The 142,500-nt window shown below is 43.2% G+C and overlaps 5 protein-coding genes and 1 long non-coding RNA gene across 18 annotated transcripts in view; 1 reads left to right on the forward strand and 5 right to left on the reverse strand.

Annotated features, from left to right (window-relative positions):
* jakmip3 (Janus kinase and microtubule interacting protein 3) overlaps positions 1–10,835 on the reverse strand; it is a 22,687-nt gene extending 11,852 nt beyond the window's left edge. For 3 of the 6 annotated variants that reach the window (XM_055004729.1, XM_055004728.1, XM_055004725.1), the window contains exons 1-6: positions 10,540–10,835; positions 10,248–10,456; positions 8,035–8,277; positions 7,476–7,715; positions 3,897–4,091; positions 939–1,052 (exon numbers count right to left, since the gene is read on the reverse strand). In XM_055004729.1, coding sequence (XP_054860704.1) covers positions 939–1,052; positions 3,897–4,091; positions 7,476–7,715; positions 8,035–8,277; positions 10,248–10,382 — 927 coding nt within the window. In that variant the 5' untranslated portion in view covers positions 10,383–10,456; positions 10,540–10,835. Of the gene's footprint in view, positions 1–938; positions 1,053–3,896; positions 4,092–7,475; positions 7,716–8,034; positions 8,278–10,247; positions 10,478–10,539 lie in introns of all 6 variants that reach the window. The other 3 variants (XM_055004731.1, XM_055004730.1, XM_055004726.1) reach the window with 2 other exon arrangements.
* Positions 10,836–11,313: 478 nt separating this feature from the next.
* LOC111565198 (ankyrin repeat domain-containing protein 1-like) lies at positions 11,314–22,759 on the reverse strand. The gene is made up of 10 exons (XM_055004795.1): positions 22,746–22,759; positions 22,281–22,335; positions 19,181–19,267; positions 18,760–18,888; positions 18,227–18,334; positions 14,576–14,674; positions 13,499–13,597; positions 13,160–13,258; positions 12,357–12,455; positions 11,314–11,857 (listed from the first exon to the last, which is right to left on the reverse strand). The coding sequence occupies exons 1-10, from the start codon at positions 22,757–22,759 to the stop codon at positions 11,774–11,776; spliced, it is 873 nt and encodes a 290-aa protein (XP_054860770.1). The 3' UTR covers positions 11,314–11,773.
* Positions 22,760–25,078: 2,319 nt separating this feature from the next.
* Positions 25,079–32,446, reverse strand: LOC111565210 (protein phosphatase 1 regulatory subunit 3C-B-like). Its single transcript, XM_023265260.3, has 3 exons — positions 32,200–32,446; positions 29,274–29,652; positions 25,079–28,363 (listed from the first exon to the last, which is right to left on the reverse strand). Exons 2-3 carry the CDS (start codon positions 29,620–29,622, stop codon positions 27,798–27,800), a joined length of 915 nt encoding a protein of 304 aa, XP_023121028.2. The 5' UTR covers positions 29,623–29,652; positions 32,200–32,446; the 3' UTR covers positions 25,079–27,797.
* A 2,862-nt stretch (positions 32,447–35,308) lies between these two features.
* Positions 35,309–53,510, reverse strand: LOC111565204 (rho GTPase-activating protein SYDE1). Of its 3 annotated transcripts, none has more exons than XM_035945942.2 (14): positions 53,195–53,510; positions 47,701–47,915; positions 46,484–46,823; positions 45,921–46,250; positions 44,992–45,181; positions 44,355–44,518; positions 42,962–43,072; positions 42,786–42,874; positions 42,571–42,708; positions 42,306–42,432; positions 40,395–40,597; positions 39,714–39,972; positions 39,365–39,634; positions 35,309–37,529 (listed from the first exon to the last, which is right to left on the reverse strand). In XM_035945942.2, the coding sequence occupies exons 1-14, from the start codon at positions 53,277–53,279 to the stop codon at positions 37,336–37,338; spliced, it is 2,715 nt and encodes a 904-aa protein (XP_035801835.2). In that variant the 5' UTR covers positions 53,280–53,510; the 3' UTR covers positions 35,309–37,335. The 3 variants fall into 3 exon arrangements, with proteins under 3 accessions (XP_035801835.2, XP_023121018.2, XP_023121019.2); XM_023265250.3 differs by having other exon boundaries at positions 47,701–47,918; positions 53,195–53,509; XM_023265251.3 differs by having other exon boundaries at positions 42,962–43,069; positions 47,701–47,918; positions 53,195–53,508.
* A 9,656-nt stretch (positions 53,511–63,166) lies between these two features.
* ebf3a (EBF transcription factor 3a) lies at positions 63,167–108,325 on the forward strand. 6 transcript variants are annotated; one of them, XM_055004162.1, is made up of 16 exons: positions 63,167–63,728; positions 66,415–66,571; positions 67,602–67,665; positions 67,737–67,792; positions 68,448–68,521; positions 68,789–68,857; positions 82,113–82,194; positions 84,981–85,098; positions 88,461–88,591; positions 88,709–88,835; positions 94,552–94,640; positions 100,846–100,911; positions 102,603–102,765; positions 103,007–103,198; positions 103,931–104,026; positions 106,729–108,325. In XM_055004162.1, the coding sequence occupies exons 1-16, from the start codon at positions 63,607–63,609 to the stop codon at positions 106,758–106,760; spliced, it is 1,638 nt and encodes a 545-aa protein (XP_054860137.1). In that variant the 5' UTR covers positions 63,167–63,606; the 3' UTR covers positions 106,761–108,325. The 6 variants fall into 6 exon arrangements, with proteins under 6 accessions (XP_054860137.1, XP_054860136.1, XP_023121014.1 ...); XM_055004161.1 differs by having other exon boundaries at positions 63,168–63,728; positions 88,458–88,591; XM_023265246.3 differs by having other exon boundaries at positions 63,173–63,728; positions 103,862–104,026.
* Positions 108,326–120,068: 11,743 nt separating this feature from the next.
* On the reverse strand, positions 120,069–127,273 carry LOC111565211 (uncharacterized). Its single transcript, XR_002745854.3, has 3 exons — positions 126,857–127,273; positions 121,016–121,201; positions 120,069–120,806 (listed from the first exon to the last, which is right to left on the reverse strand). It is a non-coding gene; the product is annotated as an uncharacterized LOC111565211 (long non-coding RNA).
* Between the last annotated feature and the right edge of the window lie 15,227 nt (positions 127,274–142,500).

The raw sequence follows: 142,500 nt of genomic DNA on the forward strand, positions 1-142,500 counted from the left end.
CAACTTGAAGATGTTTCACCATGCTGAATGGATCTCCAACAACTAGAAGATGTTTCACCATGCTGAATGGATCTCCAACAACTAGAAGATGTTTCACCATGCTGAATGGATCTCCAACAACTAGAAGATGTTCCCCCATGCTGGATGGATCTCCAACAACTAGAAGATGTTCCACCATGCTGAATGGATCTCCAACAACTAGAAGATGTTTCACCATGCTGAATGGATCTCCAACAACTAGAAGATGTTTCACCATGCTGAATGGATCTCCAACAACTAGAAGATGTTCCCCCATGCTGGATGGATCTCCAACAACTAGAAGATGTTCCACCATGCTGAATGGATCTCCAACAACCTGCTCCTCTGGTCTCTGTTTCTGATGCATTTACTTTATTGGTTTTCCTCTCAGTCTCTCTGAGGAAACACTGCCTGCAGTTCAACAGTGTGTTCCGGTGTGTTGCAGCATGTTGCAGTGTGTTCTGGTGTGTTGTAGTGTGTTGCATTGTGTTCCAGTGTGTTCCAGTGTGTTGCAGTGTGTTGCAGTGTGCTATAGTGTGTTGCATTGTGTATTGCAGTGTGTTGCATTGTGTTCCAGTGTGTTCCAGTGTGTTGCAGTGTGTAGTGTTCTAGTGTGTTGCAATGTGTTCTGGTGTGTTGCAGGGTGTAGTGTTCCAGTGTATTGCAATGTGTTCTGGTGTGTTGCAGTGTGTTGTAGTGTGTTGGAGTGTGTTGCAGTGTGTTCCAGTGTGTTGCATTATGTGTCACTGCGTTCCAGTGTGTTCCAGTGTGTTGGAGTGTGTTGCAGTGTGTTGTGTTTGTGTCGCAGTGTGTTGTGTTTGTGTCGCAGTGTGTTGCAGTATGTAGTGTTTGTGTTGCAGTGTGTTGCAGTATGTAGTGTTTGTGTTGCAGTGTGTTGCAGTGTGTAGTGTTTGTGTTACCAGCTCGTTGCGTTCCTCAGACAGCAGAGCGTTTCGGTCCTCCAGCTTCCTGACTACGGCGCTCAGCTCAGCGATCTTCAGCTGAAACCTGCGAGTGTCTCGATCCTCCTGAGACTGAAACAAAACAACATGATGAAGAAAAACTGCATCGACCTGCAGCCACACACACACCTAGGCAGCAGCTGAGGATCATGGGAAGTGTAGTGTTTGAAGACAGAAAACCATGAAAGAGAATTTAAACTTTTGACAGGAACAGAAACACCTGCAGGAAGAACTACCAGTAATCTAACTACCAGTAATCTAACTACAAGTAATCTCACTACCAGTAATCTACCAGTAATCTAACTACCAGTAAACTAACTACAAGTAATCTCACTACCAGTAATCTACCAGTAATCTAACTACCAGTAATCTACCAGTAATCTAACTACTTGTAATCTAACTACCAGTAATCTAACTACCAGTAATCTACCAGTAATCTAACTACCAGTAATCTCACTACCAGCAATCCACCTTCCAGCAGGTTTTTCATTGGTCCACTTCACCTGGTCAGGATGAGTTTGTTCTGGTTCTAACTCAGATTAACTCTCTGACAGCAGCTGGATCTGTTCCCTCGTTGGTTCTGGGTTGGTTCTGAGGTTCTGCCTGCTGCCAGAGGTAGGTAGTAATGAGTTACATTTACTCTGCTACATTTACTTGAGTAACTCTTCAGAAAAAAATGTACTTCTGAGAGTAGTTTTACTCTGCCATGCTTTTTACTTTTACTTGAGTAGATTTGTGAAGAAGAAACGCTACTCTTACATCGTTACACTGGGCTACACTCGACTCGTTACTTTTTTATTTACCACATAAGATCTGCTTTATTTTGCCGGAGAGATGCCCCCAGTGGATCTACCACATGACTGTGTTTCACCAATCAGACGAAGCAACAATGATCACGTGACTCCGTTTCACCAGACGTTGCCCTGCGGTCACATGACCACATACAAACTGTGGCAGCACAGCGGCACAAACTCTACACATGTAGCAGACATGGAATGAAAAAAACGGGCATTTTCAAGAAATTTGATCTTGCTTCGGAGTCCGACAACATTAGCATAGCATTAGCATGGATATCTCCGTCTTCGGCTTTTGTCTTCTGTTTACTAACACGGCCGAAGTGAAGCGTGACGTCAGACTGGTACGTCCACGTGATACAGCGGGCGGCAGGTCGAGGGCACAACCATCGAATATTCAGATATTGGGGTCCAGCACTAGTTGTATTGTTATTTTCTATCTACTGAGCCTGTGCCATTTGGAGGGAAGTGAAATACAGTACATTTTGTCACTGGAAGTAGTTTGCACTGTTCAAACATACAAACATTACCTTACTACAGGTATTTGTTTCAAAAGCTTTATGTTGTGAAAAACTGAGATTTGGAAATTTGTGTTTCTTGTGCCTTAACTTGTCATTTGGTAAAGATGTCATTTATTTTTGCTATTTTTTTATTTTATTGTTTGGAAATACAAGAATTTGCGCATTATTTTACATTTTTGTCTGATCACATCATTTCAAAAAAATAAATTGGACATTTCAATCAGACAGTTACTCAGTACTTGAGTGGTCTTTTCACCAAATAGTTTTTTACTCTTACTTGAGTAATTTTTTGGATGACTACTTTTTACTTCTACTTGAGTGATATTATTTTGAAGTAATGTTACTCTTACTTGAGTACAATTTTTGGCTACTCTACCCACCTCTGCCTGCTGCTGGTTCCAGTGTTGAGCAGAACATCTAAACGTGGACGTAATGATGGATTCTTGGATCTCTGATACTTTGAGCCAGAATCTGAATCTTTAGTTCCATCAAACACAGTGTGAGAGATGGAACCTTCAAAGAGCTCAGAGGTTCTGGTTCTGCTGAAAACACAGAACCACCAGAAAGAACCTGACATGGCAGAGCAAATGGTTCTGAAAACAGAATGATCTGCAGGTTCTGGATCAGCAGAACACGATCTAAAGAACTGAAACAGAACATGACCGAGCTGAAGTTTCTGATCTAAACACATTTTTAAAGATGAAATTCTAATTTTCTGATCCAGAAAACCTTTGAAGTCCCAAACATGATTGTGATGTTTGACATCATAAAGCTTGGTTTGTGTTCAGTGTTTATTTTAAACTAAATTAAAACTCAGGAAACTTCATGAAATTGACTTGAAAACCTGATTTTATAAACATTTGACAACTTTTCATGTTTATTTCTAATTTGTGGGGAAACTTACATGGTTCAAGTTGTTAAAAAGTTAATTATTCTGTTGTTAATTAATTTCTTAAAGGCTACAACTTGAACAAAAACATGAAAAAGCCAAAAGCATTGGAGAAAATATGACTGGAGCAGCTTAATTCATTAAATATGTGTCAAAATGATTTATTATGTTTGTAACGCCAGAATTCAGTAGAAATAATAACCGGGAGGTAGAAGTCATTAAATACGTCTTATTGTGGAGGGAAAGCTGCCTCCTCTTTGCTGGTTGAACAAAGATTCATTAGAACTCTAAAAGATCCATAAACAGGTCAGTATAGAACTGCAGGATTTTCTGTATCATTTTAGCTGTTTTCACACCTAAAATCCACCAAACACCACATGGCATTTTAGAGAAAGATTCTTGTAAATATTATTTATACAACTGAGTAGAATGTAAAGGTATTCTAAAGATATTGTAATAAACCTGCTGACTACTTTCTATTCACCCTTTGATGCTCATTATGGATCGAGAGAAACCCATTTTCCATTGAATTGGGGTCACTTCTGACCCATGTTGTACATCAAAGGGTTAAATAAGTCAGAGAAAAAAAAAAAAAAAAAAAAGTCAGAGAGCCTTGGAGTGTTCCAGTCAGCAGAGGGCGCTCTAACATGCATCAACCTGACAGGTGATGTTTGTCATGCAGTTAGAACATGCAGGAGGAGGCGGGGCTTACAATGAGAGGCGTGCTGTTAGAGGGGGGGTTGGGCGTGGGGTGGTTAAGCCCCGCCCTCTGAGCGTCTCTCAGGGCTGCGATTTGCTGCTCGGCTGCCTGAGTCTGCAGCTGCAGCCGGTGGGCGTGGCCAGCCTGCAGCCCCAACGCCTTATCCAGGACGCTGACCGCCCTGTCCTTCAGCTTTATCTCATCCATCTGCACACAGACAGGTGAGAGGACACAGGTGAGAGGACAGGTGAGAGGACACACAGGTGAAAGCACAGGTGAGAGGACACACAGGTGAGAGGACAGGTGAGAGGACACAGGTGAGATGACAGACAGGTGTGAGGACAGGTGAGAGGACACACAGGTGAGAGGACAGGTGAGAGGACACACAGGTGAGAGGACAGGTGAGAGGACAGACAGGTGAGATGACAGACAGGTGAGAGGACACAGGTGAGAGGACAGGTGAGAGGACAGACAGGTGAGATGACAGACAGGTGAGAGGACACAGGTGAGAGGACAGGTGAGAGGACAGGTGAGAGGACAGGTGAGAGGACGGACAGGTGAGAAGACAGACAGGATAGAAGACAGAGGTGAGAAGACAGGCAGATGGGTAAAAGGTGGGGTTAGTCTTCACTTCATCTCATCAGACAAACAGGTGAGGGCCGGGGTTATCTAGAAATGTGAAGGGCTTTTTATTTAGACAGGTGAGGGGTGGGATTATTCAGACAGGCGAGGGGCGGGGTTATCTAGGAAGGTGAGGGGCTTTTTATTTAGACAGGTGAGGGATGGGATTATTCAGACAGGTGAGGGGCAGGGTGAACAGATCACCTGTGAACACCTCCATGTTTTTGGACTGGTCCGACCTGATGGAGACTGTCAGCTGTGATTTATCTAATGTTTATTGAACGTTAACTAAATGTTAACTAAACTTTTGCTGAATGTTTACTGAACATTTATTGAACATTTACTGAATGTTTATTGAACATTTACTGAATGTCAACTAAACATTTACTGAATGTTTATTAAACGTTTACTGAGGTTCAGTTAACGCTCAATAAACGTTCACGCTTAGTGAACGTTTATTGAATGTTTACTGAATGTTTATTGAACATTTACCGAATGTTTATTTAGGGTTTATTGAACGTTTACTGAATGTTTACGGAACATTAACTGAACATTTACTGAATTTTTATTGAACGTTTACTGAGGGTTTTTTGAACGTTAATTGAATGTTTAATGAACGTTAACTGAACGTTTACAGAGGCTTTATTGAATGTTTACATTCAATAAACATTTACTGAGGGTTTGTTGAACTTAATTGAACATTTACTGAATGTTAACTGAACATTTACAAAGTGTTAACACAACATTTACTGAACATTTATTGAGGGTTTGTTGAACGTTAACCGAACATTTTCTGAGGGTTTGTTGTATATTAACTGAATGTTAACTGAACGTTTCCTGAACATTTATTGAGGGTTTGTTGAACTTAACTGAACGTTTACTGAACGTTAACTGAACATTTACAAAGTGTTAACTGAAAGTTTACTGAACATTTATTGAAGGTTTATTGAACATTTACTTAACGTTTACTGAAAGTTTACTCAGGGCTTATTGAATGCTAACTGAACATTTATTGATCATTTACTGGACGTTAACTGAATGTTTACTGAACATTAACAGAACGTTTACTGAATGATATCTGAACGTTTACTGAACTTTTATTGAACACTTACTGAACATTATCTGAATGTTTACTGAGGGTTTATTGAATGTATACTGAAGATTTACTGAATGTTATCTGAATGTTTACTGAATGTTTATTGAATGTATACTGAACGTTTATTGAACGTTAACTGGCAGTCAGCTCCAAAGTAACTCCTGTGAAACAAGCCAAACTGTGAGGGACTCAGTGTAAAGTTTGTAAACAGCAGCTCAACCACCAACATGGCCGAGATGAAATGTGGCACAAAAACACACAAAAACTCAACAAAAACAAGACACACATCACTATGAAAAGACACAAAAACACCACAAGAACTGTCAAAACGACCAGAGAAAGACACAACATCCGGTTGTTCTGGTTTCATGAATCCCGTGAATCTGTTGTCATCTGCTCCTGCTTTATGACTGACAGAGGAGGAACCTCTGGTTCTACTGAGAACCTGCTGGTTTCATTATTCATTGGTTTGGTTCAACAATCACGGGATTTACTTCATGGTTCCTGAAGGGAATCTACCTGAACACGTATGAGTTCATGTTGATCAATCAGATCTGAGGGAACCAGAACAGAACCACAGAACTGAACACAGTGAGTGGATCAGAAGCGGTATCATTTTCTGATATTTCAGAGACAAACAGCTGAGCGATTCAGATTATTTCAGTCCTTATTCTGTTGGTTCTTCAGTGTGAACCTTCTCCGTCTATCAGCAGAGCGTTGTACCAGTCTCTGTCTGCCTCTGGGTCGCTACCAGGCTCTCATTCATCAGCCTCCATCCAGCTGCTGTCTGCACCAGTCATCACACTAACATGTTCAATCCAACATACACAACAACATCTGGAGCCTGGAGTGTCACCTTCCAGATGTTTTCTTCAGGGTGCCCCTCAGTGTAACAGTTAGAAGGTTAGTGTTTGACGTCAGACTGACCGAGAGGCTGAACTACATGTTTCAGTTGTGATGAGCACACTTGTGGTTCCAGGATCAGATTTACAGCTGCAGGATCCGTTTGTGTCTAAACCGTTAAAATAATCCAGACCTATTGTGTCACATAATGATTCAGTATCAGCAAATTAACTCCCCTTTTTTATTTGTTCACTGCAGCTATGAGTCATCAGTGTTTTTAAAGCAGAAACCTGCAGGTCATTGGACTGTTAATGAGCTGATTGCATCTAAAGATGCTTCTAAAAGCGTTTTATGGTTGGATTTGTTCAAAACAGCTGCAACAGCTGGAAGACTGAGTGAACTACTGACAATAAAAATATATATTCCTTTCTTCAGTCTGAGGATCTGAGCTTGATCAGTTACTACAGCCTCACTTTTAATACAGCTGTATGTTGAATGATGTAAACAGTTATGTGTGTTGTAGACTTTCATGTGTATGTTGGAATCCTTCATCTATGTTGGAATCCTTCATGTATGTTGTAAACCTTCATGTATGTTGTAAACCTTCATGTATCTGTTGTAAACTATCATGTATGTTGTAAACGTTCACGTATGTTGTAAACAATCCTGTATGTTGTAAACCCGCAAGTATGATGTAAACGTTCACGTATGTTGTAAACCATCATGTATGTTGTAAATCTTCATGTATGTTGTAAACCGTCATGTATGTTGTAAACCCTCATGTATTTTGTAAACTTTGATGTATGTTGTAAACCTTCATGTATGTTGTAAACCTGCATGTATGTTGTAAACATTCATGTACGTTGTAAACCCTCATGTATGTTTCAAACTTTCATGTATGTTGTAAACCTTCATGTATGTTGTAAACCTTCATGTATGTTGTAAGCATTCATGCATGTTGTAAACCGTCATGTATGTTGTAAACTGTAATGTATGTTGTAACCCTTCATGTATGTGGTGGTGGATCATACCAGTCGGCGGATCTCCCGCTCACAGTCTCTCTTGGTTCGGTTCAGCTCCTCCTGGTGTTGGTGATGAGCTGATCGGAGCTCGGCTGCTCGGGCCTGGCAGGCCTGCTGAGCGGATGTCAGAGCTTCCTCAGCGCTCCTCTTTGCTCCTCGCAGTTCCTGAACTTCCTGCTGGAAGCGACAGCGCTCTGCTTCCCAGCTCCTTCTGGCGTCCTCCACCTCAGCCAGCAGGGCGCTCCTCACCTGTAGGACCAGAGGGCGGGGCTTAAATCATGCTGCACACCTTCTGGGGCAACACACCTGGACTCCACCTGTGGAGGAGGTGAACACAACACACCTGGACTCCACCTGTGGAGGAGGTGAACACAACACACCTGGAGGATTATCAAACCCTCTGGACCCACAAACTACAGAGGAGGACTCTGTTACCTGCTGCCACAGCCTGAATATGAAAGGAAGGATGATGTATGGATGCAGGTAGAGAGACAGACAGGTGTTCCTGGGTCAGGTGTATGTGGGTCAGGTGGTTTTTGGTCAGGTGGATGTCTGTCAGGTGCGTCACCTTGTCCGTGGATCCGTCCCTCAGCGTCAGCACCAGCCCATTCAGACGCTGGATTTCTCCATCTTTGATCTTGATGACCCTCATGAGCTCCATCTCATGTTGCCGTAGTAACGTCTCCCTGGTTACCGCCAGCTCCTTCTGCTTCTCCTCGTGGAGTTTGGTCTTCAGCTCCGTCACGGCGACGGTTGCTCGGTGATGCTCCGCCCTCAGCTCCTGACTCTTCTCCCTCTCTAGACGGCTGACCTGGGACGGACACAAAGTGGTATCAGTACTACAGTAGTACTACAGTAGTACCACAGTAGTACCACATCAGTACCACAGTAGAACCACATCAGTACCACAGTACTACAGTAGTACCACATCAGTACCACATCAGTACCACAGTAGTACTACAGTAGCACCACATCAGTAACACAGTCGTACCACATCAGTACCACAGTACTACAGTAGTACCGCATCAGTACCACAGTAGTACCACATCAGTACCACAGTAGTGCCACAGTAGTACCACATCAGTACCACAGTAGAACCACATCAGTACCACAGTACTACAGTAGTACCACATCAGTACCACATCAGTACCACAGTAGTACTACAGTAGTACCACATCAGTAACACAGTCGTACCACATCAGTACCACAGTACTACAGTAGTACCACATCAGTACCACAGTAGTACCACATCAGTACCACAGTAGTGCCACAGTAGTACCACATCAGTACCACAGTAGTACCACATCAGTACCACAGTAGTACCACAGTAGTACCACATCAGTACCACATCAGTACCACAGTAGTACTACAGTAGTACCACATCAGTACCACATCAGTACCACAGTAGTACCACATCAGTACCACATCAGTACCACAGTAGTACCACATCAGTACCACAGTAGTGCCACAGTAGTACCACATCAGTACCACAGTAGTACTACAGTAGTACCACATCAGTAACACAGTTGTACCACATCAGTACCACAGTACTACAGTAGTACCACATCAGTACCACATCAGTACCACAGTAGTACCACATCAGTACCACATCAGTACCACAGTAGTACCACATCAGTACCACAGTAGTACTACAGTAGTACTACATCAGTACCACATCAGTACCACAGTAGTACCATAGTAGTATCACATCAGTACCACATCAGTACCACATCAGTACCACAGTAGTACCAGAGTAGTACCACAGTAGTTCTGTCTCGGTACTGCGAAGTATCAGTACTACAATAAAAGTGTTCCTCAGATCTTCAGTTATTGAAGGAGAACTTTATTTTTCCTTCATTCTTCTCTCAGATCTGCTTCTCTGTCCATAATGTGACTTTACTGTCCTCACAGGAACATTCCTGATAGGTCTGTGTTCTCCTGTAGTAGTTTATTCTAAACTACAGGAGAACCTTTATATAGGAGAATAAACTACAGGAGAACCTTTATATAGGAGAATAAACTACAGGAGAACCTTTACATAAGAGAATAAACTACAGGAGAACCTTTATATAGGAGAATAAACTACAAGAGAACCTTTATATAGGAGAATAAACTACGAGAGAACCTTTATATAGGAGAATAAACTACAGGAGAACAGCTGATCAGGACCAGACTCAGCATCCAGCTGCATCTGAAGGATCAGAGACTCTGAGAACCATAAAGTTCAAGTTCTGGATGGAGAAGAAGATCTGAGAGAAGCATGAAGGAGAACATCAAACTGGAACATCTCCAACCAGAGGACCAGGTCTTATGATGTTCCATCACCTGACAGTCTCCATATTTATATGTGGAGATCAGTTAACAGACCTTCAGTTATTTTAGGGGCAGAACCTGAAACTTCTTAGAACTGAAGAATGCTGTTGAAGAACTTTTAAAGTTCTACTGAAGATCTGAGGAACACCAGAACCTCTGAGACTAAACATCTACACAATCAGTATTAGTACTACACAAGTAGCTCAGTCTCACTATGCTACTACTGCCACAGTACCAGGGATAGTTCTCCTGTGCAGTACAAGTACTACAATAACAGCAGTAGTACTACAGTAGTAGTGTCAATAGTAGTACGATAGTAGTGTTAGTACTGCACAGTAACGATACTACAGAAGCAGTAGTACTAATGTTAGCAGTATCACAGTGGTAGTATTACAGTAGTACTACTACAGTAGAACAACTACAGTAGTAGTACTACAGCAGTAATACTGTGGGACTTGTAGTTCTGACCTTGTTCTTCTCATGTTGTAGTTCGATCTGGATGTCGGTCAGTTTGGCTCGAAGCTCCTCATTGGCTGCCTGAAGGGTTGTCATGGCGTCCGGTCGCTCCCCCTTCCCCCGCCCCCCTGCTCCTCGCTTTGACATCACCACCTCCACCTGCAGGCTCCGCCCCCTGCCACTGAGCCGTCAGTCAACCTGAACTTTGACTACATCTGGACCTGCACACACACAAACACACACTTAAAAACACACACACACACACACACACACACACACACACACACACAGGGAAGCCACTCACCGTCCAATAGGAAGCCTCCCACCGTTCATGGCTGTGTCAGTAGATTAGCTCAGCATGCTAACAGCAGCTAGCTTCACTGCAGCTCAGTGTGTCAGAGTGCTGCAGCATCAGCAGCTGTCTGGCTCCGCCTGTCTGTCTGCCTCCACCTGTCTGTCTGCCTCCACCTGTCTGTCTGTCTGTCTCTGTGTGTGTGTGTTAGCAGTGTTAGCATTTAGCTCCTGTTAGAGTGTGTTTGTGTGTCGGTGCTGTTAGCATCTCTGCAGCCTCTGCTGGCGTCACCTCCTCCTCCTCCTCCTCCTCCTCCTCCTCCCAGCATCCTTCAATGATGGAGAGCTCAGATCTGTGTCTCCCTCTGCTGGACGCTCTCCATCATTACACCTCACCGTGGCAGATCAGTGAGCATCAATCAGACTGATCAATCAGTGATCGGTGAGGATGGTTTTGTCAGAGGTTTGTGTTTGCAGCAGATTAAAGTTTTTTTTTGGTTCATTCAGGGATTTGTTTCTTCTATTTTATAACATTTCTTCTTCCACACTGGTGGAACAAAATGACCAGAAACACATTTAGGAGTTCATTCTGCTCGTTTGGTGTCTTTGTAGATTTCGTCAGACATCATTAAATGAGCTTTTCCTTCGCCTGTATTATTTTTACTGCAGCTTCTCTGAAATATTCTTCACAGCTTTAAGGAACATTTTACTCCAACAAACATGGAGAAAGTCAATTTTTGTTATGGATTTCAAAGGCTCAAGTGCTGGGCAAGAGACACGGCAAAACTCGGAATTAAATAAAGATTTTATTTTTACAAAAACAAGATTGGAATACAGTGATTATTCAAAAAGGGAAACTGAAAGCAACCACTAAAACTAAAACCAAACTACAAACAAAACTCTAAGATGAGGAATCAGAAACCATCACTAGAAGTCTAAACTTCTACCAGAACCGCTCTCTCCTCCCTTTACACATTCCACTAAAACCATTCTTTCCTCCCGTCACATTCCACTAAAACCATTCTCTCCTCCCTTCACAAGTTCCACCGGAACTGTTCTCCATCGCTCCTCTGAAGAACCACATTGCTGAGATGTTTGAAGATGTTTTAATGTTGATTCTTTAAACAGAGCAGCTCAGATCTGATGTCCTGCTACACACTACTAACATGCAGGATCATTACACGGACATTCAAACGCTAAAAACACGCAACAACCAGCAGATCCGTGGAACATGTTAAATTCTGACATCACTTCCTGCTGCAGTGCTCAGTTAGGAGGTTCCTAGAGTCATTCTGCCAAACCATCACCCCATCGAGAGGAAGGAGTCCATTCTGGAGAGGAGGAGGAGGAGATGGAGGAGGAGGAGGAGGAAGAGGAAGAGGAGGAGGAAGAGGAGGAGGAGGAGGACGATGAAGAGGAGGAGGAGGAAGAGGAGGAGGAGGAAGAGGAGGAGGAGGAAGAGGGGGAGGAAGAGGAGGATGAGAAGGAGGAGGAGGACAGGAGAAACATAAATAAGCAGTGTATAAACATGCATTAAGCAGTTTGCCATGTTACCTGGTTCCTCAGGTGAGTGTTACCTGGTTCTTCAGGTGAGGACTACCTGGTTCCTCAGGTGAGTGTTACCTGGTTCCTCAGGTGAGTGTTACCTGGTTCTTCAGGTGAGTGTTACCTGGTTCCTCAAGTGAGTGTTACCTGGTTCTTCAGGTGAGTGTTACCTGGTTCTTCAGGTGAGTGTTACCTGGTTCCTCAGGTGAGTGTTACCTTGTTCTTCAGGTTAGTGTTACCAGGGTCCTCAGGTGAGGACTACTTGGTTCTTCAGGTGAGTGTTACCTGGTTCCTCAGGTGAGTGTTGGCTCCGTGTTCTAGCAGCAGTTGGATCAGTTTGGAGCGGTTGAGTCGAACAGCATCATGTAGAGGAGAGTCTCCTTCCTGAAACACATCAGACCATCATCAGCACAACACCACCTGCTGGAGGGAGGAAGAACTACACACAGCTCTACACACAGTTCTACATAGAAGCACTACACAGTACTACACACAGTACTACACACAGTACTAACCCTAACCCCAACCCTCCCTGGGCCTGGTTCTGTCAGAGGTTTGTTCTCCCCTCCCTATTCTATAGGTTTTTTGTTCCCTCCCTATTCTAGAGGTTTGTTCTTTCCTCCCTATTCTAGAGATCTTTTTCATTCCTTCCCTATTCTAGAGATCTTTTTCGTTCCTTCCCTATTCTAGAGGTCTTTTTCGTTCCTTCCCTATTCTAGAGATCTTTTTCGTTCCTTCCCTATTCTAGAGATCTTTTTCGTTCCTTCCCTATTCTAGAGGTCTTTTTCGTTCCTTCCCTATTCTAGAGGTCTTTTTCGTTCCTTCCCTATTCTAGAGGTCTTTTTCGTTCCTTCCCTATTCTAGAGGTTTGTTCTTTCCACCCTATCCTAGAGATGTTTTTGTTCCCTCCCACCGTCGCTCATAAAAGATGACTTCAGATTGTTGGTTTCTGCTGCTTATGATTCGGAGGTCTGTCCCTGACCAGGATGTGTTCTGAATCTGTGCTGTAGAAATAAAACTGACTCCTGTCATGTGTTTACTGTATAACCATACTATAATAAACTGGCAACACACATGTTGAGGCTCACCCTGTCCTGCGTGTTCAGCTCCGCCCCACACTGGATCAGGTGTTCAACACAGTCCAGGTGTCCAGTCCTCACAGAGACATGAAGGGGAGTGATGTCCAACTGAGACAGGACCAGAAGGACACGTTAACACAGCAGGTCCAGGACCGGGACACGTTAACGCAACAGGGCCAGGACCAGAAGGATACATTCATGCAGAAGGTCCAGGACCAGAAGGACACATTCATGCAGCAGATCCAGGACAGACATGACAGAAGAACCTGGTCTGTAGCAGTATCAGTAGTACTGTGTGTACTAGTACCTTGTCTGTAGCAGTACCGGTAGTACTGGGTGTACTAGTACCTTGTCTGTTGCAGTGATGTCTCCTCCATGGTCCAACAGCAGTTTGAGGACAGACAGATGTCCTCCTCGACAGGCAGAATGAAGACATGTGGACCACAGCTGGACACAGCAGAAAGTTAGCACGTGGAAACAGTTCTACCTCTGTAGACCTGGTTCTAATGCTGTAGATGTGGTTCTAACCCTGTAGACCTGGTTCTACCTCTGTAGACCTGGTTCTAACCCTGTAGATGTGGTTCTAACCTCTAGAGACCTGGCTCTAACCTCTGTAGACCTGGTTCTAACCCTGTAGACCTGGTTCTAACCCTGTAGATGTGGTTCTAACCTCCAGAGACCTGGTTCTAACCTCTACAGACCTGGTTCTAACCTCTGTAGACCTGGTTCTAACCCTGTAGACCTGGTTCTAACCCTGTAGATGTGGTTCTAACCTCTAGAGACCTGGTTCTAACCTCTAGAGACCTGGTTCTAACCTCTGTAGACCTGGTTCTAACCCTGTAGACCTGGTTCTAACCCTGTAGATGTGGTTCTAACCTCTAGAGACCTGGTTCTAACCTCTAGAGACCTGGTTCTAACCTCTGTAGACCTGGTTCTAACCCTGTAGACCTGGTTCTAACCCTGTAGATGTGGTTCTAACCTCTAGAGACCTGGTTCTAACCTCTACAGACCTGGTTCTAACCTCTGTAGACCTTGTTCTAACCCTGTAGACCTGGTTCTAACCCTGTAGATGTGGTTCTAACCTCTGGAGACCAGGTTCTAACCTCTGTAGACCTGGTTCTACCACTGTAGACCTGGTTCAAACCCTGTAGATGTGGTTCTACCTCTGTAGACCTTGTTCTAACCCTGTAGACCTGGTTCTACCTCTGTAGACCTGGTTCTACCCCTGTAGATGTGGTTTTAACCCTGTAGACCTGGTTCTAATCTCTGTAGACCTGGATCTAACCCTGTAGACCTGGTTCTACCTCTGTAGACCTGGTTCAAACCCTGTAGACCCGGTTCTACCTCTGTAGACCTTGTTCTAACCTCTGTAGACCTGGTTCTGCCTGTCGAACTGGTTCTACCTGTAGACATGAAGAACGGTACCTTGTCCCTACGGTGGACGTCGGCTCCAGCCTCCAGCAGCTTAAAGACGACCTCGGCGTGTCCCTGAGAACTGGCTCTGTGCAGACCTGTACGCTCAAACTGCAACAACACAGTTACAGAAGCGTGTTTTCAGATCATGCTAAGACTTAAGAACATATAAAGATCATGTCATATCTACACCACATTAGGGCTTTGAGATCACGTTCCTCTGAACATCTGTTCTGTTCTGCTTGTTTTGCAGTTACAGCTGTGAACTAAAGCTTCCGTCCACTTAGACCAAGTCTAGCAGGTCAGTCTCCAGTTTCCAGTGACTTTTTGAATTTCTTCGGGTAATTTGACAAAATCTGCTGAATCCAGAACAAACAGAAATGTTAATATTTGGTTAGATTTGTCTGGTTCCACCTCTGTTCGGTTCTTCTGGTTTCAATCTTCTGGTTTATCGTTGACTCTTCTGGACAGAATTGGTTCAGTTCAACTAAACTTGTGGTTTTTCTGACTTGGTTCTTCAGGTTCTTGATGAGTCTAAGTCAGGACTTTGGGGAGACCAGTCTAGAACCTTCATTCTAGCCTGATGGAACCATTTCTTTACCACGTCTGATGTGTGCTTGGGCTCATTGTCTTGTTGAAACATCCAACTGTGTCCAAGATCAACCTTCTGCTGATGGTTTTAGGTTCTCCTGAAGAATGTGGAGGTAATCCTCCTTCTTCATTTTTCCATTTACTTCATGTAAAGCTCCAGTTCGACAGAACACGATACTGCCACCTCCATGCTTGGTGATAGGTTTGGTGTTCTTGGGGTTGAAGGACTCACCTTCAGTTTTTGTTCCATCTGACCACAGAACTTTCCTCCAGAAGGTCTTTTCTTTGTCCACGTGATGAGTGGAGCTTTAAAGTTCTGCTTCTAGAGGAAGAACTTCCTTGTTCATGGAGCCTCTAGAACCCTGTGGACACTGACAGCTGTGTTCCAGCAGCTTCTCATTCATTCAGACCTTCTTTCTGATGGTTCTTGGTTGACTCTTGACCATCCTGACCAATCGTCTCTCAGCAGCAGGTGGTAGTTTGTGTTTTCTTCCTGATGGTGGCAGTAACACAACTGGGCCATGAACTATTCTGACAAAAAGATGATTCTGGATCTGAAGCTGCTTTCAAATGTCTCCAGGTGACTTTCTGACCGGTTCAAGTCAACGATTTGCTTTTTCAGATCTTTGCTGAGCTCCTCAGACTTTCCCACTGTAGCGTTTGAGTCTAATGAGTGGATCTAATGGTTCTATTTAAACTGGATCAGAGGAGTCAGCAGCTGCAGTCGATCAGAATCACTCAGGAGAAGTTAAGTGGCCATGAAACTAAAAACATTAGATCAACACAACTTTCTACATCAACAAACTGATGATTCAAGTTTCTGCTTGTATATTTATGATCCTGCAGATTTAGTCATATTTCCAGAAAACCTTTAATAAATCTGTGAATGAACCAAAATTCATGATTGTTTTAGTGACAAAGATTCATGTTTCAATGGTTCCATTATAAATTCAGAGTACTAGGGGTCACTGGAAACTAAAGACTGATGATGAACATGGACTTTACAGGTGGACGAACCTTTAGTCCACATCTGTACATCAGGAACATTTCATTTTGTTTCTTTAGTTCTCTTTGAAAGCAGATTCAACATAAAAACTGGATGTTTCTAAAAACATGACTGTGTCTCTGAGGATATTTGATTGAATATGTTGGTTCTGCTGCTAGTTGGATTATGCTCATTTTGTCGTTTCTTACTATAAAATAGTGTTACTTTTAAACTGACAACTCAATAAAACTCTGCTAAAACCCCTACTAGAAACCAATAAGATAACACAGAAAGCATAAAACCATCTCATATCCACAGCCAACGTTACCCCCCGGATATATGGAACACCCAAAATACACAAAAAAGACACACCACTGCGCCCCATAGTAGACAGCATCGGATCAGTCACCTACAACCTTTCAAAAGCTCTAGTAGAAATCATCAAACCCCTCGTTGGTACATCACAACATCACTGCAAGAACTCCAAACAGCTGGACAAGAACTCAACAATATCACAGCAGGAAAAGATGAGATATTCATATCACATGACGTAGTTTCATTATTCACAAACCCCCCCGTTGACGTCACATTACACATCGTACAGGAACGACTCATGAAGGACAGAACACTGAAAAAACGCACAAACTTAACAGTAGATGACATCATCACATTACTCAGGTTTATTGCCAAATCCACCTATTTTCAGTTTAAAGGAAAAATCTACAGTCAGAAACAAGGTTTAGCAATGGGAGATCCACTTTTAGCCATAAGGAGTAACTTTTTCATGGAGGACCTGGAAACTAAAGCCATCCACACACTGCAGACCCACACTTTGGAAACAGTACATCGACGACATCTTGGAAACAATAAAATCTGGACACACACAAGAACTCACAGAACATCTGAACAACATGGACGACACAGGAAACATACAATTCACACACGAAGAGGAAATAAATCGAACCATTTCATTCCTGGACATGAACATTCACCACAGAGAAGACAGCAGCATTAAAATAACAGTTTACAGGAGACCCACACACACGGACCAGAACCTCCTCTGGACATCAGAACATCCACAGAACACAAACTACCAGTTAGAACACTATTAGAACGGACCAGAACCTCCTCTGGACATCAGAACATCCACAGAACACAAACTACCAGTTAGAACACTATTAGAACGGACCAGCATCATAACGGATGATAAAGACAGACAGGAGGAGGAAAAACACGTCAGAACAAACTCATACACTTCCAATATCCCATATGGGCCATAAACAAAGGAAAACAACAAGCAAAAAACAAAGAGAAAAACAAAAACAAGCAAAAACAAAACACACACAAAAACCAGACAATAAAAATAAAGACATAATCAGCACTCCATATATCCGTGGGATAACAGAACCCATACAACGCATAATGAGAAAACACAACATCAACACAGCAATAAAACCACATCCAAAACTCCAGCAGCTATTAGTCCATCCAAAAGACAAAATAGAACCAGACAATAAATGTAACATCATTTATGAAACTCCAAGTAAATCATGCGATAAAACATACATTGGAGAAACAGGAATATCATTCAACACAGGAAGAAAGGAACACTCGACAGACTGTGAAAAGGAAACAATTGGACGACTCACAACAACACAAAAAGACAAAGGCGACCAAGAAAACAAAAAATCAGCCATCAGGGACCACTGTAAAAGAAATAATCACATCATGGACTGGGACAGGGGGGATTGAACATCAGAGACCAACAGATACAAATGATGGATTAAGAAGAACATCGAGATCAGGAAGCGGGCGAGCAGTTCCATGAACTTGGACGAGGAGCTACACCCTCTAACACCTGGACTCCATCCTCCAGAGACCACCGGATGGTGGAGGGCGTGGCCGATCGGACAGATTCTGACAGATCTGTCCGATCGGCCACGTGTCAAAAAGGACACATCATCAACATGTCTGATGACGCGCTGAAGAAGATGGCAGATGCAGTCGAAAAATACTTTCCTTATTGAGTTGTCGGTTTTCGAAGTAACACTACTTTATTGGTTCTGCTGCTGTTCTGATGGACTCACCGAGTCGCAGGCGTTGACGTCTCCACCTGTGGACAGGTATCTGTCAATCAGCAGCAGCTGGTTCTGATTACAGGCCTGGAGGAAGTCGTCCTCATCCACATAGTAAGGCTGAGAGACAAACACTGTGATCAGGGGATGATCGGTTCCACATCAACAGCAGCTTCACTGACGTTAATAATGAGGTCATGTTTTATTATTCAGAAAATAAAGATCTCATGTGAATCACAGAAAGGTTCTCCATCAGCTGTCCAGCAGCATTTATTTATCAGAGAAAATAAAATCTAAGGAATGTTTGAGATGACGCCCCATGAACTGATCCCTGTTAAACAGCTCATGTAACCACGGTAACTGTACACTGAAACATAGAAATGCTGCTACCTCTGGATACTGACAGTTTTACAGATTAAAAATCAGACTAGAACCTGGTGACCCAGCTGGTGGTTCTCAGGGTTTAATGTTTGCGTTCCTGATCATTTACTCTATGTGTGATGTTTGGGTTCTGTGTTCTTGGGGCAGCAGGTGTTTGGTCTCACCACTCTGTGGACAGCAGGGGGCGCTGCAGGCCTCACTGTGGCTTTCTGTTGTCTCCTGGTCTTCCTCAGCAGCAGCAGGTTCTGCAGGTCGGCAGCAGTTTCCAGCAGGAGACGTCCACACTTATCCGTCTGAAGGAGGACACAAAGAAACACCTGAACCTCTACCTCTAGTACTACTACTATTACTACTACTACTACCAGTACTACTGACAGTACTACTACCAGTACTACCAGTACTACTACTATTACTACTACCAGTACTACTGACAGTACTTCTATGATGAACACGTTCTGGCTGGTTCTACTGTCCTGGGTCACAGGAACATGATGAATCTGAACTCCTGGACCAGGAGGTTCTGGTGTACTGGGTTCTGAGGTGGATCCAGGTGTGACCAGGTGAGAGAACACCTTCAGGACTCACCTTGAGGCTGACTGAACGTTCAGAGTTGGTGTTTGTGTCCTGCTTCTCCTGAGAGACAGAAGACTCGTATCCTCCGTCCTCCACCTGCTGAAGACACAAACATCTGTTGGTTCTGCTGTTGGTCTTCATCCAGGAACACAGATTCATCTCAGAACATCACATCAAAGATGAGAGTAGATTCTTTAAAACGTGATTTTGTTTCACCTTTACCTTTCAGACAGACTAAACATGGCAGCTCTTCCACAGAACAATCAGAAGGTCGTTCATGTTTAGATCCTAAAGGTCTCCTTTTTATTTCTGATGCCAGGATCACATTCTAGATGTGGTTCCTTCTTCTAGTAAAGTCCTATTCTAACTGTGAAATGCAGAAACAACATGAATGTTCTCATGCTTTCTAGAACAGTTCCATCTCATTGATAAAGCTGTCTCTAGGTTCTCCTCTGATAGAGTTCTGCTCTGGTCCTGTTTGTTCTGTTCCATCCTCAGTGATGATGTAGGATCTTTAACACCTTTCTGCTGCAGGAAGAAGGTAGAAGCTCAGGTTTCCTCTCTTAAAGCTGCACTTCCTGAAGCTTCTCTTAAAGAGTCTCCAGGAACCAGGAATAGGAACCTGGAGATGAAGACCCCTCATCCTCTCTCGAATAAAACTTTATTAGCAGCTGAAAGAGGAGCAGCAGCCTCAGTTTACGCTCTGTGTGGCCTTCTCTGGTTTTATTGGCCGATCACCTCCGGAGGGAGGGGTCAGGTCAGCGGGGGTCATGTGATCACCGGCAGCCAACCAGAAACAGACAAACACTGAGCCATTCAGGTCTAACAACTGTCAGTGAGGCATGTGGATAAAGTCATACATGTAGACTGAAGGTCTGCAGCAACACGTCAACAGCTGCTCCGTGTAACATGTTTCAGAAGCGCATCTGAAAATCCTGCTTTCATCTATGAGACACTAGAACCCAACATGGATCTAGAAGGTTCTGGACCACTGGATGAAGATCTGAAAACACATTTCTGCTAAATTTACATCCAGAGAAGTCAGAAACACACAACAACAAGAACAGCCCAGATGCACAACTGGAACACACCAGCAGCACAACCACACCAGAAGGAACAGGGAATGTCAACTTCATTCAGCCCAAAATACCTGTTTATATATAATATCTGAGAGAGACTAGAGAGGGAGGCCACCAAGACTCCTATGACTCCTCTGTTCTTCACCAGTCAAAGCTTTATGGAGACAAAGAGAAAGACTCTGATGGAAAAAGCGAGAATTAAATGTGGACTAGAGTTCACCAGAAGACGTGGAGACTCTGAAGACACCTGGAAGAAGGTTCTTTGCTCTGAGGAGACCAGGATGGAGCTTTATGTCCATCAGACTATAAGATATGTTTGATGGACACCAAACACTGAACATCATCACAAACACACCATCCCCACTGTGAAGCACGGTGGTGGCAGCATCATGATGTGAAGCACGGTGGTGGCAGCATCATGATGTGAAGCATGGTGGTGGCAGCATCATGATGTGAAGCATGGTGGTGGCAGCATCATGATGTGAAGCATGGTGGTGGCAGCATCATGATGTGAAGCACAGTGGTGGCAGCATCATGATGTGAAGCACGGTGGTGGCAGCATCATGATTAAAGCACAGTGGTGGCAGCATCATGACATGAAGCACGGTGGTGGCATCATCATGATGTGAAGCACGGTGGTGGCAGCATCATGATGTGAAGCATGGTGGTGGCAGCATCATGATTAAAGCACAGTGGTGGCAGCATCATGATGTGAAGCACGGTGGTGGCAGCATCATGATGTGAAGCACGGTGGTGGCAGCATCATGACGTGAAGCACGGTGGTGGCAGCATCATGGTGTTCCTCAGCAGCAGGTCCTGGAAGGCTTGTAAAGGTAGAGGGTAAATGAAATCCTGGAGGACAACCTGATGGAGTCTGAAGAGAACTGAGACGTGGAGAAGATCAGTTTTCCATCCAGACGATGAGTCGAAGCAAACAGACAAAGATCCTCAGAGATGGTTTGAAGATAACAAGGTGGAAGTTCTGGAGGAGTCAGAGTCCAGACCTCCATCTCGCTGAGAACTACAGTCTGGAACTGAAAGGTTCTGTTGATCAGGATCCCTGAGGAACCTGACACAGTTTAACAGTTTATAAAGAAGGAGGAGGTCCAGATGTTCAGACTGATGGAGACCAACAGGATCCATGATGGAGCTGAAGGTTCTACTAGATCCTGACTGGAAGGAGGAGAACACTGATGGAACCCTTTATTTCATGGTTTTACTGACATTATAGAAATGTGTTTTCACTTTGACATGAAGAGTCTTTATTGTAAATTATTCTTAAAAACTTCTGAAGATGTGAACGTTTTTTCTTAAACTCCTGTTTCTAACAAACCTAAAATAATGAAGTGTCCATCAAATATTCTGTAAATCTGGTTTTCTTGTTTGAGGGTGAAGCTCATAGATTAGTCTGAAGAGTGTTTTATAAACGGCTATATTATATTATCTATATTATAAATCAATAGTAGATTCATCAGAGCAGCAGCTGGAGGGAATGCTGAACTTCCACTGAGGAGGTCAGAGTCTCTTTATGAACACAGGAGGACTCATTCGCTAACGTGCACTAACGTGCACTAACGTGCACTAACGTGCACTAACATACATGCACAGACAGGTCGGCTGCTAGAACACAGATGAGGTCCGGTTACAGAACTTCCTGTTGACCAGCTGAGATGTTTTTATCTGAGCCCCACGTGTCGACGGCCAGAACATCACCACATGTCCAGTTTATTAGGAACGCCGGCTCAGAGCTGCTTTCTAATAATCTGTCACATGTTTGGTTTTATGTTCAGAAATGAACACAGAAACATAAAAACTAAAGAGGAGGAAAATGAAGTAAACAGAAATCTCAGAGAAGATATTTCTGTAGTTTATAACTTGAGCTGTTAATGAGATCATAAATATGAGCACTGGATGGTCTCAGCTGATGTTCTTCACAGTTAAAGTTGTATTTTCTGTGTTTCTGTGGGTTAGAACCATTCTAATGTTCTGTCGTCTGAATCTCAGGGTTGCAACTTGTTCTGTAGTTTCCTTACCACCATCATCATCTGCTCTTCATCCTCTTCCTCCTTCCAGCTCCTCGGCTCTGATCTACAGAAAACAACCATCAGATCCTCAACCAGCTGACTGACCTCTGAAGGTTCCACGTAGAACCCAGTTGCTGTTACTTCATTAAACTACACAGGATTTCACTGGATTAAATGAAATTCAGGAGAAATGAATTTTTTTTTTACTGAATTTAAATATTTTATTCTAAGTTCAGTTCATTTTACTGATTTTAACCAGTTTAACATATTAACCATTTGAACCATTTTAACCAGTTAACTGCATTTTACAGCAGCAGGAGAACAGACTTCTCTAACATGAAGGAACCTAAAAGATAAAGTCTAATATCTGTGGAGCTGAATGAGGTTCCTTCAGCAGACAGACAGACTGGTTAAACTGGTTTAACTGGTTAGACTGGAAACACTGGTTAAACTGGTTAGACTGGAAACACTCACCTCTGTATCTCCATTTAAGAAGAAACTCTGTGAGACGAACGACGTTCTGAGTTCTAGGATCAGGAGGAAAAATACACACCTGACCTGCAGCATCCTCCTAATATAGACACACACTACAGTAACACACACACACACACACACACACACACACACACACACACACACACACACACACACACACACACACACACACACACACACACTACAGTAACACATACACACTACAGTAACACACATATACATTACAGTAACACATACACTACAGTAACACACACACACACACACGCACACACACTACAGTAACACACATACACACACACTACAGTAACACACTGTGTTTGTGTGTTCTGACCCTCCAGGAGACGACGGCTGACCTCGTCTGACCTCCAGAAACCAGAGAAGAAGTTTTACTGGAGGTGATAAATAGTACTGACAGCAGCAGAAGTACTGCAGTATTAATGTGTACATGTACTGACAGCAGCAGAAGTACTGCAGTATTAACATGTACATATACTGACAGCAGCAGTAGTACTGCAGTATTAGTATTAGTGGTGGAAGGTAGTGACCTACTCTGTTATTTCCCACCAAATCCAGACGACAGACAGAAATAGATCGCTCAGTCAAAGAGAGGATGCAGCTGAAGAAACAATGGAAGATGGCCACAGAGGAGGAGAAGGAAGGCATAAACCTGCTGCAGGGAGAGATCCAGGGGAGACTTGTAACACTGAGGAGAAACCTTCTGAGGAAGCGCAGGAGGAAGGAGCAAACTAGATCACACTTCTACAAGGACTCCTTCAAATCTGTGAAGAGTCTGTTCACAAAGGAGAAGAGTGGAAGTCTCCGAGTGTTGAAGGCCACCCTGGAAGAATACCTGAAAAAGGCCTGCACAGACGACCGATACCATGACGACGTGACGCTTCCACCCGACATGCCACCACTCAATCCACCAGTGCACCAACTTGACATCTGCCCACCCAGGTGGATCGAGCAAGGGCCGTATCAGCACCAGGTCCCAACGGGTTCCATACAGGCTCTACAAAAACACACCAGACGTCCTACGATTCCCCTGGAAGCTGATGAGAGTTGTGTGGGAAAAGGAGATACCAACAGCCTGGCGGAGAGCCGGAGGGATCCTTATTCCCAAGGAAAAGGATTCATCGGAGATTGGCCAGTTCTGCCAGATCAGCCTTCTTAACGTTGAAGGAAGAATCTTCTTCAGCGTGGTCGCTCACAGGCTGGCAGGATACCAGCAAAGAAACGAGCTGATTGACACGTCGATCCAGAAAGCGGGCATCTCAGGCTTCTCCAGTTGTGTGGAACATGCCAGCATAATCTGGCTCCAGATCCAGGTTGCCAAGAAGGAGGGATCACACCTTCATGTGGTCTTCCTACATCTTGCGAACGCCTTTGGTTCAGTTTCTCACAACCTCTTGTGGTCAGCCTTCGACTTTTTCAGGGTCCAAGCAGCTCTTACAAATCTTGTAAAGGCTTACTTCCAGGATGTTCAGCTCTGCTTTAAAAACAGCACAGTACACCACAGCATGGCAACACCTGGACGTGGGAATCATGGCCGGCTGCACCATCTCCCCACTTGCCTTCACCATGGCCATGGAGGTAATCATTCGGGCATCTCATTGGGTGGTCGCAGGACAGCGATCACCCAACGAGACCTGGACTGAGGTTGCCACCAGTCAGAGTCTACATGGACGACCTCACAACACTCACAACCAAGGCCTGCACTGTCTGACTTCTGAGGAAGCTGCAAGGAAACATTGAGCTGGCTCGCATGATGCTCAAGCCAAGAAAGTCCAGAAGCATTTCCATCATCAAGGGGAAACTATCAGACAGGATGTTCATCAGATCTGCTGCCATCTGAAGTCCACCTAATAAAACATTGAAATCAGCTCAACACATTTAAATCTTCTGTTCTCATAAGAACTCTGACCCATAACTGGTTAGGCAAAACCATTGTCTTAATCAATAGCTGGCTCCTTTACCAATCAACAGTCAACGATTTATTTAAAATAAGTGAATAAAGGAGATGACCATATGATGATGAAGGTATTTTACATCCAGAACCGTAATATTAGCAGCAACTCAGTTAGCCCGTTCTGCTGTAGGAATGAACTAGCAACAGTTAGCATTCATTGGAGGTCATTAGCCTCCTCAAGTCTTTGTCATGGTGCCCATTACCAGCTAACCTCCCATAGTGCTCTCTGCTCTAACATGAACTGTCTGTAGACGCAACAGGTCTTCGCCTTATTGGTTAATACATTTTAGATCAGTTACATTATTAACTCCACTAATCATTAAAAATAATACAAAAAACAAACTTTACAAAAATTAGACTTTTATTGTAAAAGGAAACACACAAAAGGAGGTTACATCCCTTCCTGCTCCAGCAGTAATTATGACATCATCATCCATTGCACATTACATCATAGCCCTGCTACAGTACATTTACATCATAGCCCTGCTACAGTACGTTTATGCGCTAATGCTGCCAAGTTAGCACAAGCTAGCCGAAAAACTGCCCGTCACAGGGAGACAAACTGCCCCATCATAGCAGTTTGCCTGGAGTTTACCATCAACACGTGATGCATTAACAGACCATAACGTGCTGCTAACTGCTAACAGCTAACTGTTTATGCAGAAGGCAGGGGATATAAACTGTGATATGACCTGAACGCAACATGAGGCCTTCAGGAACCATCTGGATGTTCAACAGTCATTTATGTTTCAAAAATATTTTAGTGTTGAAGCTGCAGATTCACTTTTAGCACTGAACATCCCTTTAGTCTGGTACATGCTTTGATGCACACGCACGCACACGCACACAGGAGTGTTTGTTAGCTTAGTCGAGGCTACAGGAGCTAATAGGAAGTGCAGGTTTATCTTCACCTGTTCTAGTGTTTCAGACTCTGTCCGGTTAAATAAATGAACAAACTTAACAGCAAACACCTCAGAATGTTTCACTGATTAACGATCAGCTGCAGAACTGATCAGGTTATTGATCTATTGATCGTATGAGGGCTGGTGATCGTGTTGATTTTCCCCTGATGCAGGAAGAATGATTCAAACTCAGAACCAATCAAACTAAATCATCACAAACCATTCAATCTAACATCAAGGTTACCAACACTAAGCACACATGGTTTCTGACCACTAACCTGGTTAAAGGTTAATAATATTAACCGGGCAACATCCGCACCCATCTGGTACAGCAAATTAAGTGTTTCAGAGACTAAACTTAAACCAGTAGTGTCTAAACTACTAAGCAGATCTGTCAGTATTTACTGCCCTTAATCACTTTAATGTTATCTTTAATATCTGCTGACACTCAGTTTGTGTTAACGCTGCAAAGTCCTAGCTTAGCATTGTTAGCATCAGCCTCAGGGAGCTAGCTAAAGCAGACAGACATCTTTAATAACTGTAATGCTACAGAGCTCATTGACATGATGCCAGTCAGCAAACACACCTGTAACTCCACCTCATCAACAGCCAGAGGCTCCACCTGGTGGAGCATCCAGGTACTGCAGCTAATCTACTACATATAATCTACATGTCCATCATCTGCTGCTTGTCAGCATATTTTCAACCCATTCAATCATTACAATCTATTAAAATGAATCCCTCTCATCAGAGTCTGGATGGTGAAGATCCTTCAGGTGAGCAAACAGGCTTCACCTGCAGGATCCGACACCTGTTTAAACCCTGAATGGCAGACTGATTTCAGACCTTTAAAATTCAGTGTTTCAGGCTGCTGAGAGTTCTGCTGGTGAAGAATCTGCTGTAATGGTAATAAATAAGGAAGGAGTGAATGAAGCTGCTCCAGCTGAGAACTTCTTCTTCCTCCTGGGATGAACAACAGTTCAGCTCATCCTGAAGCCTTGAAGACACTCTGGCATCATTCCGGTAGAAGCTGATCAGTCTTGAGGACAAACGTGGAGGACGTTCTCCAGATCAGAATGGATCTTGTGGAAGGTGAGGAAGGCTTTGAATCTTTGGGTTTTAAGGAGGCCCTTATAAATCTACTGGAGCCTTTTGAAGCCTTTCAGGTGACCTTCTGAAGGTCCTATCAGTCCTGTGGATTCTTTCTGAAGCCCTTTGGCTCCTGATTGTCGTCTGCATTTCTAAAAGGAACTCTGCTTTCTTGCATATATCAAAGAGTCTTAGATAAATAGCAGCAGGTTCTGATCTTCTCCCTGAGACTGAGTGAGGGTCGGTTCCCTCAGCAGAACCGTGAGGTCTAGGTCGGGTCTGAGGCCCAACAACAAGCCCTTAGAGGGAAGCTGAAGGATCCAAACACTTAACGATGAGGAGAAGCTTCAGGCTACAGCTGCTTCTTTATTCAAACAAGGGATGTCCTGATCCAATCAAAGCTAAACTTCAACCTCAACCCCATCTGCTGTTTAGGTCTGAGACAACAGTTCATGGCAAGACGTTGATTTAGAATCATTTCCTTTATCAATAGTAAGTCACTAGCACAGACTGATCCGTGTTCATTGGTTCTGTTCCATCAACAGACTCCTGGTTGGTTCCTCAGTCTGGTCTGATTCTTCAGCTACGGAGGTCCAGGAACTCTGGAGTTCCAGTTCATCTGGCACACCTGAGCTCTGGTTGGAGGTCATGAACCTCCTCAGAAGTCTTTGTCATGGTGACCGTTACTGCTAAACTCCCACAATGCGCTCTGCTTTAACATGAACTGTAGTCTGAGTGACGCCTCCTCTGGTCTCTACAGGACTAAACAGGAAGAGGCTCCACCTGCTGGAACAACCAGGAACTATAGCTGATCTACATCTACTGACATCATGGAGAGAATACAGGTTTACTGCAGTACATCCTACCCTCTAGTACTACATTGGGATCAGACCGGGACATCCCTGATCTAGACTTCCTGTTTGCCTCCAGCCCACCCAGAGGTCAACATCTGTCTGATCCATGTTCAGGCAAAGTGACTCCAGTGAAGCAGTGCTTGGTGGGTTCTGGATGCATCCCAGAATAAGGTGGCTTTAGTACTGGTGGAGTATAAAAAGTCATTAAAAGCAGGTGTCACCAGTAGGGGGTGCTGCCATCTATCTGCCCCCAGCTCTGCCACTCAGGAAAGATCCCCGCTGAGGTCCGTGGGCTTCCAAATGGGTCAAACTCCATCTGCTCCCTGGTCCCTGCCCGCTGGTTTTGCTTCCCCGCTGGACTCTCAGTGCTCCCACTGGGATCCGACAGCACCAGGTGGTAGTTGTTCCCCAGGTTGTTGTCCCAGAACGTCTGGTCCCGGGTCTGGTACCGGATGCAGAACTCCACGTGGCTGTAGGGCTCCATGAGGTCCGGCACCAAGATGGAGAAGGAGAAGGTGTCGGTGTCAGAGCAGCCGTACACGTTGTTCAGGTACCGGCAGCCAACATCCTGGAAGGAGCGCCACGAGTCGAAGGTGATCCGGACCGACACGCTCTTCTCAAAGCAGATGTTCCGTACCTGGACGGAACCAGACAGCAGCCGGTCCTGAAGAGAACACGTCTCCAGACACACCTGCTGCGCTTTGAGCCGGTTCCTCAGGTCCAGGTAGTCTGCAGCTGGTGGAGTGAAGTCCAGAACCAGAACAGAACCACCATCTGCCGACTCTGGAGGGGAACACGAGGAAGATTAAAGGAGGAAGAAGTAAACCTCAGACACGATATACAGTTTAAGCTGCAAATTTCATCAGACCAGAACAGCTGCATGTTGACTGGAAACACACGGGAGAAGGACTGCTGGTAAAGATCCAGAGGAACTTCCAGAGGATTGTAGCTCAGAACAGTCAGGAAACACAGAACCCAGATCAGCTCTACATTTATTCTGCTGCTATTTTACCTGAACATGACACTGTAGACTCTTTAAAACGTGAGGAAAAGGTGACATCATGCTAGTTTTACAGGTCTGAGCAGCTTGTTTATTCACTTCATAAAATGATGATGAATGTAGAACATTTCCTGTTCGGTTACAGAACGTTCACGAGCTTAAAGGTTCCACTAAAGTCTGTCAGTGCCTCAGTCTATAATCCTGCTTTTACTCTTTTACTGCAGCTTTTAATGAGCTGCTGTTGGCCCCGCGCCTTCAGGAAGAAGACTCTCTCTCTGTGTGACTGACAGGTGAATGAGCTTTTCTACCATAAATCTGTGTGAATCCTCCGCAGGCATAGTTTTTAACTAACTTATTCAGAAAATCAGTATTTGAATGAAGTGATGGCTGGTTAATTTTATATAAACTCTGAATGAAGTGACGGCTGGTTAACTGTGTTTATATAAACTATGAATGAAGTGACGGCTGGTTAACTGTGTTTACATAAACTGAATGAAGTGATGACTGGTTAACTGTGTTTATGTAAACTCTGAATGAAGCGACGGCTGGTTAACGTTTTTTTCATATAAACTCTAAACTTAGAGCCTCTGGGAGGAGAGCAGCTGCTAACTGAGGTGAACATTCATCTTGTCTGAATGTGGATCTTCTGCACGAATGAAGCACATTATTGTTGATAACTAATGAATGACTGACCTGTGCCGTCCTCCAGGTGCAGGTTGGAGGTGGCGCCCTCTATCTCTGTCAGGTGGAACTGCAGCTCGTCTACGTCCTCGTCCTCGTGGAACACATGCACGGCAGTTAACGCCAGACCCTGAGAATCTGCAAACACCACGCTCTTCTTCTTCCTCCTCGCCCGGCCGCTTTCTGCCGCTGATGATGAGGTTGTGGTTACCGTGGCAATGCCGCCACCGCGTTCACAGCACAGGCAAGGTCGCAGCATGGCGGCTGATGGCAAGCAGCGGTTGTCATGGTTACTGAGGAGGGAGCACAGAGGAGGAGAGCTGGCCAGACAGAACCTTACCGCCACGTCCACGGGCATCATGGGAGACGGAGTCCCTGGAGGCGGAGAACCCTGAGAACGAACAGCAGGTTCTTCATGAAGTTCATGCTATCAGCTGCAGGAACATCACAGGTTAGTTATTCTGTCATTATTCTGTCATGTTCTTCAATACGCTGAGCTTCACTGCAGGACTGTAGCAGTGACATCATCACATGGAAACGTTACAAATCAGTAAAGTTCAATAAAACACAGTAGAGCTACGTGTTCACTAGATGTGTTTATCCTGCATGTAAACGCACCGCGTCTGAAAACCACATGCATGGTGGCGTCACTAGAAGTCATTAGGGGTCACTACAGCTAACTACAGGTTACTACAGGTCACTACAGGTCATTAGAGGTCACTAGTGGTCATTAGAGGTCATAAGAGGTCACTACAGGTAACTAGAGGTCATTAGAGGTCACTACAGGTAACTACAGGTTACTACAGGTCACTACAGGTCATTAGAGGTCACTCGTGGTCATTAGAGGTCAGTACAGGTCATTAGTGGTCATAAGAGTTCACTACAGGTAACTAGAGGTCATTAGAGGTCACTACAGGTAACTACAGGTTACTACAGGTCACTACAGGTCATTAGAGGTCACTAGTGGTCATTAGAGGTCAGTACAGGTCATTAGTGGTCATAAGAGTTCACTACAGGTAACTAGAGGTCATTAGAGGTCACTACAGGTAACTACAGGTTACTACAGGTCACTACAGGTTATTAGAGGTCACTAGTGGTCATTAGAGGTCAGTACAGGTCATTAGAGGTCATAAGAGGTCACTACAGGTAACTAGAGGTCATTAGAGGTCACTACAGGTAACTAGAGGTCACTAAAGGTAACTAAAGGTCACTAGAGGTCATTATAGATCACTAGCAGCCATTATAGGTCATTGGAGGTCACTACAGGTAATTAGAGGTCATTGTAGGTCACTAGAGGTCATTGTAAATCACTAGAGGTCACAGCGCTTTCAGCTTGAGTCCGGTAGATCTGTCGGACCAACATGGTGGCTCGGCTGCAAACTTTCTCTTTTATTTTGAAAACAGTTCAGAAAAAAGTATTTCTGAAAGCATGTGAAGGGAGAAATAATCTGCAGCTGAATCTGTCCTGGACAGACTTACTGTGTCATCACAAATCTAAAAAACATTTTTAAAACCCATTTATTTGGTCTTTCCTCAAAAATCCTTTGCTGCTTTGATGGCCACACCTCCTTGACCTTTCAACCTCTGTCCATGCTTTCTTCAGGTTGGCTCACTCGCTCATTCCGATTCATTAATTTGTGTGCAATTAGAAAATTACTGACGGGAACGGTGTCTGAAAAACGCAAAACGGGTGAAGATTCATCAGTACCTAATAAAAACTCCGGCTATACCTTGAGAGTTAACTTAAACTTGGTTTTATTAAAGGACAAGACAGAATTGCATTATTTGTGGTGAAATGCTCGCAAATGACAGCATGAAGCCAAATTACAGCGACATCAGGAAACAAAACGCAGTTCGGTAAAGTCGGAAAGATATTCACAGATTCGGACTTCCGGCATCAATAACTCAATAAATATACGTTGTCTAAACATAAACGATGCCTCTTTTCCATCGTTGTAAGGTAGACAATATGCTACAAGCCCAGTTTAATCAAAAGTATCTGTCTTTCAAGCTGCAGAAATAACATTGATGTCTATGAGCAGCCGGCTGTGAGACGGGTGAACAGGGATCATCTGCAAAATGCAAAACCGCTGCAAACAGCGAAGAGACACAAATATTCAATAAGTTAACTCTTATACACTGTAGTGTCACATAGTGTCCAATTTACTGCAGCCAGCAACTGACTCCTGCTGGTCATACTACAACTCTACAATTCAATAACTTCCCTCTTATGTACTGTAGTGTACTTATGGGGGGGTTTGCAGGTGGAGGGTGGGGGGTGCTGGGGGGGTGCTGGGGGGGTGCTGGGGGGGTGCTGGGGGGGTGCTGGGGGGGTGCTGGGGCTAGGGTGCAGCTTACAGGAGGGCTCCAAGCCAAACAGGTTGGGAAACATTGGTCTACTTTACGTAAATGAGCTGCAGGGAGACGCACTGCTACCGGACCAGCATGCACCATGTTTACATGAGGGATAAACACATCTAGTAGACACACAGCTTCACAGTCAACACAACAACAACAACAGCAGCAGCAGCTGTCTGTAGTTTATTAACACAGAACTTTAATACTGAAAAAAGGAGAAATTCTGGAAGTTACCTGTTGAGATAATTATAGATAATTAAGATAATTAGGAACCAGTTTGACGTCTGAACATTCAGCCTGATGGGGTTTTCTATAAATACATATATAGATATATAGATCTATATATAGATATACTGGTTAATTAAACAGGTTATTTATATTGATTACTTAAACTGGTTATTTATACTGGTTAGTTAACCTGCTGGTTATTAGTTAAAGTGGTTATTTATACTGGATATTAGTTAAACTGGTTATTTATACTGGTTAGTTAACCTGCTGGTTATTAGTTAAAGTGGTTATTTATACTGGTTATTAGTTAAACTGCTCCGTGCAGCAGCTGTGGCGCAGTTTAAAATCTCACCTGCTGCTCTTCACTGGACGCTCTGAGCTGCAGCCGCTCAAGTTGGGTTCAGTTCGGCTCTGTTCGACTGGGTTCGGCCCTGTTCGGCTGGGTTCGGCTGGGTTCGGCTGTGTTCGGGCTGATCTGTCCAGAAGGTCGCAGTTTGTTCATTTTTCTTCACTTTCTTTGCATTTTTCAGCCATTTTAAAACACAGACGTTGTCCGCGCGCTCAGCCCCGCCCCCTAAACACTCACACAGCGCGAGCACATACAGCAACCAATCAGAGCGCAGGGTCGTCCGCCGTCCAATCAGAGAGCAGACAGGAAGCAAAAGGGTGGAGGCGCCCTGAGCCCTGACTGACAGAAAGAGCTGATCCGCTGAATAAATGATAAAATACAGTTTAATAACCGGAGTTCCGTGATGTGAATCGCAGGAAGGCTGCTGGACCCGACGGCATACCAGGGAGAGTCCTAAGAGACTGTGCAGACCAGCTGGCAGAGGTATTCTGTAACATCTTCAATCTCCCTGTCATCATGCACTGTCCCCAAACACTTTAAATCTGCCACCATTATTCCCATACCCAAATAATTACCCACCACCAGCCCAAAGGATTACAGACCCATAGCCCTCACCTCCACAGTAATGAAGTGTTTTGAGAGGTTAGTACAATACCACACACGGTCATCCCGTGGAGAGCATCCTCAGCCATGACATTCTGGTGTGGTTCACAGGCTGCACTGAGGCAGACAAGAAAGCTACACACAGTCATCAAAACAGCAGAGAATGTCATCAATACACAGCTACCATGTCTCACTGACTTACACAACGCCCGCTGCCTGGGTCGGGCCACAAACATAACCCGGGACTCTTCCCACCCAGGTAACCGCCTGTTTACTCTGCTGCCCTCAGGGAGGCGCTACAGGTCCATCAAGACCCGCACCTCAAGACTATTAAACAGTTTTTACCCCTGAGCCATAAAGCAGGTAAACCAGTGTAACAAATCCCAATGCAACAACTCCTAAACCTGTACATTTAGCATGGGCAGTGCAGTTTTGGGTGGGTTTGTGCAATATTTATGTATTTATATGTTATTTTATCTAATTATTTTCTTTTACACACACACACACACACACACACATATATATATATATATTGCATAATCTATTTTATATATATTTTATCTCACCTGTTGTTATCATTTTATCCCACGAAGGAGAGGCATTCAAAATTCCATTGTACATATGTCCAATGACAATAAAGGCATTTGATTTGATTTGATTCAAACATCATTAGAGCAAGAAGAGAAGCAGAAGAACATTATTTATCTTAGAAATAAAGACATTTCCCCACAATCTGATGAATCTCAGAAATAAACCGATTGAGTGTTCAAACTAAATCTGCTTCTTTAACGTACGTCTGTGTTTGTGGTGAATCACAGTTATTTGTTTATCTATCAATTAGACTAAAGAGACTTTTAATAGTTAAATCAGTCAGTTAATCTCCATGATTAAAGCTTCAGGGACTGAACCTTAATATTTATTCTAGTTGGGTAATGTTGTACTTCATGAGCATTAAAATGTAAATTATTCAGGTAGTTTAATATCATGAATCTGCAGGATGTGAACCTCAATAGAAGCTTCATTTTTCTCCTTTAATACTCTGAATAAATAACAGTGACTTCACTCAAACCTGTTGTCATTTCTGTTTTTTATTGTTATGCCTCCATTCTTTTAGTTTCTGTCTTTTTAAAGCTTCCTGAAGCTTTTTTTTGCTACACTACATAAATATATGAAACCAGAAATCAGCATTTATTGTGCTTCTTTTAAAACCAAACAAACCTTTTTTTTTTTTATTGAAACACTTAAACACTAGTGAATTAATCCTCTTTCTATTTATACATTTGTCATCTCATTGTTCTGTTTATAAAAGTGATGAAGCTTCGTCAGGCCGGTGAGTCCTGTCAGGCAGCACTGAGAGCAAAACTTCTCACTGCTCCTGACTTTTATTTTGAAAGTGTGGGCAGTTTCTCACTGACAGTAATGTCTGGTCATTTCCTGGAGAAAGTAATTTCTATTTTTTATGTAGAAATCGGGTTTGTGGTGAACAAGAGCTGAATCCATGAGCTGTTACCTGTACAGATACATATCACCTGTCATTGGAGGAAACCCAGGCAGGTGAACAGAGCAGCCAATCAGCAGATTCAAAACCACAACCTTCCTGTTTGAACCAATCAGACGGTACACAACAGAAAACATCATTAAACATTAATCTATGGAAAACTGGCAGCAAACAGTTCCAGCAAACCTCCTCAGGGTTAGTTTACTAGACGTTAACCTTTATCCATCCATTCATCCATCCATCCATCCATCCATCCATCATCCATCCATCCATCCATTATCCATCCATCCATCCATCCATCCATCATCCATTCATCAATCCATCCATCCATCATCCATCCATCCATCCATTATCCATCCATCTATCATCACTCCACTCATAATTCATCCATCCATCCATCCATCCATCATCCATCCATCCATCCATTATCCATCCATCCATCCATCCATCATCCATTCATCAATCCATCCATCCATCATCCATCCATCCATCATCCATCCATCCATTATCCATCCATCTATCGTCACTCCACTCATAATCCATCCATCCATCCATCCATCCATTCATCCATCCATCCAATCATTATCATCTATCCATCCATCCATCATCCGTCCATTCATCCATCATCCACCCATCCATCATCCATCCATTCATCCATTCATCATCCATCCATCCATCTATCCATCCATCCATTCATCATCCATTCATCCATCCATCATCCATCATCTGTCCATTCATCCATCATCCACCCATCCATCATCCATCCATCCATCATCCATCCATGTATCCATCCATCTATCATCCATCCATCCATCCATCCATCCATCTTTATGATTAACAGCATGTGAAACAATTTTACATTTGTTGGTTTGGAGCTGAACAACAATCAGAATAATTTTCTTTGTGGATGTTCAGACCTGATGAAGGTTGACTCAAATTCAGCTCAATTCAGATCCTTCATTCTAACATAATGACAATAATAATAATAATAATAATAATAATAAAAGACACTGGGGTTAATACTGTATTTATTTTCTGCTGGTAATAAAACAGACTGTGCTCGGTTCCAACAGGAACTCTGTGCTTCAACACTTTGGTTACATCATAGAAACGCCATAGAAACATAAGTGCTTATAGAATCTGTGCAAAACAAATAACACTGTCAGAACATCTTCAGAACATCTTTAGAATGCTCACAGCTCTGTACCGACAAACACTGAAATACACTGCAGCTCACATCGCTGTCCTCAAACACTGCTGCAGGACCTGGACCAGAACCAGGACCAGAACCAGGATCAGAACCAAACCAGGACAGAACCAGAACCAGGATCAGAATAAAGAACTGAACCGGAACAGAACCTGAACTGGACCAGAACCAGAACCAGGACTGCAGGTTGGTTCAGGTCGAGCAGGAAGCAGTCGAGCAGCGATTTCTGCAGTTTGTTCACTTCAACTTTAAGTTTCAACAAGTGAAAATATGGCTTCAAGAGTGCAAACAGTCTGACACAAGATCTACCAGGATACACCAAAATCCACTGAGATCCAACAAGATCTACAGAGATCTGCAGAGATCTTTAGAGATCTACAGAGATTTACGGACATCTTCAGAGATCTACAGAGATCTCTAAAGATCTTCTGAAACCTTTAGAGATCTACAGGGATCTTCAGAGACCCTGAAGCTCCTTCATGGTCCACAATGATCCACTGTAACTAAGGACCCAGCAGGACCCACTGGATCCTCTGTGATCCGACCCTGATACCCAGAACTCAGTTCCCTTCACTTTGAGTTTGCAGGGTGGCCACTGTGACAGGAACCATGGAGAACCTCTGAGGTTCTGGTTCCTATAGTGGCACCTCTGAGAACTTGTCTCCTCCTTCATGAAGTTCTAACTTCGGAGCTGCAGCTCCCTTTGGATCAGAAGAATAAATTAAAGCTTGTTGTGAGCTCATGAGGAAACATCGATACGTTTCAGAACCTCTTGGTCCTGAGACTGGAACTGAGAGAACCTTCAGATATTCTTCTGTTGATGATGGATTTGTTAGTTTGTTATTTCATTAAAAATTTTCTTCTATGTTTACTGTTGTGACTTTTATAGTTTTAAAATGTATTTTAGGACTGATGATTCAGGAAATGTCTGATAATAAAGAGAGTAGTTTCCATTAAAACACGTTTTTTCCCTTTTCATTTGGTTCTTGATGAGATAATTAAACATTTTGCAGTTATCTGATAAAAACTGATGTAAAATAAGACAGATGTCATTCTGAACAAGGTTTTTAAATCTGCTGTAAATGCTATTTCTCATTAATTTAAACTTATTATATGAGAAATATGAGATTAAAAATCTTTTTTCATTAAATAAATGATTTTCTTAATCTCGTGATGATGTCATAATGATATATCCTAATTATACATATATTTTATATTCTTTTTTTTTTTTAATTTAAACTAATTTTACAATTTTAAATTGGGTTCCTTGAAGAACTTTTATATTATTAATGTTTGGATCATTTCCTGTTGAATCTTTTCATCTCTCAGATGAGTGAAGATAAAATTAATCTTCTTTTGTAGAGTTTTAAAATGTTCTAATCATGGTGAGAAATAAACTGTTTCCTGCTAAAGATGAAATGAACTTTTAGAAAACCATTTGCTCTCTATCTGAAGGTTTCCTCAGGTTTCTTTGGTGAATTCTGAGGAGAAAAACCTCCTCATGAATGAAATGCTGCTGAGAGTTCAAACAGCTGATCTGAGGTCAGCGGGAACTTCCTGTTTTTTATTATTTTATTCTGTTCCTTTGAGAACCTTCGGGAAAGTGTTGGACCTGATGGAGCTGAAGCAACACTTCAGAAATCTGGTAAAACTCAACGGAGATGACCCAGAACTCAAGTCAGATCCTTCATCTTCATCATCTTCCTCCTCCATCGTCCTCGTCCTCCTCTACAGGCAGATGTTCATCTTCTTCCTCCTCTCCAGAAGGATGTTCATCCTCTTCCTCCTTCCTCTTCCTCCTCTCCAGGCAGATGTTCATCCTCTTCCTCCTCTACAGGCAGATGTTGATCTGCTTCGCCAGCTCTCGGTCCAGATCGTGGATCAGAGTGTCGAAGTCCTTCAGACTGAGTCGACAGTTGAACGGCGCATCAAAGTCCAGGAACTCGTCCATGTACAAAGCTCCGCCTCCTGTGGCTCCTGACCACGCCCCCTTCTTCTCTTCATCCTCGTCTTCATCTCCACTACCTGAAACCATGAGCAGAGTTACAGGTGAAGGACTGCTGGGGTTAGCTGGGTTCCATGTATGTTAATGATCTCCAGATGGACACTGCTGAAGGGACTGGATTAAAGTCGTTTAAAGTGGTGTTTTTGACTCCTGATGATTGACAGGAACAAAAGGAAACCACCACAGGCTCCTCCCTCCAACAGAAAAGACTGCACCCGATTGGACGAACATTTCAATGCTGTTCTGCTCAAACTGGACCAACATAGCGGCTCATCTGCTGCAGGTTTGTTTAAAGGTTTTCTCAGAGTTTCAGCTGATTTAGATAAAGAAGTCTAAAGCTCAGCTTTATGTAAACCAGGAGGTCTCTAAACACATCACGATGCTGCCAGAATTTACTTTACAGAAATGTAAAGGTAGAAAAAACACATTTACAGTCATGAACTTGTAAGGTCCATGTTTATAACTCAGTCTAGACTCCAGTGACTCCTCAGTGATCGAACCCCTGAAACACCTGAACCTTTGACACCAAAAACAATCAGGAAATTAGGATCTTTCAAAGATTAATTAAAGGTCTTAATATACTTACAGCCATGCTATCACTGGTTAAACATCTGAGTCTAAAGGTCTCTAAACACTGTGCGATATTCGGCCGTCCCAGACCAAAGGTACCAACAGTGAGAGAATGGTGGAGATATCTTTGGTCTTGGCTCTAAATTGGTGGTGCTACGTCGCACTATGAGACAGGTTCAAGGACGGCTGTTGTCATGGCGACCAAAGACAAGCTGTCATAAATTCTGGGTGATCATCTCCAGTGTGACTGCTGCTGGACCTACGACAACCAACTAACCAATAGAAATGCAGGATGAAATGACGGACTGATCAATAAACCCAAATAGATGATTTACGATGACAAAACACATCAAAAGAAGTCTGTGGAATTTAAACAAAGAAGACATCCTAGTAGAGTTGTGGCAGCAGAAGCCTTTTAGACGTGTCCTCAAGCTCGTACCACAACCTGAGAAAAAAGGACGAAGCATGGAAGGATATAGCAGCTCCCAGGTTACAAGCTAACATTAGCAGCTAGCAAACACACACAAGCACCACTATAAATAGTGGCCACAGCACTTAGTTTATGTTATTAAATAAATAAACAATAAATCCATTGATGTTTGACTAGTTTCCCTGTGATTGTAGGAGCTCCATTCATGCTTCGGTTGTTTATTTTTCATGGATGGACGGCGCATGCTGATGATGTTTTATTTTTCATTCACGTCAACTCATGTACATCGCAGGCTGAGATTCAGCTGCTTTTTCGTATTCGTATTCTGCACAGAACAAACTTCACGTCGTGCCCAAAGATTATTAGACTCATGTCGTACAGTGTAGCAAGCTGGGAACTTATAGGATTGTTAAATCACACAGTGTGGCGAGGTCTTAATGAGTGGATCTAATGGTTCTATTTAAACTAGATCAGAGTCAGCAGCTGTAGTCGACTGGAATCACTCAGGAGAAGCTAAGAAAACCTTCTGCATCACAAAAGGTGATAACTGCTGTGTGTATTTATGAAAATGGAAACGTTGAGTCACTCCTGGAGCAGCAAAACGTTCACTGTTGATGTGTCAGCAGGTTTCCAGGAGAAGCTGCTTCAGTCCTGAAAAACTCTGAGACTAACAAATCCAACAGGAAGTCAGAGCAGCAGCTTCTTCCTGTCCTCCTGGTGAAACATTCTGTCTCCATGTTGGTCCAGTTTGAGCAGAAGTGAAGCATTCGTCTAATCAGTGTTTGCTGTAGGGGCGGAGCCTATGATGGCTTCCTGTTAGCGAGCACCTGTCAATCATCGGGTATCATTCCTTACCTGCGTCGCTGTCACTTCCTGCCACCTCGTCGTAGTCGGCGTCCTGCCCCGACAGCAGGTCTCGTCCGCAGACGCTCCAGTCTCCAGCGTACCGATTGATTGGCGGCGGGCTCTCCAGCCGGGCGGGACCGCCTCGCCCCCGCCGTGACACTACCACCTCCTCAGCCAATCGCAGGGCGGGACGCTGCCCCGGGGGACGGTGGGTGAGGGCTGGGGAGGGAGGAGAGGAGGCATCGCCGTGGTCGTCAGCCGGGACTCGATGGGTCGGTACTGAGGGAGGAAATGGTGAGGTCAGGTGGTTTCCATGGTAACAGCAGTATACCAGAGGGGCGGAGCTTCAGGGTCTCACCTGGCCACAGCTGCAGCAGGTAGTGCAGCGCCTCGATGTGCCGTTTGAAGTCCACGGCGCTCACAACGTCCTCGCCGTGACCCGAGCCTTTCCCCACCCCCCGCCCCGCCCTCACCCCTCCTCCCCCCCTCCAGGCCTCCTGGGTCGGCGTCAGCAGAACCGGACCGAAGCAGACCGCCAGGTTCTGGTGGGTCATCCTGTTGGATGGGCTGAAGGACGCCACCAGGCTCAGATGGTCCAGGAGCAGAGACAGGGTTGCCTGCAGGGACAGGGACGATTACTGTAGTACTACCACTACAACTACAGTACTACAATACTATTACTACAATACTACAGCACTACAGTACAGAGCAGTACTCCTATGGTATATACGGTCTAAAGTAGTCAAGGAGCAGCGACAGGGTGGCCTGCAGGGACAGGGACGGGAGACATGTACTACTGCAGTACTACTGTGGTAATACTACTGCTACTTTCACTACTCCTACTACTACTACTACTACTATGCAGTACTGCAGGACTATAGTACAGAGCAACAGGCTGAGGTAGTCAAGGAGCAGGGTTAGAGTTAGGGAGAGGGGCAGGTGACGTGTACTACTGCAGTACTGCTGCAGTACTACAGGACTGCAGTAGTAGTAGTTGCAGTACTCCAGTAGTAGTACTGTATCAGTACAGCAGTAGTACCCTCTCTGGAGGTGGCAGGCAGCCCAGCAGCTCCACGGTTCTCCGGGACAGTTCAGGGTCCGGTTCTGCAGGTGCTCCAGGTGCTGCAGGTGCTGCAGGTGCTGCAGGTGGAGGTCGCAGCTTCATGGCCTCTCGGACCACCTGGTACAGAGTTCTAGTGATGAGGGGGGACGGCAGTTCCCGCAGGTAGTCCTTCAGGATACCTGAGGACACAGAACCCAGATCAGGTAGAGGAACCACAACCATCCAGCTCTCCCCCCATAGCTACAAGTTCAGGTTCTTACTCAGGTGCACATTTTTTATAATTCTTTATATTACCAGGTAGGAACACTTGAGAACAACAAAGTTGTAACATTAAAGTTCAGGAACACATTCAGGCTCAGATCTGACCCCACAGCTCCAGGTTCTTTAGGTCAGGTCCAGGTTCTTTAGGTCTGGTCCAGGTTCTTGGGGTTAGGTGCTTTAGGTCCAGGTTCTTTAGTTGAGATTGTTTAAGCTAGATTTGTTACATCAGGTTTGGGTAGATCAGATCAAGTTCTTTAGCTCAGGATAATTGGGTCAGGTTCCTTAGGTCAGGTCTAAGTTCTTTATGCCAGTTTCAGGTTCTTTAGGTCAGGTCTAGGTTCTTTAGGGCAGTTTCAGATTCTTTAGGTCAGGTCTAGGTTCTTTATTCCAGTTTCAGGTTCTTTAGGTCAGGTCTCGGTTCTTTATGCCAGTTTCAGGTTCTTTAGGTCAGGTCTAGGTTCTTTATGCCAGTTTCAGGTTCTTTAGGTCAGGTCTAGGTTCTTTATGCCAGTTTCAGGTTCTTTAGGTCAGGTCTAGGTTCTTTAGGGCAGTTTCAGATTCTTTAGGTCAGGTCTAGGTTCTTTATTCCAGTTTCAGGTTCTTTAGGTCAGGTCTAGGTTCTTTATGCCAGTTTCAGGTTCTTTAGGTCAGGTCTAGGTTCTTTATGCCAGTTTCAGGTTCTTTAGGTCAGGTCTAGGGATAGAGGGATGTCTGGAGTGACCTGCTTTGTCTGCTGCCTCCACGCCCTGACCCCGGATAAGAGGAAAAAGATGGATGGATAGAAGGTCTAGGTTACTAGGTCAGGTTCTATAGGTCAGGTTCTTTATGTCAGGTTCTTTAGGTCAGGTCAAGGTTCTTTATCCTAGTTTCAGGTTCTACAGATCCAGGTTCTTTAGGTCAGGTTCTTTATGCTAGTTTCAGGTTCTTTAGGTCAGGTTCTTTAGGTCTAGGTTCTTCGGGTCTAGGTTCTTTCAGTCAGGTTCTTTAGGTCAGGTTCTTTAGTTCTAGGTTCCTCAGATCAGGTTCTTCGGGTTGGGTTCTTTAGGTCTAAATTCTTTAGGTCAAGTTCTTTAGGTCTAGGTTCTTCAGGTTAGGTTTTTGAGGTCAAGTTCTTTAGGTCTAGGTTCTTCAGGTCAGGTTCTTTAGGTCTAAATTCTTTAGGTCAGGTTCTTTAGGTCAAGTTCTTTAGCTCTAGGTTCTTCAGGTCAGGTTCTTTAGGTCAGGTTCTTTAGGTCTAGGGTTTTTAGGTCAGGTTCTTTAGGTCTAGGTTCTTTAGGTCAAGTTCTTTAGCTCTAGGTTCTTCAGGTCAGGTTCTTTAGGTCAGGTTCTTTAGGTCTAGGCTTTTTAGGTCAGGTTCTTCAGGTCAGATTCTTTACGTCGGGTTCTTTAGGTCAGGTTCTTTAGATCTAGGTTCTTCAGGTCAGATTCTTTACATCAGGTTCTTTAGGTCTAGGTTCTTCAGCTCTAGGTTCTTCAGGTCAGTTTCTGTAGGTCAGGTTCAGGTTCTGTCTGTCTAGGTTCTTCAGGTCAGGTTCTTTAGGTCAGGTCTAGGTTTGTTCGGCCAGGTCCTTTGGGTCAGGATTTTAGGGACCAGGTTCTTTAGGTTCCTCGGCTGTGCTCACTAACCTGTGATTACGTTAATGTCGGGGTAGAGGTCCTCAGACAGACACACCGCTAAACTGTTCCTCTCGAACCAATCCCGGAGCTCCTTCTTCACAGCAGCAGAACCACACAGTCTGTACAGACCCACCACCTGACACACACACACACACACACACACACACACACACACACACACACACACACACACACACACACACACACTGTTAGCATGGCATTAGCACCTTATAGCATGTCAGCTGCCGGTATCTCGGTTCCACCTGAAACCAACCTTCAGGCCTCGCCGTTCTATCTCTGCCACAGTCTTCTGGATCAGGAGGGGCACCGGAAATGCAGATCCTTCTGTCTCCACCAGGTGGTGCAATTCCACTCCAAACACGTTGGCAGGCGTAGACGAATCCCCGCTGGGCTGCAGACAGAACATTTATCATTTATTTCACTGTTAGAACCCCACTAGAACTCTGAGGATGTAGTTTTTCTGAGTACCTGAGTGTCCCACTTTTCCTGCAGAGACAGCTTGACGTAGAGAAGTCCCCTGGGTTCCAGCTTCACACAGAGCTGCTGACTGCGACTTCCTGAAACAGAACCAAGCAGAACCTGGTTCTAACCACCATCACCCACACATTTAAACAAAGACACTGAGTTAGTCTGCTGTTAGGAACCTTTGAAAAGCGGCGGGATGGAGACTCCACCCAGACAGCAGACTCTGTTCCTGGTTGGACCTCCTGAAGGGTCTACTGATGGTCTACTGGGTCCTGGTGCTGGTGGACCTGCTTGAGAACAAACAATCCGTTCAATAAATCTGATCAGAGAATCAGAGTTTTTACCAACCAGGACGTTGGAACCAACAGGACCAAACACACCTGATGGTGGCACTAGAGTCAGACTCCTGCTTGTTTACAGGTATTTCTGGTAGTAGTTGTGGTAGTATTAGTATTAGACTACTACAGCAATAGTACTAACAGCACTTCCAGCAAACTGGAACCTTCAGTTAACATACTACTGTTGAACGTAGTATAAATACTGCGTAGTGAATACTATGTTCCGTAGCACTACACAGTATGAATCTGTTAACTCTTGTTCCAGACGGTTTCAGGAAAGTGCTAAAGGCCTCTACACACTGAGGATCTAAACAATCCTACAAGTTCCCAGTTTGCTCCACTGTACGACATGAATCTAATGATCTTTTGAAGTTTACTCTGTGCGGATTGCACGATGAAAACGCAGCTGAATCTCAGCCTGCGATGTACGTGAGTCGATGTGAATGAAGGCCAAAACGTCATCAGCGTGCTGCATCTATCCATGAAAAATATACAACTGAAGCAAAAACAGAGCTCTTACAATCACAGGGAAACTAGCCAAACATGAAAGGAGCTCCTACAATCACATGGAAACTAGCCAAACATGAAAGGAGCTCCTACAATCACATGGAAACTAGCCAAACATGAACATAGCCCTGCTGACATTTATGTCTAAAAGGCTTCTGCTGCCACAACTCTACTAGGCTGTCTTCTTTGTGTAAATGCCACAGACTTCTTTTGATGTGTTTTGTTGCCATTAATCATCTATTTCAGTTTATTCATCAGTCCGTCATTTCATCCTGCATTTCTATTGGTTAGTTAGTTGTCGTAGGTCCAGCAGCAGTCACACTGTGAGATGATCACCCAGAATTTCTGACAGTCAGAATTTTATGGCAGCTTGTCTTTGGTCGCCATGACAACAGCCATTCTTGAACCTGTCTCACAGTGCGACATAGGACCACCAATTCAGAGCCAAGACCAAAGATATCTCCACCATTCTCTCACTGTTGGTATCTTTGGTCTGAATCACCCAGTGAGTAGAGGCCTTATAGGACAGCTAAGCTAATGTATGGCATCCAGCTGATGTTCCTGAAGAGAACCACCTGAGAGGAACCAGAGTCAGGACTTTTAGTTAGTTCATCAGCTGGTTCTCCTGATGTTCCTGGAGCTGCTGACTGTTTTAATGTGGGTTTGTTCCATCTGACAGACTCTCTGAAGGTCTTTTTATTTCCTAGCCGGGCCTTGGTACCGGTACCTGGGGTCAGGATCACGATGCGGAGCTGCCGGGCTCGCTCCAGCTCCAGGTGGAAGGTGTGGTTTAAGGAAAGGGCGGAGCCTCTGAGCGTCAGCAGGGCGGTCCTGGCTCTGGTCACACCGTCCACCTGGATGGCCAGGAACACCTCCTTACTGCCCTCAGACCTGCAGACAGACGTCCATTCAGAGCCCATCAGCAGCTGCACAGGAACAGAGTCTCTGATTGGCTGGTTCTCATGTGGAAGGAGTTGACTGTTGTATCTCCTCATAAATCTGTGTTTACGTCTGATCAGCCAATGAGAGCTTCAGCCTGCACAGCTGCAGTTCCTCTGATGTCCACTAGATGATGCTGCGATCTGACTGCTCTGATTATCCTGTAAAGCCCAGAGTCTCCAGGAGCTTCCAGGAGCTTCCAGGAGTCTCCAGGAACTTCCAGAAGCTTCCAGGAATCTCCAGGAGTTTCCAGGAGTCTCCAGGAGCTTCCAGGAGTCTCTAGGAGTTTCCAGGAGTCTCCAGGAACTTCCAGGAGTCTCCAGGAGCTTCCAGGAGCGTCCAGGAGTTTCCAGGAATATCTAGGAGCTTCCAGGAGCTTCCAAGAGTTTCCAGGAGTCTCCAGGAGCTTCCAGGTGAGTAGGTACCTGCCGCTCTTCATCTCCTCCAGGCCCAGCAGGTGGACGGTCAGTAAACCTGTCACTCTCTGGCTGCATCGCGGCGGGTCGGAACCGACGTACAGCCGGAACGAGGAGATGTCGCACATCACCTCCTGGGGGGGCTGAGGAGCCTGTTGCCGTGGCAACAACTCAGGAGAGTCGCCGTCACTGAGATACCCTGAAACACAAACGATTAAAGAACCTGAAACATCACGTCCACCATGGTTCCTCAGATGTTAAACTCTGAACTGATGTTGTCTCCTCAGACTTCTGTGGAGGTTCTCAGTCATCCAGGTCCTGGAGATGGTAGAAGCTTCGGGAGAAAGATTTCTAGAAATGTCTTCCAGAACCTCCAGTTGGTTTCTCCTGAAGCTCCTACCATCTCATCCAGATATTTTTCTATCTCCATGTTTTCTCTGCAGACTTTTCTTCTCTGCTCTGCTCATCATCTGTAGATGTTCCACCAATGCTGAATGAATCTCCAACAGCTAGAAGATGTTCCACCATGCTGAATGGATCTCCAACAATTTGCTCCTCCGTTCTCTGTTTCTGCTGCATTTATTTTATTCTCTCTGAGGAAACACTGCCTGCAGTTCAACCTGAAAACTCTCTGAATGTTTTGGTCTCAGCTGAGTCGGTCCAGGAGAACCAGAACCAGGAGGAAGGTTGTGGTTCTCCAGAAGCAGAACCAGGAGGAGAAAGGTTTAGTTTTGTACAAAAGATTCAAATATGTTATTTTCCGGGTGTATTTTTAATGAGATAAGTAGATGATTGGTGAAATAATTTTCAGGTTTTCTAGACGGAACCAAACATCTGTTGATGATTGTTTTCTCCAGTTTCTATCTGATGAACGGTTTAATCCTGGTGATTAGAGCTTAAACGGTTTCAGCTCCTCCCTGTAAATAAATCAAACGTACCTCCTTTACTGGCTGAGCGTCCTCTGGACGATCGCCGCAGCGGTCGGGCGGGAGTGGCGGAGCTATCCAGGTGATATCTGCTGATGACGTTCTGATTGGACAGCGCCGCACTTTTATTGGTAGCCTCGTCGCCGCCCCCTCTGCCATCGTTTCCATGGCGATGGGCCCGAGAGGACGAGCGGAGGCTAAGTTTCCGTCGCAGCTCAGGAAGTTTCTTCATCTTCATGGAGAGTTTCCTCACCGTACCTGGAGACCTCAGCCTGTCAATCACACTGCCAGACACGCCCCCTTTCTTCTGGGAGGCGGGGCTGGAGTCAGAGGGAGGGGAGTCTGGGGGAGATAGAGACGATCACATGACAAGCAGGATGACCACAGAAGAAGAATCTCTGAATATTTACATTTCTACAGTCTGTCTCCTGTCTTCTCTAGTGTCTCTGCTGCTGTTTCGTCTCATCTTTATAAGTTTCTGGTTTCTCTTCTGTCATTTTGTGTCTCGTTTTTCTTGTGTTCTGTCTGGTTGGTGTGGTTGGAGATGATCACGTGACTAGCAGGTGAGCCTTTACCTGGACATTCCGCTGTGATGTCATCAACATGGTGGCTGATGCTTGGATTGGCATCCTCCAGGGGACCGTCTGTTGGCCCTGCCTCCTGCTGGTCGTCCCTCCTCCTCCAGACGTCCTCGTCCCGGCGGGGCCCGCTGCCGTCGTCCTCTTCAGGGATGGGGTTGTACCAGATGTTGCTGCCGCTGTTCTCCTGAGGGCCCAGTGCTTCATCTGAGGCCTGGGACTTTCCTGAGGACAGCACCCAGGCCCGGCTGCTGCGGTCCAGGCTCTGCAGGTAGGCCCGCTGGGACGGAGCTTCAGGCTGCTGGGACGAGATCCTCCAGTCTCCAAACTGAGGAGTCTGGAAACAACAAGCAGAGTTTACTCACTGGAAGGACAGGACGGAAGAACCACAGAACCAGAAGGAACATCATGATTCAGGAACACAGCAGGAACTCAGTGGAACTAAAGTGAGTTCTTTGGTTCCTTCAGTCCTTCGTATTTATTCAGCTGCTCTTTGCTGGAGGGGTTGGGTTGCTCTACGTTCTCTGGAGAACACCTCAAAGGTTTTGTTGGGTTCTGGACTAACTCAGCTGTATTCTGCTGTTTGTTCTCCACCAGCTGTGTGTCTGAGCTCTGTTCCTCCTGAATGAAGCTCTGGTGTTAAACAGATAAAGAACCTAAAGAATAAGTGAAATGTCGCCAGATCTGGTCCCAGGAGTCAGTCTGGTTCAACCCCTTGACACCTGAATTTATTTACAATTAAATAAAAAACTTTTTTTGTGTGTTTTTGCTTTCCAGTTGATGCTAAAATAAGTGGAGATTGTTAATTTATCTATTACACATAGAACAGATATGTAATAATAATAACAGATATATAATAATAATAACAGATATAATAATAATAATAATAATAATAATAATAATAACAGATATATAATAATAATAACAGATATATAATAATTAGGTCCCACTACGACCGGTCCTACCAGAAACCAGTGCTTTAAAAGGTTCCAGGTCCGTATTGAATATGAACAAACCAGCAATGGAGGAATGGATACGCTATCTACAGTCTGAATGAATGTTCGATGATGAACATTTATAACAACAGACGTCAAGGGGTTAAACATTAAACTAATTCTAATCTCTATAAAGTCATGAAAGAATTTCCAAAGACGTCCATCTTCTGGACCATGGTCCAGGTAGATCTAACTCTGAAACGCCAGAGCATCCTCTACCTGCTGCTGTGCTGCTCTCTGGCTCCACACCTGCCCAGGTGCATCCTGGGACATCGCTGGCAGGGAGGAGGGCGGAGCTAAAGAGCCCTGCCGTGCCCACTGCTGCTTCTTAGCGACCGTGATGTGGTTACGAGGCGGCGAGTCGAGGTCGGCTGTCCTGGATGATGTCATCAGTGACGGCGACGACGGTGAAGAAGAAGTCTGGAGGACCGGAGCTTCTGGAGGAGAAACACTGATGTCAGTAAAACATCTGGATCAGGTTCAGAAGAAGTCTGGAGGACCGGAGCTTCTACAGGAGAAACACTGATGTCAGTAAAACATCTGGATCAGGTTCAGAAGAAGTCTGGAGGACCGGAGCTTCTACAGGAGAAACACTGATGTCAGTAAAACATCTGGATCTAAACATCTTCTGGCCAGCTGCTTCCTCTTCTGTTCTCTGGAACTCAGTTGATGAGTTCAGGATCCAACAGTGGAGTTGCTCTTTATTGATCACCTATAGTCACAGTGTGTGTGTGTGTGTGTGTGTGTGTGTGTGTGTGTGTGTGTGTGTGTGTGTGTGTGTGTGTGTGTGTGTGTATGTGATCCTCGTGACAGTCCGTCCAGTGACTACATGAATAAAGTCTCTGTTTGGGTAGCTGTTGGTGTGATGTCACGTGTTGAACCGTAACGGAGCTCTCTGATTGGTTCAGATGAACAATAAAAGGAATCATGTGATTTCATGACTTCAGCCGCAATGCTTGAGTTTATTTTCCATTGAAATGATGTAAAATAAAGATGTGGTATTGTTCCCTCTGTGTTCCCTCTGTGTAATTAAATTTAATTGTTAAACGTGTAGACGTGGGCTTGGTATGGTACAGTCTCATGTAATAGTGTTAAAGGACCATGAGTGATGGTGATAATGGGAAATGTGCATCCAGTATATATGTTCTAGTGTCAGAGGGGTTCGTGTAGAGGAACCTGATGTTCTAGTGTCAGAGGGGCTAGTGTAGAGGAACCTGATGTTCTAGTGTCAGAGGGGTTAGTGTAGTGTAATTGTGCAGTAATAACACAGAGATATGTGCAGTATAATCATGGTAAAATGTTCATTAATTACTGCTTTATAGCTGCACTGGTCCTCCAGCTGTTGTCTGTTTTTCCACTATGTGTTCTCACTTGTTGCTTGTGTTTCTTTTTGTATGTCTTTGTTCAGTTATGGTTTTATGTTATTTGTTTTTTTTTTTTTTATTTTTAACCTGCTAATGGGACTCCAGATGGAAATTATCTGTACAGAGAAAATCTCTCTAGTTACATATAAATGTTCATCAATACGAACTGTCTCATTTCAAAAATAAAACAAACATGAACATAATCTCTGTGTTGTGGGTCTTTACATGTTGATAAAACTTTCATGAAGTGTTCAGTCGAAATGAATTCAGGGTTAGGATTAGGTTCAGGTTCAGGGTTGGGTTCAGGTTCAGGGTTGGTTCAGGGTTGGATTCAGGTTCAGGTTCAGGGTTGGGTTCAAGTTCAGACTTGGGTTCAGGTTCAGGGTTGGGTTCAGGTTCAGGGTTGGATTCAGGTTCAGGGCTGGGCTCAGGTTCAGGCTTGGGTTCAGGTTCAGGTTCAGGGTTGGGTTCAGGTTCAAGGTTGCGTTCAGGTTCAGGGTTGGGTTCAGGTTCAGGGTTGGATTCAGGTTCAGGGCTGGGCTCAGGTTCAGGCTTGGGTTCAGGTTCAGGTTCAGGGTTGGGTTCAGGTTCAGGGTTGGGTTCAGGTTCAAGGTTGGGTTCAGTTTCAGGGTTGGGTTCAGGTTCAGGGTTGGGTTCAGGTTCAAGGTTGGGTTCAGGTTCAAGGTTGGGTTCAGGTTCAGGGTTGGGTTCAGGTGAACAGACGACCTCAGCTCTGTACAGGTGAGTTAACCTGCAGGTAAATACAGCCACATGGAGACTTCAGGTTCTGGTAGCAGATATTCAAGGTTGTGTTCTGGCTCCGCCCACATTTATCGAGACTGCATCAGACCAGACTTGTGTGGACTTGGGGCAGCCAGATAACCCATAATGCAGTGGCAAAGGCCAATGAGGAAACTTTCAGAGGCAAGACAAGCTTTTTTGTGAATACTACTGTTATTATGATACAAAATGTAGTTTTGAGATTATTTCAGGCGAGAAAGTAGTTGTGTAAAGTCAAATATGTGGTCAATTTATCCAGATAAAGCCTGATAAAAAATTTACTCCAATGGTTTCAGATGTGTGAGCGTCCAGTTTAGACGGCTATGAGTGGCTGGTCAGCCTCACTGTAGCCGCCAAGAGCAGCCTTATGTCGACAAGACTTTTTGAAATTTGCCGCTGGCCCTGACGATTCTATAGCGGTTAAACAGGGATATAAGTAGTTTTACGTTTATCTAATGGCCTCATGGTGTATTTTTTTATTGTTCAGAGAAAAATGGGCTTGAAAGAAGTTAAAGTTAATATAACATAATATTGTTCATGTTTTACTCGATCACTGACTGTGTACTTCTGAATTATTGTTTTGTCTTCATTACCTGTAGTACGACTTTGTTCTATTCTTATGACTGTTACTGTGCATTAAAAATAACATTTAAGCAATATTTTATTCCAGGGACATATGAAGAAACCCAGATCCTCACTGACTGCTGAGAGACTCCACAGACAGAACATCAGTAGCTCCATCTTCAGCATCTGGACCAGCAGGATGCTGTTCATGGAAACTGAAGGAGATTAAATGATTACATGTATTTAAGCATTTTATAATTAAATATTATTCAACTGTGTTCAAAAAATGAATTGAACTGTTGAAGCCAGAAGTAAATGTTCCTCTAATATCAGACCTGTTTGATCAGATGCTGCTGATGTTTGAAAAGGTTTCTGTTTTATTACCTGACAGGCAGAGGAAGAGCTCACCTGTAGGAGCTCACCTGTAGGAGCTCACCTGTTAGAGCTCACCTGTGTTCAGTTTCTGAGTACAGTAGTTGACATGAAATATTCTCTTATTAATCAGTGATGATGTTCAGCATACAGAAGTCCTTGTGATCACAGTAAGCGTAGTGATGTTTGTATATCTATCAGACTATAAACCTCTGGATGTTGGAGGACAAACAGTAGCTCTGTATGTAGAATGTAGACTAATGTATTTTAGTAATGTTAATAATAAAACTGTAAACCATCCATCTGTTTACGAGGCGTCCTCATGAAGATTTATTATTTTTCCAGCAATCAGTTTCTGACAAATTTTTGTGGATCCACTGATAGAACTGAGAATGAGACGGTTCAGTTCATCACAAACTACAGCTGTGTGTGTGTGTGTGTGTGTTATTATATCTGTTCCATTTCGTTGTTTTTCATGGTAAAAATAATCGGAGCAGATGAACCGAGGCGGTGACGTCATCAAGTACGCTGGTGTTCCAATTGCACTTTAGCCTCGATGCGTTCTAGCAAGTCTATACTTCGGAGTCCAACACGTGAGTCCATTCTCACCAAGTACGCGAGTACGGACTTGCGTACTTAGAATTGAGAAATGGCCAGAGTGTCTGTCTACTGGCTGAAAACGGGCCTCCACTTCCTGTCACCTGACCGCCCTCTGAGGACCTGACAGAGGACTTTGAGCTAATAATAGCCCATCTGTTTTTAATGGGGGGAGGAGGGAGGGGGCAAATAAACAGCTGGGGCTGATGTCAATGAAGCCTCTATGGAGGAAACACACTGCAGCCTATTCACTATTCACACACACACACACACACACACACACACACACACACACACACACACACACACACACACACACACACACACACACACACACACAGAGCTGTGACTGTTTCTAGTGTTGGATCAGAGCTTCACGTTTGTCTCAGTTGGACTGATTCTCGTTCAGTTAGTTTCCATCAGAAGACCAGAACCTGTTAAATCTGTTTAAAGTTCCTCAGGTTCTTCCGACTGCTCCTCATGTTCCTTCAAGAACACAAACTGGAACCAAACTGTCAAGAACCTGGAAAGTTCAATCATGAGCTCCGAGTTTTTAACCAAAATTTATCCTGATCTTTGGACAAGTTAAAGTTCTGACTGATGAAGAACAGAAGAACCAAATGATCTGAAGCTGGAACTCCTTCAGAGGACTCATAGGAGTCTTGGTGGCCTCCCGGGATGTTGAAGCTTAACGCTGCTGTATTTACATTTGTCTTCAGAGGTTTCATATCTGCAGAACGTTTGAAAGAAAATCAATCTCTTACTGGTCGCTGAGAAAATGAACTGATATCTGACATCAGAACAACATAAACAGGAGGAAACACACACACACACACACACACACACACACACACTCAGGTCTAATGACAGGATGTGGTCTGTTGACCCAGTTTGTCTGCAGATCAGCAGATTACAGATTCTAAACTGATTCAGAACCTCTAAGGGATCCTGGTTCTGGTCCTGGTTCTGAGTCTGGTCCTGGTTCTAATTCTGGTCCTGGTTCTGAGTCTGGTCCTTTTAATTTATGAGTTCCTTCTCTAAAGAATCTCTTGGAGATGTTCCATCTCTTTGGTTCTGTTTTCAGACCCATTAGTAGAAGCAGATCTTCAGTCTGCTGTCAGAGAACCTAAGCTCAGAAGTTCTGACCCAGAACAGAACCGCTCTAAAAATAACTCCTGAGAACCAGGATGAAGACCTGATGAGGACTAAAGAGCTGCTTCCTCAGAGGAACCAGTTTATCTCATCTAACCACAGGTTAGCGTGTTAGCATGAGGTTAGCATGAGTTTAACATGAGGGTAGCATGAACTTTGCATGTTAGCATGAGGTTAGCATGAGGTTAGCATGAGGTTAGCATGAGGTTCACATGAGGTTAGCATGAGGTTCGCATGTTAGCATAAGGTTAGCATGAGGTTTGCATGTTAGCATGAGGTTTGCATGTTAGCATGAGGGTCGCATGAGGTTAGCATGTTAGCATGGGTTTAGCATGAGGATAGCATGAGGTTAGCATGTTAGCATGTAGGCCGACTGACAGTCCCGAGGTTTGGGTTCTCCTGTAGAACCACACAGAACGCCTCATACCCCATCGCATGTAAACAAAGATCTGGGCTGAGAAACCACCACAGAGAAACTCTATGATAGCTGCAGGACGTTCTCACAGAGCTGCAGAACATTCTCACAGAGCTATAGAACGTTCTCACAGAGTTGCAGAACGTTCTGAGTTGCAGAACATCTTCACAAAGCTGCAGTACATTCTGACAGAGCTACAATACATTCTCACAGAGCTGCAGAGCATTCTCACAGAGCTGTAGAACACCTTTGCAAAGATGCAGAACGTTCTCACTGATTTAAAAAAACTATGAACTTAAACGCAAACTAGAACTGATGATGATGCGTTCAGTGACTCAGTTTAAACATGATGATGATGCATTCACTGACTCGATGTAAACATGATGATGATGCATTCACTGACTCAGTGTGAACATGATGATGATGCGTTCACTGACTCTCTGTCAGGGCTGTTTAGTTTGTTGCTCACCGTTCAGTTTGGGGTCAGTCTTCCTCCGTGTTCGGTCTTTTCCTCTTAGCCTGGAGAACGTTCTCTTTAGCAGAGGTTCAGCCATGTTCCTGCAGAAGAACCGACTTTAACCAGCAGCAGGAGTCACAGTTTGTTCTTCATGTTCCAGAGCAGAACCTCAGTTTGTTCTTCATGTTCCAGAACAGAACCTCAGTTTGTTCTTCATGTTCCAGAGCAGAACCTCAGTTTGTTCTTCATGTTCCAGTGCGTCTTCTCCGCTGCTCTGAGCTGCTCAACAGGAAATAAATTCCACACATTCTTTCCCAAACTCCCCCTGTTCTCCTCCCCTTGCTCTCCTCCCCCTGCTCTCCTCCCCCTGTTCTCCTCCCACGGTTCTCCTCCCCCTGCAGGAACCAGCAGCACTGAGGCATCATGGGAGCTGTAGTTATTTAACTCTGTAGCTTCAAGCAGGTTTTTATTTCTGCATGTTTCTGTTTCATTCACACTTTTACTGCAGGAGCATTCTAACTCCAGAAGTTCTGATCTGATGTCAAACCTCAGCCTGGTTCTTAGTTTCTGGAGAACCCAGAGTAGAGCAGGACTCCTGGATCTGGTCCAGAACATCCTGCATGTTGACAGAGAGCAGAGGAGACCTGATGAAGCTGCAGTGCATTCTGGGTAAAAGTCTCTTCCATGTTTCCTCCAAACTCCAGTTTGCATCCTGAAGACCCTTTCTGTCTGATCTTTAAGATCTTTAAAGAACGTTCCTCTTCTGTGTGGCATTAATTTTCTGTAAAACAGAATGCTGGTTCTGGTTCTGATTCAGGTTCTTGTTCTGGTTCTGGTTCTGGTTCTGGTTCTGGCTCTGGCTCTGGTTCAGGTTCTGGTCCTGGTTCTGGTTCTGGTCTTGGTTCTGGCTCTAGTTCTGGTTTTGGTTCAGGTTCTGGTTCTGTTTCAGGTTCTGGTTCTTGTTCTGTTTAAGTTCTGGCTCTGGTTCTGGTTGAGGTTTTGGCTCTGGTTCTGGTTTTGGTTTTTGGCTCTGGTTCTTGTTCTGTTTAAGTTCTGGCTCTGGTTCTGGTTGAGGTTTTGGCTCTGGTTCTGTGAATCTCTGGAATGTGAAGAATAACAAGATAAAACAACACCAGTTTTTCACTCATGATTAAAAAAGAACAAAGATGACGGAACGTGAGGTTCTTCCCAAAGTGAGGAGGTCGGTGTGGATCATAACCTCGATCAGAACCTGCAGAACACAGAACATGAACGTCTGGTGGAGGTTCTTCATCGATGAGCCACCAGGTGAGACCAGAACACACTTGAAGAACCTTCAGTTCAGAACATGTGGCCCTGATGGTTCTCCACCTGGACGGTTCTTCTGTTGGTCCACCAGATGGAGACAAACTCCAGCAGAAGATTCAGAAGGAATCCACCAGAAGCAGCAAATACAGAAAGTGGAAGTACTGTCAGTGCAGAGAAACGCCCGATAAATCTAATCAATAATCATCAGAGTATAATAAATAAATATAAATAATAAATCAATAATAATCTAATTAGTGGTTAATATAACGACACAGAACTGAATTTATTATCTGACTTATTGACTGTATTTTACTTTAATAAAGGAGGAAACTTCCTGCAGCTTTTAATTTCAAGGTTTTACAGACATCTCTTTTTATTTTATTGTTTTTAGGCTTGTTTCATCTTTATTTTATTCTACTGGCTTTATTATTGGAGGTTTGGAGTCATGTGACCTGCTGTCCAGCCGTTCTATTGGTTCTCTGGTTAGAGACTTTGATAATATCTTTAGAACTCTGGAGTTTTTATATAGATTAAAAAACTTTAAATGTTTTCCCAAAACTCACAGAATGACCAGAAAAGAGTAATGAAGTTTCCCTCCAGCAGAGGGCGCTGTTCCTCCACACTGGTTCTAGATCAGCAGCATAGCAGTGATAACAGCGATCTAGATTTAATATATAATAATAAATCATCAGGAGTCTGGAGATCAGCAGCTGTTCATGGTTCCTTCATGGTCTTCTGTGGTTTAAAGTCTGTCCTGACAGATGCTGAGGGTCAGATCCATCTCCACCCTGGAGAACACATTACTAGGTTCCTCATATCCATCTCCACCCTGGAGAACACTGTTCCTAGGTTCCTCAGATCCATCTCCACCCTGGAGAACACGGTCCTAGGTTCCTCAGATCCATCTCCACCCTGGAGAACACGGTCCTAGGTTCCTCAGATCCATCACATCTCCACCCTGGAGAACACTGTTCCTAGGTTCCTCAGATCCATCTCCACCCTTCAGAACATCATTACGAGGTTCTTCAGATCCATCTTAACCCTGGAAAATACCATTACTAGGTTCCTCAGATCCATCTCCACCCTGGAGAACACCATTCCTAGGTTCCTCAGATCCACCTCCACCCTGGAGAACACCGTTATTAGGTTCCTCAGATCCATCACATCTCCACCCTGGAGAACACGTTCTTAGGTTCCTCAGATCCATCTCCACCCTGGAGAACACGTTCTTAATTTCCTCAGATCCATCACATCTCCACCCTAGAGAACACGTTCCTAGGTTCCTCAGATCCATCTCCACCCTGGAGAACACATCCCTAGGTTCCTCAGATCCATCACATCTCCACCCTGGAGAACATCGTTTCTATCGTCCTAGTCGGTAGTGGCCGACCAACTCTTCTGGTTCCATCAGACTGTCCATAAGACGAGGTTCTGATTGGCCGGTTGTCATCCACGACAAACATCTAATGAAGATGGTTTCTGACCTCTCAGTCTTCTACCCTGACTTCCTCTCATTGGAGACTAAGTGATCTCATTGATTCCACTTCAGGTGACGTTGGTTCTGAACTGATGGAGGTTCCTGGTGAAGGTCCATTTTGGAGGTCTGACACACTGGTCACAGACTTTAGTTTCACATCTCTACAATCAAACACTTCTCCACAAGCATCCAACATCACAAGCTACTCTCTGTACTCATACCTTAATCTCATTCATCATGTCTTTGGGGACACGACTACCAAGAACTAGAAGTGATCGACTCGTAACAGCTGAATATCATCCACAAACAAGTCCAGGGGGCGCCAGAACTCTGGTTTGGGTCTGGGAGGAGTTGATTATTTGAGCTACTTCATGACAGAAGAGAGCAATGTCGTCTGCATACTGGCTTCTTTAATGTATATGCACTGAACTGTAAGAGGTCACCATGGAAAGGCACTCTACGCTGCAGTAGACTCTCAGTCTGGTCTGACAGGAAGTTAAACTCTCAGTCTGGTCTGCCATGAAATTAAACCCTCAGTCTGGTCTGACAGAAATTAACCCTCAGTCTGGTCTGACAGGAAGTTAAACCCTCAGGCTGGTCTGACAGGAAGTTAAACCCTCAGTCTGGTCTGGCAGAAAATTAACCCTCAGTCTGGTCTGACAGGAAGTTAAACCCTCAGTCTGGTCTGACAGGAAGTTAAACTCTCAATCTGATCTGACAGGAAGTTAAACCCCAAGTCTGGTCTGACAAGCAGCATTGCAGCTGGACCAGTGAGGCTGGTTTTGGTCCATCAGGGTCGATTAAAGTTTCTCCAGCTCTTTAATTGGTGCTAATTGCAGCTGACGCGTCTTTAATTAACAGCGGAGGTTAATTAATGCAGCTCTGACTGGTGGCTCCAGATGTCCAACGGTGTCCTCTGTTTGTGCTGACAGAGACTTTTATTCTGAAGGTGAAAACTCTTTGTGAAAGGACAATAATCAATACTGTCTTTGATCTCTTTCTAATCAGACAGAAAACAGAAGAACTGAATCTGATCTCATGTATTAATCAGAACAGCAGAAGCGATCATTTAATGTTTTACAGACGTTACAGGAGAAACAATCGGCTGCAGTCTGGTTGCAGTTTGGTTGTAGTTTGATGGTAGTTTGGTCGTACTTTGAAACCCTTAGTGTCTTTTGTTCATGTTGAATCTGATCATTGGTTTTATTTAACAGTCACAGGTTTACCTGGTTAGTTAGTCTATCACAGGTTCACCTGGACAGGTAACAGTCTATCACAGGTTCACCTGGACAGCTGGAAGCTGCTGATTGATCAACATTAAATCATTAAACTGAAATGAATCAAACCGATCGATCAATAAGTAATGACATCATTCATTATGAAGCAGCTGAAACATCAGAGCCAATAATTAATTTATGCTGTTTAAGTCATATCTGATCAATATTAATATAAATAAACTCAGTTTGCCCAACATTAATAATCATTAATTAATAAAAGCATCATCAGAGGATGGAAAGTGAACACGTATAAATAAAAATATAAAGAGATGTTCACTGTCCATCCTCTGATGACGCTTATAAAAATTAATGATATATAGATACAGGTTTATATATAGATATATCTATACATAAACCTATATCTGTAGATATAGGTTTATGTATAGATGTATAGATATAGATACAGGTTTGTGCATCTCATCTGTCAGAGTGAATGTTTTCAGAATGAAGACGTTCTAACAGAACACTCCTCTTTTATTCCACATGAAGATGTTCTACTAGAACATTTCTGTTTTATTGTACATGAAGACGTTCTAACGGAACACTCCTGTTTTATTCCACATGAAGATGTTCTAACGGAACACTTCTGTTTTATTCCACATGAAGATGTTCTACTAGAACACTTGTTTTATTCCACATGTAGACGTTCTAACGGAACACTTCTGTTTTATTCCACATGAAGACGTTCTACTAGAACACTTCTGTTTTATTCCACATGAAGACGTTCTAACGGAACACTTCTGTTTTATTCCACATGAAGACGTTCTAACGGAACACTTCTGTTTTATTCCACATGAAGATGTTCTACTAGAACACTTCTGTTTTATTCCACATGAAGACGTTCTACTAGAACACTTCTCTCTCTCACCTCTTGGTGTCGCTCCGCTCTCACTCGCCCACTCCTCTGCTGGGATGGAGGGAATTCCCTGAACTGGGACGACTGGAAATCCCTCTGCAGCACACACACACACACACACACACACACACACACACACACACACTCCTCTCCCTCTGGTGTGTAGCTGGGTGTGTGTAGCTGAGTGTGCAGCTGAGTGTGTAGCTGGGTGTGTTTGTGTGTTTGCAGCTGAAGGTCGGTCGCTTTGTTTCTTTTATTCAGAGTTTTCTGCTCCTCCTGTGTTTTGTCGTGTTTTTGTTTCTCTTTTATTTCCAGTTTGTCGTCTTTTTGTTTCCTGCAGCAGAAACTCAGCAGAACAATAAAATAAAATAAAATAAAATAAATGGAGTTCACAGCAGCAGGAGAGAAACAGAAATAAATCAAACCAGCAGAGAGGAACCCATCAATAATCAATAATCTGATCAGAGTCCACTCTGTTAAAGAACTGATTTAAATTATTAAAAAATCAATGACCTGAAACTGAATTTATTGATTTCTGATTCTAAGTTCTGACTTAGCTGTTAGTTAGTGATCAGCGTTGATTTATCAGGACGTATTGATCGTGACCCTGATTGATCGGTTATGTACCTGTGCTGCAGGTCCGGCCGCTCTGAGCTCAGCTGACTGGTTTGACTGGTCTTACTGGTTTTCCTGGTTTGACTGGTTTTCCTGGAGGTCACTGGGCTCTGGCAGCTGGTGTTCCTGTCCAGAGGAAACAAATCGATCAATAATCAGAATCAACAGGCAGCAGGCTGATCAGGTTCTACTGATCTAATAGAACTGATGTTAGAACCTGACCACCTCCTCAGAACCTGAGATAGAAATAATCAATGATCAATAATAATCACTGTGAAATGGATGTTTATTGATCAGCTGTGACGGGATCGTCCAATCACTGAGCAGCACCAGGATCAGCTGTAGGTCCAATCAAAGATCAATAATGTTTATAAAGTGAAACAGATGATGACATTATTAATAATTAATGTGGCTCATCAGACAGACACACCTGTACAGGTTAATGACATCATCACCTGGAAACAGATCCTAAACCTCCTATCCTATTGATCGATTATTTTTTATTGATTCTACAACTGCTGGATTAAAAATGTTCTGGATGCTTCAGTTATTCCTCCTTTCAGTCTGGATGCTCTTCCAGCAGGTGAGACCATCTAGGTGAGTTTATACAGGTGAGACCATCCAGGTGAGGTCATCCAGGTGAGATTATCCAGGTGAAATAACCCACCCGGTTGACCAGGTGATCTCAGGTTTCTTTCAGTCTGAATCCGTCAGCATCAAACTGTAACAAACTGTAAAAATCCTTCATTGATCAGTTCACTCTGTGTGTGTGCGTTTGTGTTACTGTGTGTGTGTGTGTGTGTGTGTGTGTGTGTGAGACAGCTGGTCTCTGACTTTGCCGTGACATCTGGGAAACCCGCCGCTGAACACTGTGATGTCGCTATTTAAATGCAAATGTGTGTCCAACACACACACACACACACACACACACACACACACACACACACACACACACACACACACACACACACACACATGCATGCACTCAGGCACACACAGTAACACACTCCGAGGTCCTGGTCTGTGATCAACTGATCACAGAAATCATTAATCAGTTAAAATGATTGATTGTTCTTCTTTAATAATAATATTACAGTAATAATAATAACAACAAAAATAACAGTAATACTACTACTACTACTACTACTAGTTTCTAGATTAAATCCTGTAAATGAACTGAATCATTTGAACAGAAGAGAATAAAAACGTGAATTTATTCCAGGAACGCGAAACCAGAGACGATGCAGCAGAAATAAGACATTGATTATTTTGGAACAAACTGGAGCTCAGGAAATGATTTTATTCTGAATCCAGATGAATGAACCATCAGATGGAAGGTTCCTAAATCACGTTCTCCTCCAGAACGTGGTAGAGAACAGACCCCTGTAGAGAACAGATCTTGTTCCACCAACTGGCCTAGTCTCCACTTGTGGGATTCTGCTGCTGACCTTCCTCCAGTTCACTGCTTCCAGCTTCCCATTTCCACCAGTCTACTCTGCATCACCCTCACTATACCTGATAAGCTCATCTACAGACTGTTTGAATTTTACTACCAGCTATATATGTAGTATATTTAATGCCAGAGCCGTACATCATAACAGTAAACTATGAATCAGTTTACATGTTAGCTTGCACTTTGTATGTATCATCTAGCTTATCATACACGTATGCAACTGTGTGTTATATGTTCCTCTTTCTCCACCTCCCCCTTCTCCCATCCCTCCCCCTTTACCTCTACCCCTCTACCTCTCTACCTCTTCTGTCCCTCTCAACCCGCCCGGCCAGCAGCAGATGGGTCCCCCCACATTAGAGCCGGGTTCTGCTCAAGGTTTCTTCCCTGTTAAAAGGGTGTTTTCCTTGCCACTGTTGCCTTAGGGCTGCTCTGGGGGTCAGACATATGGGTTCTGTAAAGCGTCTTGAGACAATTTGACCGTAATTGGCGCTATATAAATAAAACTGAATTGAATTGAATCCTGGTAGAGAACAGAACCCGGTAGAGAACAGAACCCTGTAGATAACAGATCCTCTGAGATCCACGCTAACCTCGTCTCCATTCTCATGTGAAACCTCTGGTGGAACCCTCCGATGGAACCCTCTGGTGGAACTTCTGGTGGAACCTCTGGTGGAACCCTCCAATGCAACCCTCTGGTGGAACCTCTGGTGGAACCCTCCAATGGAACCCTTTGGTGGAACTTCTGGTGGAACCCTCCAATGGAACCCTCTGGTGGAACTTCCAGTGGAACCTCCAGTGGAACCCTCCAGTGGAACCTCCAGTGAAACCTCCAGTGGAACCTCTGGTGGAACCTCCGGTGGAGTCTTCCAATAGAACCCTCCTGTGGAACCCTCCAATGGAACCTCCGGTGGAACCCTCCAGTGGAACCTCCGGTGGAGTCCTCCAATAGAACCCTCCTGTGGAACCATCCAGTGGAACCCTCCAGTGAAACCTCTGGTGGAACCTCCAATGGAACCCTCCAGTGGAACCTCTGGTGGAACCTCCAATGGAACCCTCCAGTGGAACCTCTGGTGGAACCACCCAGTGGAACCCTCCAGTGGAACCTCTGGTGGAACCTTCTAGTGGAACCTCTGGTAGAACCTTCCAATGGAACTTCTGGTGGGACCTTCCAGTGGAACCTCTGGTGGAACCCTCCAGTGGAACCTCTGGTGGAACCTTCAGTGGAACCCTCCAGTGGAACCTTTGGTGGAACCATCCAGTGGAATCTTCCAGTGGAAACCTCCAGTGGAACCTCTGGTGGAACCTTCAGTGGAACTTCTGGTGGAACCTTCCAGTGGAACCTCTGGTGGAACCCCTCAAGTGCAAACCTCTGGTGGAAGCTCCAGTGGAACTCTCCAGTGGAACTCTCTGGTGGAACCTCTGGTGGAGTACTCCAATAGAACCCTCCTGTGGAACCCTCCAGTGGAACCTCTGGTGGAGCCTCCAGTGGAACCTCTAGTGGAACCTTCAGTGGAACCCTCCAATGAAACCTCTGGTGGAACCTCTAGTGGAACCCTCCAATGAAACCTCCAGTGGAACCTCGGGCTGCTGCTCCATCTGATCGTTTCCTCCTGGTTTAATCCAGTTATCAGCGTTTTATTGTGAGGAACCTTCAGGGCAGCAGCTGATTATTAATGATAGAATCACTGAGTATCAGTTATCAATTGATCATCTGACCTGCAGCTTTAATGCTTTTAATACATAAATAATAATCATAATAGCTATAATCATAATCACTCTAAATCTCTCTCTCTCTCTCTCTCTCTCTCTCTCTATATATATATATATATATATATATATATAATATAATATAATCATAACTATAAATCTATAAATATGATCATAATAACCATAAATCTATATGTAATCATATAATCTTTATTTTTCCTGTTTTTCATACTTTCATTGTTTCAGGATCAGATTTAGTTTCTCCTCCGTCTCCGGATGCTGCAGATCCTCCTCCTCCTCCTCCTCCTCCTTCTCCTCTTCCTCCTCCTCCTCCTCCTCTTCCTACCCTCCTCCTCGGAGGCCTCAGCAGTCTTCTCCTGGTCTTCTCCGTCTTTGTCTGGAAGATTCCGTCTGACCAGCAGCAGAATTCTGCAGCAGATTAAACAGACGCAGATATGAAGCATCTGCAGATGATCAGGAGGAACCAGCAGCTGATCTCTGACACTGGAGGAAGACACCTGTCCAGGTACCAGGAGGACGGACCAGGAGGACGGACCAGGGCTAGGGTTAGTTCTGGTACCTGGAGGGGACTGGTCCTGGTTCTGGTACCTGTGCAGAACCAAATGCCAGAGTCCTGAAGTTCAGGACCTCCAGGGGAACCAGTTCACTGATCATTCTTTGATTGATTAATTATTGGTTAAGGTTCCGTTCTACATCCTGATCAAACCTGGATGACATAGACTCAGGATCAATATGGATCAGTGAGATCTATTGATCCATCCTGATCTTTGAGAATCGTCTCTGATCCTGGACTGGATCCCTCACCAGCTTTCCACCAGCACACTGGAACCAGTTAGTGGAACACTGGAACCAGTTAGAGGAACACTGGAACCAGTTAGTGGAGCACTGGAACCAGTTAGTGGAAAACTGGAACCAGTTAATGGAACACTGGAACCAGTTAGTGGAACACTGCAACCAGTTAGTGGAGCACTGGAACTAGTTAATGGAACACTGGAACCAGTTAGAGGGACAGTGGAACCAGTTAGGGAACACTGGAACCGGTTAGTGGAGCACTGGAACCAGTTAGGGAACACTGGATCTAGTTAGCGGAACACTGGAACCAGTTAGAGGAACACTGGAACCAGTTAGTAAACACTGGAACCAGTTAGAGGAACACTGGAACAAGTTAGCAGAGCACTGGAACCAGTTAGGGAACACCGGAACCAGTTAATGGAACACTGGAACCAGTTAGAGGAACACTGGAACCAGTTCAGCCTGACTGGTGTTAGTGTGTGTGTGTGTGTTAGAGTGTGTGTGTGTGTGTGAGAGAGAGAGAGAGCGTTAATGAGTGCAGCGGGCAATCAAGGCCCCTCTCTCTCTCCATCACACACACCTGCTCTCCCTCCCTGTGATTGGCCGGTTGAAACGCCTCCTCCTCCCAGCCTGTGAGCCGTGGCCTTATAAGGCAGGCCCCGCCCCCTGAGAGGAGACCCTGGGGTTTTTGGATGCTGGTCCAGTCCTGGGGGGCCGCGGGGCTGAGAGCTCCTCCTGCTGCTGCTCCTCTTTGGGGAAAACCTGCAGACGTTCTCAGAGGATTTTATTCTTTTTTCTGCTCCGTTCCGTTCCAGCAGGAACCTGAAAACCATTAAAACACTTAAACTTCAGTTTTTAATTCCTGAGTACAAAGTTGAAAAGTTCTCCTCCGTCCTGAAGAACATGTGGATCCTGTGAGGTCTGGGGGTTCTAGCGGAAATGTTCGGGATCCAGGAGAACCTTCCTCGGGGGGCGACGGCCAGCATGAAGGAGGAGCCGCTGGCCGTCCGGTCCTGGATGCACTCGGCCGGCGTGGTGGACGCCAACACGGCCGCTCAGAGGTAAACCCAGAGGGATTGTGGGAGCTGAAGTCCCAGCGGACTCCAGAACCACAGCGCAGCTTTAAAACCTTAAGGAATGCTGCTGGAGAACCTCAGATATCTGGCCCTAAACAAAACAGATCAAAGATTATTTTAGTCATAAAAAACTAAAGATGAAATGAGTCCTTTAAAATCTCCAGCTACTCAGAAGGTTGGTTCAGATTTATTTTATCATCATCAGGAGGAAAAACCTGACCTGAATCAAAGTAAAACTGCTTTTAGAGGATCATCGAAAGGTTCTCAGGTTTACCCCTAAAAACCTGAAAGGAACTTCAATCCAGCAGTTTTATCTTATTTAGATCAGCTCATTTCAGCTGATTTTAGATTATTAGAGTTTATTCCAGGATGTTTTATTTCATTTCCATCAGTTTATTCCAGGTGTTTTATTTTTATTTCTGTCAGTTTATTCCAGGTATGTTCTATTATTTAAATCAGTTTTTTCCAGGTGTGTGTTATTAGAGTTTATTCCAGGATGTTTTCTATTATTTCTATCAATTTATTCCAGGATGTTTTGTTATATTTCTATCAGTTTATTAGAGTTTATTCCAGGTGTTTTATATTATTTAAATTAGTTTATTCCAGGTGTGTTTTATATGATTTATTCCAGTTTTTTCCAGGTGTGTTTTATTATTTAAATCAGTTTATTCCAGGTGTATTTTCTATGACTTATTGCAGTTTATTCCAGGTGTGTTTTATATGATATATTCCAGTTTATTCCAGGTGTGTTCTGGTTGCTGGTTTAAAGTTTCTCTGCTCAGCGTTGCCGTCCGTCGCTTTTCCTTCGACACGTTTAAATCTGTGAACCACGAAAATGTGGGACAAGAAGCAGAAACGGAGCCGGAGACAGAAGTAGAATAAATAGAAAAACTATAATAAATATAATATACTGAATAACTATAATCCATGTAATGACTTATAATTATCATTATAAACAGAATAAATAGAATACATAAAAACAATAGAATAAATCTACTAAATAGAATTAACAGAATGCACAAAATAAATAGAATTAATAGAACAAATAAAATACAGCAAATAAATAGAATAACTTCAATAAACAGAATAACTCTAATACACAGAATAAATATAATAAACAGAATAACTATAATAAAAAGAATAACTATAATAACTCTAATAAATGAACTAAATGTAATAAATGTGTCCAAACCGGTTAGATTTTTTTCATATCAGATACTGAACTGTGAAGCGTTTCTGTATTTAACATTTCTCTTTTTAAATCTGATCACAGATGAAACTTTAAGCAGAAATTTATTTGTGATAAATATGAATATTGTCCTGTAGTAATTCAGTTCCATCATTTGTCAGAAATCAGAGCAGTTTGTTTTGTTTTTTATTCTCATATTTCTGCTAAAAATTTGTTGAATCCTTTTATAATCCATTCTCTGCAGATTAAACTTGAATTACTAAATTTAAACCATTTAAATGTTCATTTAAAACAGTAAATTTGATTCTATAAATCATAAAACAGATGAAATTAATTTGCTGCCATTCTTCAGATGATGAATGAAATTTAACTCAGAGAGCAGAAAATAAATCCAGTGGATCAGAACCAGAACAATCAACTTCAGACGGAGATTATAAGAGTTATTATTAGAATTATATTGTAATTATTGTAATTATTTTTATAATAACTGTAATTATTGCAATTATTAAATGAACTTTTCTGTTCAAATAAAACAGTGTTTATTGTGAGGAAAGGTCCAGTTTGTGTTGAGATGAGTTTATTCTGAACGGATGATTTTAATGTTTGAAGAACAGATTTTAGTTAAAATATTGATTTTATTTAAATCTTCTGATTTATTCTCATCAGTTCAGTCTGAACATTTCTCTGCTTTAAATCTGAACATTTCTCTGCTTTAAGTCTGAACATTTCTCTAAATTTAAATCTGAACGTTTCTCTGATATTAAATCTGAACATTTCTAAAACGTCTCCGGTCGGGTCAGAGACTCTTCACATGAATATTTATAAAAGCCGACGCCGGCGTGTGATTCAGTGTTTGCCTGAATTTAAAGTGATTTCCTTTAATGTTCCCTGAAGCGTGTTGCTCAGAACACGCATGTTAGTGGATCCAGAGTTTTTCCTTTAATGACTGGTTCAGATTTAAACGTGTTTTATTTATCCTCAGAAAACACCTCAAATGTGTTTTTTCTCATTTAAACCTGAGTCCGAACACAGCTGTAACACGGCTGTAACACGGCTAGAACACGGCTGTAACACGGCTAGAACACGGCTGGCACACGGCTGGAACACGGCTGGTGAATGTGTGCCGCCGCTGAGCTTTTCCTCCGAGGATCTTCAGCTTTAAGCGGCTCGTCTCGGTCCTCGGAGGGTTCTCGGTTCCAGCAGCTTTTGTTCTCTGAGAACAAACAGAATGTCTGCAGGTTCCTGATTTGAACATTTAGAGGAGAAATGAAGAAAAAACCTTCAGACCTGAGATGTTTCCAGAGGAGGTTCTGGTCCTGACAGAGAACGTCAAACTAATCCTCAGACCAAACCTCAGACTTCAGTCATTAGTTCAGTTTTTTCTAATATTTTAAAATGAGCTGAAAGTCAAACTTATTTTCTCTCCTTCATTTATAAAATGTTTGTTTCTTTTGTCCTCTGGTGCGTCTGTCTGTGCTCCAGCGGGGTGGGGTTAGCTCGTGCTCACTTTGAGAAGCAGCCGCCGTCCAACCTGAGGAAGTCCAACTTCTTCCACTTCGTGTTGGCGCTGTACGACCGGCAGGGCCAGCCGGTGGAGATCGAGCGCACCACCTATGTGGACTTCGTGGAGAAAGAGAAGGTGAGAACCAGACACAGAGATTCCAACACCGGAGGGGTGGAAACGCTGTAGGAAGAAACAGAAAACAAACGCACTTCAAGCCAAAGGTCACGTTAACATAAGAAAGCTTCCAAACACAACCAAAATTCATCCACTAGTAGAAACCAAACACAACCAAAATTCATCCACTAGTAGAAACCAAATGCACCCAAAATTCATCCACTAGTAGAAACCAAACGCACCCAAAATTCATCCACTAGTAGAAACCAAACGCACCCAAAATTCATCCACTACTAGAAACCAAATGCACCCAAAATTCATCCACTAGTAGAAACCAAATGCACCCAAAATTCATCTACTAGTAGAAACCAAACGCACCCAAAATTCATCCACTAGTAGAAAACAAACGCAACCAAAATTCATCCACTAGTAGAAAACAAACACACCCAAAATTCATTCATTAATAGAAACCAAACGCACCCAAAATTCATCCAATAATAGAAACCAAACGCACCCAAAATTCATCCAATAATAGAAACCAAACGCACCCAAAGTTCATCCAGAGATAGAAACCAAACGCACCCAAAGTTCATCCAGAGATAGAAACCAAATGCACCCCAAGTTCTTCTGGAGATAGACATCAAACGCACCCAAAGTTCATCCAATAATAGAAACCAAATGCACCCAAAGTTCATCCAGAGATAGAAACCAAACGCATCCAAAGTTCATCCAATAATAGACACCAAACGCACCTTAAGTTCATCCATTAACAGAAACCAAACGCACCCAAAGTTCAACCAATAATAGAAATCAAACGCACCCAAAGTTCTTCTGCAGATAGACATCAAACGCACCCAAAGTTTATCCAGAGATCGAAACCAAACGCACCCAAAGTTCATCCAATAATAGAAACCAAATGCACCCAAAGTTCATTAAGAGATGAAAACCAAACGCACCCAAAATTCATCTAAAGATAGAAATCAAATGCACCCTGTAGATGAGGCGTCCCTCAGGGTCAGGTGCGCTTGTTTTACTCATCTGTGTGTTCCAGGAGCCGACCGGGGAGAAGACCAACAACGGGATCCACTACAAGCTGCAGCTACTCTACAGTAACGGTGGGTACGTTGGTTTTTTCCACCTGCGTGACACTCAGGTGTTCTGATAGTAACCATGGTGTTTGTTGCAGGAGTGAGAACCGAGCAGGACCTGTACGTCCGCCTCATCGACTCCATGACCAAACAGGTAGGACTGATCACTGATTATTGGTTAGCACACCGACCAATCACAGCAGCCCACAGGTGAAGGCTTCAGGTCACTCTCTGAATATCTCCGGAACTAAAACGTTCCTTCTAGAACCTCTGAGCTCCTGCAGTTTGGTTCGTGTTTAATCTGTGGAACCAGGAGAACCTGAACTTGCATGTTCCAGATGTTAGAACTCTGATATCTCCTCATCATCTCCAGATGTTTCTGTAGATTAACGAACATTCCGTCAGCATCCTCTGTTCTAACTAGTGGAACCTAATTAATCCTAACAAGTCATTCAATTAGCAGCCTTAACGAGCTCGTTCTGCCAGGAACTGGATTTTCACGGTTCCAGCTGCTTCGTGTCTGAAACAATGAGACGATCAAACGTTCTGCTGCTGGATCCGAACGGAGACAATGGAATCCAACATAGAACCAGGGTTCTAACACCAGAACCAGAACACCTGAGAGGGTTCTAACACCAGAAACAGCATATCTGAGAGAGTTCAAACACCAGAACCAGTACACCTGAGAGGGTTCTATCACCAGAACCAGTACACCTGAGAAGGTTCTGCTGGCTGACCCGTGGTTCCTGAGGAGGTTCTAAGATATGGTTCCTGAGGAGGTTCTAATACGGTTCCTGTGTGTGTTTCAGGCCATCATCTATGAGGGGCAGGACAAGAACCCAGAGATGTGCCGAGTTCTGCTGACACATGAGATTATGTGCAGGTAAGAACACCTGAAGACCAGAACCAGAACAGCTGGGTCATGTTGTTGTGTGTGTGTGTCTCTGTTGTCTGTTGTGTTACGTTCTGTAATGTTGTTGTGTCTGTTGTTGTGTTATGTTGTTGTGTCTGTTTGTTGTTGTTACATTGTTGTGTTATGTTGCTGTGTTATGTTGTTGTGTGTCTGTTGTTGTGTTACATTGTTGTGTTATGGTGTTGTGTTACGTTGTGTGTAACTGGTTGTGTAACTGGTTGTGTTTCTCTTCTCCAGTCGCTGCTGTGATAAGAAAAGTTGTGGAAACAGAAATGAGACTCCGTCTGACCCGGTCATCATCGACAGGTAACGCACCTGACAGTGTGTGTGTGCGTGTGTGTGTGTGTGTGTGTGTGTGTGAGTGAGTGTATTCTAATCGGCATGTTGCAGCGTTGCCGTGGTGATTGTGTGGTTGCCGTGGACGCGTGTTCCAGCTGATAAAGGACAGTTTCATCCATCATCCGTTGACGTCTGCTGCTGTTTAATGTTCTATCAACACTTTATTAACGTTCTATGAACATTCTATCAATGCTTTATGAACGTTCTATTAACTTTTTATTAACGTTTTATTAACTTTTATTAACATTCTATAACTTTTAAAGCTTTATTAATGTTTTATTAACATGAACGTGCCATTAACATTCTGTCAGCACTTTATTAACATTCTATTAGTGTTTTAACTTTTTAACTTTTATTAGCGTTCTATTTTATTAACATTTTATTAAAGTTCTATTAACCCTTTTAATGCTTTAATTTTTTATTAACTTTTATTAGCTTCTATTAACATTCTTTTAATGTTCTATTAGCATTCTATTAACGTTTCAGGGTTTTCTGATCAATATTTGCTGACATTTATTGATCCTTTTGTTCCACTGGTGGTTTTTCTATGTTCTAACAACAGTTTGGGTTCTGGAGGTTCTTTTTGGGTTCTATAGGTGTGTTTGGGTTTTGTAGGTGTGTTTGGGTTCTGTAGGTTCTGTTTGGGTCATACGGGTGTGTTTGAGTTCTGTAGGCTCTGTTTGGGTTCTGGAAGAGTGTTTAGGTTATGTAGGTTCTTTTTGGGTTCTGTAGGTGTGTTTGGTTCCATGTTCTCCTGGCCGGTTCTCATTCAGACATGTTGATGTTAGTTCTTCTTCCTGAACAGAACCCGGAGGTTCTGGTTGGTTCTTGGCTCTTTGTGGTTTCCAGGACGTTCTGTTTGGTTCCTCTGGTTCTAAAACGGCTTCTTGGTACCTGGACAAGGTTTCAAGCCCAACTCTGGCAAAGTTTGAGGTTCTTCTGTACTTTCTAAAGACGTTCTGTGGTTCTGCCGGTTCTGAACTGGTAAATGTTCCAAATACAAACTCTGGAGCTGAATTTGGTTCTTTAACAGGTGGAACCTCAGATAGAACCAGAAAACATTCACAGGTAGAACCAAATGAGACGGCGGTGTTACGCTCTAACCTGTCCCGTTTTAACGGTGTTACGCTATAACCTGTCCCCCGTTTAAATGGTGTTATGCTCTAACCTGTCCCGTTTTAACTCGCTGTGGTTCGTTTCCACAGCAACATTAAGTCCCGTGGAACCAGAACGTGAAGAGAACTTGGAAATGTTTTCTGTCAGTTGGTTTTATTCTGGATTATTTGTTCCTGTTTGTCGTCTTGTTGTGTCTTCGTGTCTTTGTTGTTATTTTTCTCCTTCAGGCTGGTTTCTGTTCAGTTTTTGTCCCTCGTCGTTTAGGACCGTTTGTCTCCTTCTGGTTGTTTCATTTTGAATTATTTATGACCTGTTTGTGTCTTTTTGCAGCTTTTTTGTCGTTTTTTTGTCTTCCCTTTGTCTTAAGTCTCATTTTTTCGCTTTGTGTTTTTTTCTGTGACAGTTTTCTCTCCTTTCAGTTGTTTTATTGTGTTTTTTTCCGTCCTTTTAGCTCACCTTTCCTGCTTTGTGCTGTTTTCTGTCACAGTTCCGTCTCCACTCGGCAGCTTTTCAGTCTCTCCTCTCTGACAGCCTCTGAATCTCCAGTCTAGCACTGGTTCCTGGATACTGGGTTAACTGGTCTCCACCCCCTCCTCCCAGTCCGTCCCAGGAGGAATCACTCGCTCTTCGCCTCCCTCCTCCTCCTCCTCCTCCCCAGCATTAATCTCATCCTCCCCCTCTGAGTCGGGGGAGTCGGAGGAGGAGGAGGACGTGACTGCAGAGCCTTTTGAAAACAGAGGAGCTGCTTTTTTCTCCGTTTGCTGCAGAAATGCATGATGGGAAGGTCTCCAGTGTGTTCGTCCAGTGAACAGGAAACATGTCAGGGTCAGACACAAACACCAAGCTTCATCTTCAGCTGTCCAGAACTCACCTTCAGACAGCTGAACGTTCTTTTTTCTGCACTCAGGTTCCACGTTCAGCTTTAACCCTGGTGCCGTCCTGCAAGTCAGATAGAAACGTTTTATAGTTTGAAATGTGATTAAAAAATATATTTTCACAGTGAAACTTCTGATGTCCACATATTCAACATTTTTGGGAAAATTTTTTAACATTTGTTGGTGGAAAAAAAAATTTCTTTAAGAACATTCACAAAACGTTCTTAAAGGAAATATTAGAAGTTTTAATGATATATATGTAATCACTTTATATAGTTTTAGGATCTTTTTGCAAGATTTTTACTCATTTTTTTTACTCGAATTTTCTTGCCAAACTTGAGAAATTTAATTTTTTTATATATAAAACTTTGGGGGGAAATTTTCAAGGAATTATTGGAGCTTTTTTCTTGAAAATTTTGTAGATTTTCAGAAATTTGGGGAAAAAAATTTGCAGAGTTTTGGATTTTTTTTTCAGACAAAGAAACAATTTTTTGGTGCCCATAAATGAAGACAACAGGAGGGTTAAAAGTTCCACTTCATGATCGCCTGACTGTTAAAAATCATTTCAATAACGTTAAAACTGGTCGGAGCAGGAGTAAAAACACGTCATTAAATATTCAAAAACACGTCAGACATCCCAGACTGAAGGATTCACATGTGTTAGAACATCTCAGTTCTTCATGTTCTGTTTCCAGAGACGTTTAAAAACAGACATCTGAAGTGAATCTGTGTTTATGTGACGTCTCGTAGGTTATAGTAGTCTGATAAAATGAAGATATTTGATTCAACGCATCGTGTTTGGTCAGATTATTTCTGTTCACATCCTGAAACCCAACGAGCAGTTCAGGGACTGGTCAGTTACGGCCGTGTTTATTAAATATATTAATTTTTAGAATATTAATTCCTTAGTCTGTTTTGGTACGATGAAAACTTTGTTTGGATCTACGAGACGAGTAAAAGTACAAAAAAAAAATAAGTTTAGAAACCTACAGAGCTGCATCATCTGCAAACAGGATGACTTTAAAGATGTTCCCTAAACGCCTCACAGTCACCAGTAGACGTTGCAGTTTCCAGATGTCCCCTAAACGCCTCACGGTCATTAGTAGATGCTGTTGTTTCCAGATGTTCCCTAAACGCCTCACAGTCATTAGTAGACACTGCATTTTACAGATGTTCCCTAAACGCCTCACAGTCATTAGTAGACACTGCATTTTACAGATGTTCCCTAAAAGCCTCAGTTATTAGTAGACGCTGTAGTTTCCTGATGTTCCCTAAACACCTCGCAGTCATTAGTAGACTCTACATTTTACAGATGTTCCCTAAACGCCTCACAGTCATTAGTAGATGCTGTAGTTTCCAGATATTCCCTAAACGCCTCAGTCATTAGTAGACCCTGCAGTTTCCAGATGTTCTCTAAATGCCTCACAGTCATCAGTAGACGCTGCAGTTTCTAGATGTTCCCTAAATGGTCTCTGAGAACACTTCCAGTTCTTAGCTCCGCCCAGGACGACTGTGATTGGTTGCCAGCAGCTCCTCCCCCTGCAGCAGACCATTCCGCGGCCTCCTGCAGGGCGAACCTGCAGGAGGAACCTCCGGTTGAGCCTCACCATGTCAGGTTCTTTGTTGGTTCCTTTAGAACACTGTGAGAACGTCTGACTGTGTGATGAAATGATAGAGGTGACAGTTTGATCCGGGGAACTCTGTGGGAACCATGAGATGAAGATGAGGATGATGAAGGTGAATCCTGATGTGAGCGTGTGCAGGTCTCAGGTGTGCACTGAGGGATTATGGGTAGCTGTCAGTCAGCAGGTGAGATGCTGAATCTCATTAGAGTGACTGACAGCAGAATAATGTGGAGCCTCCAGAGAACCGCTTAATGTAGGGATGAATATTTCTGCTGTGGGAACCGGAGAGGCTGTCCCTGAACGCACCACCTCTACACAACAGACCCTGAACGCACCATGACTTGAACGCACCATGACTACAACGCACCATGACTACACAACAGACCCTGAACACACCACGACTACAAAACAGACCATGAACGCACCATGTCTACATAACAGACCCTGGACGCACCACGACCTGAACTCACCACGGCTACACAACAGACCCAAACGCACCACAACCTGAACGCACCACGGCTACACAACAGACCCTGAACATGTTACACGGCTGAGAAAGATGGGCCAGCTCTTCCTTGGTGCAACACATTTATTTTGCAGGAACTGCAAAAAAATGCAACATTAACGTGGCTATAGGAGCTTGGTGCAGTTACATTGCTCAGATCACCATACTGACTAGACTTCTACATTACATTTACAAGTACTACTGAACAAATACTAGTACTGTAAACACAATATTTCAAAATCACATATGACTGGCAAAAGCTGTACAATTTTACATTTTACAAAAGATATCTTCATGAACTCAGAAAACCTTTTATGGTCTTTTAACCACTGCCTTTACCATGTTTTAATTACAGCTTAACCACCTATGAATTACTTTTATGAACTGTATGGATCTTATTTTTACCATTACTGTAACTTATTAATAACCATTGTACCTGTAACTCATTTCCACACTAAAGTTACTTAAAGCTCAAGCTAATGTACCATGTGTGACAATACAGACTCCTCTGTCTTAGCTCAACTACTACATTTGCATTGGAATAGGTCCACACGAGAACACTCTACTTAGCTTAACACATAGCTCATGTGCTTATGACCAAAAACCTTCAAAAGTTCGTTTTACATATCTTTTCACATAAACTCATGCATATACCTTACTTTTGTGCATTTCTGGACACTTAGCTTATGACTTTCTACCTTGTACAAATCTCCAGTCTTTTGGTTTATTACTACAATCACCCCTGACCCACGTCCGCCATTTCAGAAACACAACGTGGTGGCTAACTCGTTTTTAACTCATAAACCTCTCAAAACACGCATTAGCTTATCACACATTACTCTCTAAGGTACTTAAGAAACACTGCTACTGTTTTATATAACTTGTGTGTCGCTACAAACCAGCTTACCTGCAAAAACATGCAGCATTAACGTGACTACAGGAGCTTGGTTACATTACTCAGATCACCATACTGACAAGACTTCTTCTACGGCGTCGGCTACTGATCCCCAAAACACCAAGTGCCCTCTGCTGGCGTAAAGGAGTATTGCATCTTACCTCAAAACACAGTAACCCTTATAATAGTGGACAATATATAGCAAAACAGTAGTTAATCTTGTAATTTTCAACCTTACATAAAATTAAATGGGGTGCAACTATTTTAAAGCATAACTTAAACACACAGTGCCACAAACGCAACACAACCTGAATGCACCGCGGCCACACAACAGACCCTGAACGCACCACGACCTGAATGCACCACGGCTACACAACACACCCTGAACGCACCACGACCTGAACGCACCATGACCACACAACAGACCCTGAACGCACCGCGACTACACAACACAACAGACCCTGAAAGGACCACAACAGACTCTGAACGCATAATGACCTGAACGCACCACGACTACACAACAGACCCTGAATGCATCATGACTACACAACACAACAGACACTGAACATCCCACGACTACACAACAGACCTGAACACACCACGACCGGAACGCACCAAGACTACACAACAGACCCTGAAGGCACCATATTTTCTCACTGTTGGTGTTTTTACATTACATCAGACTCATGAATATGACAGTTTCAGTCACATTTTCTTATTGTTGGTGAACACAGACAGTTGCCATTGCAACAACATCATCAGTCTGTCACTCAGAGTTTAACTTCCTCTGAAGATGTCATTGACTTTCTTCACAGCAAAGGGCTGGGCAACTTACTGCTGGGCAATTTACTATTGATCGACCTGCTGTCTCTGGGTGTTGTCTGGTTGCTGGTTGCAGTTTCTGGTTGCTGATGTTGCTGGTTGCTGGTGTTGCTAGTGTTGCTGGTTGCAGTTGCTGGTTGCTGATGTTGCTGGTTGCTGGTGTTGCTGGTTGCCGGTTGCTGGTTGCTGGTTCAGGTGTTGCTGGTTGCAGTTGCTGGTTGCTGGTTCAGGTGTTGCTTGTTGCTGGTTGCAGTTGCTGGTTGCTGGTGTTGCTAGTGTTGCTGGTTGCAGTTGCCGGTTGCTGATGTTGCTGGTTGTTGGGGTTGCTGGTGTTGCAGGTTGCCGGTTGCTGGTTGCTGGTTCAGGTGTTGCTGGTTGCTGATGTTGCTGGTGTTGCTGGTTGCTTTAAGCTCTTCTTCATCTTTATCTCTAAATTGAACTTTGACTTTATAATTTTCTTTCCTCTTCCTGATCCTGGTTCTACCCATCAGCTGATTCTGACGAGAAAAGACTTAACAAGAATCTTAACGAGGACAGGGAGGACTTAACGAGACTTGAGAGAAAGGCTCTGCTGCTGTTTGATTGGTCCTCATACAGAGCTGGCCTCTGATTGGCTGGAGATTCACCTCAGACAGACTCTTAATTAGCAAGTAGGGTTAATTAAATATGCAAATGAGCTCCATCTTCCTACAGCCCCAGTGTTTCCTGTTTGTCAGCTCAGAGGCAGCTGATTGGTTTGACAGAGATGAGCTCCTGACAAGCTCCTAACGAGCTGAGAGAAGCTGTTGGAAAAGAAACCAGGAGGAGACTTTAGAGCTGCTAATCTGTGGTGGAGTTCCTCAGGGTTCTGTTGTTGGTTCTTTATGTATCTCTACTAAATAACACTCTATATATTTTGCTTATTCTATGTAATTAATATTTAAAGTTCTCCGATTAACAAACCTGGAGTTTACATTTAGATTTGAACTGAACATGAATCTGATTTTCTTCTGGAAACACTTGGACTCAAATGTTCCAGATCTTAGAATGTGTTCTCGCTGACATAGAACCCAGAAGAACCATTGCTGTAACTGACCCCAGAAATGCTGCAAATATTTACATTTACTGTATTTTCTTAAAAGTCAGAACAGAACCAGGTGGAACCCATTTTGTTTTTAGGAGAACATTTTTTCATATCTAAAGGAACCTGATTCTGAAGGTTCTATGAGGTGGTCTAAAGAACCAGTGATTAAAGAACCTCTCACCTAAACGTTCTCTGTGGAACTAAAAGTAGTGATTCTTCTATTTAAAGAAACGCTCTGTGAATTTTCATCCTGTTCTGGAACTAACTGGAGGTTCCACAGAGAACTTCAGCCAGAACCTTAGAACCAGCTGACTGACGACAATGCTGCTCTCTGATTGGTCGATGATCTGGGCTTCAGGTCAGTTCCATCATTGCTGTGATCCAGGAATGTTGGAGATCCTAGTCTGAGTTCTGGATGGAGGTCATGAACCTCCTCAGGAGTCTCTGTCATGGTGCTCATTGCTGCTGAACTCATCCAGGTCATGGAGATGGTAGGAGCGTCAGGAGGAACCAGACGGACTTCTCTGGAAGACTAAAAGGTGGTGTAGGTAGAAGTTCTCACATCAGCTCTGGCTGGAGGTCATGAACCTCCTCAGAAGTCCAGTGTTCTACTGCAGCTTTAGAACATCTAGAGAACCTGTTGTACGTTGAGGAACCTCGCTGTGAAGTTCAGAGACACTGGAGGAGGAAACAGCAGCTGCTGGTTTGTGTCTGATGGAGAACAGAGTTCCTCAGTCTGGTGAAGGGTTCTAGATAAAGATCTGGAGGAACTCACAGGAATAATAACCTCCTCAGTGATGAAGATCAGAGGAGAAGGAGGAAGAGGAGGAGGTGTCGGCTTTCATTTACTGTCGAGAGGAGATGATGGACTCCTCATTATCTCCTCTAATTACCTCCTTCTGCACCTCCTCTGGACACAACCTGGTTACACACTAACACACACTAACACACACTGACACACTCTTGGGTAGTGTGTACTGGTGTGTGTCAGTGTGTGTTCGTGTGTTTTAGTGTGTGTATTATTGTATTAGCCTGTGTGTGAGTGTATTATTGTGTGTAGTATTAGTGTATTATTGTGTGCATTATTCTATTATTGTGTATTAGTGTTTGTATTATTGTATTATTGTGTATTAGTGTGTGTATTATTGTATTTTTGTATTAGTGTGCGTATTATTGTGTGTATTATTATATTATTGTGTGTGTGAGCGTCAGTGATTGACAGCTGACATTCAGTTGTTGAGCATTAAATGTCAGACTAAATATTCGTCTCTGGGTTTGACCCCGTCTGGCTGCCGTAGAAGCAGAAAAACCAGACTGATGGAGAACCTGGACCTGGTTTTACTCTGGTTCTGGTCCAGACTGATGGAGAATCTGGCCCTGGTTTTACTCTGGTTCTGGTCCAGACTGATGGAGAACCTGGACCTGGTTTTACTCTGGTTCTGGTCCAGACTGATGAAGAACCTGGACCTGGTTTTACTCTGGTTCTGGTCCAGACTGATGAAGAACCTGGACCTGGTTTTAGCGACTGAACCATCAGATTTTCATGCGGACGAAACATCTGGAAGCAAAGATCCAAAAACTGACAAAGAGCTGAAACTGAGTCCATGGACTGGTCCAGAACTGTGTCCGAAACTAAGCCTAAAACCAGTCCAAACCAGTCTAAACCAGTCCATTCAGAACGTTCCACCTGTCCAAGTTCTGCAGAACTTTGAGATTCAGTCCAGTTTAATCTGTGGTTTCTATGAAAACAGGAACAATCCAACCAGAACCAGAACTGGTTTGTTTCTGGTGGAACTGGAACCAGAACTGGTTTGTTTCTAACTGGAACCAGAACCATGAACTGGTTTGTTTCTAACTGGGATCAGAAACATGAAGTGGTTTGTTTCTGGTAGAACTGGAACCAGAACTGGTTTGTTTCTGGCAGAACTGGAACCAGAACCAGAACTGGTTTGTTTCTGGTGGAACTGGAACCAGAACTGGTTTGTTTCTAACTGGAACCAGAACCATGAACTGGTTTGTTTCTAACTGGGATCAGAAACATGAAGTGGTTTGTTTCTGGTAGAACTGGAACCAGAACTGGTTTGTTTCTGGCAGAACTGGAACCAGAACCAGAACTGGTTTGTTTCTGGTAGAACTGGAACCCTTTCGGTCTGAAGGTGACGTTGCAGAAACGTTCTTAGAGAACCGACAGAATCTCTTCTACATAAAGGAGACTTTAGATCAGAACCGAACATCTGGAACACATCTGGACTCCAACCGGTCCTTTACCTGCTCAGCCTCTGATCACTGTATGCTACTGTGTGTATTATTGCGTGTTATTGTGTGTATTGTGTTATTGTGTGTGTATTGTGTTATTGTGTGTGTATTGTTGTTTGTGTACCAGCTGGTGCTCCGTCCTCCAGTCTGTGATTCCATCTGACATCCAAACATCCAAACTCAACACTTTTCATCGTCTGCAGAATCTCACACTTAGTCTCCACGATATAGAAGCAATCAGTGTGTGCGTGTGTGTGTCTGTGTGTGTGTGTGTGTGTGTCTGTCTGTGTGTGTGTGTGTTCCTGTGTGTGTGTTTGAGTCATAATAGCTGTTAATTAGCTCCATGTTCAAACCAGCCGCGGATGCTAATTAGTAAAAACCTGTCCAGCATTTGGTGATAATTAGAGCGACAGGCCCAAACACATCTGACCACACACACACTCACTCACACGCACACGCACATGCACACGCACACGCACACTTCACTGGTTTAACTGCATCTCGTCACGTTTAATTTAATCAGCAGAAAACCAGTTTTCAGGTAATAATAAATAATAAGAAACTGAACAAAATGCAGAAATAAAATCAGAGAAACGTCCCAAAGAGTTCATAATTAATATTATAATATTATAACTCCAGTAAAATTAACCCCAAGTCTAAGAAAATAAAACATCTGTCTAAAAAATATTAATAAAACAATTTTCACAAAAGTCACACTATTGAAAAAAAAAAGCAAGATTCAGTTTAACGTAAATTCTGTTCAATAAATGTCCAAAAATATGAATACAAGTATTGAAAATGTCTGAAAGTATTAAAACAATGTTCTTCAAGAAGAAAACATCCAAAATATCAACAAAATGTTCAGAAAATATTATTAAAATGTGAGAAAATGAATAAAGCGTCTCCAAAATGAGACAAACATATTTCTAAAATGTTCCACGGTAATAAAATCTCCAGAGAACGTCAGCAGAGATTATGAAGGGTTTTTGTTCTGTGGGTTCCTGAATGTCTGAACATGGAAATGAGACGTGGAACGTCTGCTTCAGTTCCACAAACATCCTCTAATTAAAGCCAGGAACACGCAGGAAACATGCACAGAACATGATTAGAACACGCAGTAATGAGACTGAACAACATGGAAAGGTCAGAGCAAGAACACGCAACAAACGATTAACGCTGTAAACCAACCAACCAACAAACAACAAACAAACAAACAAACAAACAAACAGACGACATCAAGAGAGAACAAGACAAGGACGACACCAGAGCTAAGAGAACACGGAGAGAACACGCAGAGAACATGCAGAGAACACGGACAGAACATGGAAAGAATATGCAGAGAACACACAGAGAACATGCAGAGAACATGCAGAGAACACGCAGAGAACATGCAGAGAACACTGAGAGAATATGGAGAGAACACGGACAGCAGCGTGTTGCGATGTCACAGCTTCTCTGGTGTCCAATCACAGCAGAGGTCAGAGGTCAACGTCCAGCAGTCTAACGCTAACCGCTAACTGATGAAGCTAATATTTAATATTAATATTAATATTAATGTCTGAGAGCTCAGAGAGCAGTCCTCCTCTAAGGCTGCTCAGTCCTCCTCTAAGGCTGCTCAGTCATTGCATCATTTCCGACAGCTGACATCTTAAATAACAAATGACCTTGCACAGAGCACAGGTGTGTGTTCTGCATGTGTACGTTATGTACTGATACCGAATCATGTGACCTAAATATGTAGCAGGTGGCAGGAATTGATGGGACTCAGAAACACCCCCACAATTTAATCAGTTGTTCCTCGGATCATTTCTGACGGATAAGTCCTAATAAATCCTCAGTGGTGGATTTGTAGTAGGATCACAATCATGTGATCGTCAGCTGATGTAGTGTTCACTTGTTGTCATGGTAACAGTGATGCCGTGCCGCTATCTCGCAATGATACAGACATATTTAACTAATCCGTGGTTCCAGACTATAAGCTGCATCACTGCCAAAATCTAATCACTTGGTCTTTGTGTCATTTCTGACCTTTCCTGAAAATTTTATCCAAATCCATTAGTCTGTTTTAGAGTAATGTTGCTGACAGACAGATGGACGGATGGATGGACAGACGGACAGACAGTCTTGGTTAACAGATGAATGAACTTTAATGGAGTGAAGTTGAACAGACTGAAGTCCTTTAATCTGGTTGGTGTGAAGGAACAGGTGTGAGTTCAGTTAGTAGGAGATGAACTGATGGAAGAATTAAAGAATATTTATTAGTTTTTATTTTATTTTATTTTGATTTGCTGTTTTGAGCTGTCTGTTAATGGAGAGAATTCCAGTTTGCCTGCAGCAGCTGCTGTAAAGTAAAGATGAACCTGAGACACAAGAAATGACTCGGATCACATTAACGGCTAGAGCTGCAGTAAATCACACACTCACAGTAACACACACACTCAGTAACGCACACGCTCACTAACACACACACTCACTCACAGACACACACATACACTCAATAACACACTCTCTCTCTCTCTGAGTACATTACCGTCAGTAGAAGTCGTCCTCTCACTACATTTTCTACCTCATAGAGCTTATTAACTCAGACAGACAGTGTGTGTGTTCAGATTTAGTGTGTGTGTTCAGATTTAGTGTGTGTGTTCAGATTTAGTGTGTGTGTTCAGATTTAGTGTGTGTGTGTGACTTTTGTTCGTAGTGGAGATAAATTTGCGTCCTAATTTCCTGCTCGTAAATATGAGCAGTAATAGACTGGAACAGTGTGTGTGTGTGTGTGTGTGTGTGTGTGTGTGTGTGTGTGTGTGTGTGTGTGTGTGTGTGTGTATGTCTGTGTGTGTGTGTGTGTGTGTGTGTTTCAGGTCCTCCTATCAGATACAAATTGAAGCTTTAATCTGTCGTGTAGATTTACGACCCCGATGGCTTCGTTCAGAGATAATAGAGGAAGGAGGAGGTAGAGGAGGAGGAGAAGGAGGAGGATGTAGAGGAGGAGAAGGAGGAGGAGGAGGAGGAGAATGGTCCCATTCTTCTTGAATTACTGCTTTAAATTCTTCTAAATCTGAAGCAGACCTTCTGATAATCCACCACAGATCTTGAATCATGTCCAGGGATTGAGCTGGCCCCTCTAAGACCTGGATACTGAGCTCCTGCAGCCAAGTTCTACTGGTCCTGGATGAGTTCTACTGGTCCTACATGAGTTTTCCTGGTCCTGGATGAGCTCAAGGAGCATTATCTGGTAGAACATCCAATTAGACCTCCACGGAACAGAGCAGAAGGGAGCAGGTGGGTTTGGAGAATGGAACAATACTTGGCAGAGTTCAGTGAGATGATCAACACCAGCAGCACCATGATACTGTCTCCACCATGCTTGACAGTAGGTCCTGTCCATGCAGGAGATAATGCTTCTCCTGGCCTTCTGCGTAGCCTCACATTAGCAGGAGGAAGATAAAGCTGGAAACTGGACTCATCTGACCACAGAATCTTCTTCCACTTCCTGGCTGTCCAGTTCTTGGGGCTAACCTCTGTCTCTGATTGGTCAGGTTCTTCTGGACAGCCTTGAAGGACCTTCAGGCATGATCTAAAAGTCTGGTGGAACACTGGACACCAGTTTGGTTTGACCACTGCTGCTGAAGCTCCTGTGATGTCTTCAGTGGTTTTCCTGTCTATCAGGATGAGGTCATTTCTTGCTGTAGAAGCTCTCTGACGTCCAGATGTTAGCTTGTCTTCCAGCTGTTGGTTGGTCTGTATTTCTGCAGAGTGGATCCAGCTGCTGAAGGACTGACCCAATGAGCAAAGGCTGAAAGTTTCTGATGTATTTTTATGGAACCAATCAGTTTTCAGTTTTTAATGTCGTTTATAGGATGTGTTTAGTATTCTGGCTGTGACGGTATTAAAAGAAATTACACTGAAGACCTTAGAGTAGTTCTGAATGCAGGATTTCACAAATGATGGGATGTTTGAAAACTTTTTTACACTACTGCAGATTTAATGATGCTTCAGATTCATCACTGATCAGCAATCAGATAACCTGATCAATACCTGATCAATACCTGATCTGTGTGTCTGCAGGTTCTTCCTCAAGTTCTTCCTCAAGTGTAACCAGAACTGTCTGAAAAATGCAGGAAACCCTCGAGACATGAGGAGGTTTCAGGTAAAACACACACACACACACACACACACACACACACACACACACACACACACACACACACACACACACACACACACACACACACACTCAGATGAATTCATTTCCCTAAAGGGCAGAGACTCCACTGTTCCCATCATGCACTGCAGCAGAGCGGCCTGAGGCTTATTGCTTTATAGATAAAATATGAGAGGTCATAAAGTCTGTCTGTCTGTCTGTCTGTCTGTCTGTCTATGTATGTATAAATATATCTATCGTTAATAAAACATGTACAGCTCCATAATCAGTCCATATTTTCCTGTTGATCCTCCACAGATAAACTTTCGAACTCATGAAACTAACTTCAGAAATCTGTGATTTTTTTCTCCATTAATCAGCTGTTTGTCTCTAAAATACCAAAAAATGTTAAAAATGAGGATCAGAGTTTCCACAGACCTCCAGTTTACTGTCAGAGGAAAGAAACCAGGAAATATTCACTGAAGGAGCTGAAACCACAGAAGTTAGACTGATTTAATGAATGTTTTAATGATTCAAAGGGATTACTGGAACAGCTGTGATCAGACAGTCAGACAGAGGAAAACTAAACCTGAAGTTATATCAGCAAATAAAATAGGTTTTCTGTTTAAATCATACTGAAAATTCTTCTTCAGCTGAAGTTTGTTTTCTGAAATTATCATCAAAGAAAACAATAATTCTTCAGTTTGGTGCTGAGTTTCAGATCAACTAATAACCTGATCAGTGACTGATTGATCTCTGATTATTGATCAGATGGTTATAGACCAAACATGCAAAAATACTGATAAAGATCAAGACTAGTAGTGAATAAATAGTACTTCATGTTTAATAAAAGTTTTAAATAATGATTAAAAATGTAAATAAATAAGGTAATGCTGAAAAATATGAAAAGGCTTTAATATGGAGTTTAAAGTAGAACGATTAAAGCTTCAAAATGTTAAATACTGATCATAAATGACAATAAAAACAACTATTACTGATTGAAGTTAGAAATAAATTACTGTAAATGATCAGAAACCAGATTCAGTGTTCAGACTGAGACACCTGGATGGATCTGAACTGATCTGGTGTCAGTTTCTACCAGAACTCAGATGTTTCTCCTCCTAAATGTCATGGTTCTATCTGCTGGACTGATGAGGTTCTGAAAAAGTCCATTAAAAAGTGATAAATCTGGACCCACCTCTATGGACTTCAAGGACCTGGAATGTTCTAAGCAAGACTAAACTTAAAGACTGGAAGCAGGAAAGGAGAATGTCTCCTGGAGAAAGTTCTAGAGTAGACCTACCGACAACTGGAGAAAGTTCTAGATTAGACTCTTTCTCCAGGGGATGTTCTCCTCTATGGACTTGAAGGACCTGGAAATCTGGAAATATTCCCAGTCTGAAGGTAGAACTCTGATCATTAATAAGGTACTGGAGATGAAGAACCAGATGTTCTGAGGAGGTTCTGGAGGAACTTTATGAAGATCTAACTGGTTTATATTTAATGACCCTGTTTGTCTCCTGCTAGCAGTAAAATAAACTGGATGTTAACCAGAGGAGCTTTTAAACAGACACTTCTCTTTACACACACACACACACACACACACACACACACACACACACACACACACACACACACACACACACACACACACACACACAAATACACACACACACACGTCCAGGTGGATCAGGCGTTTAACAGGAGGAGGCAGACAGGTGAAGTCAGGTGAAGCCTGTGGACTGGGCTGCGGTTGTCGTGGCGACAGCAAGTGAAGGATGTGCTGGTTTGTCACCGTGGCGACAGAGAGGACACCTCTACTCTCTCTGAGCGACCTTCTGCTCCGTCGCCATGGATCAACGGCAACAACCTCGCCACGGCAACCAGCCGCGGATGATGAATGGCCACAAGCTGCCGCCTGTCAGAGAGGCTGTGACATTGCAGGGGGCGGGGCCTCTGGACAGATTCATCTGCTGATGTCATCAGTTTACAGCAGGATGTCATACTGATTCTAGCCCAGTCTGATCTCCAGTAGAACCACAGCAGAATAACCTGTAAAGAACCACAACTCCTCATGGTTCCTAATGTTCACATCTTTTCACTGATCATCATCAACAACCTGACATTTATTAAGAAAAATAACATCAACGTTCTGCCTCAATTTATCATTTCCACATTACAACTTCCAGATCACAGAGTGTCTACAAAGGAACACAACATTTAGTCATCTGGAACTAAACCATAGATGATTTACTGCAGAAAAGACCAAAAACTACAAAAACTAGACAAAAAAAAAAGACAAAGATCAACGGACAATCTAGTATTTTACTTTATGATAAGAACAACTTGTCACAGTTGGATCTAAAATGCCTTTAAATGGTGAAAAATGAGGATCAGAGTTTCCTCCAACATCCTGTTTTGATCTCCAGTTTACCGTCAGAGGAAAGAAACTGAAGGAGCTGAAATCACAGAATTTAGATGATTTATCTTTAAATGACTCAAACTGACTGATTATTAGAGAGGTTGAAGATTTATGTTTAATAACTGATGGATTCATCGTTGGAGCTCTGCTCTCTAATGTTCACCTTTAGCTTCTCATCAGGACACAATCAGCGGATAAACTGTCCATCAGAGAGTCGAAAACAAAATCACACCCCTGAAGATTCCCTTCAGACGTGTTCCTCTGCAGGTTTTAGGTTCCCTTCAGACGTGTTCCTCTGCAGGTTCTAAGGAAAGGTTCACTTCAGACGTGTTCCTCTGCAGGTGCTAAGTGAAGGTTCCTGTGTCTGCAGGTGGTGGTGTCTACGACGGTCAACGTGGACGGCCATGTTCTCGCCGTCTCTGACAACATGTTTGTACACAACAACTCCAAACATGGCCGCCGAGCCCGGAGACTGGACCCATCTGAAGGTACGGAGCTTTTATTCCTTCAGCCGATCACATCTGCTCATGTTCTAATGCTGCTGTAGGGAACGAATGACAAAACCTCCAACACAAACATGAAGGTATCCATGAAGGGAACTTAAAGGTTCTAATCTGGAGAACAAGGAGCTCAAACCATTTTCCACTGCAATAAATATGGAGCTAAAAGAGAGACAGTAGAGGTCACTGAAAACAAGAAGACACGAATAACTGCAGTGTTACGTTTAACTGTACAACACTACGTTAAACTGTACATTATTATATTAAACTGTACAGTGTTATGTTAAACTGTACAGTGTTATGTTAAACTGTACAGTGTTATTTTTAACTGTACAGTGCTGCGTTAAATTGTACAACACTACTTTAAACTGTACAGTGTTATGTTAAACTGTACAGTGTTATGTTAAACTGTACAACACTGCGTTAAACTGTGCAGCGCTCCGTTGAAGCGTGTTAAATGTTAAACTCTGTGTTGTTTACATGGTTAGCTGGTGCTAATGTGCAGCTAACAGGTTAGCTCCCCTGGAACTGGCAGTGAGGTTTAGCTGCCAGAGTTCAGCAGGTTCCTGAATGGATCCTGTGATCAGATTCTTCTGCAGCGTCTGAACCTGAGCAGCTCTCTGAGGCTGTAATTTGGTCTTTGAAGAGAAATCACCCGGTGGCTTGTGGGTAGGAAGACCAGACGCCTCCTTGTCCCCAGAGAGGACAGTGTGAGTGTGAGAGTGTGTCTTTTCTTGGGCCGTTCAACCTCTTTAATTGCCCTCCTAATTAAAGACAGTAACCATGGAAACCACCCCTCCCAATCAGAGCGCAGCGGAGTCCCGTGGGTTTGAACCCTTTCGTTTTACCGCCTCTCTGTTCTGTTCTGGTGTTTCTGCAGATTTACTGCAGCGACTCTGATGTTAGAGAACCAGCCTCCATGTTTGAGACATTTAAATAGTTGAGATGAAGAACAACCAGGTGGCCAAGAGTCTTCATGCAGGTTTACTGTTAGACTCACCTTCTAAAACCAGTCAGACCAGTTAAAGCCTTCAATGGCTCCCACAGAGAACAAAACTGAATTTATTGAGTTTGGTTCTTTGGCCCCAGAAAGTTCCTGTCAGTGAACACAATATTTATATCAGTGAAACCTAATGTGAGGAAAGTTTGACAAGACGAAGATCCGGTTATTGATATGTTCACTCATTTCAGTATATGTACAGAAACATTCAATAAGATCACCCTCAGATGTTGTTAAGTTAAACCTGAAGACAACATGAAGCATCTTGTGGCTGTTCATCTACCACCAACATCTAGACCTCTATGAACACCAACATCTAGACCTTTATGGACACCAACATCTAGACCTTTATGGACACCAACATCTAGACCTCTATGAACACCAACATCTAGACCTTTATGGACACCAACATCTAGACCTCTATGAACACCAACATCTAGACCCCAAAGAACACCAACATCTAGACCTCTATGAACACCAACATCTAGACCTCTATGAACACCGACATCTAGATCTCTATGAACACCAACATCTAGACCTCTATGAACACCAGGTTCTGGTTCCTACCAATGAGTCCACATCAACATTTAGTCTAAACGTCTAAAAACCTTCCCCTCATCAGACTCTACTCATGTTAGAGCCTCAACAGTTGGTGAAATGTCGACCAAAGACTGGATTTTAGTAGAAATATGGATCCATCCATAGATATACACTTACAGGAACTTTATGGAGGCACTAGACCACCTTTATTTAAAAATGCTGCACTTTTCCCCATTTTCAAGAGTCGGTAATTAAACTGATCCTCTGTTGGATCCATTCAGTCATCCTGACCTGATCGAACTGTTCTGTCTGGTAGTTTTATGTATGGAGATACTGGACCATGAACATGGATTTACACTGAAGTTGAACACAGAAGAATTCTCTCCTCTGAAAACATGAAAATAATTCAGTTATGTCAAAACACTTCAATGAGCTTCATCCTGGGTCCAAAACAACACCAGAATCTAACACTACTGTCTGAACCAGTACACACTGGACCAGGAGAATAGAATAGACTAGACTAGAATAGAATAGAATAGAATAGAATAGAATAGAATAGAATAGAATAGAATAGAATAGAATAGAATAGAACAGAGGTCAGGTGCTGTAATGTCATTTGAAGTCATCAGTGATGAGATTAGCTGCCCTGCCTTACCCACACTGACACACACACACACACACACACACACACTGTAACACACACACTCTGCTTTCATTTCACTTTATAATTAATCTGCAGCCGCACTTGAAAGAAGAGAGAGAAGTAGTCATTACCGGCTGAGTGAGTGTGTCGGTGTGTGTGTCAGTGTATTAGTGTGAGTGTGTGTGTGTGTCAGTGTATGTGTGTCGGTGTGTATCGGTCTGTGTAGTGGTGAACTAAGCTAAAGCGGATAAAAGCCACGACCCAATTAAATCCTGTTATGTGTGTGTGTGTGTGTGTGTGTGTGTGTGTGTGACCTTCAGCTGCAGTACATACATCCAACCTGTAGGTCTGAACCCTGAGATCGTGACAGAAACAAACTTTTTTTTCCCACATTTAGTCCAGTTCTGAACATCCAGCCGATGCATTCACTGACTGCTCACCTGTTCAGGAATTTTCTGTTCACAGCTGGATCAAAATGAAAATGATGAACAGATCCAGTAAAACCAGAACCTTATTCTTCCTGATTCTGGTTCTCCAGGAGAAATTCTACGAAATTACAAAAACAAGACCAAAAAAATTACACAAAATGGTGAAATACAGGACAAAGTGACAGAAGCGACACAAAAAACACCACAAATTACACAAGAAGTGACAAACATGAGACAGAACGCCATAGGACAAGATGAAACAACAGAAATGGGACACAAAACAGCAAAAAATAAGCCAAAGTGACACAAAATGACAAACGAGACACAAAACAAGACAGAAAATGAGAAAAAAAGACACAAAATGGCAAAAAACACGACAAAGTGACAAAAAAGACTAGAACAGCACAAACAAAATACCAAAGGACACAACTGTAACACAAAACAGCAGGAGGAGGCGACAAGAGACTGAGAGGAAAACCATGAAAATAAATGCAGCAGAAACAGAGAACAGAGGAGCAGATTGTTGGAGATCCATCCAGCATGGAGACACATCTTTAGATGATGGGCAGAGTAGAGAGGAAACATGGAGATAGAAGAACATCTACAGGATGGGGAGATGGTAGGAGCTTCGGGAGAAACCAACTGGAGGTTCTAGAAGACGTTTCTAGAAACTAGTTCCTCCTGGAAGACTGAGAACCTCCGCAGAGGTCTGATGCTAACTTCTCTGTGTCTCCAGCAGCTACTCCCTGCATCAAAGCCATCAGTCCTAGTGAAGGCTGGACCACCGGAGGAGCCACCGTCATCCTCATCGGAGACAACTTCTTCGACGGTCTGCAGGTGGTGTTCGGCACCATGCTGGTGTGGAGCGAGGTAACACACCGATTAATAATCAATAATCAGTTCTGTCTGCAGCTGATCGATCAGATAATCAATAATCAGTTCTGTCTGCAGCTGATCCAGATAATCAATAATCAGTTCTGTCTGCAGCTGATCACCCCTCATGCTATCCGGGTCCAGACTCCTCCTCGTCACATCCCTGGAGTCGTGGAGGTCACTCTGTCCTACAAGTCCAAGCAGTTCTGTAAAGGAGCACCGGGTCGCTTCGTCTACACAGGTAAGAACCAGACCAGCACCAGATCACTGGTCTCACACTGGACCAGTACCAGATCACTGGTCCTGAAACTGGCCTCAGACTGGACCAGTACCATCTAACTGGTCTCAGACAGGACCAGTAATCTGTCACATTATGTGACTGGTTTTAAACTGGTTCTTTGGCGTGATTTTGGACTGGTTTTAAATTTTGAACAGGTTTAGGACTGGCTATGAGCTGGTTTTACACTGGTTTAGACTGGTTATAAATTGGTTTTAGACTGGTTTTAGACTAATTATGAGCTGGTTTGTTCCTCCATAGTCATGTGGTTCCAGTGGTGGGAACCAAAGTTGTGGTCGTCGTTTCCTTCTGTTTGGCGAACTCAATCAGAGAACAGAATCCATTGATGTTGAGGTTTGTGTTCTCCTCTCGGCACATTCTCACCTCCTTCCTCCTTGTCTCTGTTCCCTCCTTGTCTCTGTATCCTTCCTCTTTGTTTCTGTGTTCTCCCTCCTTGTCTCTTTTTCCTCTTTCCTTGTCTCTGTTTCCTCTTTCCTTGTCTCTGTTTCCTTGTCTCTGTTTCCTCCCTCCTTAACTCTTTTTCCTCTCTCCTTGTCTCTGTTTCCTTGTCTCTGCTTCCTCCCTCCTTGTCTCTTTTCCTCTCTCCTTGTCTCTGTTCCTTCCTCCTAGTCTCTGTTTCCTTGTCTGTTTCCTTCCTCCTTGTCTCTGTTTCCTTGTCTCTGTTTCCTTCCTCCTTGTCTCTGTTTCCTTGTCTCTGTTTCCTTCCTCCTTGTCTCTGTTTCCTTCCTCCTTGTCTCTGTTTCCTTGTCTCTGTTTCCTTCTTCCTTGTCTCTGTTTCCTCCTTGTGTCTGTGTATTTCCTCGTCATGTATTCGGTCGTTCTGTTCACTGTCAGAGTAATTACACACATTTAAATCCCATTAACCTGCAAACCTTTGTGTTAATGACCTCAGAGTGATGTCATCAGTCACATGACCTCCTTCATACAGCAGCTGCTTCCACAGGTCAGAGGTTCTCCTGATCTCCTAGAATGCCCACCTGTGTGAAGAGAAACAGAGGTGAAGGAAAAGTTACGTGGAGTGTAGTACACAGTACAATATACAGTACAGTACACAGTACAGTACACAGTACAGCAGACAGTACAGTACACAGTACAATATACAGTACAGTACACAGTACAGTACACAGTACAGCAGACAGTACAGTACACAGTACAATATACAGTACAGTACACAGTACAACATACAGTACAGTACACAGTGCAGTACACAGTACAATATACAGTACAGTACATAGTACAGTACACAGTACAGTACACAGTACAGTATACAGTACAGTACAGTATACAGTACAGTACACAGTGCAGTACACAGTACAGTATACAGTACAGTACATAGTACAGTACACAGTACAGTACACAGTACAGTATACAGTACAGTACAATATACAGTACAGTACATAGTACAGTACACAGTACAGTACACAGTACAGTATACAGTACAGTACAGTATACAGTACAGTACACAGTGCAGTACACAGTACAGTATACAGTACAGTACATAGTACAGTACACAGTACAGTATACAGTACAGTACACAGTACAGTATACAATACAGTACACAGTACAATATACAGTACAGTACACAGTACAACATACAGTACAGTACAAAGTACAATACACAGTACAATATACAGTATAGTACACAGTACAGTACATACATACAGAATGGTATATTCCATAAATGGAATGCTGCATTAAAGTTCTACTCACATTAATAAAATAGTAGAGTAAAAGTATTCCTGATTTCCAGAACCAGTAAAAGTAGTCCTGATTCCAGACCCAGTAAAAGTACTTCTGATTTCCAGAACCAGTAAAAGTACTTCTGATTTCCAGAACCAGTAAAAGTACTCACTCCTTGGAAGGTTTCCTCTTTTCCTGCTTCTCATCACTGAATCATGACCAACTTTATCTGGATTTTGTACAAGAATTTACAACAAAAGACTCTTTCATGTTCAAGTACAAACAGATTTCTACAAAACCATGTCAATGAATGGAAAACATGAAATATAAAACATGTGACTGCAGAAGAATTCACAGGAACAATTCCAAGTTCCTGAGGATCTCTTAGAGTCCAGTTAAATCCATCATTAAGGAATGGAAGGAAGATGGAACATGAATAAATCTGACTAGAGCAGGACATCCTCAAGACCTGAGAGGAACCCTTGATTCTACATTACTGATATTATTTTGTAGAAATGTTTTCACTTTGACATGAAGAGTCTTTACCGTAAACTGGTGTCCATGAAGCCTGATCTAATGGATCATGTATGGATTGTGTGTCATATGAAGTGTGTGCAGATAAACATGCTGATAGCGTGTTGAGGAGATGAAATGCGTGTTAATATCAGACACTCTTCAGCAGTCATGAAATCTGGATGAGCATCGATCGGAGAGTATTGATCCGTCTGAGCCTCCAGATGTTCATTTCCTCCCTCAGACCTGCTGCAGCTGTTAGAACATCTGTCCATCAGCTGTTAGAAACATCTGTCCATCAGCTGTTAGAAAACATCTGTCCATCACTTGTTAGAAAACACCTGTCCATCAGCTGATCACACAGCTGTTAGAACATCTGTCCATCAGCTGTTAGAAAACATCTGTGCATCAGCTGTTAGAAACATCTGTCCATCAGCTAATCATACAGCTGTTAGAACATCTGTGCATCAGCTGTTAGAAACATCTGTCCATCAGCTAATCATACAGCTGTTAGAACATCTGTGCATCAGCTGTTAGAAACATCTGTCCATCAGCTAATCACACAGCTGTTAGAACATCTGTCCATCAGCTGGTAGAAAACATCTGTGCATCAGCTGTTAGAAACATCTGTCCATCAGCTGATCAGCCCTCATTCTGCTCATCCACAGCCAGTCACATCCAGACGTTTAGAATCAGTTCATCAGCTCACGTACAGGAGAAACCTGTGTTCTATAATAGAACAACTGAAAATACATCATTCCAGGCATGGATCCTACAGTTCTATTAGTCTACAGTTCTATTGTCCTACAGTTCTATTAATCTACAGTTCTATTAATCTACAGTTCTATTAATCTGCAGTTCTGTTAATCTACAGTTCTATTAATCTACGCTTCTATTAATCTACGCTTCTATTAATCTATGATTCTATTATCCTACAGTTCTATTAATCTACGGTTCTATTATCTCACAGTTCTGTTAATCTATGGTTCTATTAATCTACGGTTCTATCTTTAACTCACTCCAACCCATCAGGTCTTTATTACCCGCCAGTACAAACAGACCATCAGTTAAAGAGCTCAGCAGCAGTTACCGCGGCGATGGCCTGGCAGCTTATTGATTGGATGGTTTCACTGCCTGTTGCTGATGAGATCATCACAGACAATTAACCAATCAGATTCAGACTTCACAGCCTACAAGGTGTTTCACGGTTCAGCCCACGGTTCTGATCCAATCATGGTTCAGCAGCTGCTGGTTCTGGTTTCAAACAGTCCCGTTCTCTGTGGACCCTCCTGGTTCCGGTTCTAAACAGAACTTGACTGTTTATCTACTTTTTCAGTAACTAGAACAAAGTTGTTCAAAATCAACACAAATGTCTAAAATAAGTTTTAAAGGAACTCCTGAAAATGGTTCCTGAAAGAACCTCTTTATACTTCATGGAACCTAAAGGAATGTTTTTTGACCATTCGTTGAGGCACCTTAGGGGGTTCTTTAAAGAATGACTTGTTAAAAGGCTCTTTGCAGACAAAGTGTTTCTTTTATGGCATCACTGTGAAGACCTCCTGGTTCCACCTAGAACCTTTAGACATGGAGGCGGTTCTGTAGAATGACAGAACGCTGCAGCAGATGGATTTATCAGAGACACAACTGATCATAAAGTGTGTCAGAGTCAACAACACAAGGTCAGAACATGTGGAACCAACACTCAGCGTTCCGCCTGGAGAACCTCAAGGACTCACCACTCTGTTTGGGATGTAGAGGAGCAGCAGCAGCTTGTTAAAGTAGCCCAAGCAAGACCAGATTATGATTCATTCACACACATAAACACACACACACACACACACACACACACACACACACACACACACACACACACACACACACACACACACACACACACACACACACACACTTCCTGCTCCGTTGTGTTCACTGACGCTCTGATTTATCGGCTCCCAGCACTTTAAACTGTAAATGATGCTGAAGTCTGATTGAAAGCAGCTCCACAGGAACTTCCACATTTATCCATACCTCTTCAAATATTTGTGACACTCTGGATTCTTGGGCATCTTTCTTTTTCTTTTTTAGTTTTATTTATTTATTTATTTATTTTACTATTGCTTATTAATCCCACAAGGGGAAATTCTGATTTTTTTCACATATCCTCCCAATTTGGGGGTCAGAGCACAGGGTCAGCCGCAGTACAGCGCCCCTGGAGCAGGAAGGGTTAAGGGCCTTGCTCAACGGCACAACAGTGGCCGCACTGGGATTTGAACCTCTGACCTTCTGATTAGTAGTCCAGAGACTTAACCGTTGCACCACCACTGCATTTTATTGATATTTCTGGACAGGTGTTCTACAGATTTGGGTTAGTAGGGTTAGTAGGGTTAGTAGGGTTAGTAGGGTTAGTAAGGTTATCAAGGTTAGGGTTAGTAGGGTTAGACTTAGTAGGGTTAGTAGGGTTATTAAGGTTAGGGTTAGTAGGGTTATCAAGGTTAGGGTTAGTAGGATTGGGGTTAGTAGGGTTAGTAGTGTTAAGGTTAGTAGGGTTAGTAGGGTCTGGGTTAGTATGGTTAGGGTTAGTAGGGTTAGTGGGGTTAGGGTTAGTAGGGTTAGGGTTAGTAGGGTTGGGGTTAGTAGGGTTAGTAGGAATAGAGTTAGTAGGGTTAGTAGGATTAGGGTTAGGAGGGTTTGTAGGGTTAAGGTTAGTAGGGTTAGTAGGGTCTGGGTTAGTAGGGTTAGGGTTAGTAGGGTTGGGGTTAGTAGGGTTAGTAGGGTTAGGTTGAGTAGGGTTAGTAGGGCTAGAGTCTGTAGGGTTAAGGTTAGTAGGGTTAATAGGGTTTGGGTTAGTATGGTTAGTAAGGTTAGTAGGGTTAAGGTTAGTAGGGTTAGGTTGAGTAGGGTTAGTAGGGCTAGAGTCCGTAGGGTTAAGGTTAGTAGGGTTAATAAGGTTTGGGTTAGTATGGTTAGTAGGGTTAGGTTGAGTAGGGTTAGTACGGTTAGTTAGGTTACTACGTTAAATGTTAGAGTTTGGAGTGTTAGTAGGATAAAGGTTAGTAGGGTTTGTGTTTGTGGATCATTTCTTGCAGTTTTAGGTCATATGACTGATGTATCCAGACAGGTGTTCTTACAGATGTGATCTAGATGGAGGAGCCTTCATCTGTAGGTTCTTTTACACAAACAGTAGTTCCTGTAATGCAGCTGTAGTTCTATGTAGAAAACAGATCCATGGAGGTATGTTCTATTAGAACATCTGGATAACTTTATATCATTGATGCTGATGGTAGTGAGGAGAACATGTTATCTGAGTTCAACCAATCAGCTGCTCAGATTTTCGTCCTCTGAGAGCAGGCCTGCCAGAGGTTCTCCAGAGATGTTCTAGTGATGAGAACCAGTAGAACCAGCTGAGTTAAAGTGTTCTCTAGTGTTGGAGTTGATCAATGAGGCCTCCTACGTTGATCTTCTGCAGCGCTGAACGAGCCCACCATTGACTACGGCTTCCAGAGGTTACAGAAGGTCATCCCCCGTCACCCCGGAGACCCCGAGAGGCTGCCAAAGGTACGACTCCCACTCTGTCCAAACACACAACGCTGATTACTGTTTCCATCAGGCCGGTTCTGGTCGGCTGCTCAGAGTCCGATAACATCTACTGACGCTGCTGTTTGTGTGTTCTACATTCAAACACACAGTGTTCTCTAACAAACACTTCATCCGCACAAATACAAGCTTCTGACGTCTGCTAGAACAAATCTGACAGATCCTCAGAGGGTCCGACTCACACACTTTCTCTGTTAATATTCTGGTTTTCGACATTTTTCTGTGGTTTTGTCCCTTTGTGTGCTGATATTCAGGTTCTGTTTGTTCTAATGTGATGATGTTTGGAGTAGTGGGTTCATGTTCATCAGAATCAATCGCTACAGGACACTTTCACATCTTCACAACATTTATCTGGTGGAACTGAAGGATGATGAAAAATGTCCAGGAGTCCAGAATTTTTTAAACCAAATGTGAACTCTTCCTGCTGTCAGGTTGGCACGTTTCTCCTCCTTATCTCTGGAAAATCATGTTTTTGCTCCAACAAAACCCAGAATAAATGAAGGCAGCAGTTCAGAAAAGTTCTAATCAATTCTGTTCAACCAACAGACTGGACTGAGTTACACTCGGAGAAATTTTAAATACCTTGGATTTCTAAGTTGAATAATCATAAACAATAATTTACCCAACAGGTTGATGAAAATGAATTCTCATCTTTAGTAATGATAATAATCAGCTGCAGTTTAAAGATACGATTAGCAGAACAATTAAAGTCCTGAACTCACAATGAAGGAAAATCTAGTCATCAAGGATTATTTATTTATTAAATCACCTCAACTTGAATTAATTTATAAATCAGCAGGAGTCAGGGATGAAAAACAGGACAGGAGTCAAAACAGATCATGAGTCAAAACGGGACAGGAGTCAAAATGAGACATGAGTCAGAACAGTACATGAGTCAAAACAGGAGAGGAGTCAAAACAGGACAGGAGTCAAGACAGGACAGGAGTCAAAACAGGACAGGACTCAGAAACAGGATAGGAGTCAATACAGAACAGGAGTCAAAACGGGAAAGGAGTCAGAAACAGGACAGGAGTCAAAACAGGACAGGAGTCAAAATAGGACGGGAGTCAGAAACAGGACAGGAGTCAGAAACAGAAGAGGAGTCAGAAACAGGATATGAGTCAATACAGGACAAGAGTCAGAAACAGGAGTAAAAAAACAGGAGTCAGAAACAGGATAAGAGTCAATACGGGACAGGAGTCAGAAACAGGACAGGAGTCAAAACAGGACAGGAGTCAAAATAGGACAGGAGTCAGAAACAGGACAGGAGTCAGAAACAGAACCAGATCCGAACATCAGAACCAGAACAGAGCTAACGTTCTAATAAACTTCTCCAGTGACATGCTGTTATCTCCATAATGAAACCAGTTGAGAACATCAGAACCAGAGCTAACATTCTAATGAAGTTCTCCAGTGACATGCTGTTAGCTCCATAATGAAACCATGTCTTCAATAATTCATCTGTAATGGTTTGATTCAATTACCCACCATGCCTTGTGCTCTCTAATAAGTGGAAATAATCCCAATGTTTCAGACGTCTACAACAGCTCTAATGTTCTGCAGGGTTCCCAGAGAACTTGAACCAGGAGATAAACCTCATTACTGTTGAGAATACAGACATAAAATACAAACGTATTATTTTAATTCATCAATCAGCAGTGTGACGACAAAAAGACGCAAAAACAAGCAAAAACACACAAAAACACACGAATCGGTTGTCCACATTAAAGCTGTCTCTATGTAAATGAACTGACCCAACATTCATCATAGTTAACACACACATACACGGACAGACAGACAGACACACACACACACACACACACACACACAGAGAGAGAGAGAGAGAGAGAGAGAGTAACAGGAAAGAGCATTAAATTCTACAAACACACACGTAGCAGACATGATTGAATAAAAGGTAAACTGGTTTGTGTGTGTGTGTGTGTGTGTGTGTGTGTGTGTGTGTGTGTGTGTGTGTGTGTGTGTGTGTGTGTGTGTATAGCCTATTGGCAAACAGGGAGGTTGAAACAGTCAAATCAGGTAATCAGCGAGTGCAGCCATGTGGCAAGAAAGGAGATTGGCGCGCGCGCACACACACACACACACACACACTCTCTCACACACACACACACACACACACACACACACACACACACACACACACACACACACACACACACACACACACACACACACACACAACGATTATCAGTGTGTGTTTTATCTGATTTATAAAGAAAAACTCGTCTGTTGTCCTCTATAAAGTTAATGTGTGTTTGGTTCAGAGCTCATGTCAAGTCAGACTGTAGATTGTCAGAGTTCCAGTCCTCATGTCAGACCATTCTACACGACAGAGTTACAATATGATAGGTACAGTCAGACCATTCTACACTACAGAGTTACAATATGATAGGTACAGTCAGACCATTCTACACTACAGTTACAATATGATAGGTACAGTCAGACCATTCTACTCTACAGTTAAAATATGAGAGGTACAGTCAGACCATTCTACACTACAGAGTTAAAATATGATAGGTACAGTCAGACCATTCTACTCTACAGTTAAAATATGAGCGGTACAGTCAGACCATTCTACACTACAGAGCTGATAACTGAAGGTTCTGCTTCTGGAACCTCTGGAACCAGCAGTAAAGCTGCAGTCTGAGAGGGAAGGGTTCTGTCAGGATGATCTGGAACAATCAGGTCTTTAAGGTACGATGGAGCTGCTCATTCAGAGATTAGATGTTAGAAGAAGAATTTTAGATTCTATCCTGGATTTTACAGGGACCCATGATGATAACCTAACAGGAGAACTCTGATCTCTGCTCCTGGTTCTTGTCAGAACTCTGACTGCAGTATTTAGGATCAGCTGAAGGTTTTTAAGAGAATTACTGGGACATTCTACACTACAGACTGATAGCAAGGTACAGTCAGACCATTCTACACTACAGAATGATAACGAGGTACAGTCAGACCATTCTACACCACAGAACTATAGAATGATAGTGAGGTACAGTCAGACCATTCTACACCACAGAACTACAGAATAATAGTGAGGTACAGTCAGACCATTCTACAATACAGAACTACAGAATGACTACAGAATGATAGCAAAGTACAGTCAGACCATTCTACACTATGGATCTACAGAATGATAGTGAGGTACAGTCACCATTGTACACTACAGAACTATAGAATGACAGTGAGGTACAGTCAGACAATTTTACGCTACAGAACTACAGAATGATAGCAAGATACAGTCAGACCATTCTACACTACAGAACTACAGAATGATAACGAGGTACAGTCAGACCATTCTACACCACAGAACTATAGAATGATAGTGAGGTACAGTCAGACCATTCTACACTACAGAACTACAGAATAATAGTGAGGTACAGTCAGACCATTCTACACTATGGAACTACAGAATGATAGCGAGGTACAGTCAGACCATTCTACACTACAGAACTACAGAATGATAGCGAGGTACAGTCAGACCATTCTACACTACAGAACTACAGAATGATAGCGAGGTACAGTTAGACCATTCTACACTACAGACTACAGAATGATAGTGAGGTGCAGTCAGACCATTCTACACTACAGAACTACAGTATGGTAGTGAGGTACAGTCAGTGAGTCAGACTGTTTAGATGAAAGCAGCAGTGATTTTTTGGTTTCTGTTTCAGTCTGTCTCTGTGTGTTTTCAGTTCCAGTGTCTGATTCCTTTATTCTCTGATTTATTTCCTGTTTCATGTCCTGGTAATTATTCGTCATGTGTCGTCCATTAAGCTCCATCTCCTGCTGCTGAAACACACAATCTGAGGATCTGTATGAGTGTGTGTGTGTGTGTGTGTGTGTGTGTGTGTGTGTGTGTGTGTGTGTGTGTGTGTGTGTGTGTGTGTGTGGGCTGAGAGGAATAATTGGTTTCCTCCTCGGCGATGACATCCCAACCTCCGGCTCTATCATTGTGGTAACCCCACTGATGTGTGTGTGGGAGAGGTGCTTGTCATCCTGCTGCGTAACAATGAAACACTTGTAATAATCAGGCTTTCATTTGTCCCCATAAACACTCAGTGTGTGTGTGTGTGTGTGTGTGTGTGTGTGTGTGTGTGTGTGTGTGTGTGTGTGTGTGTGTGAATAAATCTCTTCTCGCTGCGACACACTCGAGCGTCACTCTGTATAAACGAGCAGATTAAAGACGATCGCAGGCTGAAAGCTACTTGACTGAAATGACTTCACCTCTCAGACACACACACGCACACACACACACACACGCACACACACACCCACACACACACACACACACACACTCTGGTTGGTGTGTTTTAAGCCGACAGTCACAGCGAGTTAAAGCGGTTGTAAATCACAGCTCATAACGTTTATTTGTGAACCAGGAAATTATGTTTGTTTCTCAGTGAAAGAATGAAGCTGCAGGAGGAGAAGAAATAAAGCAGATGGAAAAATAAAAACCACAGAAAGAAAGGCAGAAAGACCGATTAGATTAGCCTCAATTCCTCCAAAATTACTTCTGACAAACCAAACAAAGATATACAAGTAAAATATGAGAAAATTGTTAATAAATGATCTAAAAAAAATGTAGAAAAATTAATAAAATATCATCCAAAACGCACGTATGATAACTAAATGTTCTCTTAGAAAAAAAGCACCTTTAAATTGCTTTGTGTTAAATTCCAAATATTTTTTATTTTAACTATCAGATACATGGAGCCTATATTTTAAAAATAATATTCTTATTTCTTGTATTGAAGGTTTTCTTAAACATAATATCTAAATATGCAAATGAAGCGTTCTGCATCTGAATATCTGTCATTTCCACATTTCTTCACTCTGTTTAGGTTTATCCAAAGATTCTGGATTTCTGTGTTTGTTCCATAAAACACTCCAGAAAAGCAAAAAATAAACCAATAAAATATCAGATAAAAAGATTAGAAGATATTAATAAAAGTCCTGAACAGAAAATACATGTAGGAGAGAAAAGAAGGAAATAAAAGATGGAGGAAAATAGAAAAGAAAGAAAAAAGGCAGAAAAAGAAGAGAAAGATAAAAACATAGAGGAGAAGAAAAGAAACGTTCACTGGCATTGACTGAAATGAAAGTTAAAAAATGAAGATGGAAAATTGAAGAAAAAGAAAAAGAAAGATGAATGGATGAATGGAAGATGGATGAAGAAGGGATGGCTGGATGGATGGATTGATGGATGGATGGATGGATGAAGGATGGATGATGTAGAAGGAAATGGGGGGCGGGGTTAATTGAAAAGCTCCTACAGAAGTTTGTAATGAAAAGCAGCAGATTAACTGAGAGTGTTTAATTAAGATAAAGACTAAATGAAGTATTGTTCTGCTGCTGACTGATTACACTCACACACACACACACACACACACACACACACACACACACACACACACACACAGTAACTGTGTGTGTGTGTGTGTGTGTGTGTGTGTGTGTGTGTGTGTGTGTGTGTTACAGAGCTTCAGTTAATCAGACATTTCATTTCTAGTAGATCTTCAGTTTCTCCATCTCCAGACCCAAACAGAAGAGTTAGAGTTAGATTCTTCTAGTTCTTCAAGTTCTTCAAGTTGTTCTGGTTCTTCGGGTTCTTCTGGTCAGAAGCTGGAACTTTTCATCTTTCAGGCCGTAAAACCATAAATGTGACGTTCAGACATGAGAAGCTGCAACTTCTGTTTGCAGTAGAAGAAACGGAACATTTCAGGCTGTTGGCTGAGTTCTGATATCAGCCAGAACATCTGAATGAAGCAGCTTCCACTGTGAGGAACATCTGAGAACATCACACCCATGAAGCTTCTGGAATCTGGTGGACAAGTCTAAGAAGTTTACCAGCAACATGGAGACGTTAGAACAAAATGTCCTCATAATCAACTGCTCTCAGTTCTTCAGGTTCCTCCACACGGTGATGAAAGTACCTCTTCCCATCTCTTCTTCTGTGGTGGTTCTGGAGGACCATTTGCTATCTGGGTGACAAATCTAACAACCCACAGATCGAAACCACCTCCTAAATGTAGACAGACTCCTCTATCTGGTTCCACCTGGTTCCACCTGGTTCCAGGTGACCTGAGAACATCTGGTTGGTTTAGCTTCAACAGTTGGTGTTCTGATCCCATCTGTTCTGTTTCAGGAGGTTCTGCTGAAGCGAGCAGCTGACCTGGTGGAGGCGCTCTATGGGATGCCCCACAACAACCAGGTAAGCTGTCAGTGGTTCCTCATGTAGAGATGAGAACCTGGGAGACTGAAGGTCCTGCAGGTCACTGGTTCTTCAGTAACAGACAGAAACAAGTGGAACCAAAGAAAAACTAAACCCAAGAACAGACCAGTAGTGGTGTTCAGAGCTTCAAAACATTGATTGGTATAAACTAGACTTCACAAAGGACCCAGTTCTAGCTTCAAAGATCTCCAGCATGTTAGAAGAACTCCTCGGTGTCTTGGTCTTTACTCCTCAATTTGCCTCATTCAAAAATAGGAAATGGGCTAGCAGGCTAACCAATTAGGAGGCTAACATGTTAGCAGGCTAACAAACTAGGAGGCTAACATGTTAGCAGGCTGACTAGCTAACAGTCTAACATGTTAGTGTGTGTAGTGTCCTCATTTATTACCCAGCATGCACCACTCTTTCTGTGAACTAAAGCTCCTTATTCTGTAAAACTGAACCGTGCCCACGGGGACCACCAGGGGGCGGAGTCTGAACACTGTGAACAAACAGAGACAATAAAGTTTCATTCAATCGGCAAAAGCAGGAAGTTGAAAAACGATTAAATAAAATTTAACTCTCACAAAATCTACAGAAAAAACTACAGAAACTGAAAGAGCAGCAGAATGAAGCTCCTCTTCATCTTCCTCCTCCTCTTCCTCCTCCTCCTCATCTTTATCATCTTCATTTTCCTCCTCCTCCTCCTCCTCCTCTTCATCATCTTCCTCCTCCTCTTCCTCCAGGTTTATGAGCCTCCGTCTCCTGAAACAGTGAAACACTGATGGAGCTCTTTATATTCCCTCCAACCAACTCTCTCCGACACGCTGCTCAACCACGACTTAATCACACACACACACAGTAACACACACACAATAACACACACACACACTGTAACACACACACACTCTAACACACACACACTCCTGCAGGTCTATTGAAATGAGAGCATAACCTTGAGCAGCAGAGAGGTTGTAAATGAATGTAAATCCAACTGTAGTCACAATAATCATCACAGTGTGTGTGTGTGTGTGTGTGTGTGTGTGTGTTTCACATGTTCTGTCATGTATGTACAAACTAACATTGAACAAAGTGAACATGTGTGTTTTTAACATTTAAATAAAGTGATGAGGTCAGAGCACCACCTGCAGATCAATCAGATCAATCAGATCAATATCAGATCAATCAGAAGGCCTGAGTGAGCATCGCTGCGATCAATAACATCAGCAAACAAGTTCACAGCAAAGGAGTCAAGATGAACTGAGACATAAAATAAACAGGATCAATATGAGATCAATAAGCATCAATAAAGACCAATAATGATCAATAATGCTCAATAGACATCGATAAAGATCAATAATCTCACTCAGTAATCTTAAATCAATCTAAGTTGTGAATCCAACCAAGGACAACTTTTTTAAAGATATCAATTGCTCAAAATAATAAAAAGTAGTCAAACATTTATTATAAAGAAAACATGGAACACTGAAATAATAAAATACTGGATTAACACCGGATCAGACAGACGAATAGAACAAAATAGAATCCAGGTTAATCCAGGTTTGAATTTAGGTTAATCCAGATTAATCCAGGTTAATCCAGATTTGAATCTAGGTTTGAAGCCAGGTTAATCCAGATTTGAACCTAGATTTGAATCCAAGTTAATCCAGGTTTGTCTGTTGTCTCTGCAGGAGATCATCCTGAAGCGAGCAGCGGACATTGCTGAGGCGCTCTACAGTGTTCCCAGGAACCACAACCAGATCCCGTCGCTAGGCAACACCGCCTCCCACGGCATGATGGGAGTCAACTCTTTCAGCGGACAGCTGGCCGTCAACGTCTCCGAGACAACGCAAGGTACTGCGGTATCAGAAGTACTACAGGAATGGTAGTAGTAGTACTACTGTAGTACCCCTGTAGCACTAAGAGGTACTGAGGTAGTACTACTGTAGTATTCCTATTGCACTGTGAACTACTGAGGTAGTACTACTGTAGTAACCCTTAGCATGGTGAGGTACTGCGGTAGTACTGATGTAGTATCTTGTAGCAGTGGCAGATGGGTACTGCAGTAGTACTAATAGTACCTGCTCTCTCCCAGTTGGTTACAGCCGGAACACCAGCAGCGTGTCGCCGCGGGGATATGTACCTAGCTCCACCCCCCAACAGAGTAACTATGGCAACACCGTCAGCAACAGCATGAACGGATACGGCAACGCTGGCATGACCAACCTGGGAGTAGCAACGTCCCCGGGGTTCCTCAACGGCTCCACGGCCAACTCCCCCTACGGTAGTAAGTATCAAGGTAAATACTCCCAGTACTACCCTACTAATACTAGTGCTATTACTTCCACCAATACCCCAATGCTACCGGTACTACTGATACTAGCAACACTACTACCAATACTAATGCAAATACATCCACCAGTAACACCAATACTACCACCATTACTACTGATACTAGCAACACTACTAGCACTATTACCAAAACTAATGCTAATGCTTCCACCAATAACACTAGTACTACTACCATTAGTACTGATACTAGCAACACTACTAACACTACTACCAGTACTGCTACCAGTACTGTCAATATTACCATCCATACTTCTAATGCTACTAGTACAAATACTGCTATGAATGCTGTTATTTATTTGTAGCAGTATTGGTAGTATATGTACTGCTACCATTACTACTAATACCATCAATCCTACTATCTCTACAACTAACACTACCAATACTACTATTAAAACTACAAATAGTATCAGTACTACCACTACAGCTGATACTACCAACACTACTAACGCTGTTACCAGTACTAGTAATACTACCACCAATCCTAGTACTACAGTAACTGTTAGAAGTGATACTCCCAGTACTGCAGTAGCTGTTAGAAGTGGTTGTCCCAGTCCTCCCAGTGCTCCCAGTGTGTGACCAGTGTCTGTGTGTATTCCAGTTGTCCCGTCCAGTCCCACCATGGCCGTGTCCAACTGTAACTCCTCCCACGGCGTCTTTTCCTTCTCAGCCGCCGTCAAACAGAAGAGCGCCTTCGCTCCCGTCGTCCGGCCGCCGGCGTCTCCTCCTCCTCCGACCTGCTCCAACACCAGCAACGGACTGCAAGGTACTATCTCCTCACTGTTCCTCATCACTGCTCCTCATCACTGCTCCTCATCACTGCTCCTCATCTCTGCTCCTCATCACTGCTCCTCACCTCTGCTCCTCATCTCTGCTCCTCATCACTGCTCCTCATCTCTGCTCCTCACTTCTGCTCCTCATCACTGCTCCTCATCACTGCTCCTCATCACTGCTCCTCATCTCTGCTCCTCATCTCTGCTCCTCATCACTGCTCCTCATCTCTGCTCCTCACCTCTGCTCCTCATCACTGCTCCTCATCTCTGCTCCTCACCTCTGCTCCTCATCACTGCTCCTCATCTCTGCTCCTCATCACTGCTCCTCATCTCTGCTCCTCATCACTGCTCCTCATCACTGCTCCTCATCTCTTTACTCTTCATCACTGCTCCTCATCACTGCTCCTCATCTCTTTACTCTTCATCACTGCTCCTCATCACTGCTCCTCATCTCTTTACTCTTCATCTCTGCTCCTCACATCTGCTCCTCATCACTGCTCCTCATCTCTGCTCCTCATCACTGCTCCTCATCACTGTTCCTCATCACTGCTCCTCATCACTGCTCCTCATCTCTTTACTCTTCATCACTGCTCCTCATCTCTGCTCCTCATCATTGCTCCTCATCTCTTTACTCTTCATCACTGCTCTTCATCACTGCTCTGCATCACTGCTCCTCATCTCTTTACTCTTCATCACTGCTCTTCATCACTGCTCTGCATCACTGCTCCTCATCTCCGCTCCCTTTAACTTGTTTCCTCTTCATCCTTTGGTTTTCTGCTTCTTCTTTCATCTAAAGTTCTACAGCTCTGAAGAACCAGAACCTGAAGGAGAGAGAACTCAGCTAGAACGATGGAACCAGAGGAACATTTCTTTGATGATTTATTTTACAGAACCATAGAACCTGAACCATTATGTCCACCATGCTTCCTCAGATGTGTCCTCAGATGTCTCCTCAGATGTGTCCTCAGATGTCTCCTCAGATGTTTCCTCATCCTGGAGATGTTCCACAGCTTCTATGGTTGTAGTTACAACCGCGTTCCTGCTGAAGACCAGGATCTGGTTTAAATGAGATTCTGATGAAACATCCTGATAGAACCAGAAGTGTAATTCAGAGTAGAACATCAGAAGGTTCTTCTGATAGATGGACTGAGTTTGTTGTGTTTAGTTTGTGTTTTCTATGATTGTTCTCCCAGTAAATAAAATCCAGTAAATGTTCTGTCTGCAAAACAATGTTTATGATCATATGATCAGCACTAAATTCATGTTAGTAATGTTTAAACAGCTGCTGGTTCTAGCTGGAACATGAAGAGAACAGGAGAACCTTTAAAGGGTTAAATATGTTGGATTTATTATTAACCGATCAAACATCAACACAAGTTTTTATTGTGTGACTCCTGCAGCTTCACTTTCATCAGTTCTGCTGTAAACAACAACAACACACACACACAAACAGACACAGTAACACACACACACAGTAACACACACACAGTAACACACACACAGTAACACACACACAGACACAGTAACACACACACACAGTAACACACACACACACACACACACACAAACACACAGACACAGTAACACACACACACAGTAACACACACACAGTAACACACACACACACACACACACACACACACACACACAAACACACAGACACAGTAACACACACACACAGTAACACACACACAGTAACACACACAGTAACACACACACACACACAGAAACACACACAGACACAGTAACACACACACTGGTGCGGGTGGTAACCTGAGTCCTGTTAGTGCTGCATGCAGACTGACAGGACAATCCATGTTTTATTCACTACAACCCACAGATACATCGTCTGAACACACATTATACACACTCACACACTTACACGCACACAAACACACACAGTAACACACACACACACACACATTAGACACACTTCTGGCAGGCGGTGTGTGTGATGTCAATGTTTCTGACAGAGAGGTTTGTTGAGTGTTAAATATTCATGTTGCTCTCCGCCTTCGCCGAGGCAGAAAGGCCACAGAGTGTGTTTGTGTGTGCGTGTGCGTGTGCGTGTGCGTGTGTGTGTGTGTGTGTGTGTGTGTGTGTGTGTGTTGGTTCCACACCATCACCAGCCATCAGTGAATCCAGTTATTAATAGTTCCAGCAGTAAAAGATGTTTTCTTTCAGAACAAACATCTAAAGCTCCGACCTGACCTAAAGTCATTAAAGGTTCTGGAGGTTCTGGAGGTTCTCTCTCTGTGTGTGTGTGTTTGTGTGTGTGTGTGTGTGTGTGTGTGTGTGTTTAGTTTGTTCTACGTTCAGGTAAATCTCATCGATTTTCTGGTTCTTAAATCAAATCAAGTTTATTTACCTTCATTTTTTCTCTGACAAAATATTAAATGAAAAATTCGAACATGGGCTGTACAGTGGCTGGGTTCTGGTTCTCGTTCTGGTGGTTCTGCTTCTGGATCTGGTTCTGATGGTTCTGCTTCTGGACTGACTGTAATTAAAATTATTTGGTTTTTGTCACAGTTTAGTTTGAACTGTTTGCAGGATGTCGGAAATAATAATTAAATAAAGATTTGTAAATAAAACTACGTTTAAATGTTCCTCAGAAATGTGAAGCATGTTCTCCTGGACGTGGAACCCAGCTGATGATGTGTGTTGGTTCTCTAACGTTTCCTTTGTGTCTCTGCAGCCATGTCCGGCCTGGTCGTCCCTCCCATGTAGAACACCTCACCTGTCTCCTCCCCTCAGCCACAAGCACCAATCACCTCAAAGAGGAGGGGCCTGGGCCCTCGGGAGGCGGGGCCTCAGGCAGCAGCTGACCAGCTAGGACAGAGTGGGCGGAGCCTTTGATCTCTACAGATGAACTCTTTGTACAGCAGTCTGCTGCTTCAGCTCTGTGATGATGCTCTGTTATGTTCTGTGTGGGGGCGGGGCCTGCTAATGTAATAACTCTGATGTCACACCTGCCAAGTGACATCACTCGATCTGCTTGTGATGTCATCTTAAAGACGCTAAAGGCCTCAAATTACACTTTTAATCCCCGTTTTTTCACACCAGAGGAGGAACATGGGTTCCTCAGAGAACACCACTGAAGAACAACCTTTAGCAAAGAACCTTTTAGAGAGACGTTCTGTCAGAAACCACTTTTACATGTTCTTTAAAAGAACCCCAAAGGTGCCTCAAAGAACCATCAAAGGTGGTTTCTTCAGACATCCTAGATGGTGCTCTAAGAAGCTAAAACAGGTTCCTTAAGGAACCACTTCCCAGATAGTTCTATGTGAAACCACCTGGTTCTAGGGGTTCTTCAGAGGGAGATGTTCTAGTTGGAACCAGCGGTTCCAGGGTTAGAGGGTTAGAGGAATCTTTTTCACCTGAACAAAGAACCTTTTAGCCAAAGGTTCTTCATGAAACCAGTCTTCAAACAGTTCAAAGGTTCCTCAAAGAACCTTAAAAATGGTTCCTTTAAGCACCATAAATGGTGCTCTGAAGAGCAGTAGAAAAAGCCGGTTGTTTGAGGAACCTTAAAATGCTTCTCTGCTTAAAGCAGGACAGGTGTGACGGTGGTTCCTGATTGGCTCCTCCCACTGAGAACCCCTCAGATCCACCAGGATTAAAGGTTCTGCTCAATCCTGGCCTTCGATGGTTCTAAACCTAACCTCTGAGAGCACAGTGAGAAAAAACACTGAATAAAAATTACCTTTTAAAAGCCCCACCCCTCCTCCAATTAGCCTCACCCTCTTATATTAAGCCCCGCCCCCATCTGTCTGTTTTTTAATGCTTGAACTGTAAAAACGAATCCTGCATCCTGATACGCTACTGTGACTGTCCGTCTTCTTGTTGTGTTTTTACCTGAGCCCCGCCCGCAGCACTCTCGCCCCGCCCGCAGCACTCTCGCCCCGCCCCCCGTGTTTTCTCTGTGGGTTTTGTGGTTTTTTGCCGAAGTTGTAGCTGGCTGAATATTTATACTGTGTCTCTGTGGTCGATCACGCCCCGTCACCCAGGAACCTCCTTTTGTACCATACGAACTGAACAGTGTGTTTCTATCTGCTGGTTTTGTACACATGGATGTCGTGTCTTCATGGGTCTGTGGTGGTGCCACACTCACATCAACCATCGTTTTGTATTTTAAAAAAAGAGCTGAATGTCTTCACACATTTCTAGCGCTGTCAATCAAAGCTGACGTCCAATCAGCTCCACTGGTTTGGTTTCTGTTGTTTTGAATGTAAAATGTTTGGTTGTTCTGAAGTGATTTCTTCACACTGAATAAAGTCAGCAGGTCGCTCTGACGGACTCCTTCTTTAAAATACACAAACAAACACTGCACTCTGACAAATAATGTCTGGATCCAACAAAACACTCAGCAGCCTGAAATAAAACGACGTTCAACCAACAGCCTACACTAGCTACAGGAACTGTTCCTTTATTTACCACCAACACATCCAGCTTTTAGGATTCCCTGTTTTCTTTTCTGTCTGCTTTAGTCACATGATCCATACAGGAGTTAGTACTGATTCATTACCATTGTTTCTGATTACTGTAGCCATGCATCTCTTCATGTTCTCCACCAGCTTCTGACATTGTTCTGCTGCCACAGCAGCTCATTCCTGTGCACTAATTCTAACTAATCTGCTTTGTTTTTGGGCTTATGGTTCTCCATTTTATGTTTGATGATTTTCCACAGGTTTTCAGTTGGATTTAGATGTGGTGATTGGGCAGGTCAAGGCATGGTTCCAATGTTCTGGTTCTCCATCCAGGCTTTAACTGACCTTGCCGTGTGGTAAGGGACATTGTCTTGTTGGAAAATCCAGTCACTGGAAGCAGGAAAGAGTTTTCCAGCTGATGGAAGAAGACTGTTTTCCAGAGTAGTCCCAAACATGACCTGGTTCATTGACATTGTTCCACCCAGACTGAAGCAACCCCAGATGGTCACTGATCCACCCCCATGTTTTACTGTAGGGGCAGACAGTCTGGTTTGTAGGCTTCTCCAGGCTTCCTCCTAACCAGGAAGTTGGCTGGAGTGGGCATCAACTGAAAACTGGATTCATCCCTGAAGAGAACCTTAGTCCAATCATCAACAGTCCAATCCTTGAGATCCCAGCAAAGAGTAACCAGGCTTTCCTCTGCCTTTCGTTGATGAAGGGCTTCTTCCTGCCCTGTGGGACTTCAGACCAGCTTCAACAAGTTGCTTCCCAAATGTCCTTGCTCAACAAGTCCCATTTCTCCACAGTGCCCACTCATTTTTAAGGTCCCTGGAGATCTGAGGACGATTCTTGACACAGGAACGGATGAGTGACCATCATCTGGTGGGTAGAAAGATGTTTCCTGACCAGCTAGGAGTTTGGTAGAACCATGTTGGGCTTGTTTTTTCTTGGAGATCTTCATTTGTTTCGCTACCTGTCTCTCACTCATGATGGCTGCCTTTGTGGCTTCACATAATTCTTTAGTTTTAGGCATTATGTGAGCTGACAACTTCTGAGTTGTGCTACTACTTGAATGTAAGCAGGAAACTACTCTAGGCCTTTGCATGTGCAGTGCTGCTGATGACATGAAACATCCTCTTATATACCCTGTGAATACAAGGAAGCTGAAGCATGTCAGATATGACATAACATATTATGGAATCAGTTGCATTTAAAGTCCTGCTCACTGTATTCTTCAGGTAATAAACCTTTAGTGGTTCCAGGCATTGACAAAACAGCAAATTGAAGAAAACAAGAATGGTCTAAACATTGTTTCTCTGACTGCATTACGTTGCTCCAATGTTGAGTCAATAAAGTGAAATCCTGAAGTTCTAAAACTTATAAAAGTTCCTTCAGCTTGAATTTAATTTGAAATCAATGTAGGAAGTTCAGCTTAAATTAGACACAATATTCCATCACTAACATTTTCACCTTAAAGAGATCTAAAAGATTCTTTAATGACATTTTAGGAGGATTTAAGTTATTCGGTGTGAAGATCTGCAGGTTCTCACTTCATCTGCTGAATAAAAACGGTGAGAACGTTTCATTAGCGACTTCTACAAACTAAATTAGCAGCTCGGCAGACAAATGTCTTTAATGTCATCAGGATTAAAGCTTCAGGAACATTTCTGTTCACTTCTGGTCTAGACTGAAAACATCCTATTACTGAACAGGAAGAACAAGAACCCAAAGAACCAGAACGTCCAGGAGGAACGTGCAGAAAATCTCCAAAGCGGCGTTCCACCACAGTTAAAATCAGTCCTCAGGTTTGTTCTGAAGATGTTTCTAACCAACATATCTTCACTGTTTATTTACCGTCGCTGCTCTTCATCCGGCCAATCAGGTTTCAGATGGGTGAGATTTGTTACCATGGTAACCCAGGAAATTAAGCTTTAAACATGAACATTTTAACCAGAGCAGAAAATTAAACTTTATTCTAACATTCACAGAACATTATCAGGACAGTTAAATAGTATTTTAATTGAATTTAAATCTATCTGATCATTTCTTAACACAGAACCCACAGGAGGAACGTTCTCAAACCATTCATTTTCATAAGACGTTCCCATGAGGTGCTTCATTATCAGAGGTTTGTATCAATCAACACAAAATTCATCAAATGTTTCAGGAACATTTGTAGAGAACCTTATCCTGCCAATATCCTGGGAATGTTACTAGAACTTTGTTGGAACATTTGTAGAATATGGTTTGTTCTTTCCGACTGTCCACTATATTGAAGAGCCTTTATTTTAGAATCAGTTGAACATGCTCCAGTATTTCATCTAGTTTAGTAGGTTTTCAGATGTTCTACTGGTTCTCCTCTCGGTTCAGGAGAATCTCTGATCAGGATCATTTTCTCCTCACAGTGAAGCTGAAGAAGCTCCAACTGAAACTCTCTGATCAACAGAGACTCTTTGGGGTCTAGATGTTAGTGTTCATAGAGGTCTAGATGTTAGTGTTCATAGAGGTCTAGATGTTGGTGTTCATAGAGGTCTAGATGTTGGTGTTCATAGAGGTCTAGATGTTGGTGTTCATAGAGGTCTAGATGTTGGTGTTCATAGAGGTCTAGATGTTGGTGTTCATAGAGGTCTAGATGTTGGTGTTCATAGAGGTCTAGATGCTGGTGTTCTTTGGGGTCTAGATGTTGGTGTTAATAGAGAACTAGATGTTGGTGTTAATAGAGAACTAGATGTTGGTGTTCATAGAGGTCTAGATGTTGGTGTTCACATGATGTGGTGTGATGTCATAAGATGTCATGCTCCTGCAGGATGACTCCCTGGCTCCTAAACATTGACTGACTCTTGTTTTGTGAGTGTCTGTATGTGAATCATGTTCGTCTCTTATCGTTTGTTTTTCATATCTTCTTCTTCTCCTCCACTCGGTTAAAACCTGATTAATAAAATGTTTTTTTGCTGCTGAGGACAGAAAACAGAGAAAATGAACTTTTATTAAACGCTGCGTTTCCTCAGCGGACACAAAAGCACAAACAGGATTTGATTAAGATAAATCACTGATAACCTCAGAACCTCATTATTCCTCAGACCTTTATTTATTCCACCTCCAATTTACTTTGTTTTGTTCCATCACAGTCGACAGTTTAGCAGAAACCAGAGCAGAACAGACGGTTTGAAACGAAACAATTCAACCCCGAAACATTCAAACACTGAAACATTCAAATACTGAAACACGGAAACATTCAAACACTGAAACATTCAAATACTGAAACACGGAAACATTCAAACACTGAAACATTCAAATACTGAAACACTGAAACATTCAAATACAGAAACATTCAGACACTGAAACACGAGACACTGAAAAACTGAAATACTAAAGCACTGAAACATTAAAATACTAAAATACTGAAGTACTGCTTGAGGTTCTGAGTCTCCAGTAGATCCAGACGTTAGAACCAACGTCCTCTAATGAGCCGAGGAGTGGAGCTGCTTCAGACTGATGCTCTCCATTACTGCTGATCAATACACACTTATTGATCGCCTCCTATTGATCAGTGTGTGTGACCTGGCTCACCTTGTCCAGTCACAATGTTTACATCTCACACAGGTGTGTGTGTGTGTGTGTGTGTGTGTGTGTGTGTGTGTGAGTGTGTGTGTGTGTGTGTGTGTGTGTGTATGTGTGTGTGTGTGTGTGTGTGTGTCCACAGTCACGTCCGGCTCGTTAACCCACCTGTTACCTTGTTAGTGATCTGATTGGATCGTTGAGAGTCACCTGACCCTCCCTAACGAGGAAACAAACTTTAATGTGTTTGTTCCTGAATAAAGTTGTTGTGTGTCATTCAGCAGGCGGCTGTTGTGTGTCTGTGGTGGATCTGCATCTGTTTGTGTCTCTGTATGTTAGTGTGTGTCTGTAGATGTTTGCTGCTGTTTTGTTTTTATTCATGTTTGTTTTTGCATCCTTTTAGTCGTCCTGTTGAGTGTCTTTGTGGTGTGATTTCTCTCAGTTTGCATGTATTTGTGTTCATTTTGTGTCTCTGTCTTTGTTCGTGTCTCTGTGGTTGATCTGTGGTGTTTTGTGTGTTCTCTAATCTGATAAACGGAGACAAACTGTGTGCTGTCCTTCAGAAGCAGAGGAAGCTATCATCTGATTGAACTGGTTTATGTGGTGCTACACTGTGAACTCAGCGGCCCTTTACTGACTGATGGCTCTATTTACCGGAGCTTTCTACTGGATGTCCTCATGAGGTTCACAGGACACTGGAGTGAGTCACAGTCCCCAAAGAAGACTGGTAGAAAGCTCAGGGAAGAAATAAAGTAGAGCTCCAGAACAGAATCCATTCAGTCAACACAGACGTGTGCGTCCGTTGGTTCCTGAGGACAGTGAACCCAGTAAAAAACAGTCCAATCCCAGTAAAAGCCAGTCAAATCCCAGTAAAAGCAAGTCCAATCCCAGTAAAAACCAGTCTAATACCAGTAAAAACCAGTTCAACACCAACAAAAACCAGTCAAATCCCAGTAAAAAAAAACAGTCAAATACTAGAAAAAAATCTGTCCAAAACCAGTGAAAAACAAACACAAAAAACAGTCAAATCCCAGTAAAAACCAGCCCAATGCCAGTAAAAAAAACAGTCCAATCCCAGTAAAAGCCAGTCAAATCCCAGTAAAAACAAGTCCAATCCCAGTAAAAACCAGTCTAATACCAGTAAAAACCAGTTCAACACCAACAAAACCAGTCAAATCCCAGTAAAAACCAGTCCAATCCCAGTAGAAACCCAGTCCAATCCCAGTAAAAAAATAGTCCAACACCAACAAAAACCAATCAAATCCCAGTAAAAAAAGTCAAATACCAGAAAAAAATCAGTCCAAAACCAGTAAAAAACAGTCAAACACAAAAGCCAGTCAAATCCCAGTAAAAAAAACAGTCAAATACCAGAAAAAAATCAGTCCAAAACCAGTGAAAAACAAACACAAAAAACAGTCAAATCCCAGTAAAAACCAGCCCAATGCCAGTAAAAAAAACAGTCCAATACCAGTAAAAACCAGTCCCATACCACTAAAAACCAGTCAACACCAACAAAAAACAGTCAAATCCCAGTAAAAACCAGTTCAATACCAGTAGAAACCAGTCCAATCCCAACAAAAACCAATACCAGTAAAAACCAGTCCAATACCAGTAAAAACCTGTAAAAACAGTTCACCGACAAATATTGTCCAGAACTGGTAAACCAACCATTTTAAAAACCAGTTAATAAATCAGTTAATAAACCACTTAATATACCAGTATAATAAACCAGTTAATAAACCAGTTGATAAACCAGTTAATAAATCAGTGCCATAAAACAGTTAATAAACCAATATAATAAACCAGTATAATAAACCAGTATAATAAACCAGTATAATAAACCAGTTGATAAACCAGTTAATAAACCAGTATAATAAACCAGCTAATAAACCAGTATAATAAACCAGTATAATAAACCAGTTGATAAACCAGTTAATAAACCAGTATAATAAACCAGCTAATAAACCAGTATAATAAACCAGTATAATAAACCAGCTAATAAACCAGTATAATAAACCAGCTAATAAACCAGTATAATAAACCAGCTAATAAACCAGTATAATAAACCAGTATAATAAACCAGTATAATAAACCAGCTAATAAACCAGTATAATAAACCAGTATAATAAACCAGCTAATAAATCAGTTAATAAACCAGTTAATAAATCAGTTAATAAACCAGTTAATAAATCAGTTAATAAACCATTAGTCGTTGGATTCTGGTTCTCAAACCAGCTCCGTGTCGTTCTGAACACAGAACATTGTGAACACGGAACCTTTAGACGAGGAGAACATTTCCCATCAACCCCGTCTCACCTCTCAGCTGATGCGTATTGATCTGCCTCTGTTGCCGTGGTAACAGGTGATGGACAGCTTTGGTCAGAGGTCAGAGGTTTCAGACTGAATTAAACACTGCAGCTGCTGTCTGATAGGATTATTGATCACTGATCAGTTTATTTATACTAAATATTAAAGATCGAATTACTGCAGCTGCTGTCTGACAGGATTATTGATCACTGATTAGTTGTAATGGAGTTGTGAGTTGTAATAAAACAGTGAAGATCTGACAGAAACACTCATTATGACGTTCAAATACTAATAAAATAGAAATGGTGAAGAGAGCAGTGAATATCGATAGATGATTAAATACAGTAAAACTGTTTTTCTGGACATTATTTACACTTTTTTACATCCATCCATCATCCATCCATCATCCATCATCATCCATCATCCATCCATCCATCATCATCCATCATCCATCCATCATCCATCCATCATCCATCCATCATCATCATCCATCCATCATCCATCCATCATCATCATCCATCATCCATCCATGATCCATCCATCCATGTTCTTCCTCTTATCCGGGGTCGGGTCATGGAGGCAGCAGATGAAGCAGGTCATTCCAGACGTCCTTCTCAGCAACGCTTTCCAGCTCTTCCTGGGGGATCTCGAGGCGTTCCTTGGCCAGATGAGATATATAATCCCTCCAGCGAGTTCTGGGTCTACCACAGGGTCTCCTCCTAGGCGGACGTGTTCGGAAAACCTCCAAAGGAAGTCTCCCTGGAGGCATCCAAATCAGATGTCCAAACCACCTTAGCCCTCACTTTGGTTGTAGAAGGACTGAATGGCTCGTATCAGCAACCCCGGTACCCCATACTCCTGCAGCAGCGACCACAGAGCTCCTCAGGGATCACGGTCATAGGCATCTCCAGATCCACAAAACATGTATTTTTATTTTTTAAAATTTAACCTTTATTTAACCAGGAGAGATCCCATTGAGATTAAGAACCTCTTTTTCAAGGGAGTCCTGGCCAAGATAAGCAGCAGCAAATAGAAAACACAGTTATGAAATTACACAGTTAAGACATGATTAAAATACGAGAAAAAAAATAATAATAAGTTTACAAGCAAGTTATAAAAAACACGTGCAAGTTGTGGAAATGGCATCAAGAACTCGCAGTTTTGATTTAAAAGCACTCAAAGAGATTAAATCAGTTAATTTGAAGTCTTTCTGCAACATATTCCAGGCAAAAGGTGCAGAATAAACAATGTAGACTGGCAGGTCGAACTCCCCTGACCCCCTCAGCAGCTCCGCAAGGGTTAAGAACTGATCCACCCATCCACAACCAGGACGGATTCCACATTGCTCCTCCTGAATCCGAGGTTCAACAATTGGTCGGAGCCTTTCCCAGGGAGGCTGAGAAGTGTGATACCACGGTAGTTGGAACACACTCGCCAGTCCTCTTTTTTGAAAATGGGAACCACCACCCCCGATCTGCCACTCCACAGGTGCTGTACCCAATGCCAACGCGACATTGTAGGGACTTTTCAGCCAAGATGGTCCAACAGTGTCCAGAGCTTTCAGCATCTCAGGGTATATCTTGTCCACACCTGGCGCCACCGAGGAGCTTCTTAACTACCTTGGCGACCTCTGCCACGGATATGGACGAAGATTCCCCAAGTCTTCGGGCTCTGCCTCGTCCACAGAGGACATGCTTACTGGATTCAGGAGTTCCTCAAAGTGCTGTTTTCACCGCCTGACAATGTCCCCAGTACGGGTCAGCAGTTCTCCACCCCGACTGTACACAGCCTAGTCAAAGCCCTGCCTCCCCTTCCTGAGGCATCCAACGGTTTACCAGAACTTCCTCAAGGCCAACCGAAAGTCCTTCTCCATAGCCCCTCTGAACTCCTTATTTCTGAGAATATTCCAGAGAATATTTTGGAGAATATTCCAGAGAATACTCCAGAAAATATTCCAGAGAATATTATAGAAAATATTCCAGGGAAAATTCCAGATATTATTCCAGAGAATATTCCACAGGATAATTCAGATGATTTGGAGTTAAGATCAGTGGCTCCGTGTTCTAATGGACAGACTCTCACATAAACTCTGTACATCGATCAGCCAATCGCTTAACTGAATCTGGTGTCGCTGTGACGACCAGTGGCTGTAAACAAGGGGGTCCCTGGAGGGCGGCCATGTTTGTTGATTAAACTAAAACAAGACAAACAAAGAGACAAAACAAACTAATTACCTGCAAACAAAGCTGACGGCTAACGAGGCTTAACGAGGTTGCACACTTTACACACACGTACCGTAACACACACACAGTAACACACACACACACACACACACACACAAAGACACACACACACACACCACAGCATCTAGATAACGTTCCGTTGCACTCAGAGGTGAATAATTGATGGTTCTGTGGTAAAACTAAAACACTGTCGGCTTTTAATAAAACACTGTGTGTGTGTGTGTGTGTGTGTGTGTGTGTGTGTGTGTGTGTGTGTGTGTGTGTGTGTCTTAGTGTGTGTGTATCTTAGTGTGTGTGTGTGTGTGTAATGTAGTTTTAATAAAAGATCAGCTGTCATGTCTACAGATAAATTATGAATGAAAACATTATGGAGACTCTATCAATCACACTGAGTTTAACTTTGACCCACAAACCTGATTTATAAGGAAGGAAGGAAGGATGCAAGAAAGGAAGGAGGGATGCAAGGAAGGAAGGAAGGAAGGAAAGAAGGATGGAAGGAAGGATGGATGGATGGAATGATGGAAAGAAGGAAGGAAGGAAGGAAGGAAGGAAGGAAAGAAGGACGGAAGGATGGAAGGAAGGAAGGAATGAAGGAAGGAAGGAAGAAAGCAAGGACAGAAGGAAGGATGGATGGTAGGATGCAAAGAAGGATGGAAGGAAGGATGGATGGAAGTAAGGAAGGAAAGAAGGAAGGAAGGAAGGAAAGAAAGAAGGAAGGATGGAAGGATGGAAAGAAGGAAAGAAGGAAAGAAGGAAGGATGGATGATGGATGGATGGAAGGAAGGAAGAAGGGAATGAAGGAAGGAAGGAAGGACGGAAGGAAGGATTGATGGTAGGATGCAAAGAAGGAAGGAAGGAAGGAAGGATGGAAGGATGGAAAGAAGGAAAGAAAAGGATGGATGGATGGATGGATGGATGGATCGAAGGAAGGAAGGGAGGAAGGAAGGGTGGAAGGAAGGATAGAAGGAGGGAAGGAAGGAGGGAAGGAAGGATGGATGGAAGGAAGGAAGGAAGGATGGAAGGAAGGATGGAAGGATGAAAGGAAGGAAGGAAGGAAGGGAGGATGGATGGAGCAAAGGAAGGAAAGAAGGAAGGAAGGAAGGAAGGAAGGATGAAAGGAAGGATTGATGGAAGGAAGGAAGGAGGGAAGGAAGGAAGCAGAAGCAGAACCTTCCAGCTCCACTCATCACATGTACAAAGGAAAGGTCTTCTGGAGGAACGTTCTGAGGTCAGATGGAACAAAAATTGAACCTTTAACCCCAGGAACACCAAACCTACCATCAAGCATGGAGGTGGCAGTATCATGCTATAAACTGTCTATTTTCGAGTTTCTAAATGTGACATGTAGAATAAATTGATTTTCATGAAATCTCATGACTTTAATCTTTGATTTGTTTAGAAAACCAGACCAGCCCCAGAGCATGATACTGCCACCTCCATGCCTGATGGTAGAGTTGGTGTTCTTGTTCTGAAGGCCTCACCTTCTCTCCTCCAGACATCTTTCTGCTCAGTTTTACTGACAAACACTTGAGTGTTGACCTCTTGTGTGTCATGGTTCCCACAGAGCAGTAGGATCTCCTGGTTTTAGAGGAGCAGGTCCACATTCAACTCCAGCATCCTGACCTTCAGCCAGATGATTTTCTTCCTGACAGGCAGACCTGGACTCAGACTCGGTGCTGGAGTGACCTGTCAGGTGGCTCAGGTCACGAGTTTGATGCTGTCATTTGCTGGTAGAATCCTCAGGAGAACAAAGACCATCTCCACACTGTCTCCAGCAGCGTGAACACAGCGGGTCACAGCTGAGGAACTCCAGGAATGGTAGAACTTCTTGGTCCTGAGGTGAGCTCATGAGAAGATCTGAACAGTAATGCTGAATTTGATAAACTTAAGATCTCTTTTCCTTTACTTTTGACATATCAGCCCTCAGGTCTTGAAACTCATAACCTGAAGGAGCTTCATCTCTGCTGCTCAGGTCACCATCCAGACAGAACCCGTGGAGATGTTTATTAATGACTGATCAAAGTTCAAACAGAACAAGACGCTAGAGTTATCATTTAGAATCATAAATATTCATGAAAATCTGATTAATTCATTTGGCAGCTTTGTTCTAGTTGGTCCAGTTTGTCTGGAACACCTGAGTTCTGGTTGGACGTCATGAGCCTCCTCAGAAGTCTTTGTCATGGTGCCCGCTGCTGCTAAACTCCCACAATGCTCTCTGTTTTAACTGTAGTCTGAGTCACGCCTCCTCTGATCTCTACAGGATTAAACAGGAAGAGGCTGCACCTGCTGGAACAACCAGGAACTATAGCTGATCAACGTCACAAAAACAAGAAACAAAAGGACAAAAGAAGAGACATGAAACAACACAAATGATGCAAAAAGAATAAACTGGCTGGAAGCGACTCATCCGGAGCTTCTTTAGAACACAGCTGGAGGCGACTTTAACTTCCACCCTACGATCAGTCTGAGCAATGATCAACAATCAATAACTGACAACATGTGTGACGAGGTGTTTCAAACTTCTAAAGTGTGGTGACGGCTTCATGTGGACCCTGATCAATACTGGTGATCAGCTGATCAATATTAATCACTAACACAGAGAGGAGAAATGAATATTATCTAATGGGTTTACTGAATGGAAAGCAATTAAAACTCATCAACACTATTAACCCCACGTGTGTGTGTGTGTGTGTGTGTGTGTGTGTGTGTGTGTGTGTGTGTGTGTGTGTGTGTGTGTGTGTTTAATGTGTCTGTGTGTGTTGGCTGCTAATCCTGGTTAAATTAATGAGAAGAAAGTTAATTTGTGGTTTTGACCCTTTTCAGCTCAGAAAACGGATTACACACAACAATACAACACCCACATGCACACACACATACACACTTCTACAGCCCACACACACACACACACACACTCATAAGCATATGTGTGTGTGCAGATGATGATAAATGAAGGGCAGGAATGAGAAACGACAGGTTTGTTCAGTTTGTCTTCAAATCTCTAATGAGTCAGAACACACACACACACATACACACATACACGCACGCACGCACACACACTGTAACACACCGTCAGTGTACAGTTATCAGTCAGGTTGTTATTAAATTCTCATTCTCATAATGTTCTACTCTATGAGCTTCTGTTGACTGTCTGGCTCTAAACGGTGACTACAGACAGACAGACAGACTGGATTGTGGTCTGGATCATGGTCTGGATCGTGGTCTGGATCGTGGTCTGGATCGTGGTCTGGAAGGCTCTCAGACAGTGGACGCAGAAGTGGCTGCAGGTCAGGACTCCTGCTGAGGCTGACCCTCTAACAGCACATCCATGGGTTAGCTGATTGGTCCGGTCTGTCCAGAAGTTCTACTTTTCCAACGTTCTTCAAGCAAAGCCAGAAAAACCAGAAGAAGCTTGGACAACAGCTAATTCTGTGTAGAAATAACATCATATTTATCCATGACTACGAACATGTCGGGTGTTTGGAGGAAGAACTAGAGTTCTGATCAGATGAAGATCAAAGGAACATCTCAGATTGAAGTTTTTGGTTCTGTTCAGGAAAAGATCTCCTTTAATTAAATATATTCACATGTTGGTTTCAGATTAAAAGATCCGCTTCTGTTTGAGACAACTTCACAGTTTGGGTTCAAATACAACTTTCTCTTTAAATGTTGGAAGTTCCTGCTCCTTTTTCCTGGTTACCGTGGAGATGAGTGTCTCATTGGTTGGTTAAAAAGAGCTGACAGGTCAAAAATAATAAAATAAAAAATCAAATAATAATAAGATAAAACATGTTGAACAGTTTTTCCCCAAACATCACTGAACGTTTGTCTGAAGCTTCAGCAGTAGATAAAACAGAATCTGATTTATTCCTCTCCAGAAATGGCTCCCGTAGATCCTTCTTTAGGTCTTCCTGTAGATCCTCCTGTAGATCTTCCTGTAGATCTTCCTGTAGATCTTCCTGTAGATCCTCCTGTAGATCTTCTTGTAGATCTTCCCGTAGATCTTCCTGTAGATCTTCCTGTAGATCTTCCTGTAGATCTTCCTGTAGATCCTCCTGTAGATCTTCTTGTAGATCTTCCCGTAGATCTTCCTGCAGATCTTCCTGTAGATCCTACTGTAGATCTAGATGCAACCTGATGCTTGTCGGCTGTAGAAGATGTTGGTGTTTCTGAGGAAACATCTTTAGTGGATGAAGCTCTACAGGAGGAGCTGGGGGTGGATGGAGGACGCTCTGACTGCTCTGTGGTTTGGTTCAATCAAAGTAAACTCATTGTCACTTTTTCTGTATTTAATCAAATCACCAGAACCAGAGAACTGGATCATGAAGCTGCACCTTCAGCAAATATTCGGAGATGAAAATCAGTTTTACTGATCTGTTCTGTGTCAGGTTGTATAACTGAACCATAGTTCCTCATGTTTCTGTAAGATTAAAATAGATCGTTGTCTTACCAGAACCAGAATCAGAGGACCGGTCCAACAGCCGGAGAGTGACGATCAGATGTTCTGGAGCTGCAGACCAGCTTCCACTGATTCGTTCAGCATCAACAGCTCCTCTCATGTTTCTTTCAGCTCCAGATTATTTCCTGGAGGCCCTTGAGGCTCCATCTCTTCTGGGATCCAGACGCTGAATTTATTCTGCAGAACATCATCAGAAAATAAACACGGAACATTTTACTGTAAATGAACGGCAGCTTAAGAGAAAAAACAGAACGCTCCAGCAGTAATTAGTGAGGTTGTTTCATTAGACAAACATTTCAGCGCGTGAGCGTTTTCTTTGTATGTAAATGAGTTGAAATCCTGTTTTCATGGACTCCATTCATTTAAATGTAAGTGAAGACAAACACAACAAACACATGGAGAAGTGCTGATGATACCAGACAGAACACTGAATATGGAAATCCACAGCACGCACTGTAAAGGCTGACAGACGTCTCTGGAGGCCTCTAATACACTTTTACTAAATGAAGACTGCTGACAGTGTTGCTCTCAGAGTTTTTATTCAACTCCCTGCTGGCCAGAGACAGAAACATCAGTCCTCCACCAGCACTGCTGCTGCTGTAGTAATAACAGCAATAATCCACCACACAAAGACTTCCCCATGTCTGATCCAAACACTTCAGGAAAACGGATTTAAATAGACCAATAAATATCTGCTCTGAAATAAACAGCAAATAACAACCAAGCAAGGAATTCATTTAGACGTTTACTGGAAGATGTTCTCACCTGCCAGAACGCTTTACCTTTTCCTCGTATAAAGACTTCTACAGCATGTCTGTGACCAATAGGAGGCCAGAGACTGCAACCATGGCAACGGCAAAGACAGGCTAAAGGACAGCTAACCCACAGGTCCACAGTCTCTGTTTCTGTCTGCTTTAAAGGACCAGGCACGCCTCCAACATCCTCACTGACAAAAACATCATTTTAGAGACCTCTGGAAAACATCTGGCCACCACGGACTGATTTACACACCAGAAAGACTTCAATGAGGACCTCTGGAACCTCATCAGGACCTCTGGAACCTCAACAAGGACCTCTGGAACCTCCTAAGGACCTCTGGAACCCTATGAGGACCTCTGGAACCTCATCAGATGTATTCAGCCTGAACTGAAACATCTAGAACAGTCCAGCAGAACCTTAAAGACTTATTTAATGTATTCAAACAGCTAAAAACGTCTTAGTACTTCATAGACCTGCACAGCCTCTATGAAGACCCCTTACAAGATCTAAAAACCTCCTTCAAGAAACCCCAAGTACTCAACACACTCATACAGACCCTCTATTTGATAAAAAGCAACTTTTGTACTGTTGTCTGGAGAACATCCAAGAACCGCTGACACTCAAAGTCCTCTAAAGCCGAAAACATCTCAGAACTCCCAGCAGCCGTAACACCTTTAAAACTCCTCAAGGACATCTGTGACTTCCTCAGCAACCTCCAATAGCTCCTCAAAGGCATCTGAAACTGCACTATTACCTCTAGAACCTCCTAGAACGTCTGTCGCATCAACAGAACAAAACTCCTCTACAACCGTTTCTCTTGTTCTGTCCTATTTTTCCTCATTTATCTTTTATTTTCCACTTTGTGCTCTCTTCTTTGTTTCTCTGCTCATTCTTTTATTTCACTTTTTTCTGGCTTCTTTTACTTTTTCTTCCCCCTCGTCTCACATTCAGAACATGTTTCACTTCCTCATTGTTTGATTTGTCTTTGTCTCAAAATGTGTCCAAAATGACCATGAATTCGTCCTTGATTAGTTGTTGTCCATAATGACCCAAACTTCGTCTAAAAAGAGTCCAAAAAATGAATTGAAATCCAAAATACACTTCAAATTTCCCCCCCGATGAATCGCCACCTTATCGCGGTTGTGGGGTTTGAGTGTCCCTGTGATCCTGGGAGCTGCGTTGTCGGGGGCATTAGCCCCTGGTAGGGTCTCCCAAGGCAAACTGGTCCTGGTGGAGGGACCAGACAAAGAGTGATTCAGAAAACCTGATGACAACACTCAAAAGGAAAGCCAGGAAACCGGGGCCTCTCCCTGGAGCCAGGTCTGGGGGGAGCTCACCAGAGAGCACCTGGTGGCCGAGCCTTGGGCCCCCGTGGGGCTCAGTCAGGCACAGCCTGAAAAAGTAACATGGGGTCGCCACCCGGTGGGCCCATCACCGGCCGGGCAGGAAATCGGGGTCGGGTGCTATGCCAACCAGGCCTGCTACCTCCGTGACCTGGCCCCGGAAAAGCAGAAGACAATGGATGGATGGATGGACTTCAAATTTTGCCCAAGGGACTCAAAATTGATCCAAAATGACTTAAAGCTGTAGAAAAAGTCTCTTGAAATTTGTCCAAACCGACTAGAAACTTGTCCAGATTTAGTTATTGTCCAAAATTGCTCAAGATTGTCCAGAAAGACCTGAAATCTGTCCAAGTCAAATGAAAGATGACTCAAAATGTGTCAAAAATTACTTTAAGCTGTTCAGAAAGACTTGTAATTTGTCCAAAATGACTCTAAATTTGTTCAGAATAACTCCAGATTTGTCCAAATCAAGTTAAGAAATGACTCTAAATTTGTCCAAACTTTATAAAAAACACTCAGAGGAGACTTGTTAGCTGTTCTTCATAACGACCCAAAAGGAGTCAAACAAACGTCTTCTCCTTGGTCAGTCTTAGAGGCGATCAGATGTTGTCTCACTGATCCAGTACTTCCTGACCTCCTAAATGTCTGAACATCATCGAGCAGCAGCAGCAGAGTTCTGGACTTCAAACAGACTCGTGATGATAAACTGCTCCTTCAGTCTAGTCTTTAACTCGTCTCACTTCCTGTTTTAATGTCCTGCTGCAGAAAAACTTCACAAACTGCTGCCGTCTGACTGTTTTCCAGTTTACAACCACAGTAATCAGTTGTCCATCTGGGAGGTTATTTAGCAGATAGCTGTAGTTTTAATCTCATAACTAACCTCCTGCATCTATCTGCTGATTGTTTCTGCAGCTCAGTTATTATTTTCCTCTCCACTTATAAAACTTCTCTGCAGTCCATCGGCTGATAAATAGCAGGTGATGGATGTCGGCTCTCGGCCCGACACTCCAGTCCAACATGAAAAAGAGAAAGACTATTATTTCTTATCATCTTCTTAACATTATAAGCAGTGGAGTGTTATCAGGGGAGCAGAGAGGAGGTGCTCTGATAGACTGTCACCTCCTCTCCTCAGATAGCATCGCTCAGAGATGAGAGGGGGAGGACGAGTCGGCCGGGGAGGAGGGTGAATGACAGAGATATTACCGCCGTGGAAGATTTGAGCGGTGATTTCCTCCATGACAAATGACCTAGCGAGGAGAGCAGCAGCCGGGAGGAGGCGTGGACAGCAGCCAGTCTGACAGCTCGCATTACAGCAGCAAATATCATCGAATCTGCTACCTGAAGCACTCAGCTTTACTGGAAACCTGCTACAAACAGCATCAGTCTGTCAGCCTTTCACTTCACCAAGTCCTCGTCAAGTTTCCTCCGCTCTGCTTTCAGTCTTTTCATGATTAGTGTCCAGTTTAGTAGATATGAAGGCACAAAAACACCAAAAACCCAGATACTAAAACACAAAAACACAAAAAAAATGGAAATTAACACACCCAAAATACCAAAAACCTGGATATTAACACACCAAAAACACCAGAAACTGAGATACTAACACACAAAAACATGAAAAACCTGGATATTAACACACCAAAAACATCAGAAACTGAGATACTAACACACAAAAACATCAAAAACCTGGATATTAACACACAAAAACATCAAAAACCTGGATATTAACACACCAAAATATCAAAAACTGAGATACTAAAACACAAAAACACCAAAAACCCAGATACTAAAACACAAAAACACCAAAAACCTGGATATTACCACACCAAAAACACCAGAAACTGACATATTAACACACAAAAACATGAAAAACCTGGATATTAACACACCAAAAACACCAGAAACTTAGATACTAACACACAAAAACATCAAAAACCTGGATATTAACACACCAAAACATCAAAAACTGAGATACTAAAACACAAAAACACCAAAAACCCAGATACTAAAACACAAAAACACCAAAAACTTGGATATTACCACACCAAAAACACCAGAAACTGACATATTAACACACAAAAACATGAAAAACCTGGATATTAACACACCAAAACATCAAAAACTGAGATACTAAAACACAAAAACACCAAAAACCCAGATACTAAAACACAAAAACACCAAAAACCCAGATACTAAAACACAAAAACACCAAAAACCTGGATATTAACACACCAAAAACACCAGAAACTGACATATTAACACACCAAAACATCAAAAACTGAGATACTAAAACACAAAAAGATCCAAAACCCAGATATTAAAACACCAAAACATCCAAAACCTAGACATTAACCCACCAAACTGTTTAAAATCTAGACTTGTCCACACAAAGACTTCCAATAACTGGATATCAACACAACAAAACTGTTAAAATATAATATTAATGCACCAAAACATCAAAAACCTGGATACGAAAGCAACAAAAGGCCAAGAATCTGTATATTAGAGGATGAAAGCATCAAAAATTGAGATATTAATGCAGAAAAACTTATAAAACCCTGGATACTAACACATTGACCTGTCAAAGATCTACACTCCAACAGTCTGGACTGAAGGAGAAGGTCGTCCAGACTCTGGACTGATAGTTTACATGGGGCTCTTCTGAAAGACTGGATTTAACCAGAGAAACAACAACTCTGGTGGATTGTCAAAGGAGGTTAAAGTAAGGATGGATTCCAGATCTTATTTGTTCTTTGAGCTTTAGATTAAAAGTTTAGACCATCATGAGAACCTGTGAAAGTCCAGCTGATCAACGCTATGCTAAACTTCATGAATCATCCAGTGTTTCTGTTTCACTGAACATCTCAAGAACTAACTGCTCTGATGCCTTACGAGTTGTTCCTTGATGTTCTGAGGCTGTGTCAGTAGACTACTAACAGTAGAATAGTAGTTTGGTGGTTCTTCTGCTGTCTCATCATTCCACCACAAGGAGCAGATCTCTAGTTTGGGTTTCCTAAACCCTGGTGTTGTCTGAACCTCCTGAACTCTCCTCTTGTCCTCCACTGAGCCTCGAAAATAACACAGCTTCAATGAATTTTAACCAGAAATCTGTTCTACACGAAGAACCAGCCTGTTCTGAGTCACACATTTAGTGAATGTCTGGTTTTCCTCTTCAGAGGACAGAAAAGCTGGATTTAATCAGTGAATCACACATTTATACATCCCACATGTTCTAGCTGGTTTCTTTATGAAAGTAGAGGTTTATCATCGCTAGAGATAGTACTTCTATATCCTAATGAAGTACCAGAAATGTGCAGAAAGTAGCTTTAAATGCATTATGAAGGGAAACACCAGTGTACTGTATAGAACAGAAAACTACTAAACTCAGCTCCACAGCAGTGGTTCTAGACTAATATTACTGGAGGGGCCGAGGTGGGGCCGGCGTTAATCACATTTAAAAGCAACAACAGTAGAATAGAATGTGCTTTATTGTCATTATACAGTGTAGAACGAGATTGGAGTGTCAGGGCGCAGGTGAGAACCCAAAGGAGAAAGTGTACAGACTAGACAGACCAGTCAGGATTCAAAGGGATTTATTTCACAAATAGATAACAAAACAAGACCGAACTAAGACGAGAGGAAGGAGTACCAACTACACACTATTAAATAAACAATAAACCTGGACTAAAGGAAAAAAACCAAGAAGGCAAGTAAACTAAACTAAACTCACTGGCAGGGAAGGGATGGGGGTTTAAGGGTCCCGTGAGAAGCTGGGCAGAACCAAGCAGGCCGGAGGGTCCGAAGGTCCGGGAAGTGGCTGGGCAGAACCAAGCAGGCTGGAGGGCCAGAGGGTCCAGTAAGCGGTCGGGCAAAACCGGGCAGCGCGACCAGCGGAACTGCAAGAACAGAACACAAGTCAGTGTTGAACAGGATACAAAGGAGCAAAACCTGTGCAATGGCCGAGAACTGACAGCATGAAGCTGAACCTACAATCTGGCAGGGTGTGGACTGTGGAACCGGCTTTTATTGCAGAGGATGGGGAACAGGTGTGCTGAGCCACTGCCACCCGGAGTTCTGCTGATGAGCCTGATGAGGCTGATTTGTTGCAGCTGCTGCAGAGAGTGGCACAGTGGAGCAACAGAGGCAGGGCAGGAGAGCAGAGTGGAGAGAGAGGGAAGAACAGGGAAGGGCAGAAATAAAGAGGGAGAGCAAAAAGGAGGGAGAGAGGAAGGGGAGGTCAGGTGGGGGGCAGATGCCGGAACCAGAGAGGGGGCCGTGACATGGAGAGCTTCTCACTTTCAGTGCAAACATAGCAGAAGGTGCAGATAAAGTCTTAGAAATCCTAAAGGCAGTTCAACCAGTCTCTATTTACAATCTACAACATAAATGTCACAAAGGAAGAGTGAATATTGAGGTAGTCTGACTGTTTTATTGGTCGATCATTGACTGATCAGGGTGTAGAATCAGAAAATCCTTCTAAAGTAACATCTGCAGCATCCTGCTACACACTCGTTCTACCTTTGGGTTACCTGGATGACATCAGGCTGAGGTTCCATACCAATCATCTACCAACACCTTCTCAGAAAACATGAAGGGACGATTTACAGAACATACATGACACTTTAGATCAGAACACAGATGTGGAAGGTCTGAACCTGAGTCCGGATTTAATAAAAATGAAGTTTGAATTTATGACATTTTATGTGTTTTCATAACGTGTGAGGTTTCTTCAGATGTGAAGCTCAGCTGAGGATGAAGAGGACGAACGGTCAACCTGGTGGCTACCTGAGTCACATGACCCTCAGGTGAGAAGGAAAAGATGGAAAATCATCCTGAAGAGTCACACACCTGAGCAGCAGAAGCAGCTCGTCAGGAAAACCACCAGCAGTCAGCAGTGACGATGAAGACGAAGACAAGGACGAGGACGAAGATGATGACGAAGACAAGGACGATGATGAAGACTAGGATGATGACTAAGACAAAGACGAAGACGAAGACAAGGATGAGGACGAAGACAAAGACTATGACGATGACGAAGACGATGACAAGGACGAGAATGAAGACGAAGACAATGACAAAGACAAAGACGATGACGAGGACGAAGACGAGGACAATGATGAAGATGAAGACTGTAATGAGGACGAGGATGATGACGATGACGAGGACGAAGACTATGATGAGGATGACAATGAAGACAATGACGAGGACGAGGACAAAGACGAAGTCGATGACGATGACGATGGTGATGAAAAGGACGAGGATGAAGACTAGGATGATGACAAAGACGAGGACGATGACGAAGATGAAGACGATGACGAAGACGATGACAATGATGATGACAAGGATGATGACGATGACAATGACGAGGACAAGGATGAAGATTAGGACGATGACGAAGACAATGACAAAGACGATGACGAAGATGAAAACGATGACGATGACGAGGATGAGGACCAAGAGGATGAGGATGACGATGAAGAGATGAAGATGAGGACAATGAAGATGAAGATGAGGATGAAGATGAGGATGAGGATGGGATGAAGATGAGGATGAGGATGGGGATGAAGATGAAGATGAGGATGAGGATGAGGATGGGATGAAGATGAGGATGAGGATGAAGATGAAGATGAAGATGAAGATGAAGATGAAGATGAAGATGATGATGAAGATGAGGATGAGGATGAGGATAAGGATGGGATGAAGATGAGGATGAGGATGAGGATGAGGATGAGGATGGGATGAAGATGAAGATGAAGATGAAGATGAAGATGAAGATGAAGATGAGGAAGAGGATGAGGATGAAGATGAAGATGAGGAGGAGGATGGGGATGAGGATGGGGAGGAGGCAGCAGAGTGGAACTAACAGGAAGTGACAGAACAGACATGCAGCTTAAAAAACACATCAGGAGACATTTTAGTTAGCATGTTCTGCTAAAAGGCTATTGTTGTTGTCACACACAGACACAGACACACACACACACACACACACACACACACACACACACACACAGAGTGCTCCATTATCAGCTGTTGTTCAGGCTGATAAATTATCGATGACTCCACTTTAGTGTCTTTCACCTGAATCAGAGGATCGAGGTTGGACATAAATAAAAGAGAAGCTGAGAGTGACTGACAGCTCCTGGAGTCATGTGACAGGAAACACTCGTCTCTGGAGGGTTCCAAACATTCTGGGACAGAAGAGACACTAACAGGATGAAAAATAAAGAAGACCCACAACAACAGCTGACAAGAAGCTCGACATGATTTAGACACATCCTCAGTGTTCAGCTCTGTTCTCAGATCAGCTGAAACCATCACCTCACAGGAATCACATTACTGCCAAGTAGAACAGTATTTATCTAAAGAACACTCAGAAACAAACTCTTTATGGAGACTATTTTTAAAGTTCAGCCTCCAAAGGAGAAACTCTAACTGATGAACATGGTTCTAAAATGAGCTGTTAACAGCAGAACGTTCTCTGTTCTGGACCTATGGACTGGGTCTATGTATGTCTGCATCATGGCTTGACATGGAAAAGAACTGAACAGAGGAAGAGAAAAATCTGAGGAGTCACAGTACCACTAATCAGGAGGTATAGAAGGAGTCACAGTACCATTAATCAGGAGGTATAGAAGGAGTCATAGTACCACTAATCAGGAGGTATAGAAGGAGTCACAGTACCATTAATCAGGAGGTATAGAAGGAGTCACAGTACCATTAATCAGGAGGTATAGAAGGAGTCATAGTACCACTAATCACAAGGTATAGAGGGAGTCATAGTACCACTAATCAGGAGGTACAGGAGGAGTCATAGTACCACTAATCAGGAGGTCTAGAAGGAGTCATAGTACCACTAATCAGGAGGTACAGGAGGAGTCATAGTACCACTAATCAGGAGGTATAGAAGGAGTCATAGTACCACTAATCAGAAGGTATAGAAGGAGTCATAGTACCATTAATTAGAAGGTATAGAAGGAGTCATAGTACCATTAATTAGGAGATATAGAAGGAGTCATAGTACCACTAATCAGGAGGTACAGAAGGAGTCATAGTACCACTAATCAGAGCTCCTAAAATGACTCCACAGACAGTGAACTACTTTCTCCATCCAGCTGTAAAAACAGACAGCAGCTGCTTCAGACTGGGCTCAGGGGTTCTCAATGGAAACAAGAGTTAGTGTGAAGATCAGATAGTGTGAAGAAACCTTCAGAACATCAACCTCTATGGACAGAGGAGAAGAACTAAACCTGGTTGCTGCTCAGAACTAAACTTCCAGATGAAAGTTTGCTGAAGAACATGAAAAGAAGCCTGATGGATGATGGAGAACATTCTTTGGTCAGATGAAGATCAATTAATTGGGCTCAGATGGAGTCCAGATGTTTGGTGAGAACCTGACCAGGATTACCACAGTGGATGCATAGTCCTGACAGTGAAGCACGGAGGTGGAAGTGTGATGATCTGGGGCTGCATGAGGTCAGAAGGTGTTGAAGACATTTCTAGATGCAGCATGAAGGTCTGAGGATGAACCAGAATACTGGCTGACCAGATGCAGAAGAGGAACATTCCAGCAGGAGAACACCCAAAGAACAGCATCACACCAGAGCTTCTCCACTAGAACCAAGTGGAACCAGGACCTGGACAGTGTGAGTCCTGAAGCCAGCAGAACCTTTGAGGTGTTCTCCAGAGAAAGGTAGAGGAACACAACCCCTCCAGCAAAGATCAGCTGAAGAAAACAGAAGAATGTGAGAAGATGTGAGCAGAAATGAGTGGACTCTGGTTCCTCCATGAGGAGAACTGAAGGAGGAACCAAAGACCCTCACCTTAGTTCCTCTGAGTTCCTGCTGTGGAGCCTGAATGTAATATAGAATCTGATCTGTAGTTTGTAATCTGATGCCATAGACGGAAGTAATCTGATTACGGGTTGGAATCATGTGATTTTAAGTGATATTTAAGGTGTTACTACATTCAGGAATCCTAGAGAACCTCGGATCAGAACCTCAGCAGAGAAGGTGTTGGTGGGTCTGGTCTCAGGTGTTCTCCTGCTCAGTAAAGTGATCCAGCTGCCATCAGACTGCTTTGTTTTCCTCCACATTCCAGGAATTCAGCAACAGAAACACCTGAGGATCTCCTCACCTGGTTGGAACTCTTTATCTGGACCGCAGTGTTCCTCAGCCCAACCTGCTGCTCAGCTTCTTCCTCAAACAGAAGATTTAGAATATAAGACTTTAATGCTGGTAGTGATTCAGTCTGCCTGTCCTCACCTGCTCACTGACAGGAAATAACACACCTGGACAGGAGAAGGTAGACCGCTGTGACGTCAGCTTCTGGCTGGGGTCAGGACAACTGGACTTCCTGTTCACGTTCACACCGAGAAACTCTGATTATATCTGAGAAAAAGGAAAAGAAAAACAACAGGAGACTTCACTGCTTTTATTCACATGTAGAACACGTTGGTCCAGATATTCGTAAAACCAGCAAACACAGAACGATCACATCTGGAGTCAAAACATCTGGAGTCAAAACAGAAGAATCACATGTGGAGTCAAAACATCTGGAATCAAAACAGAACGATCACATCTGGAGTCAAAACATCTGAAGTCAAACCATCTGGAGTCAAAACATCTGGAGTCAAAACAGAACGATCACATCTGGACTGAATCATCATGAGAGGATAAAGAGTCTGTAGAACACAGTTTCTGATCAGTGAAAACTTTGGCCTGAACCTGTATAATGTGGTATGCAGGATAAATAAATAAATAAACAACTAACTAACTAACTAACTAACTAAATAAATAAATAAATAAATAAATAAAGTAGTAAAATCTAACAAAGCTTTCACCAACGCACTAAAAACTCAAACTAAAATGACTGGACGTCATTAAAATGTGGAAGAGAAGATTCTCTTTAAATGTTCTGCTTAGTTTTAGTCCCGATGGTTCTCCAGCTGAATAACCTCCTCTTCAACACAAACTGAACATTATGAGCCTGAAGAAGGATTTATGGATTTATTTTCTGTTATTAAACTAATAATATCCAATAAAGAAAAGGACGCCCTACAGATGACAAAGGACAGTCCTCCTCCACCAGATATTAATAAACTATCAATAATCTGGATATTAATTCTGTAAAGTATCAATAATCTGGATATTAATGCAGTAAAGCATCAATAATCTGTATAACAATGTAGTAAAGCTTCATATTGCGGACTGTAACGTAGTCTCTGATCTGTATCTTTGTTTCAGGATCGTTTGTTTTCAGTGTGAGGAGAGTTCGTTCAGACTCTGTTGGGGGTAAGACGGAGGCAGCTGATTGGCTGAAAACACATTTGGTGGTGACATCGTCAGGTGTGAATCAAACGGCCTCCTCTCACGTCTGATTTGTTTCCATTTACATGGAGAACACTGGCTTATTACAGCCATAATTACTGCGGTCGGCGCCTGGCTGCGTCTTGGCATCGGCCAATCAGCTGCCAGCGTGGAGCAGGGAATCATGGGAATGAAATTAGCCATTGATTTGGCAAGAGTGCGGGCAGCGGGAGCGCCGCTCGGGTTAAATGAAAAGATGACTGCGGCCGGTTTGCTGGGGCTGTTCATTTGTTAGCAGACGCCGCGAGTTCAATTCCCCCAGAGGCCGGCGCCGCGGCAACCTGCCCACATCGCATCAGCGCCACGGCAACGGAAAGCGGAATATGAAGGGAGATGATGTTCCCCCTGGAAACGCTACGTAAATAAACTCTTATGGAAATGTCCGTCTGTAATGTCGTTTTGTCACAATCAATTTCCCATTACCCGTCACCGCGGCAACGCAGACCATAATATACCCTCACACACACAGGAACAGACACACCAACATCCTGAAATTCAGTTTGAGCAGCGGCGGAGGAAAAATGAAAAGAAACCAGGAGGGACGGAGAATGAATAAATGGAATGAAGAAGAAAAAGGAGGAGAAAATCAAGTTTCAGCTGCAGCGTTTTACCCTGCAGGCCCAGGAGAACCAGAACCAGGACCAGGAGAAGCAGTACCAGAACCAGGAGAACCACATCCAGAACCAGGAGAATCAGGAGAACCTACAGAACCACAACCAGAACCAGGAGATCCAGGAGAACCACAACCAGAACCAGGAGAAGCAGGAGATCCAGGAGAACCAGGACCGGGAGAACCAGGAGAACCAGGACCAGGAGAACCAGGACCAGGAGAACCAGAACCGGTCTGATCCAGGAGAACCAGAACCAGGAGAAGCAGAAGATCCAGGAGAACCATGACCAGGACCAGGAGAACCAGGACCAGAAGAACCAGAACCAGTCTGATCCAGGAGAACCAGAACCAGGAGAACCAGGACCAGGCCCAGGAGAACCAGAACCAGGACCAGGAGAAGCAGTACCAGAACCAGGAGAACCACATCCAGAACCAGGAGAATCAGGAGAACCTACAGAACCACAACCAGAACCAGGAGATCCAGGAGAACCACAACCAGAACCAGGAGAAGCAGGAGATCCAGGAGAACCAGGACCGGGAGAACCAGGAGAACCAGGACCAGGAGAACCAGGACCAGGAAAACCAGAACCGGTCTGATCCAGGAGAACCAGAACCAGGAGAAGCAGAAGATCCAGGAGAACCATGACCAGGACCAGGAGAACCAGGACCAGAAGAACCAGAACCAGTCTGATCCAGGAGAACCAGAACCAGGAGAACCAGGACCAGGGCCAGGAGAACCAGAACCAGGAGAACCAGAACCGCTGCACATGCAGCAGAAACAGAGAACAGAGGAGCAGGTTGTTGGAGATCCATCCAGCATGGTGGAACATCTTCTAGTTGTTGGAGATCCATCCAGCATGGTGGAACATCTTCTAGTAGTTGGAGATCCATCCAGCATGGTGAAACATCTTCTACAGATGATGAGCAGAGTAGAGAGGAAAAGTCTGGAAACATGGAGATAGAAATATATCTACAGGATGAGGAGATGGTAGGAGCTTCAGACGTTTCTAGAAACATAGAACTTCCAGTTGGTTTCTCCTGGAGCTCCTCCAACTACCAGGATCTGGATGACTGAGAACCTCCACAGAAGTCTGAGGAGACAGAAATATAAGCACAAAGAGACATAAAAAAACAGAAAGCTCTAACAGAGTTCTGCTGACAGAAGACGTTTCTGAGTTCTTTATGATTCTGGATGGTTCTGGATGGATCTTCGTGGTTCTGGATGTATCTGGATGGTTCTTTGTGGTTCTGGTTCCAGAGAAGCTGCTGCTTGGTCTTCAGTCAATATCTTCTGTGTGTTGTTCAGACTGAAACTTTAAATAAAGGTATTTAATATATATTGTTTCACATCTTTATCCATCAGCAGCAAAGTCACACACACACACACGCAAACACACACACACACACACACACACACATAGAGTGATAATGCTAATAAAGCAGCGGTGTGTTTGGCAGAGGGCCGGATGGTGACCTTTACCTGATGATGAAAGACAAATGTCAGGAATGTAACAGTGTGTGTGTGTGTGTGTGTGTGTGTCTTTCCTTGTCAATAAGTGTTAAACACACTCTGTTCTGCATCCAAACAACAGCAGCAGTCAGAGGTGACATGACATTTACACTCCGACCAAAGTCATACATCACTGGTTACCATAGCAACGCACAGCTGCAACGGGATAGCAGCAGAGCATCATGGGTCACCTGTACTCACCTGTCCTCACCTGCAGTCACCTGTAGTGGTCACCTGTAGTCACCTGTAGTCACCTGTAGTGGTCACCTGTAGTCGCCTGTAGTGGTCACCTGTAGTCACCTGTAGTCACCTGTAGTCACCTGTAGTCACCTGTAGTGGTCACCTGTAGTCGCCTGTAGTCACCTGTAGTGGTCACCTGTAGTCGCCTGTAGTCACCTGTAGTGGTCACCTGTAGTCACCTGTAGTCACCTGTAGTCACCTGTAGTGGTCACCTGTAGTCACCTGTAGTCACCTGTAGTCACCTGTAGTCACCTGTAGTCACCTGTAGTGGTCACCTGTAGTCGCCTGTAGTCACCTGTAGTGGTCACCTGTAGTCACCTGTAGTCACCTGTAGTCACCTGTAGTCACCTGTAGCAACACCATCTTCTTCTCTTTAAATCTGTAAATCTGTAAAATGAATGTATTTTAATATGTATAATGTCAAAATACTGCTAAAAAAGTCAATGTTTTAAAATACTTCAAACTATATTTGCAAATTCATCCTAATTTCACAAACGTTTCCTTGAAATTTATGGAAGAACAAGTTAAAGTTTACAACTGTAAATATAGTTCTATCAGTAGAGATAATCAGTGATAAATTAACTAATAATACTACTACTGATCATACTGTAAATACTACTGACAATACTATAAAGACTACAAATGATACTGTAAATACTACCAATGACACTGTGAATACTGCCTATAATACTGTAAATACTACCTATGATACTGCTAGTACTCCAGCGGTAGTACTCAGACTACACCAGCTGCAGACCTTCATCGGGTCAAACTGTATTTAGATCCAGAGCTGTTACCATGACGACGGGAACAACCTGATGAAAGGCTGTTGTAGAAGCTCTGGTCCTTCACTAAACATCTTGTCTGTCTCCTCATCTGAAGTGTTTCTGTCTTTTTATTCAGCTCCACAGTGGAACTCAATCCAGTCTGCCAATATCTTATAACCAAATATGGGCATCCTGTCAATATGTACTAACCAAATTTAGACATCCTGCTGGAGGCGGGCCATCTGCAGCAGCAGCCAATAGGAGCTCAGCTGCTCTGAATGCCAACAGAAGCAATAACGGCCAATAAACTGCTCTTTATTATTGCCACTGTAATATTCTTTATTGTTTCAGGCCTTCTGGGATGTTTAACTCAAACTGATTAGCTGGGAGGGCGGTTGCTATGGCTCCCTGTTCCTGGGGATCCGTATGCACAGTTAGGAAGCTCCGCCCCTCACGTCTGATGATGTCACACTGTACGATGATGTCATTTAAAACACAAACAGAGTTTCATTGAGTGTTTAATGACTGAAGCCAAGCAGCTGCTGGAAGCACTGATAAGAGAGGCCCCCAGGTCCCGGAGAGGCCCCCAGAGGTCCGGAGAGTCCTGCACTGGCCTGGAGAGGCCCCCAGGAGGCTGGAGAGGCCCCCAGGTGCCCAGAGAGTCCTGCAGGGGCCGGAGAGGCCCCCAGGGGTCAGAGAGGCCTTTGACGGAGCAGCTTCATGTTTGCAGTGGTTAATACAGGCACTGTGTGTGTGACTACCAAACACAGCTGCTGAGGTTTCTCCGTCCTGAAGGTGGCGCTGCAGAGACACTCTGGTTCTGAATATAAACTGGAAACCAAGAAATATTTTCTGAATGACATTAAGGGAGGAATAAAGACCATCGATACGATCAGGACTATCAGAACCATCAGGACCATCAGGACTATCAGGACTATCAGAACTATCAGGACCATCAGGACTATCAGGACTATCAGAACCATCAGGACCATCAGGACTATCAGGACTATCAGGACTATCAGGACCATCAGGACCATCAGGACTATTAGAACCATCAGGACTATCAGGACCATCAGGACTATCAGGACCATCAGGACTATCAGGACCATCAGGACCTTCTGGTCCAGAGCCGCAGCAGCAGATGTGACCTGGTGATGTGATGAATGGCGGTCGCTATGGTGACAGAGAGCTGATATAGAGACGTAACAAGACAATGAGATTCCTGCTGCTCAGCGTCATCACTCATCCTCCACATATCGCCACGGCGACGCCGCAGTCCAGACTTCCTCCAGGCCGTGTGTATGTGTGTGTGTGTGTGTGTGTGTGTGTGTGTGTGTGTGTGTGTGTGTGTTAGGCAGTATATAAAGAACATCTCTGCATGATAGATGGCCTCATTTTAACCCCACATACTGTAACACGCACTCTAACACACACAGTAACACACACTGTAACACACACTGTACCACCCACACACTGTAAAACACACTGTAGCACACACTGTAACACACACACACACACACACTGTAACACACACACACTCTAACACACCTGTAACACACACTGTACCACCCACACACTGTAAAACACACTGTAGCACACACTGTAACACACACACACTGTAACACACACTAACACACTTGTAACACACACTGTACCACCCACACACTGTAAAACACACTGTAAAACACACTGTAACACACACTGTAACACACACACACTGTAACACACACTGTACCACACATGCACTGTAACACACACACACACACACACACACACACACACACACACACACACACACACATTATAACAAGCACTGTAACACACACTGTAACATACACTAACACACACACACACACACACACTGTAACACACACACACTTTAACACACACACAGTCTGACACACACATGCTGTAACACACTATAACACACACTCAGAGACATACACTGTAACACACACTGTAACACACACGCAGTAACACCCAGACAGTGACACACTGAGCAGCTGCTGACTTACGGCCCATTAAAGTCTATTACAGTCAACCTGCTGTCATTAGAGCTCAGAGTGTGTGGGTCCTGGAAACTCATTACTGTGGTGGAAGAGTCAGTCAGTACTACAGTCAGTACTACAGTTAGTACTACAGTCAGTGCCACAGTCAGTATTACAATTGGTACTACAGTCAGTACTACAGCAAGTACTACAGTCATTACTACAGTTAGTACTACAGCAAGTACTTTAGTCAGTGCTACACTCAGTACTACAGCCAGTACTACAGCAAGTACTACAGTCAGTACTACAGTCAGTACTACGGCAAGTACTACAGTTAGTACTACAGCCAGTACTGCAGTCAGTACTACAGTTAGTACTACAGCCAGTACTACACTCAGTGCTACAGTCAGTACTAAAGTCATTACTACAGTTAGTACTACAGTCAGTACTACAGCCAGTACTACACTCAGTATTACAGCCAGTACTAGAGTCAGTACTACACTCAGTACTACGGTTAAAACTAACTGTAGTACTAGAGTCAGTATTACAGTCAGTATTGCACCCAGTACTACAGTCAGTACTACACTCAGTACTACAGTTAGAACTAACTGTAGTACTACAGTCAGTATTACACCCAGTACTACAGCCAATACTACAGTCAATACTAACGCCAGTACTACAGGCAGTACTACACTCAGTACTACAGTCAGTACTACAGTCAGTACAACAATGAGTACTACAGTGAGTACTCACTTTAGTACTACAGTCACTACTACAGTCAGTACTACACTCAGTACTACAGTCAGTACTACACTCAGTACTACAGTCAGTATTACATCCAGTGCTACAGTCAGTACTACACTCAGTACTACAGTTAGAACTAACTGTAGTACTACAGTCAGTACTACACCCAGTATGACAGTTAGTACTACAGTCAGTAAGGCAATCATTACTACAGTCAGTACTACAGTGAGTACTACAGTCAGTACTACAGTCATTACTACAGTCAGTACTACAGTCAGTACTACAGTTAGTACTCACTGTAGTACTACAGTCACTACTACAGTCACTACTACACCCAGTACGACAGTGAGTACTACAGTCAGTACTACACCCAGTATGACAGTTAGTACTACAGTCAGTAAGGCAATCATTACTACAGTCAGTACTACAGTGAGTACTACAGTCAGTACTACAGTCATTACTACAGTCAGTACTACAGTGAGTACTACACTTAGTACTCACTGTAGTACTACAGTCACTACTACAGTCAGTACTACACCCAGTACGACAGTGAGTACTACAGTCAGTACTACACCCAGTACAACAGTCAGTACTACAGTCAGTACTACAGTCATACACAGGAGTACTTGGAGGTGAAGTGACAGTAATAATAATAACAATAATAACAAGGTCAGCTTGTTGCTTCCAGCTGTTTAGAACTTTTTCCTATGAGTTTAATACATACCTTCAATCTGGATGTTTTGTGTTTCTTTGTGTCTTTGTGTTGTTTTGTGTGTCTTTGTGCTGGTTTTGCGTGTCTTTGTGTTGTTTTTTGTGTCTTTGTGGGGGTTTTGTGTGTCTTGGTACTGGTTTTGTGTGTCTTTGTGGTCATTATTTCCTGGCAGATGATCAGAGATGATCAGGATCTATCAGCAGATGTTTCACCTCAGACAGGTGAGCTGCAGGTAAATCAGCAGCACTGTGATGCTGTGCGTACTGTGTACTGTGTGTACGGTGTGTACAGTGTACTGTGTACTGTGTGTACTGTGTACTGTGTGTACTGTGTACTGTGTGTACTGCAGTTAGTGTCTCTGATTATAAATGAACACAGATGTGAGCCAGAGGGAAGGTCGAACGAGGTTACAACTTCATATCTCTCTCTCCAACATTAACACACTCGTCTGTGTGTGTGTGTGCGCGTGTGTGTGTGTGTGTGTGTGTGTGTGTGTGTGTGTGTGTGTGTGTGTGTGTGTGTGTGTGTGTGTGTGTGTGTGTGTGTGTGTGTGTGTGTGAGATCAACGGTGTCAGTATCTCAGCAACAATCCCAGTCAGTTCTCAGTAATGGTTACAGATAGCTGTGTGTGTCTGTGTGTGTCTAATGAGCTGGCCTGAAGGCAGTGTGTGTGTGTGTGTGTGTGTGTGTGTGTGTGTGTGTGTGTGTGTGTGTGTGTGTGTGTGTGTGTGTGTGTGTGTGTGTGTTAGAAACCAGTATTTATTACCTCACAACATCATCCACAGACACACACTCCTCTTCTTCTTCTTCTTTAGTGGCTTTTGAAAAATGTTGGCTTCTATTTGGTTGCAACACACTCACACACACACACACACACCCACACGCACACACGCGCACACACACACACACACACACACACACACACACACACACACACACACACTCAGTAATGTGTGTGTGACAGTTTCTGTGCTGCAACATTATTTTCCAATATTCTGATCAATTTATCTGTCAGCCGGAGATAAAGATGGAGGGAAAGGGGAAGGAGGTGTTATATTTCTATATTTCTATATTTCTATCAATCATCTGCAGCAGTATTTAGACTCCAGTCCAGAGGTGGAGAGATTTTAAATTGATCTTTCACCACATCTGACAGCTGGAGGAGGAGGGGGAGATTCAAATTTAAAAGTGGTGTTAGTCAGCTGTCAGATCTACCAATTCAAACAACCGGACATCCAGAGTCCTGTTAATGTGTAGCTGCTCTCTGATTGGATCATTTTAATAACTGACCTTTTTAGCCACATACTTTAATGGTTAAAGTTCTTCTCCCTCCTGTTTCATGACAGTTCTGTCTCTCTGTTTTCTTTTTGTGTCTCATTTTAGTTGCTGACATCCTGACAGTGTCCTCTCCAGCTGCTCCTGAAGGCATCACATACTCTACATGTTCATCTATTGCAGTGGTTTTTTCTGCCAGGCCCCACTTTGGAGGACAAAAAGCTTCCACGCCCCCGTATATATATATATATATATATATATATATATATATATATATATATATATATATATATATATATATATATATATATATATATATATATATATATATATATATATATATATATATATATATATATATATATATAAAAAAAAACTGCTTTTACATTAAATCGTGACTATGCAGGGCTGTGTTATTATGTTTGATTTAATTTTCTTGTTTTTCACAATAAAGGTCAGGGGTGTCAAACTCATTTTAGTCCAGGTTCCACATTCAGCCCAGTCTGATCTCCAGTGTGCTGGACCAGAAAAATCAGAGCATAACAATCTATAAATAACAACAACTTCAGCTTTTTCCCTTTGTTTTGTTTTCCCCGACAATATTATCCCTCAGTTGATCATTTATACGTGTGCATTACAACTGACAGATCACAGTGTTTCTACAGAAAACATTCAGTCCCAGCTGTCTGGAACAATCTAGTATTTTACTGTATGATCAAAACCACTGATCAAGGTCCAGAAATTATTTAAAATTCACTGTTTTACAAATTAACTGTTAATGTCTTCTGTGTAATTTTTACGCTTTGCAAAGTTGTCCCGTGGGCCGGAATGGACCATCTGGTGGCCGGGTTTGGCCCACGGGCCGCATGTTTGGTCCTCTTGATAAAAATAATCGGTGTAGAGGAGCCCAGGTGGTGATGTCATCAAGTACGCCGGTGTTCCAACTGCACGTTAACGATGTGTTCTCCCGTTCGTACTTCCATAATGGCCAGCACAGTCTGTGCACCGTGAAATAAATACCGACATTAAAACATAAGTTCAGCTAATTAGTTCCACATAGACGGACCTCTCCCTCCCAGATGCTCACACCCCCCTATAGGAACCACCTGACTGGTCATGTGACCACGAGGTGGTCACATGACCAGTCAGGTGGTCAGTTGATCAGGTGGGCAGGAGGTCAGCTGGTCAGGAGGTCAGGTGGTCTCCGTCCACATGACTCCACCTGCTCCAGGTGTGTGACTCTAACCAATCATGAAGCTTCATACCTGCCGTCTTGACCACAGACCGACTGATCAATCAGACAGCAGCACAGGTAACATCATGGCATCCATTAGTCGTCTAGTTAAACCCACTGTCCAATCAGCTCACAGCCTGATACCCAGCAGCCGTCTCCATGACAACAAGCAGGAAGTGACCGTCTGACAGGTGCTAACGGCAGCAGCAGCTCGTTAATGAAGCATCCAATAATATTCAGACTTTGTTAATAATCTGACACTAATGGATCTGTTAGACACACACACACACCCACACACACTTTAACACACACACACACACACACACACACACACACACACACACGCACACACACACAGACACACACACGGTCCTATCTCTGTGTGTGTGATCATTAGCACCTGTTAGCCTGTTAGCGCTCACTGAGTCGAGCTGAGAGAAAAGGTTGTCACTCACACTTTCTTGGTTCACACACACACACACACACACACACACACACCCATTTTCTCTTGGCGTGTTGCAGTCAGTTTGTTCACTCTTCAGTCTTCTTCTGAGTTACAGCTTTATGAATGTGTGTGTGTGTGTGTGTGTGTGTGTGTGTGTGTGTGTGTGTGTGTGTGTGTGTGTGTGTGTGTGTGTTAATGATGCGGTTTGTTCCTCTAATTAGCCTCATTAGCAGTTGCCGCGGCAGCACATTTATTTACACACAGACTCCATATGTAAACAATAACATGAACACGCTAACGGCTGTTAGCAGTATGCTACACACTGACACACACACACACAGACACACACTGATGAGGCTAGATCTACTCTGTGCTATGAGGACATTAAAAGAAGCTGAATCTGCAGAATATAAATCTACTCTGAATGTTTCACTGATTCTGGATCAGACCGTTCACCTCACTGGAACGTTCACAACAACAACAA

The sequence above is a fragment of the Amphiprion ocellaris genome, chromosome 18, assembly GCF_022539595.1.
Source record: "Amphiprion ocellaris isolate individual 3 ecotype Okinawa chromosome 18, ASM2253959v1, whole genome shotgun sequence".
NCBI lineage: Eukaryota > Metazoa > Chordata > Actinopteri > Pomacentridae > Amphiprion > Amphiprion ocellaris.

What these genes read in the sequence shown, in the direction of transcription:
- LOC111565198 (XM_055004795.1), bottom strand. An exon ending in AACGTTCAGTCAGCCTCAAG is followed by an intron (nt 18,889 to 19,180) that starts GTGAGTCCTGAA and finishes GTCCTCCTTCAG; the next exon opens with ACGGATAAGTGTGGACGTCT. An exon ending in ACATCACTGCAACAGACAAG is followed by an intron (nt 13,259 to 13,498) that starts GTACTAGTACAC and finishes GTCCTGTCTCAG; the next exon opens with TTGGACATCACTCCCCTTCA.
- ebf3a (XM_035945944.2), top strand. Translation starts at nt 63,607, where the DNA reads ATGTTCGGGATCCAGGAGAACCTTCCTCGGGGGGCGACGGCCAGCATG. An exon ending in GAGACTGGACCCATCTGAAG is followed by an intron (nt 85,099 to 88,457) that starts GTACGGAGCTTT and finishes CTGTGTCTCCAG; the next exon opens with CAGCTACTCCCTGCATCAAA. An exon ending in CACCAGCAACGGACTGCAAG is followed by an intron (nt 104,027 to 106,728) that starts GTACTATCTCCT and finishes GTGTCTCTGCAG; the next exon opens with CCATGTCCGGCCTGGTCGTC.
- LOC111565204 (XM_023265250.3), bottom strand. Translation starts at nt 53,279, where the DNA reads ATGGCTGAACCTCTGCTAAAGAGAACGTTCTCCAGGCTAAGAGGAAAA. An exon ending in AGAGAGCAGCACAGCAGCAG is followed by an intron (nt 46,824 to 47,700) that starts GTAGAGGATGCT and finishes TGTTGTTTCCAG; the next exon opens with ACTCCTCAGTTTGGAGACTG. An exon ending in CATCCCGCCGCTTTTCAAAG is followed by an intron (nt 42,875 to 42,961) that starts GTTCCTAACAGC and finishes GTTCTGTTTCAG; the next exon opens with GAAGTCGCAGTCAGCAGCTC.
- LOC111565210 (XM_023265260.3), bottom strand. Translation starts at nt 29,622, where the DNA reads ATGATGCCCGTGGACGTGGCGGTAAGGTTCTGTCTGGCCAGCTCTCCT. An exon ending in GCACCTGGAGGACGGCACAG is followed by an intron (nt 28,364 to 29,273) that starts GTCAGTCATTCA and finishes GTTCCCCTCCAG; the next exon opens with AGTCGGCAGATGGTGGTTCT.